At 39.9% G+C, this 144,179-nt stretch overlaps 1 protein-coding gene across 1 annotated transcript; it reads left to right on the top strand.

Annotated features, from left to right (window-relative positions):
- Positions 1-48,814: 48,814 nt before the first annotated feature.
- Positions 48,815-140,809, top strand: LOC136864629 (GEL complex subunit OPTI). The gene is made up of 4 exons (XM_067141875.2): positions 48,815-49,004; positions 49,084-49,187; positions 104,625-104,754; positions 140,411-140,809. The coding sequence occupies exons 1-4, from the start codon at positions 48,903-48,905 to the stop codon at positions 140,450-140,452; spliced, it is 378 nt and encodes a 125-aa protein (XP_066997976.1). The 5' UTR covers positions 48,815-48,902; the 3' UTR covers positions 140,453-140,809.
- Positions 140,810-144,179: the final 3,370 nt, after the last annotated feature.

Below are 144,179 nucleotides of genomic sequence, written 5' to 3'. Positions count from 1 at the left end.
GAAATTGCAAGACGTCATGAACATAAAGTTATTCAACTTCCAACTTATCATTGCCATTTCAATGCAATAGAGAAGATTTGGGCACAGATGAAGTGTTATGTTGCAACCAAAAATAAGCGTTTTATTGTACCCGAGCTGGAAAACCTGTTAGCCGAAGCTGTGGCGAATGTCAGTGCCGATGACTGGAGGAATGTTGTGCGCAGTACACAAATATTAATACGTGAAGAATACTGGAGAACTCCGTCGAACGTTTAATAATATTTTGGGAGCTGGTGATAGTGACAATGAAGGGAGGGTTCCAGTGTCAGTAGTATAATACAGGGATTCGGGCGCCTCCTCCTCCTCCTCCGGCTCCCAGGGGCCTCCTCCTCCTCCCGAGGGGCCTTCCCTGGGGCCCACACCTCCTCCTCCTCCCGGGAGCCTTCCCAGAGGCCTGCCTCTCCTTCCGCGGGAAATTTGAATTGGTAAACAAAGTCACGTGGTTTTTTGACAGCTATCACCGACAACAACGCATCGCTAACCTCAGCGCTTCCATCTTGACGGGCCTGAACCTCAGTGCTACCAACTCAACCTCACTAGCGCGAGATTTGAATCGGTAAACAAATCCACGATCTTTTTGACAACCACGTGCTTTTTGACAGATATCATCGACAACAACGCATCGCAAACCTCAGCGTTACCATCTTGACGGGCCTAAACCTTAGTGGTGCCAACTTAACCTCACTAGCGCGAGATTTGAATCGGTAAACAAATCCACGTGCTTTTTTGACAGCTGTCATCCGCCATCTTGAATCAACAGAGCACCGTGCTACCCTCTTTAGTTACATATCCTTGAAATGTGGTGGCGGATAATTTGAAAAATGCTTTTTGATAGCAGCCTTCTTTAATCGACAGAGCACCGTGCTGCACTCTGGTAGCAGGCAATTCCACGTGACAGAAGCCATCTTTAATCAAGAGAGCACTGTGCTACACTCTTTAGTTGAAATGTGGTGGTGGTAATTTGAAAAATTCCATGTGCTCTTGTTTGGAAACAAAGCCACGTGCTTTTTCGGACAGCTACCATCCGCCATCTTTAAGCAAGGGTAGAACCGTGCTGCACTCTTTAGTTGAAATGTGGTGGCGGCAATGTGAAAAATTCCACGTGCTCTTGTTTGGAAACAATGCCACATGATGTTTTGACAGCTACTATCCGCCATCTTTAATCAAGAGAGCACCGTGCTGCACTCTTCAGCTACTTACCTTTGAAATGTGGTAGCGGCAAATTCCACGTGCTCTTGTTTGGAAACAAATCCACGTGCTTTTTTGACAGCTGTCATCCGCCATCTTTAATCAAGGGAGCACCGTGCTGCACTCTTTAGTTGAAATGTGGTGGTGGCAAATACCACATTCTCTTGTTTGGAAACAAACTCACATGCTTTTTGTCATCTACCATCTTTATTCAAGAAAGCCCCGTGCTGCACTCTTTAGTTGAAATGTGGTGGCGGCAAATTCGAAGTGCTTTACAAACTCACGTGCTTTTTTGACAGCTACCATAGTCCATCTTTAATCATGAGAGGACCGTGCTGCCCTCTTTAGCTACATACCTTTAACATGTGGTGGCGGCAAATTCGAAGTGCTTTACAAACCCACGTGCTTTTTCGGCAGCTGCCATCCGCCATCTTTAAATAAGAGTTCACAGTGCTGCACTCTTTAGCTACTTACCTTTGAGGCGCAAAAATTCTACAGCAGCAATCTTTAATCAAGAGAGCACCGTGCTGCACTCTATGTGGTGACGGACAATTTGAAAAGCAGCCATCTTTAATCGACAGAGCACCGTGCCGCTTTCTTTATCTTAGTAGTGGACAATTTCTACGTCACAGCTGTCATCCACCATCTTTCATCGCAAACCTTACTGCTGCCCTCTTTAGCTACTTACCTTTGAGGCGGACTATTTGAAAAATTCAATTTGACAAGCTGTTATCCACCATCTTGCATCGCAAACCGCAGTGCTGCAGTCTTTAGTTGAAATGTGGTGGCGGACAATTTGACAGCAGCCATCTTTAATCAATAGAGCATCGTGATGCACTCTTTACCTGAAATGTGGTGGTGGGCAATTCCACATGACAGCTGTCATCCGCCATCTTGCTTCGCTAACCTTAGTGCTGTCCTCTTTCCGACACTGCTGGTAATTTAAAATCCACGTGACGGCTGTCATCCTCCTTCTTGCATCGGACACCTTAGTGCTGCCCTCTTTAGTTGAAATGTAGTAGCGGATAATTTGAAAAATTCTATTTGACAAGCTGTTATAAGCTATCTTACATCGCTTACCTCGGTGCTGCACTCTTTAGTTGAAAATGTGATGGCGGACAATTCTATTCGACAGCAGCCATCTTTATTCAACAGAGTACCGTGCTGCTATCTTCACGGTTACTACATCGCTAATTAGCACTTAGGTGCCTACGACTCGTTGGCTGAATAGTCAGCGTACTGGCCTTGTAGAGTAAAGACATCATGTCATTTCTAACAGATACTAAGTGTAACGCAGTTGAAAAGGCGATCGTAAAGTTTTATGCATGCAAAAAGAAACTAAACACTTTTACTGAAGAAGAGTTAAATGCATTACCAAAGGCATTTTTGGTCAATGTAGCTGCGAATGCTGTAAAGAAGATTTGGGATAAGGTGCCTGGTGAGTAGACTCAAGATCCTGTTTTGTCAGAGATTCAAACGTGTAGTTTACATCATGAACACGTGAGTTTAGGTAGAAGACCTTCTGTGAGACAGTGCCGTACATGTCAACTAATTAAACTTTGTCATGGACCTAAAACTAACGAGTTATCTTCGCTTATAAACACTTATCATGGCTGCGGAGAGAGTAAACAAGGAAAAGGTGAAGAAACGTGCTGGGAAAAATATGTTGGGCGTGGACTCATCAATAAAGTGATTATCTTCTTTTCTTCGAGCTTCACCTCCCCTGCGGTCCTAGAACACGTTCGCCTGACATGTAGTTACTTGCTGCCTGCATAGAGTATGTCGTGTAGCTGTTAAAATCTGCTAAGTTATGCTGTGTATGTGTTATTACCTAGTGTTTCAGCTGCTCAGAAGAAGATAGCAGCACTTGTCGTTTTTGGTATCCCGACGTCATTTATCACACTTCTTCGACATTTCATCAGCCACTGCACCCTCATTCGTAAACCCACATTCAGTAGACAAGCTACACTTCAATCTTTGGTTGGCCTTCCACTGTGTGATATATTTAGTGGTATACGTTTCGCCTTATATCTCTCGGAATTAGACCAATTAGTGTTACAATCCGCTAGGATTATAATCTACGCTGACTACATAGTCATTTACACAACCAAAAATGATATAGATATCGCTCGTAACTCCATCACTCAAACCATGATCAAAGTGCAGCACTGGCTTCACAGCCATGGTTTATCCGTATCTCCCTCCAAATGCTCTGCACTCATATTTACTAACAAACGCACATACAACTCCGAACTCTTAACATTCGCCTCTTATCGAGTTCCTATTTGTTGAAATCATAAATACATTGACATTATTCTTGATACCAAATTACATTTTTCCCTTCATGTGAGTCGCCTACGACATACTGCTGCCACTTACATTAAACTTTTAACAGGTATCACACGCTGTTCGTGGGGAACAGAACCCACTACTGCCATGTTCGTTTACCGCGCTACAATACGCGCTCGTTTAGACTATTGTGCTCACATCATTGACTTGGCTACTCCCTCTGAACTGAACTCCCTAAATACCATCCAACATCAAGCGCTACGTATTTGCTTTGGCGCCTTACCATATACCCCAACGAATGCTCTACAAGTTGTAACAGGAGAACCCCCCCCCCTGCAGATACGCAGACAATATCTCACTTCAAAGTACCTGCTCAAGCGACTTTTAACAGTATCCAATAATCTTGTCCCCAAACTTCAGCTCCTCACTGTCCGACTCGTTGCCTGAATAGTCAGCGTACTGGCCTTCAGCTCAGAGTGTCCCGGATTCGATAACCGGCCGGGTCGGGGATTTTAACCTTCATTGGTTAATTCCAAAGGCTCGTGGGCGGTTGTTTGTGCTGTCCCCAACATCCCTGCAACTCACACACCACACATAAGACGATCCTCCACAACAAAAGCACGCAGCACACATGGAAGATGCCACCCACCCTCATCGTAGGGTCTGCCTTACAAGGGCTGCACTCAGCTAGAAATAGCCACACGAAATTATTATAGCTCCTCACTGCTCAGTTTGACTCCCCTTCCATGCAAAATAAAAGAGCCCCACCCTTAATCTGGGCATATAATCACGTCCCTCATTTAAATCTAATATCATAAAGAGTCACGTACTACCACAGTATTCTATCGCGTATGACGTCATACAATATTCTCCCCCTACTATCACATCAAAACCTTCCCATTTTGATATGCTCTCTTATCGAGATACCAACTTTCAATCATATTCTAAAAAATTTTGCACCTTATACTCCAGTGTTGGTGACAATTTTTATACGGACGGGGCTAAGAATGCTTGTGGTGTCATAGCTGCGTTCTATAATGAACAAACACAGCATGTTGAATTACATCACCTAACCACACACTTTTCCATCTTCTCTGCTGAATTGCTTGCCATCCGACAAACACTACTGTTTATTAAAAATTCATCTATCTCTTCGGCCAATATCTCTACAGATTCATTATCCGTCATACAATCCTTAATATCCACAAACTTAACTCTAAATTGGTACGTTTTTTAATATAAAACACTTTTTATACGATTCACATAAATCAGGTATATGGATCCCTGCTCATAAAAAAATTCCTGGAAACGCGAGAGCAGATCGATTAGCCAAACAGGCTTCCCACTTCTCTACCCCACCCTTCACTTTTGTGGCCCTTCACTTTTTTCCTGAGTTAAAAAGAGAACAAACGATAGCGTGGCAACACTTCTGGACCAACTCTGCACGCCTGAAAAGGAATTTCCACCATCGAATTAAACCTTTACTACCTAATACACATTGGTGTGATAAAACATCATACCCCGTCGACACTTCATTAGTGTATTCAGACTTCGATTCAATCATGCCCTCACACGTCTCTATAAATTTCGGTTTAAGTTCATCGACAATCCCCTCTGTGAATGTGGCTCAACTGATGCTGACATTAGTCACCTAATTTTCCAATGTTCACTGTATACTTGCTACCGACGCTGTTTCTATGCAAGTTAACTTATTTTCAAATTCCCTCTTCCAACATGTGTTGCATGTATTGTTCATAACTCCTCTCCGGAAATACTCAACATACTAAACCGGTATCTCAATTATGCTAATTTTCATCTATAATCCCCTTTTGGCTACAATATTCCAATAATGTTATTGTCTTACCATTCACAACTACACATAATGTAGCCCTCACGTTTCAGGAATTGTTTTTGATTTGTTTTTTTCCCTACTGCTTCAACTTGCCCTTTTCTGCATTGCTACTGTCTTTTGTCATCTGTCCCCATCACGTTTCGGCGCGTATTTCTATTGTTTTCAATTACATTCATTACAGTGTTTTTTGGGTTAGGTCTTTGTCCACACGCTATTTCCTACCTATTTAAGTACCTGCCACATTTACCTCAGTCAGTCTTTCCTGCTATTCTATATTCGTAGTATTCTACCATCCCTTAATGTATCCCTCACACGTCGTTCTATGACAATTAATCCTCTATACTTTTAATGTTCCCCGGTCTTGTTTGTCTGATAATAAGACGCCGTGGTGGGTCACACAGGCGTGAAGATTAGTACCTTGTGTCCCTGTGTATTATTTCCTTTGTATGCTGAACAAGTGTTATGTTGTTGTACTTACTTCCAGTTTTAGAAGATACAAGCTACAAAGTCAACTTTTTCCATCTGTTTCAAGCTAATAATCTACCAGTTGATAACCTACACCCTATCAATCCATCTTTAGGCAATTGTTGTCCTTCAGGAAATGTTACTCTAAACATTCTCCATACAGTTCAGTATTTTTGTATATATGAGGGATAATGTGCGATTTATTACAGGTATTAAATAATAGTTTTATTTCAGCCACATGGCCATGTAAGTACATTCATTTAAAAAATGTCCAAGCCACATAAGTCTCATTCTTCTGAACAGAACTTAATCAACGATTTCCCTCTATTAGGACATGTTAAGATGCGGTATATATCACATTCACGATCGCACAGTTTACATATGCATCCAAATTCAGGTTCATGAAATGTTTTGGTTCTGCAAAGCTTAAAGTGAAAACCATGAACAGACAATCTGGTCACAATATATCTTAATTCGTAGTTCGCTTCCATCTATCCCCGCGGTGTCATAACATCCATTGCATAGAATTCTAACCAAATGTCTTCTCCTTTCAGCTTCAGTTCCGTAAGTAGTCGATCGTAATTTGTCGTAGGTGGCAATGATATCTTGAAACGTAGCTCTCAATCAGGAAAGATTTCCTCGTCAAAACATAGACAAGTCGAGATAGTGTATATTTCGGAAGCCCCAGAGCTCTCTTTGAGTATGCGGCTTTGACTTTCTCTGTTCGTCGTAGACTATTAAATGTTTAGGTATTCCCAGGCGAGTTGTAGACCATAGGTAACTTTACCCTTGAAGAGCTGTACCGCTGCTTTTACTGACATCTTACGTAGATCATTGATTTCGTTCACTGCTTTAAATTGCCCAGATTGTCCTATTCTCTATGTGTTTTGTGAAAACAGCACCTCTAGTTTGGAATATGACTTCCAGATATTTGAAGTGACTAACTCTTGTTAGTTCTCTACCATTGTAATGGACTCTATCAGTCACTGCTGGCCTTCCCCCTTTTCTGAAAATCACGTATGGAGTCTTTTGGTAATTTATCCTGAAATCGATTTCATGTGCCCATGCTGTCAAGACATCAAAAGACTCTTTCAGGTCCTCCAGTCTCATTTTGCAGCTAGAACCATATAATCTGCATATACATACAACTTTACTCCATCTTTGATGCACCGTGTGACATTTGAAGTGATTATTGAGAACAGAAGAGGACTTAGTGGATCTCCTTGTAGTACACTATTGGTGCGTGCTATTGCATCTGATATTGATATGTTATCCTGTATAAACACTGTATTGTTGGAGAGAATGTTTTTAATTATAACCGTCAAGTAGTGACTCTTTCCAATTAACTGTTCCAACTTTGCCAGGAGTATGTTCCTGTTGAGCATATCGAAAGTTTTAGAGAAGTCAGAAAAGATTGCGTGGAGCTTCCCGTCTGGTACTCTTAGTGCATTCCCAATATCTTGTTGCAAACATTCTACTGCTTGCAGGGATGATCAACCTCTCCTGAAGCCAAACTATTGCTCTGGTGTATATTGATCCACAAGTGTTGTTAGCCTATCAGTGAGAATTTTGGTCATTAGCGTCAAAAAAGTACATTCGAGTGCAATACCTCTGTGCGCGGCTGGATCTCTCATGTACCCTTTGCCCTTGTATATCATTTTGATGTGTGATCTTCTCCAACTATCTGGTATTCTACCTCTCCTAAGACATTCATTCATCAAATGAAACCATGTTTCCTACTACAGACTATAATCAGAAGATGTAACTGAGATTTTGTATATAACAGTAATGAATATTGAAGACGCTATACACAACATAGGTAATGGAAAGGCTTGTGAACCTGATCAGATTTACAACGAATATTTATTACAAGTATTAGAGAACTTCGATTGACAGATCAGGATTGCAAGAAACGAAATGACAAGTGCAAAAAAACCAGGCTCTATGTGGAACATGCGATAAGAAGGTCAGGCATGACGATATATCGATACAATGTGACGGTATATATGAGAAATGGCACCACAAGGAATGCACAGGCTTGACTACAGGGGAGTTTGACATATTGAGACGACAAAACAGCAAACTGTTGTGGATGTGCGAGACATGCAAGCACCAGCTTATCAAGAAACATACTGTCGTGAAGAATCCGGGTTTCTGGTCGAAGGGTGTATTTGTGAGGAGATTTCGGTTTCGAAGGCGACACCCACGAAGAGATGACGAAGAGGGAGGATGACTTGAATAAACCCATGAAAATACTTCTATGGAACATCGAATGATTAAGGAATACATTGCCATACATACAAGAAAGTACATTAAAGGACATTGACGGAGTTATAATTACCGAGACATATCTTACAGAACCACTGAATCTGCAGTCATTCTACGCAGTGCACGCATTGGCAACACCGACAGCTGGGAGGCCAGCAGGAGGAGTCACTTGCTACTATAAAGGCAATTTGAGAAACCTCGAGGGTACTTCTAAAGAAGAGAATATGGTAATAATTAGGACTACAATGGTCACTCTCATAGGAATATACATCCCACCGGGCGAACCAACGGAAAACATCATAGAAACGGTATCCAAGGTAACAGAACAAACAAGAAACGAGGAAAAAGTTACGATCGCTGGGGATTCCAACTGCGGCACTGACAAACCCTGCGCTATGACAGACCTGCTTATGGAAGCTTTAGAAGAGCAAGGTTTTAAAATGGCAAACAACAAACATGTACCTACATACACAACCCCAAATGGAACTAGCACAATGAACCTTGTCTTCTACGAGGGAACAGGTTACAATTAAAGAAGCAGGAAGGACTGTGGACCTCCTCAGAAGCACCCATAATGGAGCATATCACAATTATAACGCTGTTTCAAACGGAAACTAAACAAACAAAGACAAGTGTGTTGGAGGGAATCAAATAATCGACGAAACTGGATCTTTAAATCCTGAAGAATAGTGTGGGAGAAATAGAGAATGCAAGGGTCCTTATCAAAAAGGGAATATTAGATGGGGCTTTAGAAATATCCACAAAAAGAATGCAAACACCCACCACGGAAAGGAAAACAAGGCGAGCACAAAAATGGTTCGACCAGGAATGCTACAGAAAGAGAAAGGAAACACTAAGAGCACTATTCAGAGCCAAAACATCTAAACAGCAAGCGGACCTAACATTCTACCCTGAGAGAAGAAGAGAATACAAACGTCTACTGAAACAGAAAAAGCTGACCATATGGAGAGAGAAGCAAGGAAACAGGCAGAAGACGTGAGGGCTGACCCTTTTATAGCTCTAAGGAAGAGGAACCCACCCACTATAGGAGAAGTACCAACAGAGGCATGGGAAATCCACTTCAGCACAATTCTAAACCTGCAACAGAAAGGTCAGGCATATGATCCAATAATACAACAGTTTCACGCTTATGATCAAATACCGGTAACGAAGGAGGAAGTAAGGCGGGTGATAAAGGATGGAAAAATAAAATATGCAGCGGGACCAGACAATATCTACATTGAGCACCTGAAGGAATCTGTGGATATTATGCAAGATCTCTGTGTATATCTAATGAACAAATGCATGGAATTAGGACAGATAACCGAAAGCTGGAGAACAGTCTGGACTCATACAGGGGAGTGGTATTGGAAAGTGCTACGTTCAAGATGTTCACGAAAGTTCTAAATGAAAGACTACAGGAAATTATCCACAATCAAATACCTGAATGTGAATTTGGATTCAGGAAAGGCAGGAGTACATTACAAGCAAGTTCCTACCTATTAGAGCAAATAGAAGACTCCCTTAGACACCCCGGGGGCAAGTATTATGTTGTATTTGTAGACTACAGGAAAGCGTTCGACCTGGTAAACAGGAAGAAGCTTATCGAGAAATTTAAAGGAATGGCTGGAAAAGACCACCCAATTGCAAGTATAACAGAAGATCTCTTAAAGTATAACTACATATGTATAAATAACAACGTGGAAACATTGAAACGGATTATTGAAACAAATGGTGTATTACAGGGGGACCCTATCAGTCCTACACTATTTAACATCTTAGAGCAGACATAATGAAAATCACTAAGGAGAACTCGAATACAGCTATAATTCTATATGCAGATGACATCGTGATCGGGTCTCCTATAAGGACAGAAGTACAGGAAACAATTAACAAGCTGGAGAATTGGGCCAGGGAAAACGATGTCACTATAAACCAAGAGAAAACTGTACAATTGTCTTTTAGGAAGGGTGGAAAAGCAGCAGCGACTGACAAAATTGTGTTTTCAGGCAATCAACTAGATAGACTTAACAAATTCAAATACCTAGGGGTTACACTGCAAGCAACAGCATCATCATACAGTCTTCACATAGAAGAAAGGACACCGGCAGCAATCAGCGCAATATACTACATAAAGAATATCAGGAACCTGTCTATCAGCACGGCGATGGCACTATTTAGAAGTGCAATAGCCCCGATCATCACTTACGGCATACATATAATCTGGGAAAAGTTTAAAATAGGTGAATTAACCAAAATTGAAAAGGTGAAGGCGATGTACATGAAAAGAGCAATGGGATTAGGGAAGACAGTCCCCTCACTACTTCTATACGACATGATGGGAGAAACCTGCTGCATAGAGGACATCAGAATCCAACACCACCTACCATCGACAGACTATATCAAGAGATACTAAGGAACCGAAATAAGAAGAGAGAAGAAATACACCTGGAATTCTACATCTCGCCTGCTATGGTGGAGAAGTCCTAGACCAGAGAAAACCAGAAGCAAAGACATGTGATAGCCAGACTTTCAGCAGACGGCTTTCACTACAAGCTGTGTATTAAGAAGCAATTTCATGAACCAGACGTAGATTGTGTGTGTGTGCTGTGCGGCAAAATTTGTGACACATACCACATACTAAAGTGCACGAAAAGAACGAAGTCGATCGCAGACTTCAGTAAGGACGATGACGCTCACCTGAGCGCCCTTCTTGTTATTATTACAAGTATTGAAACTGGGTGATGTTACAAGCCCATTGAGTCTTTTTCGAAGGAGAAGCAGTGTCGTGCGAGCATTCAATTGTAGCGGATCGTTGAACCTGTTCGCTGTTCTTGACTGATGCCGGCCTGTTCGGAGTGTGTGAAGCGACTACGTCCTGTCACTGGCTACCTATAGATAAGTAATAGAGTGAATAGTTTTTAAGGGGTGCCTCTAGATAGTGGAGGTGGAGGCTTGGTTAGACCTCCAGATTCGATTCCGGAATCTAAGGAAAACCTAATCTTGGAACAAGTTTCTTTAGAAGGGATGATTGTGGATAAAGATTTATCTCATCAAGAAGCTATGGATAGAGACAGACTTACAAATAATGATAATAATGCAGTGTCTCACATTGATAAACTCAATACCTATACAGACACGCATATAGGGCCGTATATTGTCTATGTCGAATCGGATGATCCGGAAAAGAAAATAGGATACCTACACCCGATGGCTTCAGGCAGACATTTTTATGAACGGCAGATTCCCAACATCAAAGCCATTCATAAAAAAGGGCCGTAACCGAATTCAAATTACTTTTGGCACTCGAAAGGATGCTAACAACTTTCTTTCCAACCCGATTCTTCAAGAGAAACACTTGAAAGCATTTCTACCTTCCTCACATATCCATAGAGTTGGTTTGGTGCGGGGGGTTGATACAATTATACCAAAGACTGAACTGTTACAGTACATAGATTCACTATACCCGGTGATCAAGGTTCAAAGAATGAATCGAAGATCGTCCAAGGAGGGTAAGACCGAATACATACCTACCGGTACGGTAAAGATAATTTTTCCATCTCAGCAACTACCAAGGACCATGATGATGACGATGATGATGATGATGATGATGATGATGCTTGTTGTTTAAAGGGGCCTAACATCGAGGTCATTTCTATATTTAATGTAATTCTGGAAGTCCAAGCATTCATTTTGCAACTCTCATTTGTCTTAAAGGCCAAAGATATGGCCATCCATCGACAAATTGCAGAGCTAGGGAACCTCGCTGCGGGAAATGTGCATTAACTCATAACACCCAGGAGAGAACACAGACATTGGCAAAATGCATCCTTTGTGACGGAAATCATTCAGCAGGGGATGAAATGTGTAACGAACAGCCGAGACAGAAGGAAATTAAACGGATCATGAGTGTTGAGAATAAGTCCTTCTTGGAGGTAAAAAATGATTTTGCTCCTCTGGAACAGCATTTTAATCCTTTAACACTACCACAACCTTTCCGCACCGTTAGTACCTTCTTCAGTAGTATAATAGGCGGGTTCTGCGGCCGCCTACGCCTCAGGGCTCCCAGAGGTCCCCTCCGCCTTCGCCTCACGGGTGGCCCTCCCAGAGGCCTCCTCCGCCTCCGCCTCCCGAGGGGCCTTCCCAGAGGCCTCCTCCGCCTCCCGCGGGAAATTTGAATCGGTAAACAAAGCCACGTGCTTTTTGACAGCTATCATCGACAACAACGCATCGCTAACCTCACTGCTGCCATCTTGACGGGCCTAAACCTCAGTGCTACCAACTTAACCTCACTAGCGCGAGATTTTAATCGGTAAACAAAGCCACGTGTTTTTGACAGCCACGTGCTTTTTGACAGACAACAACGTATCACTAACCTCAGTACTACCATCTTGACGGGCCTAAACCTTAGTGGTACCAACTTAACCTCATTAGCGCGAGATTTGAATCGGTAAACAAATCCACATGCTTTTTGACAGCTGTCATCCGCCATCTTTAAACTACAGAGCACCGTGCTGCCCTCTTTATGGCAGTAGCTGCAAATTCGTCACCTGTCATTCGCAGTGCTGCCATCTTAATGGGTCTAAACCTCAGTGCTACCAACTTAACCTCACTAGCATGAGATTTGAATCGGTAAACAAATCCACGTGCTTTTTTGACAGCTGTCATCCACCATCTTTAATCTATAGAACACAGTGCTGCCCTCCTTAGCTACTTACCTTTGAAATGTGGTGGCGGATAATTTGAAAAATGCTTTTTGACAGCAGCCATCTTTGAGCACCGTGCTGACCTCTTTAGCTAGATACCTTTGAAATGTGGTGGCAGGCAATTCCACGTGACAGCAGCCATCTTTAATCAAGAGAGCACCGTGCTGCCCTCTTTGTGGCGGTGACAAATTCCACGTGCTCCTGTTTGGAAACAGACTCACGTGCTTTTTCCTGATAGCTGTCATCCGCCATCTTGCATCACAAACCTCAGTGCTGCACTCTTTAACTAGATACCTTTGAAATGTGGTGGCGGCAATATGAAAAATTCTATGTGCTCTTGTTTGGAAACAATGCTGCTTGCTTTTTTGATAGCTGTCATCCGCCATCTTTAATCCACAGAGCACCATGCTGCCCTCTTTATGATATGTAGTAGCGGGCAATTTGAAAAGTTCTGTTAGCTGTCATCCACCATCTTTAATCAAGAGAGCACCGTGCTGCCATCTTTAGCTAGATACCTTTGAAATGTAGTGGCGGCAAATTGAAAAATTCAACGTGCGCTTGTTTAGTAAACAAACTCACACGCTTTTTGTCAGCTGTCATCCGCCATCTTACATCGCAAACCTCGGTGCTACACTCTTTAGGTACATACCTTTGAAATATGGTGGCGGATAATTTAAAAAGAAAAATTCTACAGCAGCCATCTCTCGACGCTAATTGCACAAGATGATGTCTATACATGAATCCTTCAAGGTGCTTATGCAAGATGGCCGCTATACACAGGTTCTTATGAGACGCCCTTGGGATGCTTGCGCAATATGGCAGTTATACAAGGCTCCTTATGAGACTCCCTAGGGATGCTTGCGCAAGATGGTGGTTGTTCTTATGAGGTGGCTTAAGGGTCCTTGCACAAGATGGCTAGAGACGCCCTAAGGATGTTTGCGCAAGATGGCAGACATAAGATGGCGGCTATACAAGGCTCCTTATGAGACTCCCTAGGGATGCTTGCGCAAGATGGTGGTTGCTCTTATGAAGCGGCTTAAGGGTCCTTGCACAAGCTGGCTAGAGACGCCCTAAGGATGCTTGCGCAAGATGGCAGACATAAGATGGCGGCTATACAATGCTCCTTATGAGACTCCCTAGGGATGCTTGCGCAAGATGGTGGTTGCTCTTATGAGGCGGCTTAAGGGTCTTGCACAAGACGGCTAGAGACGCCCTAAGGATGCTTGCGCAAGATGGCAGACATAAGATGGCGGCTATACAAGGCTCCTTATGAGACTCCCTAGGGATGCTTCCGCAAGATGGTGGTTGCTCTTATGAGGCGGCTTAAGGGTCCTTGCACAAGATGGCTAGAGACGCCCTAAGGATGCTTGCGCAAGATGGCAGACATAACATGGCGGCTATACAAGGCTCCTTATGAGACTCCCTGGGGATGCTTGCGCAAGATGGTGGTTGCTCTTATGAGGCGGCTTAATGGTCCTTGCACAAGATGGCTAGAGACGCCCTAAGGATGCTTGCGCAAGGTGGCAGACATAAGATGGCGGCTATACAAGGCTCCTTATGGGACTCCCTGGGGATGCTTGCGCAAGATGGTGGTTGCTCTTATGAGGCGGCTTAAGGGTCCTTGCACAAGATGGCTAGAGACGCCCTAAGGATGTTTGTGCAAGATGGCGGACACAAGATGGCCGCTATACACGACTCCTTATGAGACGCCTTAAGGGTGCTTGCGCAAGATGGCTGCTGCTCTTATGAAGAAAGCTAGCTTAGAGGCTAACGTCACGTGGTATGCTGCTTCAGCATGCAAAGTTCAATGTCTACACCTACGTAGTTAACACTCTGCTATGTTCACAAGATTTTTACACGTTTCTTTATGCTTTAAGTTCTTGCACATAGGTTATGTTAAGATAGCAGCACAAGTACAAGCGATGGTCGCACGCTCGCGTAGAGGTTGTTTAGTACGATAGTTGATGTATGCATTATCAAAAGGTGATATGTACACGCTTTTAAACCTTGCTATACTTACTGCTACTATGTTCGCAAGATTGTCAAACATCGCTATTCTTTATGCTTTAAGTTCGTTCGCATAGGTCATGCTAAAATAGCAGCGCAAACACATGTGAACGTTGTACATTCTAGCGGGATGTGTTTAGTACGATAGTTGATGCATACAAAATCGTTAGGTGTTGTGTACACACTTGGAAACTTAACTGTTCTTCGTGCTTTAAATCCGTGCACATAGGTTATGCTAAGATAGCAGCACACTCTAGCGGGAGAAGGTTTGTACTCTAGTTGATGCATGTATAATCGATAGGCAATGCGTACACGCTTTTAAAACATTGCTACTCTTACTGCTGCTGCTATGTTCACAAGATTTTTATACATCAGTGAAGTTCATGTGTATAAGATATACTAAGTTAGCAGCATCTTATAAGGTTGTCGCACACTCTAGTGGAAGAAGTTTAATACGAAAGTCGATGCATGCACAATCGATAGGTGATGTGTACATGCTTTGAACTTGGGTATTCTTTGTGCTTTAACTTCGTGCACATAGGTTATGTTAAGATTGCAGCACACACAAGCGATGATCGCACGCTGTTGTGGAAGAAGTTTAGTACGATAGTCGATGCATTCATCATCGATAGGTGATGTGTACACGTTTTGGAACATAGCTCTTCCTTGTGCTTTAAGTTCGTGCTCATGGGTGAGGGATACACAAAAGCGATTGCTACATGCTCTAGCGGAAGAAGTCTAGTACGAGAGTCGACGCATGCATCATCGATACGTGATGTGTACACGCTATTCTTTATGCATTAAATTCACGCACATAGGTAGCAGCACACAATTGCGATCGTTGTACACTCTAGCGGGAGAAGTTTAGTACGATAGTCGATGTATGCAAAATCGATAGGTGATGTGTATGCGGTTTGGAATATAGCTATTCTTGTGCTTTAGCTTTATACACATACGTTAGCAATACACATATGCGATCGTTGTACACTCTAGCGGTAAAAAATAGTCGATGCATGCAAAATCAATAGGTGATGTGTACACGCTGTTAAACATCGTTATTTGTTGTTCTTTAAGTTCGTGCGTATAGGCTATGCTAAGATAGGAGTACAATCTAGCGGAAGAAGTTCAGGGTGATGTGTACACGCTTTGAAACATGGCTATTCTTTGTACTTTAAGTTCATGCACATAGGTTATCTATCGGAAGATGTTTAGTATGAGAGTCGATGCATACAAAATCGATAGGTGATGTGTACACGCTTTGAAACATGACTATTCTTTGTAGTTTAAGTTCATGCGTATAAGTTATGCTAAGATAGCAGCACAATCTAGGGGAAAAATTTAGTATGACAGTCGATGCATGAAAAATCGATAGGTGATGTGTACACGCTTTTAAACATGGCTATTCCTTGTACTTTAAGTTCATGCGTATAGGTTATGCTAAGATAGCTATACTCTAGCGGAAGAAGTTTAGTACGATAGCTGATGCATGCAAAATCTATAGATGATGTGTACACGCTGTGAGACATGGCTATTCTTTGTACTTTAAGTTCATGCGTATAAGTTATGCTAAGATAGCAGCACAATCTAACGGAAGAAGTTTAGTATGATAGTCGATTCAAGTAAAATCAATAGGTAATGTGTGCTCGCTTTGAAACATGGCTATTCTTTGTACTTTAATTTCATGCGTATAGGTTATGCTAAGATAGCGGAAGAAGTTTAGTGCGATATTTGATGCATGAAAAATCGATAGATAATGTGTACACGCTTTGAAACATGGCTATTCTCTGTACCTTAAGTTCATGTGTATAAAATATGCTAAGATAGCGGAAGAAGTTTAGTGTGATATTTGATGCATGCAAAATCGATAGGTAATGTGTACACGCTTTGAGACATGGCTATTCTTTATACTTTAAGTTCATACGTATAGGTTATGCTAAAATAGCAGCACGATCTAGCGGAAGAAGATTAGTGCGATATTTGATGCATGTAAAATCGATAGGTGAAGTGTACATGCTTTAAAACATGGCTATTCATACTGCTGCTCTGTTCCCAAGATTTTTAAACATAGCTAATCCTAATGCTGCTCTTAACGACGTAGAGTTAAGGATTGATTACGTGATCGTGACGTCACGACCACCTGCTCTTGTTTGGTAAGCCAAGCCACGTGCTTTTTTTGACAGCTGTCTTCTTGACGAACCCTAACCTCAGATTGAAGGACAATAGAGCGTCGCTAAACTCACTGCTGCCATATTTACGTCGGTAAACCTCAAGGCTGTCAACTTATGCATGTTATAGCGCGGAATTTAAAATCCAACAACAGAACGTCGCTAACCTCACTCTTGCCATCTTGATGGGCTTAAACGTTACTGTTGCTACCTTGGTTATACGCTTTTGTATTAGTTTACTCTTAATCGCTAAGCTGTTCGCATCATCGATGTAGAGAGTTACAAATGTCAAGTAGATTTAAAGAAGAATCTGTTAGCAGAAGATAAAAGTCCGTCATGGAAAAACCTATTTCTAGGTATTTTGCGAAGAGTGTAGTAAAGCATTTTCCCGAAGCTATCACAGGAGACGTCATGAGATATCATGTAGGACAATTTTTCAATGCAAACATTGTAGAAGAGAGTTCAAGAACGCATACAACGCTCAACGTCATGAAGCCGCGTGTAATGTAGCTTCATCGGGAACAAAATACAAAGAGCTCAACCATATTCCAGCGAACACTGATTTATGTTTAAAAAGTACACCTCTGCGAGAGATTTTTAATTCTCCCTTGTTGTCTAGGCCTGCTGCAAGTTCTGTTACTAAGCACAAACTTCAAGATAAAGAGAGGCAAGATCATGATTATGATAATAAGGATAATGATGTTGATCAAAACAGTAGTAAAGGGAAAGTAGAAGAAGAAGAAAATTCATTGCCATTACAGCTTGATGATTTTACTTTATTTCCTAAGCCTACTACATGTTCTGTCGCAGTGCAAACATCTCTAGAAGAGATGCAAGGTAAAGAAGAAGAAAATTTCAACCCTTCATCGCTATCGAAACAAGTTAAGTTTGAGACAGTATTAAGTAGTTTGAGACTCCCCCCATATCCTTTTCGAACTGGCGTGTGTGCGGTGCCATCTGGAAATTCTGTGTCAATCGGCTTTTGCCAATATACTTTTCTGTTACGGTACGACGTGCGCTGTTTTTTGAGTATTGTGTCGGCACCTACTGCGCGTGCGCGAGTTGGTGCAGCGAGTCTAGTGCGGACGGCCCGCGACTACTTCCGAGTGAGTTGGCGTTCTGCAGCCGGCATGGATGGACGTGAATGTGTGTGTTCCGCTATGCGGCGGGTGGTTGTGCTAAAACCCCCGTAAAATCGTACTTAAGAGGGATAATCCCTTATTGCATTAGTTGCTGGCCTCCTACTCTTTAATTGGACTATGTTTTTGCTACGATAATTCTCCAGGATCCTTGGTGAACAACTTTAGTTCACGGCCTCGTGGTGGCCGTTCTTCAATTACAATGGCCAGGTTTCAGCTTCTCAATTTTTCTGGACTCAGAGGTATGTAACTCTTTTGGATTAAAGTAACTCTGGGAAAGCAAGAAGATTGATGTGTTTCGGCGCACTTCAAGATAATAGTAATAATAATAATAATAATAATAATAATAATAATAATAATAATAATAATAATAATAATAATAATAATCATAACTGGGATTAAGACTTCCTCTTGGAAATTTGTGCTGGATATCGTGTGCGTCTGTGAACCATAGGAAACGGTTTCGGCAATTAATTATTTTAGAATGCAGTTCGCACGGTGAAAGAAATTAGTATGTTTATTTTAAAATTAAGTAAAAGTTTTTTTGCACTTTGATTGTACCTTAAGGTGTGAACCTAGGCGCTGTTTCCAAGGTAGCGGGGTTAGCTTTCCTTCTAGTTCCTTGCCTTCTGGGATTTATTTCTCCTTACTTCGTTTTATTGTGTTGTTTCTGGGATTTCTGTGATATTTTGTTTTAAAACCGTTTGTTTTCCTTCTTATTTGTAGACTGTGCTTCTCTTTTCGTTACTATGGCAACGCGTGTTTGGGTAATTGTTGTGGGCAGTTTTTGTTTTTAATGGGGTTTGTTGTTGGTTCGTGTGTTTTTCTTGGATGAAATATATTTGTTGCCTGGTATCGTTGGCTTTTCTTTCATATTAAGTGATTAATTTCGGCCTACCTCTTGGTCGTTTCGCCTCGTACCTTGTCCAGGCGAAATGTGTAGCTTCTACCTCTATTTTCGTGTGACCTTGGAAATTGCCCTTGGTAAAAATTGGAATGAATTGTGGTAAAGTTAAAAGGCAACCGGCCTAAAGGTCGTGGAACTACTGATTGTTTACTAAGTATGGTATTTGTTTTTCTCTTTAACGCGTGATCGATCACATTTAAATCAATATTTTACTTATCTTGTTTGAGGTATGGAGGTCACTGTTGTTTTTCCTTGTTGATATTTACGGATTAGTTCCTTTATTATTTGTTAAATGAAGTCTACATTTTCTTATTTAAAGGTGCCTTGTTGGCTATTTATTAACAAAACATATCAAGTTCTTGCAAGTTAATCCAATTACTGTTAAACGAGTATTTACTTTCTTTAACACCTGGTTCAAGTTATTATCTGACTTTAATCTCCTCCTTTAATGATGAACCAGGGTTTCCTCCAGATATTATCTTTTGAATTGTTACCTCTCATTTTAATTTCTATTAAAGTTTTCTTTCATATCACTTAAAAGTTGGTTTCATTTACCACATTTGGTGCAGCGCTGCAACTATTTCTTTGTTTGGGTGACCACGGGCCTTATGCCGCTTTTCCTGTACGTTTTGGGTAAGTGTCTCTATTTTTCCTTTTGGGTAATTTTAGTATCATGTTGTTGGCTGGTGTTGTTTTTATCCTTGAATTTTTTTTATGTACGGTGACTTGTTGTTTTACTTTTGCCCCTTGTACTCTCTTGTGTTCGCTTTATCTACCCATTGGGGGCGGACATAATAGCAACCTTCACACCAGGCTGTGTCCCTCTCTCTCTCTCTCTCTCTCCCTCTCTCCCTCTCTCTCCCTCTCTCTCCCTCTCTCCTTCCTTCTCTTTCTTTTTTACCTCAGCTGGTGGGTAAGGTTATTAACCTCATCACCGCTAGGATGTAACCGCGGTCCTAGAGGGTGGTGCCGGTTAGAAGATCTTACCTAGAAACGCTACTGCTGAAGCACGTATTACATCAAAACAAGTCCCTACACATCAACTGTCTGCATATAGACTCAAAGTTCACAACAAGCCTCTGTTACCCCATGTAGATATAAGCTACTGTAAAGACCCCAACGTACTCGTAAAACGTTTACAACTGCTAAGAGCATATCATGATGCTGGTTACACACAGTACAAAGAAGATATTTTTGAAATAGAACATGAAGTACGTCGTGTAGGTATTATTAAGTAAGCGCTTACCCTCACCTAAGTCATCCATCTGTAGTATATAGTCCATCGAGTAGCTATATTCGTATAGATTACTTCCCAACATTCTCCCTTCCTTAGGGTGTTAACTCCGCCTCTAGTTGTAGAGCCGGTCTCAAGCCCGGATAAAGAGAGGAGAGGCACCCTAGACCTTTAGCCCATTAGCCCTTTAGCCCTTTTGCCCATTAGCCCTTTTGCCCTTTTGCCCTTTAGCCTATTAGCCCTACAAGGAATGTGCGGTAATCTAATCTTCTTAGAACAAAGGTATCCCCTGACATGTTCTAAACACATGTTGTACCGAGTACAGTGTTCTATTTTAGTCTTGATCACTTATTTAGTGTTCTAAACACTTCAGTCAATGTTCCGATTACATGATAAAGTTAACGGCATAGAGTGCAGTGTTCGATTCTAGTCTTGTTATTTGATTTGCAAGGCTAAACATGCGTAATATCGTCATCACTGCAGCACGTGCTTACTCTAGCTATCCCGATGCAGGTTTAAACTTGTTCCATAGAGCTATGCCTTGACATAAGAGGAGGCCTTAACAGCTTATGTATAGCCACTATTGTTTAGAGATAGCTGCTATTAAGAAAAAGCACGTAGAATTTTTCAAATTACCCGCCACCACATTTCAAAGGTATGAGGTTTAGTGCTGTAAAGATACCTGCACGATGCAAAGCTAGCTTTCTTCATCAGAGCAGCCACCATCTTGTGTGAGCACCTCTAGACCATATCATAAGGAGCTGTGTATAGTCACCGTCTTGTCACTGCTACCTTGCGCAAGCACCCCTAGGGAGTCTCATAAGAGCAGCAGCCATCTTAAGCTGCCTCACAAGAAGCTATGTATAGCCGCCATCTTGTAGAAATAGATAGCTGCCAATGCCAAAGGGCCTAAGCAGAGATCGAAACGTCGATCTCACCATTAGACTCTGTTTTTCTTCTTCCTAATGCTGCAAACCTAGGTATCAGGTAGAAATTTTTTTATCTATTTTGCTCTACGATGTACCGTTTTCGAGATATTTAACATTTTGCATTTAAGCCCCAAATTTAATGAATCGAACCTGCACGGCACGTTATACTCTCTACAATAGCTAGACCTCATCATGTTACGAAGACTTGCTCCAATACAAGCTAAAACAGAGCGAATTCCAAAGGGCCTAAGTAGGAACCGAACCGTTGATCTCATCATTAGACTATTATTTTCCTATGCTATCATGTTCCTCATACTGCGAACCGAGGTATTGGCAGAAAAATTTTGCCCATTTTGCTCTACGATGCACCGTTTTCGAGATATTTAACATTTTGCATTTAAGCCCCAAATTTAATGAATCGAACTAACACGACACGTTAGCCTCTCAGCTAGCTATCTTCATAAGAGCAGCAGCCATCTTGCGCAAGCACCCTTAAGGCGTCTCATAAGGAGTCGTGTATAGCCGCCACCTTGTGTCCGCCATCTTGCGCAAGCATCCTTAGGGCGTCTCTAGCCATCTTGTGCAAGACCCTTAAGCCGCCTCATAAGAGCAACCACCATCTTGCGCAAGCATCCCCAGGGAGTCTCATAAGGAGCCTTGTATTGCCGCCATCTTATGTCTGCCATCTTGCGCAAGCATCCTTAGGGCGTCTCTAGCCATCTTGTGCAAGGACCCTTAAGCCGCTTCATAAGAGCAACCACCATCTTGCGCAAGCATCCCTAGGGAGTCTCATAAGGAGCCTTGTATAGACGCCATCTTATGTCTGCCATCTTGCGCAAACATCCTTAGGGCGTCTCTAGCCATCTTGTGCAAGGACCCTTAAGCCACCTCATAAGAGCAACCACCATCTTGCGCAAGCATCCCTAGGGAGTCTCATAAGGAGCCTTGTATAACTGCCATATTGCGCAAGCATCCCAAGGGCGTCTCATAAGAACCTGTATAGCGGCCATCTTGCATAAGCACCTTTAAGGAGTCATGTATAGACACCATCCTGTGCAATTAGCGTCGATAGATGGCTGCTGTAGAATTTTTCTTTTTAAATTATCCGCCACCATATTTCAAATGTATGTACCTAAAGAGTGTAGCACTGAGGTTTGCGATGTAAGATGGAGGATGACAGCTGACAAAAAGCGTGTGAGTTTGTTTACTAAACAAGAGCACGTGGAATTTTTTCAATTTGCCGCCACCACATTTCAAAGGTATCTAGCTAAAGATGGCAGCACGGTGCTCTCTTGATTAAAGATGGTGGATGACAGCTAACAGAACTTTTCAAATTGCCCGCTACTACATATCATAATGAAGTCAGCACGCTGTTCTGTGGATTAAAGATGGCGGATGGCAGCTGACGTAATTGCCCGCATGATAGCAGAACAGTGCTCTATTGATTAAAGATGGCGGATGACAGATTTCAAAAAAGCACGCAGCATTGTTTCCAAACAGGAGCACATGGAATTTTTCAAATTGCCGCCACCACATTTCAAAGGTATCTAGCTAAAGAGTGCAGCACTGAGGTTTGTGATGCAAGATGGCAGATGACAGCTATCAGAAAAAAAGCACGTGAGTCTGTTTCCAAACAGGAGCACGTGGAATTTGCCACCGCCACAAAGAGGGCAGCACGGTGCTCTCTTGATTAAAGATGGCTGCTGTCACGTGGAATTGCCTGCCACCACATTTCAAAGGTATCTAGCTAAAGAGGGCAGCACGGTGCTCAAAGATGGCTGCTGCCAAAAAGCATTTTTCAAATTATCCGCCACCACATTTCAAAGGTAAGTAGCTAAAGAGGGCAGCACTGTGCTCTATAGATTAAAGATGGTGGATGACAGCTGTCAAAAAGCACGTGGATTTGTTTACCGATTCAAATCTCGCGCTAGTGATGTTAAGTTGGTAGCACTGAGGTTTAGACCCGTTAAAATGGCAGCACTGCGGATGACAGGTGACGAATTTGCAGCTACTGCGATAAAGAGGGCAGCACGGTGCTCTGTAGTTTAAATATGGCGGATGACAGCTGTCAAAAAGCATGTGGATTTGTTTACCGATTCAAATATCGCGCTAGTGTGGTTAAGATGGTACCACTAAGGTTTAGGCCCGTCAAGATGGTAGTACTGAGGTTAGTGATACGTTGTTGTCTGTCAAAAAGCACGTGGCTGTCAAAAACACGTGGCTTTGTTTACCGATTAAAATCTCGCGCTAGTGAGGTTAAGTTGGTAGCACTGAGGTTTAGGCCCGTCAAGATGGCAGCAGTGAGGTTAGCGATGCGTTGTTGTCGATGATAGCTGTCAAAAAGCACATGGCTTTGTTTACCAATTCAAATTTCCCGCGGGAGGCGGAGGTGGCCTCTGGGAAGGCCCCTCGGGAGGCGGAGGCGGAGGAGGCCTCTGGGAGGGCCACCCGTGAAGCGGAGGCGGAGGGGTCCTCTGGGAGCCCTGAGGCGGAGGTGGCCGCAGAACCCGCCTATTATACTACTTTCTTCTAGTACGTCTGAACCATTAACCTCTCGTAAAAGGAAGTTTCCTGCTATTGTAACTAGCCCACCCCAGAAACCGTGTAGACCAGGTTTCGATAGAAGTAGTAATGGGTCGCGTGATGCAAAGCTCCCGATGCATTCTGAGCAAGCGATGCAGTATATGCCTCCTGATGCTATCTCGATGCCGTATAGTGACGTCAGGCGCATGAGCCCTTTGTCTCGAGGCAGTGCTGGGAGAGGTATCGAGAGCTCTCGATACATTTCGAGCAAGTGATGCAGTCCATGACTCGTACCGGTAATCCTATCTCGAAGTTTGAATCGTGACATCATGCGCATGTTATCCCTCGACTACACTACGCCTGCTGATCGACTAATGACGTCTCCGAAAATCTTAATAAGTAATTAGTGGGACGTAAAGCAAATAACGTCATTATAACAACTAATGGCGATACGCCCACTTCTTTTTAATCTACTCGTAGTCAACTTACTACCTGTACTTCCTGCATTTTACTAATGCACTGTCTGCCTCCCGGGCGAAATTGTTAGCGTGCTGACGTTTGGTCCAAGGGCTTTCGGGTTCAATTCTCGGCTAGGTAAGACATTTTATTATTCATGGATTAGGTCCTATGGTCCGGGGACTGGGAATGTGAAATAAAAAGTAATGAAGAGTGTGACATATTTTTAACATTTTATTGAAACCATTTCTTTTACGACGCATCGAATTGTGTAATAATTTGAACAGAAATGAAAATATACCGGTAATGGCATAAAGATACTGGTGTATGTATGCATGTATCTGAACAGGGACTTCTTCTCGGGTTAAGTCTCCTTCTGGGCTATCGATACTTTTATATATGTATGGCAACAAAGTGATCGTTTCCATGAAAAGGATCATTCAAGACCAGCTACAATATTATCTGACCTGAAGGCACATACACAGGATGACGCCGAACTCCGTCGACAAACTTTCGGAAATTGTTGAGGGAAACATTCCGTGTACATTGGTAGAAGGTACCCGTGGTCTACGGTGGCTCGTTATAGAGTAGAACCGGTAATTGAATTATGATTAATTCGGTTTTATTACCGCAAACAACCTTATTTCTGTGGAAATATTTTCACAACACAGAAAAAGCCTGCAATATTCAATAACTAAAAGGTACAACACAAATCCCAGAGTAGCAAAGCCTGTAATATGTAATAACCGAAACGTACAACACAAAACACAGTAATGTGATTACCCTCTGTAGAAACACGTACACTTTGATCACAATATTTTCCGTCAGTGTACTGTTTTAAAGGTAACAATTCCATGTCGTTGTCTTCCAGCACGTTAAAGAACTCTTGCGGGACATAATTCCCACATCCCGGCGTCTGACACGAACTAGCATTTACGACGGACGTAGAACAAATAACATTATTATGAGTACCGGTACTATTTTCAGTGCAATACAGATACAAAGCTAACGAGGTAATCAAGTTTGTTTACATTATGATTGGTGTAGTCCGCCTCTGTGGTGTAGTGGTTAGCGTGATTAGCTGCCACCCCCGGAGGTCCGGGGACGTGCTGACAGCGGTAGTTACCCTACACATTGTTACAGTGTCGCCAGATTGTTACTCTTTAACGTCCGTTTTCTACCGGATATACTCGCAAGACGAAATTTTGTAAGATACATTTTTTTATTGCTGGCATGTGAGGAATCGCGCTTCGACGCCCGAGTGCGCGAATTACGCTTCATCTTGTATAATCCATTCCTGGGGAAGTGGTTTTCGTATTATATAAAGCAACGTCGAATTCCGATGGGATTATTGGTCTCAGCAAGGTTTGAAATTTATGCGTAATTCCAGTTATCGGATATTGGAGCTGAGGTACTACATAATCAAGAGTTAGAGTTTGATGAAATTGAAGGAGAGTTGTACTATCCCAGTCTTTATTGGGTGGATTATTGCGGTGGGAGTTGCACAAATTTCGAATTGCAGCCCAGACGTCTTGAAGAGGAGTTTGTCTATATAACCTTTAGAATACCAGAGAGCGCAAAGCGTTTCTCGGCGAGCGAGCGAAAATTGCCGGGAACGCAATAGCGCTCCTTACGCAAGCAGTTTTGTACTTGCTTGTAGTTTTGAGTTTCCGTACATATAGCAGCACAATGCAGGTGATCTAGACTCTTCGGAACCTGTAGTTTCTAAACCTACCACAACTATCGCGCCAATCGCTTTATTTACGGAGATATTGTTTTATCAAAGCAGCCTATATTCTGTACAACGTAAAAGTTTCTGAGTAGGTAAATGGCCGTCTCTGCCGCGCGCGATGTGTTCGAGAATGATGACGATTTAGCTGAATATATTAACAGACTCTGTGCCAATGACGACTATATTGAGTCTGATGAAGATGCAGCTATATCAGGCTCATGTAATAATGATGTTGGCGATGTTATTTCAGAGACAGGAAGTGAGTGTAGCGATGACATTCCACAGTACAATAAACCTCGTGGTATTGTCATTAGTGAAAGTGACAGTAATGCTGATTCGGAAAGTGACAGAAATGAAGATAGTGTAGGCCGTGATGCAGGCAGTAATGACAACAATGCCTACATGCATAACACAGTGTTCAGTGAAGTTTCAGTTTGGAAATGACACACGGTTCGAGACCTCCCCGCTGTATCTCGAAACACCCAGTCATAAAATATTTTTTAAAATAGAAACTTTAGTGCCTAGGTTATTGAAATTTTGCAAATAGTGAACCAAGAGCATGTATCTGCAGACAATAATATTTTTCAGTGCATAATTTTAATTTTGATTTGTGTTTCTTCATCTCAAATTTTTTCAATTTTCATCATCATCATCATCATCATCATCTGTTTACCCTCCAGGTTCGGTTTTTCCCTCGGACTTAGCGAGGGATCCCACCTCTACCGCCTCAAGGGCAGTGTCCTGGAGCTTCAGACTCTTGGTCGGGGGATACAACTGGGGAGTATGACCAGTACCTCGCCCAGGCGGCCTCACCTGCTATGCTGAACAGGGGCCTTGTGGAGGGATGGGAAGATTGGAAGGGATAGGCAAGGAAGAGGGAAGGAAGCGGCCGTGGCCTTAAGTTAGTTACCATCCCGGCATTTGCTTGGAGGAGAAGTGCGAAACTATGGAAAACCACTTCGAGGATGTCTGAAGTGGGAATCGACACCTGATTCTACACAGTTGACCTCTCAAGGCTGAGTGGACCCCGTTCCAGCCTTCGTACCACTTTTGAAATTTCGTGGCAGGGCCAGGAATCGAACTCGGGCCTCCGGGAGTGGCAGCTAATCACGCTAATGAGATATTTTTACCCATGCATTTTCTTTCATAGAATAATCCTTTAGGCGGTGTCGCATTTGCCATATGACAGCAACACATCACATTTTTATCCAAGATAATCTGAACGTTAACATGTAAACACTGACAAGAATCACTACTGCTATGACGGTAAGGCCAACGTATGAAGTGTTGTTACCTGAGCAATGGGGCCGATGACCTAGATGTTAGGCCCCTTTAGACAACAAGCATCACCATCATCGAGCAGAGAAAAGTTTACAGTTCATTTACTCAAAATACTTTTCTCTCAGTGAATTTTTTATTTAAAATTCTTCTTCTTTTTCCCTATTTGTTTTACGTCGCACCGACATAGATAGGTCTTATGACGACGGTGGAATAGGAAAGGGCTAGCAGTGGGAAGGAACCGGCCTCGGCCTTAATTAAGGTACAGCCTGATGTGAAAATGGGAAACCACGGAAAACCATCTCCAGGGCTACCGACAGTGAGGTTCGAACCCACTATCTCCCGCATGCAAGCTCACAGCTACACGCCGTGCGGCCAACTTGTTCCACCGTACTGCATTTCAAGTAAATATTATTGTCTGAATTTAGCACGGCCAACTTGCCCGGTATTTAATATTCTAGTGAAAGGTATGAATGAAATGTAATCTGAAACTATATATATTGAAATTAAAATTTAAACATGTTTGAGTCAAAATATTTATGTTATGCATACAACGAATATGGAAAAAGTAAGACTTGTCCAGCCCCCTTCCTGAGAACAGTGCTTGAAGAATTTAAAAACTCTAATTGAACAATGACTCTTAATCTCAATATTAACATCAGAAGACAAAAGTATTGTGGTAAGTTTTGCTATGTATCTGAATGCCATGATAATAAAAACGATTACTATTATTCCTCACAATTAAGGAACGTCAGTTGGACTACTCCATCCTCCGCAGTTTCATTTTACGACGTTATTTTGGCACATATCTATGAAAGTAGCCTTTAGAGTTAATCATTTTAACAATTTTAGTCAATGTAACATACTATTGTATTCCCTAGATTAAGATACATCGGCAATCAGAGTCAATATTAGAATGTCAGCTGGACTAAGTCATCTCCCGGCAGTTTCATTTCACGACGTCATTTTGGCAAATATCAACGAAAGTAACCTTTAGGATTAATCATTTTAACAGTATTAACCTATGTAACATTATCCATAACTCTAAATTACGATAAATCGGCAATCAAAATCAATATATTTTCCATAAAGAAGTATGCATTTCTACCACAAATAGGTCGGCCGCCAGCGCCACGTGTCGAGCTGTGTAACTACTCCGAATACAGTGCGAGGACCCGATTGTCAAGGCCGGTAAGGAGCTAGCTAGAGCGACGCATCAAGTCGGCCGTGGCTTAATGCTAGCGCAATAATAGGTATAGAGCTGGGAACGGTAGGAGCGGAGCGGAGCAGTTGTTTTCGCTCGTCCTCCGGAGACCTCCGGTAGTCCTCCGATTGAATTCACGGGCGGAAAATTCAAATGCAATAATGTGGGCAATGTTATAACGGTGATCTTAGGGGGAATTCATCATCATCATCATCATCATCTGTTTACCCTCCAGGTTCGGTTTTTCCCTCGGACTTAGCGAGGGATCCCACCTCTACCGCCTCAAGGGCAGTGTCCTGGAGCTTCAGACTCTTGGTCGGGGATACAACTGGGGAGTATGACCAGTACCTCGCCCAGGCGGCCTCACCTGCTATGCTGAACAGGGGCCTTGTGGAGGGATGGGAAGATTGGAAGGGATAGGTAAGGAAGATGGAAGGAAGCGGCCGTGGCCTTAAGTTAGGTACCGTCCCGGCATTCGCCTGGAGGAGAAGTGGGAAACCACGGAAAACCACTTCCAGGATGGCTGAGGTGGGAATCGAACCCACCTCTACTCAGTTGACCTCCCGAGGCTGAGTGGACCCCGTTCCAGCCCTCGTACCACTTTTCAAATTTCGTGGCAGAGCCGGGAATCGAACCCGGGCCTCCGGGGGTGGCAGCTAATCACACTAACCACTACACCACATAGGCGGACTTAGGGGGAATTACAATTTAAATTTCATTACTAATTCCACAGATGCATGTGTTCCCCCACGTTTGTCATTCAAATGCTGTAGTCGTTTCAAGATCGCCGCATTATTTGTTACGTTATGAACAACAGATTTTGATCTGCTGACATTCAGTTTGCAATAGGTGCAGGTGGATAGAATACTGTAGACTGAATATTGGCACATATTATACCATTGCAAATGCGTTTACAATATTATTCATAGTAAAACAGTTTAAGCAATAAGTACATTCCAGTGCATGTAAACATGTATTATATACGATGCTCTTACATTGTGTTATACGTGTAGTTCATTTATGACGGAAGAGTACGTCCGGCTCCATGACTAAATGGGTACCGTGCTGGCCATTGGTCACAGGGGTCCCAGGTTCGATTCCCGGCAGGATCGGGAATTTTAATTTTAATTGGTTAATTTCGCTGGTACTGGAGCTGGGTGTATGTGTCTTCTTCATAATCATTTCATCCTCATCACGACGTTAGGTCGCCTGAGGGTGTCAAATCAAAAGACCTGCATCTGGTGAGCCGAACTTGTCCTCGGACACTCCCGGCACTAAAAGCCATACGCCAAATCATTTTTTAATAAAGAGTACGAACTGATTGGTATTGGTTATATGCTGTACCGGGCTGAGTAGTTCAGCTCTGGCCTTCTGAGCTCAAGTCTGCGGTTTCAATTCCGACTTTGCTCGGCGTTACTTGAAGATGCTGACATACGAGAGTCGCATGTCGGCAGGTGTACCGGCACATGAGAGAACTCCTGTGGGACGAAATACCGGCACCTTAACGTCGCAGAAAACCACAGAAGTGGTTATGGGAGTATAATAATAATAATAATAATAATAATAATAATAATAATAATAATAATAATAATTACAATCTTTCTATCAATTTACCCTCCAGGGTTGGGTGTTCCCTCGTTCGCAGAGAGGATCCCACCTATACCGCCTCAAGGACAGAGTCCTGGAGCGTGAGATTTTCGGTCGGGGATACTTTTTGTTTTGTTTTATGTCGCACCGACACAGATAGGTCTTATGGCGACGATGGGATAGGGAAGGTCTGGGAGTGGGAAGGAAGCGCCCGTGGCCTTAACTAAGGTAAGTCCCCAGCATATGCCTGGTGTGAAAATGGGAAAGCACGAAAAACCAACTTCAGGGCTGCCGACAGTGGGATTCGAACCCACTATCTCCCGGTTGAAAGTGGGTTCGAACCCCACTGTTGGCAGCCCTGAAGATGGTTTTACGTCGTTTTCCATTTTCACGTCTAGAAATTGCCCTCCTTAGTCGTTCCTATCACATCGTCGCCATAAGACGGCATGACGTAAAGCAAATTGTTACAAAAGTAATCGACAAATGAAACACGAACGATAAATAAGAATGTATATATTTCATATATTCGCCTTCGACATACGTATAAAGCAGTATTTACTATGTCGCTAGCACATCCGTTGCGCACCACGGATGGAACGGCAAGGGAGCACACATTCAATACTGTTCCTCCGTCCTCCGCTCGCCGACCGAACCAGCGATTGGTTTCCAAACAATAGTTTACTACCAAAGAATACCAGAGGGAGCGCTGCACTCGCACCGATTGCAATCATAGGAGCAACTGCTCCGTTCCCAGCTCTACGTCCAATGACGAACCGATGCAATCTCAGATGAAACTGTGAAACATGACATAGCTAAGACGAAGACAGACTGCCTAGAGCTGAGAACGGTAGGAGCGGAGCGGAGCAATTGTTTTCGCTCTTCCTCTGGAGACCTCCGATAGTCCTCCGATTGAATTCACTGGCGGAAAATTCAAATACTTTAATGTGGGCAATAGTAATGGTGATCTTGGGTGGAACTACAATTTAGGCTTCAGTATCAATTCCACAGATGCATGTGTCTTTCTACGTTGGTCATTCAAATGCTGCAGTCGTTTCAAGATTGCCTCATTATTTTGTTACGCTGTGAATAACAGATTTTGATCTGTTGAAATTCAGTTTGCGTCCGCCTCTGTGGTGTAGTGGTTAGCGTGATTAGCTGCCACCCCCGGAGGCCCGGGTTCGATTCCCGGCTCTGCCACGAAATTTGAAAAGTGGTACGAGGGCTGGAACGGGGTCCACTCAGCCTCGGGAGGTCAACTGAGTAGAGGTGGGTTCGATTCCCACCTGAGCCATCGTCGAAGTGGTTTTCCGTGGTTTCCCACTTCTCCTCCAGGCGAATGCCGGGATGGTACCTAACTTAAGGCCACGGCCGCTTCCTTCCCTCATCCTTGCCTATCCCTTCCAATCTTCCCATCCCTCCACAAGGCCCCTGTTCAGCATAGCAGGTGAGGCCGCCTGGGCGAGGTATTGGTCATACTCCCCAGTTGTATCCCCCGACCAAGAGTCTGAAGCTCCAGGACACTGCCCTTGAGGCGCTAGAGGTGGGATCCCTCGCTAAGTCCGAGGGAAAAACCGAACCTGGAGGGTAAACAGATGATGATGATGATGATGATGAATTTCAAAGAAATGCCATGCATCAGATGGCCTTCGTGGCATTTGTGGTACAAATTTCTGTACAAATTCATTAAATGCCTTTAAATATTCTAAAACGCGAATACCATCTAAAAACGGGATTAAATATCAAAACAATACAATTATTTTCTAATATACTTTTCATTACCTACACAACACAACAAGCAGAGGAAATATAGACGCAAATTTAATACGCGCTGACTGAATACAGGTACAATATACTTACAAGGGGAGGCCATGAAGTTCGGATTACGGACTACCTTCCAACTTTGTACACATTTAGTAGTCCATTAGGACAACATAATGTGCAAGTAGTACGGCGTACTACTAAGGCGTTCTCGAGAAAATCGCAAGATAACTTTTCGCGTTGAATATGTACCGGTGCTATGGGTTCACGAACACGAAACGGCGGTTGTCGAGTGGTTAGCGTTCAAGCTCCGAAAGCGCTGGTTCACCGGATCGAGTCACGCTTTTCGCGTCACAAACACTCTGTCCCCAGGACTGGGATAGTATTCATTACAATTTTAAAAAACCCGGCCCGGCTGGGAATCGAACCCGGGGCCGCCGGGCGACAGGCGGGCGCGCTGGCCCCAACACCGCGGGGACGTACGAGAGTACTTATAGTTTATCATATATATTACACTTCAAAGGTAATATAATGAAAAAGGTCTATTCTAATTGCATGGACTTTTATCGGAAATATATATATTAGTAAACGTTAGCGATAAATGCGAATGTATATATTTCATATATTCGCCTTCTTCATACTTATAAAGCAGTATTTACTACGTCGCTACCACATCCGTTGCGCTCCACTACTGGAAGTGCAAGCGAGCACACATTCAGTATTGTTGCTCCGTCCTCCGCTCGCCCTCCGAAACCGCCTATTGGTTTCCAAGCAACAGTTGACTACCGGAGAATACCGGAGAGAGCGCTGCACTCGCACTACCGATTGCAATCATGGGAGCAACTGCTCCGTTCCCAGCTCTACTAGAGTGTGTGTGCTCTCTATGTGAAGAAGTGTGTGATCGCTACCACATACCGTTGCCTACGAGATATACAAGGCCGGGACATAGCTGCTAATTTGTCGCTGAAAAAGCGGCCCGACCGTGTTCACGGTTTGGCCGCTAGATGTCAGGTTTCCGTTCTGTTCTTGGCGGACTTTAACATTGTGATATGCGGAGTAATAATTATGCTGTGTTCATTTTGTGCAATTTATTGCGAATATTGTTTCTGTCGGTGAGTGTCTCTGAGGTTGAGAAGAAGGTGCACTGTTGTGTAGCTCTCTGTATTTCGGATGACACTAAAAAAGCATGAAAAATGACGTTCCATAGTTTCCCTTCCGAGTGCGGTTTAAGGGAGAAATGGAAGCAAACTATTTCTTAGGAAAGGTGATATAGTAGGATCTCTTTAGGTACCTAGCAATCCTTCTCATAAAACAGATTTCAGTGTAAGCACATCAATCAAACTTCCTTCTGGTTTCATTGTGTATCCTGTTCACAAACAGGAAAATGTCAAACGCAAGAAGCGTCCAGCTCCCAAAAATGATGTATTGCCATCAAAATTTAGCAAAAGTTCCGATTCAGATAACGATAAATATACAATACCTTCATACGTCAGCCACAAACGAATAGAGGAGTACAAGTCTCGTTTCTATATCAAGGAAAGTCTACGAGTATCTCTGTTAAATCTAAAAAACTATACGCATGAGAAAATTAAATATCAGATTACAGAAAACAATCTGTAAATTGAGAAGTAGCATACGGGTAATGAAATCAGAAAAAAAGTTTTACGATATCTGAACTTGACCAAAAAGCAAACCAAATTGAAAAGCATGCTAAAATTGGTCATTTAGGAGCTTTATTCCTGTTAGAAAGAATTTAATTTTCTTCGTCTTTCTTCATCCATTTACAGCCGGTACAGCATATAACCAATACCAATCAGTTCGTACTCTTTATTAAAAAATGATTTGGCGTATGGCTTTTAGTGCCGGGAGTGTCCGAGGACAAGTTCGGCTCACCAGATGCAGGTCTTTTGATTTGACACCCTCAGGCGACCTAACGTCGTGATGAGGATGAAATGATTATGAAGAAGACACATACACCCAGCTCCAGTACCAGCGAAATTAACCAATTAAAATTAAAATTCCCGATCCTGCCGGGAATCGAACCTGGGACCCCTGTGACCAATGGCCAGCACGGTACCCATTTAGTCATGGAGCCGGACGTACTCTTCCGTCATAAATGAACTACACGTATAACACAATGTAAGAGCATCGTATATAATACATGTTTACATGCACTGGAATGTACTTATTGCTTAAACTGTTTTACTATGAATAATATTGTAAACGCATTTGCAATGGTATAATATGTGCCAATATTCAGTCTACAGTATTCTATCCACCTGCACCTATTGCAAACTGAATGTCAGCAGATCAAAATCTGTTGTTCATAACGTAACAAATAATGCGGCGATCTTGAAACGACTACAGCATTTGAATGACAAACGTGGGGGAACACATGCATCTGTGGAATTAGTAATGAAATTTAAATTGTAATTCCCCCTAAGTCCGCCTATGTGGTGTAGTGGTTAGCGTGATTAGCTGCCACCCCCGGAGGCCCGGGTTCGATTCCCGGCTCTGCCACGAAATTTGAAAAGTGGTACGAGGGCTGGAACGGGGTCCACTCAGCCTCGGGAGGTCAACTGAGTAGAGGTGGGTTCGATTCCCACCTCAGCCATCCTGGAAGTGGTTTTCCGTGGTTTCCCACTTCTCCTCCAGGCGAATGCCGGGACGGTACCTAACTTAAGGCCACGGCCGCTTCCTTCCATCTTCCTTACCTATCCCTTCCAATCTTCCCATCCCTCCACAAGGCCCCTGTTCAGCATAGCAGGTGAGGCCGCCTGGGCGAGGTACTGGTCATACTCCCCAGTTGTATCCCCGACCAAGAGTCTGAAGCTCCAGGACACTGCCCTTGAGGCGGTAGAGGTGGGATCCCTCGCTAAGTCCGAGGGAAAAACCGAACCTGGAGGGTAAACAGATGATGATGATGATGATGATGAATTCCCCCTAAGATCACCGTTATAACATTGCCCACATTATTGCATTTGAATTTTCCGCCCGTGAATTCAATCGGAGGACTACCGGAGGTCTCCGGAGGACGAGCGAAAACAACTGCTCCGCTCCGCTCCTACCGTTCCCAGCTCTATACCTATTATTGCGCTAGCATTAAGCCACGGCCGACTTGATGCGTCGCTCTAGCTAGCTCCTTACCGGCCTTGACAATCGGGTCCTCGCACTGTATTCGGAGTAGTTACACAGCTCGACACGTGGCGCTGGCGGCCGACCTATTTGTGGTAGAAATGCATACTTCTTTATGGAAAATATATTGATTTTGATTGCCGATTTATCGTAATTTAGAGTTATGGATAATGTTACATAGGTTAATACTGTTAAAATGATTAATCCTAAAGGTTACTTTCGTTGATATTTGCCAAAATGACGTCGTGAAATGAAACTGCCGGGAGATGACTTAGTCCAGCTGACATTCTAATATTGACTCTGATTGCCGATGTATCTTAATCTAGGGAATACAATAGTATGTTACATTGACTAAAATTGTTAAAATGATTAACTCTAAAGGCTACTTTCATAGATATGTGCCAAAATAACGTCGTAAAATGAAACTGCGGAGGATGGAGTAGTCCAACTGACGTTCCTTAATTGTGAGGAATAATAGTAATCGTTTTTATTATCATGGCATTCAGATACATAGCAAAACTTACCACAATACTTTTGTCTTCTGATGTTAATATTGAGATTAAGAGTCATTGTTCAATTAGAGTTTTTAAATTCTTCAAGCACTGTTCTCAGGAAGGGGGCTGGACAAGTCTTACTTTTTCCATATTCGTTGTATGCATAACATAAATATTTTGACTCAAACATGTTTAAATTTTAATTTCAATATATATAGTTTCAGATTACATTTCATTCATACCTTTCACTAGAATATTAAATACCGGGCAAGTTGGCCGTGCTAAATTCAGACAATAATATTTACTTGAAATGCAGTACGGTGGAACAAGTTGGCCGCACGGCGTGTAGCTGTGAGCTTGCATGCGGGAGATAGTGGGTTCGAACCTCACTGTCGGTAGCCCTGGAGATGGTTTTCCGTGGTTTCCCATTTTCACATCAGGCTGTACCTTAATTAAGGCCAAGGCCGGTTCCTTCCCACTGCTAGCCCTTTCCTATTCCACCGTCGTCATAAGACCTATCTATGTCGGTGCGACGTAAAACAAATAGGGAAAAAGAAGAAGAATTTTAAATAAAAAATTCACTGAGAGAAAAGTATTTTGAGTAAATGAACTGTAAACTTTTCTCTGCTCGATGATGGTGATGCTTGTTGTCTAAAGGGGCCTAACATCTAGGTCATCGGCCCCATTGCTCAGGTAACAACACTTCATACGTTGGCCTTACCGTCATAGCAGTAGTGATTCTTGTCAGTGTTTACATGTTAACGTTCAGATTATCTTGGATAAAAATGTGATGTGTTGCTGTCATATGGCAAATGCGACACCGCCTAAAGGATTATTCTATGAAAGAAAATGCATGGGTAAAAATATCTCATTAGCGTGATTAGCTGCCACTCCCGGAGGCCCGAGTTCGATTCCTGGCCCTGCCACGAAATTTCAAAAGTGGTACGAAGGCTGGAACGGGGTCCACTCAGCCTTGAGAGGTCAACTGTGTAGAATCAGGTGTCGATTCCCACTTCAGACATCCTCGAAGTGGTTTTCCATAGTTTCGCACTTCTCCTCCAAGCAAATGCCGGGATGGTAACTAACTTAAGGCCACGGCCGCTTCCTTCCCTCTTCCTTGCCTATCCCTTCCAATCTTCCCATCCCTCCACAAGGCCCCTGTTCAGCATAGCAGGTGAGGCAGCCTGGGCGAGGTACTGGTCATCCTCCCCAGCTGTATCCCCGACTCAGAGTCCGAAGCTCCAGGACACTGCCCTTGAGATGGTATAGGTGGGATCCCTCGCTGAGTCCGAGGGAAAAACCGACCCTAGAGGGTAAACAGATGATGATGATGATGATGATGATGATGAAAATTGAAAAAAATTGAGATGAAGAAACACAAATCAAAATTAAAATTATGCACTGAAAAATATTATTGTCTGCAGATACATGCTCTTGGTTCACTATTTGCAAAATTTCAATAACCTAGGCACTAAAGTTTCTATTTTAAAAAATATTTTATGACTGGGTGTTTCGAGATACAGCGGGGAGGTCTCGAACCGTGTGTCATTTCCAAACTGAAACTTCACTGAACACTGTGTTATGCATGTAGGCATTGTTGTCATTACTGCCTGCATCACGGCCTACACTATCTTCATTTCTGTCACTTTCCGAATCAGCATTACTGTCACTTTCACTAATGACAATACCACGAGGTTTATTGTACTGTGGAATGTCATCGCTACACTCACTTCCTGTCTCTGAAATAACATCGCCAACATCATTATTACATGAGCCTGATATAGCTGCATCTTCATCAGACTCAATATAGTCGTCATTGGCACAGAGTCTGTTAATATATTCAGCTAAATCGTCATCATTCTCGAACACATCGCGCGCGGCAGAGACGGCCATTTACCTACTCAGAAACTTTTACGTTGTACAGAATATAGGCAATTGTTTTCGCTCTTCCTCTGGAGACCTCCGATAGTCCTCCGATTGAATTCACTGGCGGAAAATTCAAATACTTTAATGTGGGCAATAGTAATGGTGATCTTGGGTGGAACTACAATTTAGGCTTCAGTATCAATTCCACAGATGCATGTGTCTTTCTACGTTTGTCATTCAAATGCTGCAGTCGTTTCAAGATTGCCTCATTATTTTGTTACGCTGTGAATAACAGATTTTGATCTGTTGAAATTCAGTTTGCGTCCGCCTCTGTGGTGTAGTGGTTAGCGTGATTAGCTGCCACCCCCGGAGGCCCGGGTTCGATTCCCGGCTCTGCCACGAAATTTGAAAAGTGGTACGAGGGCTGGAACGGGGTCCACTCAGCCTCGGGAGGTCAACTGAGTAGAGGTGGGTTCGATTCCCACCTGAGCCATCGTCGAAGTGGTTTTCCGTGGTTTCCCACTTCTCCTCCAGGCGAATGCCGGGATGGTACCTAACTTAAGGCCACGGCCGCTTCCTTCCCTCATCCTTGCCTATCCCTTCCAATCTTCCCATCCCTCCACAAGGCCCCTGTTCAGCATAGCAGGTGAGGCCGCCTGGGCGAGGTATTGGTCATACTCCCCAGTTGTATCCCCCGACCAAGAGTCTGAAGCTCCAGGACACTGCCCTTGAGGCGCTAGAGGTGGGATCCCTCGCTAAGTCCGAGGGAAAAACCGAACCTGGAGGGTAAACAGATGATGATGATGATGATGATGAATTTCAAAGAAATGCCATGCATCAGATGGCCTTCGTGGCATTTGTGGTACAAATTTCTGTACAAATTCATTAAATGCCTTTAAATATTCTAAAACGCGAATACCATCTAAAAACGGGATTAAATATCAAAACAATACAATTATTTTCTAATATACTTTTCATTACCTACACAACACAACAAGCAAATTTAATACGCGCTGACTGAATACAGGTACAATATACTTACAAGGGGAGGCCATGAAGTTCGGATTACGGACTACCTTCCAACTTTGTACACATTTAGTAGTCCATTAGGACAACATAATGTGCAAGTAGTACGGCGTACTACTAAGGCGTTCTCGAGAAAATCGCAAGATAACTTTTCGCGTTGAATATGTACCGGTGCTATGGGTTCACGAACACGAAACGGCGGTTGTCGAGTGGTTAGCGTTCAAGCTCCGAAAGCGCTGGTTCACCGGATCGAGTCACGCTTCTCGCGTCACAAACACTCTGTCCCCAGGACTGGGATAGTATTCATTACAATTTTAAAAAACCCGGCCCGGCTGGGAATCGAACCCGGGGCCGCCGGGCGACAGGCGGGCGCGCTGGCCCCAACACCGCGGGGACGTACGAGAGTACTTATAGTTTATCATATATATTACACTTCAAAGGTAATATAATGAAAAAGGTCTATTCTAATTGCATGGACTTTTATCGGAAATATATATATATTAGTAAACGCTAGCGATAAATGCGAATGTATATATTTCATATATTCGCCTTCTTCATACTTATAAAGCAGTATTTACTACGTCGCTACCACATCCGTTGCGCTCCACTACTGGAAGTGCAAGCGAGCACACATTCAGTATTGTTGCTCCGTCCTCCGCTCGCCCTCCGAAACCGCCGATTGGTTTCCAAGCAACAGTTGACTACGGGAGAATACCGGAGAGAGCGCTGCACTCGCACTACCGATTGCAATCATAGGAGCAACTGCTCCGTTCCCAGCTCTAAATAGGTAGTCTCGTCCGCGACATCGTACTGTACGGTTCGTTGTGTTCGAGTTTTCGTGTTCGGTGTTTGAAGTTTCTAGAACTTACTCCTGCGTTCGAGTGCTAGCGTGCGTGTGATTGTGCAGTGGTGGCATGAGTTCTGATAGTGGAGGTACTCGGGACTTTCATCCCGCGTCAAATAGTAATGTTGAACGGGAAGAAGAAGTTAAAATGGATACAAACGTGAATGATAGTTCTACTACTACCCCTTCGTTGCAAACTTCGACCCAATGCAATACTAACCCTCCCCCTCCTGCTCAACCTCCTAATACTAGTGCATGTAATTTATACCCATTAAACCACCCAGGACCATATCTTGTTTTTGTTTCATTCAAACAAGGTAATAACATTGGCAACCTACACCCTATGGCTATAGGGCGTTTACTCCATGAAAGGAACTTTCCTGTTAAATCCATCCAGTATAAAGGCCGTAACAGGATTCAGGTAAACTTTCACTCTCCTAATCATGCTAATGACTTTCTGCAGAATAAGTTCCTTGATACACACAAGTTGCATGCCTTTATTCCTCACTCCAATATCTTCCGCGTAGGCATTATACGCGGTGTTGAGAAAGATCTAACTGAATCCGATATTCTTACTTTACTTCAGAGTGACGTCAAAGTTCATTCTGTTCATCGCCTACGCCGTAAATCCCTCCAAGATGGTCAGGCAGTATATCTACCTACCGGCTCCGCAAAGATTGTTTTTTGCTCCAAAACGTTGCCCAAATATGTTTCAATCTATCATGTAATGTTAGAAGTCAATCCCTTTATATTTTACCCCATTATTTGTTCCAAACGCCAGCGTTATGGACACACCATACGCAATTGCCAGTCCACTAACTTTCGCTGTCGCAACTGTGGTTTGAATCATCCTACCTCAGACTGCCTTGCTAATGTCAAATTATGTGTACATTGCAATCGGGAACACGAAACGGGTTCATCAGATTGTGCTGTTCATCAGAAGCAAGTGGAAATCAAAAAACTCATGTGCACTGATAACATCTCCTTCTCAGAAGCTTCCTCTCGACTATTTCCACCTACTTATTCTGAGTATAATAACATTCAACAATTTCCTCCCCTGCCCTCTCAACACCTTCTCCAATACCAGACGCCCCTCGCAAACGCAAATTCACACAAGTGATTGTTAATGACTTGCCACCTAAACCTTCTCCCGGATATGATAGAGCTGCGTATCTCCAGCTAGTGCAATCCACTACATCCTCTCGCCCCTCTCAATCTCTGAATTATCAATACCCCATTCAACCCAGTCAGCCAACTCCCTCAACACCGAGCCCGTCAATGCCTCTGCAACCCGCACAGCATCCTCAAACAGGTACTACACTCCCACAGCGAGAACATGTTCATCAGTGTGTTCTCAATCTTCTAATGCAGCTTACTCAACTAATTGGAGATCACCCCAATATATTACCAGTTATTAGTAAACTTCGCGAAAGTTTACACCTTATCTTTAATAATGGTAGTACGCATCCTTCAATGGAATGCTAGGAGCCTACAAAATAAACAACACGAATTCAAAATTCTCATGCACGAAACATCTCCTCATATAGTCGCTTTGCAAGAAACTTGGTTTTCTCATACAACTCACTTTTATTTTCCAGGATATTCTATCGAACGCCATGACGGACCAGGATTTGATGGTGTCGCACTTATGATACATACTTCGTCATCGTACACTCCATTACATCTACAATACATAATACCAAATACCTATTCCCTAGGTCTTATATATCAGAACACATATGTTATAAACTTGTATAATCCCCCTGATAACTACATCTCTTTTGCCCAATGGTTCAAATTTTTTAATCAGTTTCCACCTGATACCCAACTGTTGTTTTTGGGAGATGTCAATATTCATCATACTCAGTGGGGAGCCCCGCTCAACACCTCCAAAGGCACACAGTTCTTACATGCTGTAACTCAACATAATCTCTTGCTTCTGAACGATGGTTCCCCTACCAGGCTCACTCCCCCTGGTTCGTTGCCTAGTGCAGTCGATCTATCACTTTGCCGCAACTCCATTGCCTCTATAACCACGTGGCGGGTACTCAGTGACACTCATACAAGTGATCACTTTCCTATCCTCGTTACTTATGGCCACGGGTATATTACAAAAAACCCACTTAACGACCATTATATCGCTCCGCTACGTTCCATGAAACAGTTCAATGCTTCGTGCTTTAACTCCTACAAGGTAACCCAATTGGAGACCTTCCCTGTAACAGAATTATCCTATCACTCACTGCTCAAAATAATAAAACAGTGTCTGGACCTATACCATCCTTTTACACCACCATCAAACTCCATGACAACTGGTGCCTCTCAAAGTGGTGGGACAGTGAATGTCACCAATTAATCCTTAAACGCAAGAGACTCTTCAAAATTTATCGTAAAACCCTAACCCCTTCACACTACTTTCACCTCAAACATCATATTGCTCATATCAAACGTGTATTCAATCAAAAACGACGACAGGCCTGGAAAACTTTTATATCCTCTTTCCATAACCATATTTCTGCATCTCAATTATGGAATGATATCCGTGCTCTCACCCGGGCTTCCACTCACGTCCCACGCCCTCAAATCCCGCCGACTATTCTGAATGACTTTCCAAGGTCCCTCACTCCAGATCATGCACTTCCACCTTATACTCCAGCTATCTCTGCTTCCACTCATCAGTGTTCAGTCCTTTCACGTCCCATCACTCTCCCTGAGCTCACGTCCGTTCTTTTTTTTTGCTAGGGGCTTTACGTCGCACCGACACAGATAGGTCTTATGGCGACGATGGAATAGGAAAGGCCTAGGAGTTGGAAGGAAGCGGCCGTGGCCTTAATTAAGGTACAGCCCCAGCATTTGCCTGTTGTGAAAATGGGAAACCACGGAAAACCATTTTCAGGGCTGCCGATAGTGGGATTCGAACCTACTATCTCCCGGATGCAAGCTCACAGCCGCGCGCCTCTACGCGCACGGACAACTCGCCCGGTCCGTCCGTTCTTAACTCCTGCAAATCATCCACTCCCGGTCCTGATTATATCTCTTATACTATGTTACAACAGTTGCCGACCAAAGCCCTACAAGTGCTTGTTCAGTACTTTAATTTTGTGTTACATACTACGACTCCTCCTCCCGAGTGGAACACGTTTTTCCTCGTTGCGGTTCCAAAGCCTCGACGTCCAATGACCTCCCCTCACAATATTAGGGGAATAATTTTGCCGTCTTGTGTACGCAAACTATTTCTTAAACTCCTGCTCCAAAAGTTTCTCTGGTACTTAGAATATTATTCCCTCCTTCCCAAGTATCAGTATGCTTACTGTAAAGGTCGAAATGCTCAGGATGCGATCAATATGCTTATAATAGACATCTTATTAGCTAAATCTCGAAAAGAACACACTATTGCTGTCTTCCTCGATATACGAGGTGCCTTTGATTCCGTCCCCCTGAATATGTTATGGGATGTGTTATCACAGAAAGGCATCCCAACCACTTTCATAACTCTTCTACGTCATCTGTTAACGTCTCGCACTCTAATGTTCAAACCTCCTCTCACTACGCCATCCCCTCGTCAAGCTACTGTCGGCGTCCCTCAAGGTGATATCTTCAGTGGAATACTGTTTGCTTTATATTTATCCGGCCTCGAGCAACTTGCCCTCCAATCTGCCCGAATTCTTATGTATGCCGACGACATAGTTCTCTACTTTTCCCATAAAGACGTAGATGTTGCTCGCAAATGCATAACACGGCTGCTCATTCAAGTTCAGTCCTGGTTACACACTCATGGGTTCTCTTTATCACCCGATAAATGCTCTGCAGTAATCTTTACTACCAAGCGGGTTTACAACTCCGAGTCTTTACTGTTCGATACTTATGAAATTCCCATACGTTCGCACCATAAATATCTTGGCATTATCCTTGACCGTAAATTACAATTATCCCAACATATACAACACCTACGCAATTGTACTGCCACGTATATTAACCTCCTAAAAGCCATTACCCGTCGTTCGTGGGGAGCTGATCCTGCTACAGCAAAATTAGTCTACTGCTCCACCATCCGTGCTCGTTTCGACTACTGTGCACATATAATTGATCTTGCATCACCACCTGCCCTTCAATCCCTCAACACAATTCAAAATCAAGCACTACGAGTTTGTTTTGGTGCGTTGCCTACCACACCTACTAATGCCTTATTAGTTGAAACTGGTGACCCTCCTCTTCTCCTTCGACGCAGATTTCTAGCATCTAAGTATCTCCTCAAACGACTTCTCGTGCTCTCCAATAACCTTCTACCCAAAATACAATTACTCGCTCAATCATTCTCAACACCTATCACACATCCTTGCCGAGCCCCTACCTTAATTTGGGCATTTGAGTCTGTCTCCCCTTTTAAATCTACTATTATTCGTAGTCATGTGCTACCATTCTATTCTGTGGCATACGACGTGATTCAATATACTCCTACTATTATTCATTCTAAAGAATCTTCTTTTGCTATGCTCCCTTACCGGCTTTCATTTTTTCCTCTACATTCTAAAAAAGTTCGCATTTCATCCACTAATGCCTGTCCCAATTTTTATACTGATGGATCCAAAAATTCTTGTGGTGTCGGCGCTGCTTTTTATTACGAACAGACTCAGTATGCTGAATTGTTTCACTTATCGTCCCACTTTTCTATTTTTTCGGCTGAACTCCTTGCCATACGACAAACATTACTGTACATCAAACATTCATCCATACAATCTGCTAATATATTCTCTGACTCTCTCTCCGTGCTCCAAACACTAAAATCTAACAAGTTTACGCTGAACTGGTATGTTTATAATGTCAAACACATCCTCTTCAATTTACACCAATCAGGTGTCCAAATAACCCTCATTTGGATACCTGCACATAAGAACATACCAGGCAATGAACGAGCCGATCGCTTAGCGAAAGAGGCTTCCCTCTTATCTACAACCCCAGCTACATTTTCTGTTCCAGCCACAGATTTCGTATCTCTCCTCAAATCACAACAACGACAAATATGGCAAGACACATGGACAACATCTGCATGTCAGAAGGGCAAATTCTATCATAGTCTCCAACCCATACTACCTACTACTTTCTGGTATCAACACGCCACCTACACTCGTCGTCATATCATCAATATCATACGTCTTCGCTTTAATCATTCCCTTACACCTCTCTGTAAATTTCGATTTCGCTTACAACCGCATCCCCTATGCCATTGTGGATCTGTAGATGCTGATATCAGTCATCTCTTTTTTCATTGCCCATTGTACAACTCTCCTCGCCGATGCCTGTACTCCAACTTAATACAATACAATTATCCACTCCCCTCGTCAATTGCACATCTCGTATACAAGCCCTCTCCCACAATCATACGTATCTTAAATCAGTTCTTAGATCACTCTAATTTACAACTCTAACCCCACTTTCCCACAATACATTGACACTACTTACATATTTCATCATATTCTCATTTGCCTCCCGCCCTCCCTAACGCCTCCTCTTCAACCAAGACACATAGCTACCGTTTATTCTCATCTCCCCCTCCACCGATCGCGTGTACATTTTCATTGATGTTCATATCAACACACTGTCGCCCCTCTTCATCTTTTGTTTACGATTTCACTGACACTTTGCCCTCTCTACATCCCCCATATACGTTGCTCAGATATTTCTTTCCATTTGTCCAAAGTCATACACTCTCACATATATCCACCCTTCCGTCGTTCCCCTGCCCTCTCCTGCTTGTCCCTTATATGTTGGCCCGGTGTGTATGTTTTGTTGAAGTCGCTGAGACGGCCACTCTAGCGTGAAGATTAGTATACCTTGTGTCCCTGTGCTTTTCCTATATCTCCTAGTCTTGTATACGTATTTCCTCACTCTCAATTGTCTAGGTGATACGTCTTTTCCTGAACTACTTCAAGTGCTTTGAACCCATTTTGTGAGTCTGCTGCTTGGTCTTCGTACTCAGAAAACATTGTCAACTGCATTGGTGTACTACTTTATTGAAATTGTGTGCGTGTGTAGAACTAACAAATATAATAATAATAATAGTATTGCAACCAAATGGTCATGATATATACACTTAAATACACTTAGATGTATATCACTAATAGTGATAATATGCAGTCAATGCTTGCAAAACATGATCAGTTATTTACACAGTTGTGTCAAGCTTCCTTTTCTATGGACACATTCGATAGCATGGTATATGCCGCATCGTTGGTCACAGAAGACACATACGCAACCCGGTCCTGACTTGTGAAATTCCATGGTTCTGCACACCTTATGGTGGAACCCGTGTACGGCAAACCTGGTCACTGTATGCCTCAGGTCATATCCACCACGCGTCCAGTCCCTGTTTAACATCGCATCAGTTGAGTAAAACTCGTCCCATATCATAGCCCTCTTTGCTTGCAGTTCTTGTAGCAGCTCTCTGTAACTCCTTGTCGCTGAGAGTAACAATCTAAGTCTTATGTCTTCAATGAAGTACGTCTCCTTTGCCAGAACGTATACTAGCCTTGATAATGTATATTTAGAAACTCATAGAACTCTCTTCAAGAATCTAGCCTTCAAACCTTCCAGCTCTTGCAGTTGTCTTTTTGAGAGGTGTTCCCATATTAGCTCTAGACCATATATGGCTGTTGGAACAACTTTCGTATTAAACAGAGCCATGGCTGTCTCCAAAGATAGCTGTGGAAAATGTTTAATATCACTAATGCTTCGTATAGCTGCGATGATTCTCTCCTTTAGGTGTATTGTGAATGTTGTTCCTGTTACCTGTATTGTGATCCCTAGATATTTGTACTGGTTACTAATTCGTAATTTTTGTCCTTTACACAGGATGTAATCGCCTCTAGATAATTTTCCTCCCCTCCTAAAAACAACCAATTCTGTTTTGTTTGCATTAAGGTCCATTTTATTATCTTCTGCCCATTCCAAAATTAAGTCCATGGCAACTTGTAGTTCCTCTTTATTCTCAGACGCAATAGCCATGTCGTCCGCATATATGTACGCGTTAACCTTTCGTGTTTGCTTCTTAATTTCTTTTATTGCATCCTGTGTGAAGATGTTAAACAGCAGAGGGCTTAGTGGGTCCCCCTGTAATACCCCGTTTGTCTGCCGAATCCATCTTGATGTGCAGAGATTGTCGCTTATTTGGATATAGTTCTCCGCAAGTATGTTGGCAACTAGTCTAGTGAGCCAGGTACGACCGATGATTTCCTCTAGTTTTCTAACAAGTTTCTGTCTATCTACTGTATCAAAAGCCTTGGAGTAGTCAATAAATATTACGAACATTTTGCCTTGCTTTTCTCTGGTTGTTTCGTGAATATCTTGGAGGAGGCATTCCACTGCCATCAGAGTCGATCTCCCGGCTCTAAATCCGAACTGTTCGTCAGGGAGAAGCGGGTCTGCTATTCTATTGATTCTCTGGGTTATCAGTTTGGTTAGAATCTTAAAAGCTGCTGATTCAAGAGCCACTCCGCGATACGATTCCGGTTTGTTTACTTCTCCTTTCCCTTTGTATAGCATCTTAACGACTGATTTTCTCCATACATTTGGAATGTTTCCTGTTTCCAGACACTTGTTCATCAGCTCTAGCCATACTGTTTCTAGGTAAGGGAGAGATGTCTTCAGAAATTCGTTGTAGAGGCCATCTGAGCCTGCCGCCTTGTTAGATTTTGCACTTGAGATCACTTTCCTTACTTCTTCCTGAGTGAAAGGACTGCATGGTTTAACTTCTCCTTCCATTGTAGGTGTTAAGCCCCGTTTACATAGTATATTTTCCATGTATACCTCCCAGATCTCCATTGGTATGTCTGCTGGGAATCTTGGTTGGCGCGGGCGCACTGCTTTGTACGGGTTTTCCTTGATTTCCTTCATTAGCGCCTGATATTGTGCTTCTATGTAACTGGCTTTCTTATCCTTTAAAAGAGTTTTATATGTCTTTCTAGCGGCTTGATATTCTGCTAGGTGGACGACGTCCATACTTTGTCTGGCTACTCGCATTTTCTTCAAAGTTGCCTGTCTTACTTGGAAGCACTCACTGTCGAACCATTCTTTGGCTTTGCGATTACCATTCCACGATTCGGTCGCTTCTTTTATGTAGTCCTCTAGGAGAAGTGCCGCTTCATCGATCTTTCCTGCTCTGATTTCTTGGAGCATACGCTCAGTTTCATTTGAGTTTTCCTGTAGTAGAGATACATTTAGACATCTCTTTAGTTTCTTTTCATTACTATGTCTTGTCTCTATAGCTGGACTGCAGTACACGTTTGTGATCACTGGAATGTGCTTTCTTATTAGTGCGCCATCAGTAGTTGTGAGAAGAGTTTGGGACTGCACCTCTATGCCCTTTACCAGGACTAGATCTATTGCGCTTCCTCCGTTGTGGCAGATGTATGTTTGCGTTTTCCGGTCATTCACTAATGTTAGTCCTACTTCAGTTAAGTATTCCAGAACTAACTCTGTTTTTCTGCTTGGTCTGTCTAAAGGCCGGTCTCCACTGATTAACATTTAACAACAACATGTTAAATGTTAAAAGTGTTAAATGTTAATTGGTGACACCATCAGCATGTTAAATGTTAAATGTCAAAAACTGTTTCATTTAACATTGTGTCCACACTTAATAAACATGTTAAACTTGACATCCTTTGTTTATATACAGGTAGTTCATCATATCAATTTATGGTAATACATTTAGATGGTGTCTAGTATTTTTAAATAACGACAATGGACTCAGATGAAGAGGAATTGGCCTTTGTTATTGCCACTGTTGCTTCTTGTTATGATTTAGAAATTCAGTTTTATTAGGCACATTTCCTCCCCTCACTCTGCTCATAGCTTCAAAAGCAAACCACTTTGAAGTACAGGGTACAAACTTCGTCCGCTCCCGACTACCGACTTTTCTGAACTTTCTGCAATTCTCGACTGTACTGGGAGCGGAGGGACGCTAGTTTTTTTTTTCGATTTACTCGCGGGAACAATTATAGATATTTTCGAGTTCCTGGAAACTGTCGGCTTTCTTCGCTTTATATCTGTATTCCTCTGATGAGACATCCCACAAATAAGGCCTTTCTATTATATCATTAATTAAGTCCAGAGTAATCTCCTTGCTCTACCCCATTTCTGACATTTTAGTAGTGCAGAGAGAACGACACACGTGCGTGTACTGTATTTGTAGCTTATAACAAAGAGAAGGAGTATTGCGGAGTGTTGTAATTATAATCCAACTTCATGAGGAGCACGTCGTTTGCATCGTTTAGGTTATGTGTTGGCATGGAAACATCATGGAAGTTGCCGAAGCTGTGCCGACAACGCACGAACAACGAATTGACTTGACATGTTTTCCACTTGGAGCGGAAAACACGCCAACATGTTAAAAGTGTTAACTCAACATTCTGAGTTAACATGCAAAGTCAATTGGAAGACACAATCACAATATACATGTCAACTGTAACATGTTAAATTTAACATGTTGGTGTTAAATGTTAAACAGTGGAGACCGGCCTTAAGGGGCAGTTAAAATCACCTGCTAAAATTACATTGGGGTTGTTAGTAATACTATCAAATGCTTTCTGAATGTTGTCTATTATATCTACTGAGCTGCAATCCGGTCTAAAGTATGCGCAGATGATGACTCCTATTCTTGTTCTTACTACCAATACAGTATAGTGTCTGGGTGAAATAACGAGCCCAAATCAACTTCACGAACAGAACAGAAGTAGCAGAAGAAGAAGAAGTTCTGTTTGGTTCTGCTGGCTCTCTCTCCTGGTTTTTATCATTCACGTTGTTCGCATAGCTTATAATGTTGCGGCAAAAGAATTACGAGAAACAAGCGACGTCCTCTAAAAGCCTGGAGTCCGTGTGGTCAAGAGCATTTATTTCAAATTCTGAGTGGCCGGACAAAGTAAATACAGTGGTAATTTATTGTATATATTTTAATATTTTTGTGGCTGTGTGAGGTTATGTTTGGTGATTTATTGCAGGAGGAGTTTCTAGACGTTATTTATTGGTCACGGCAAGCCTTGGGAATCGTCATAGGTCTATTGTGGGGCCTTATACCGCTGAAGGGATTGATTGCTTTATTATTGTGAGTATTTTTCGTGGTATATGGGAACCCGGGCTAATTGGAACATTATCATATTACAAAAAGTAATTGATGGTATTTCTGCATTCCCACACATTATAATGTGTTACTCAATTTGTGCAAGATTTTTTTTTGTGGCCCTATCAATTTTGTTTTTTATTTTCCTATACATGGTATATATAAATGTTAATGTTCTCATTACCGTGGGTTCACTTACTTAATTGCTTATTTTGGTGATCACCTTTGTAGTCTTAGAGTTCATCCGGCTTGTGCTCGGGTAAAATAGTGAGCTGTGTAGTGTATTTAATGTTATAATGATAGTTACAATCATAACCTTAAAAGGCTGTCTTACCTACTTTTGGAATGTATTTTCTTCAGGTCAGTTTTTGAATTAATTTTCTTTAAGTAGTTGGGAACCTTCTTGTATAGAGAGAATTGGATCAGATATGAACAATTTCTTGGCTCGTTGAGTAAATTTAAAAATTATTATTGTTAGTACTGGACTCCGGTAAAGATGAAGTCCACCTTCTATTTTGAGCGCTTAATTGTTCACCATGATTGAAAAGTTTGGTAGCTTGATGTGTATAAATTGATCTTAGGCAGTACATTGAGCTTATTTCTTTCAACTGGAGTGGTTTTTGTTGGTAGACTGAAAGATATGTATTTATTATTATTATTATTATTATTATTATTAATTCCTGTAAAGAGCAGTGTCTGCACATACTTATAAATCTAAGCATGGATTTGTTTTCCTTTTCTCTCTTTAGGAGTGGTTTTATCACATATTTTCGGTAAAACTCCAGCTCTGGAGACAAGCTTTTTTTTAAAGTTATAAGTAAGTGGAAATTAATTAAATTTCACTTGGAATGCATTTCAGAGGAGAGAGGATTATAATTTTACCTTCCGCAGCCCAGCACTTGCTACATTCAGCTGCGCGTGGAACGACTGTCGTTTGTTTACACGCTCGGGAAGGAAGTTGTCAAGAGGCGCTGAGTGCTGCCAACCTCTGTAGTTAGGTGGTAGTGATTATTGTTACAGTGGTTAGACCTATGGTCTGGATTGATTCTTGCTGTGCGGATGGTTAGGATAGGATCTGGACAAGACCCTTGGTCTGGACGGTTAAAAGCTGCAATGCGGCCCTAGGCCCCTAGTTTCGTGAGGTAACATGATTGGTCTGGATGGAAGACGATTTATCTAGACGGAAGATGATTTGTCTGGACAGTTAGGATTCTTGCCGTGGACAAGACCACTGGTCTGGACGGTTAGAAGCGGCCCTAGGCCCCTAGTTTCATGAGGAAACAAGATTGGTCCGGACGAAAGATGATTGGTCTGGACGGTTAGGATTCTTGCCACGGACAAGACGATTGGTCTGGACGGTTAGGATTCTTGCCACGGACAAGACCACTGGGCTGGACGGTTAGAAGCCGCGAAGCGGCCCCAGGCCACTAGTTTCGTGAGGAAACACGATTGGTCTGGACGGTTGGGATTCTTGCCGTGGACAGTACGATTGGTCTGGACGGTTAGGATTCTTGCCATGGACAAGACCATTGGTCTGGACGGTTGGAAGCCGCAAATCGGCCCTAGGCCTCTAGTTCCGTGTGGAAACACGATTGGCCTGACATGCGGACGGTTAGGATAGAACCTGGACAAGACCATTTAACGTAAGTATTAAATTAAATTACTGCTGTTGTGTATTTCACATTGTTTCCTTTACATGGTGTTTATTCTTTGTGCTTTTATTCAGCCAGGGTTGGTAACGCAATATATTTGTCAGCATTGATTGAATGACGTCGCATTCTGTTCAGGTTGACCAATGAGAATGCAAGTAGTTACTTTAGCCATGGCCGATGGCGGGTGCTGCTCTTAGTAGGTCATAAAATTAAATGTACTTCTCGTGGCGGGATAGTGGGTTCCTAGACATTGGAGTGAACACATCTCTCCTCTAAAAGGAATTCCAAGTAAGATTTGCATTATTTTCGCTTCGTTATAATGTTAAAAACTCTGGGCTGTGGAAGGAAAAGTTATACCAAGAGTTGTGTTCATTGTGATGTCCAGGAACCACTATCCCTCCCCAAGAACTACATTTACTTTTATAACCTAATGAAGAGTATTATATGCCATTTTCATTTCTGAAGAAGCTACTTGCATTCCTATTGGCCAGCGTAAAGTGGCACATGATCTCATTCCCGTCAATGAGGTTAATCACAATCTGTTACCAAACCCAGCACAATAAAAGTGCAAGAAAATGTAACATGTTAAGGAAACAATGTACAATACAGAACAGCAATAGAGTTATGTGTACCTTACGTTAATTTAGGCCTAGAGGAGGGTAGAATGTTGCTGCAGCCTTGAGGAATTCGTGCATCCGGACGTTTAAGGAGAGCGAGCTCTTGAGAGATTAAGCAAGATAACCGAGGAAAAATAGTTTCCTCTTGCCGAATCCCAGAACCGAGTAGCTCTCGTGTTTCAGATAACGCCACCGGTTTTCTATATTCTGCGTATGCACAGGAGGGTGATCCTATCCTAACCATCAGCACGGCAAGAACCAGTCCAGACCAATCATGTTCCTCATTAAACTAGAGGCCTAGGGCCGCTTCGCGGCTTGTGATATGGGGGCGTACGCCCCCAGAACCCCTTTGCTTGTCCCTATATCACTGGTTTTGTCCAGATCCTATCCTAACCATCTGCACGGCAAGAACAAGTCCTCACCAATCGTGTAACAATCACCACCACCAGCTATCGAAGCACCACTCACTCATTAGTTCCTAAGTACAGAGTTTGGCAGCACAGAGCACTGCTTGACACCTTCCTTCCCGAGAAGGTCGCGGGCGTATAAACAAACGACAGTCGTTCCGCGTGTGTGAAAGTCTTATCTACAGGGCTAAAGTAACGATCAGGGAACGGATTTATGTGTAAATACATATCTCTTTAGGAAGCTAAAATTTATTATATTTTGCTTTATCTATACGAATAATGACGTGTGGAGTTGAAAAATGGAGTATTCATTTTCCATATTTTTCCATATTTTGGAGTCTAGTACATATGTTCCATATTCTTTGTCATTAAAATCAATATAGTCCATATTTTGGCTAAAAAGTATTAATTAGCAGTCCTCTCAGTAATAGAGAAATAAATTAAAAATCTATATTTGAAAAATTAATATTTTAACTGGTGTGCAGGTCATTATCATGCCTGTCCACGTCTGGGCTGATAGAATAAGCTGATAAGCGGTGCGAAGAAAGAGAGGGGTTGAGCCCGGAAGTGGTGGAGATCAGCCAGTCAGTACCGTGACTATCTGAATCACACTTTCAGCACTGATAAGGTGCATTACATACCATCGACTGTTTTTTTTTTTTTTTTTTTTTTGCTTTACGTCGCACCGACACAGATACGTATTATGGCGACGATGGGACAGGGAAGGGCTAGGAGTGGGAAGGAAGCGGCCGTGGCCTTAATTAAGGTACAGCCCCAGCATTTGCCTGGTGTGAAAATGGGACAGTGGGTTTCGAACCTACTATCTCCCGAATACTGGCCGCACTTAAGCGACTGCAGCTATCGAGCTTGGTCGACTGTGTTTGTGCCATAATTTTGTAACTAGGGAAATCTCATTCATCGACGATATGCTAGTGGTTTCCGGTTTAGTTTGTAATACGGGCATTCCCTTCGATTGCTTCATAACTCCATCTACTGTAGTTCACTACCAGTCATTCACAGATTGAATTAGCAGTCAGACGGATCATAGTGTTCTTGTATGTTCAGTGTGTGCAGTTGTATATTGATATTCATTGAAGACATTAACGTTGTTACAATATGCCTAAAGTAGCTCAGTCAACCAGTTTAAAATTGAAAAGTTAACTTATCAGAATTTAAAGAAGATGGTTTATCAACTGACAGTAAGATATTATTTTGTAATTTGTGTCATTGTACAGTTACATCTACTCAAAGGTTCCTTGTGCATCAGCACGTTTCAACCAGTAAACACCAGGCTAACAAACAACGATATTCCTAGCAGAGACATTTGTTTCTGACACAACCAGCAACTTCCAGTGTAACGTCTGAGTTCAACACCGATCTCCACCGTGCTCTCATCTCTGCTGACATACCTCTCTTCAAACTGAATAATCAGTGCTTCAGGGAATTCCTCGAGAAATATACTAAACAATCCATCCCGGATGAGTCAACGTTCAGAAAAACATACTGTTCAGCCATATACTATGAAACTGTTCGGAAGATAAGGCAAGAGATTAAAGGCGGTCCAATTTGGGTTTCTATTGATGAGACAACAGGCAAAGAAGGCAGGCTGATTGGCAACGTAATAATTGGTTTGTTAAGCGAAGATTATTGTAAACGGATTTTCTTACTCTGTGATGTTCTAGAAAAGTGCAATAAAAAAAATATAGCAAAACTGTTTAATGAGGGTATGGGTATCCTCCGGCCACAGGGTGTTAAAGTGGTACTTTTTATTAGCGATGCCGCACCTTATATGATAAAAGCCGGAGAAGCATTATGTGTTGTATATCCTAAGATGACTCATTTAACATGTGTAGCACATGCTTTTCATCATGTGGCAGAAGTGGTAAGAGGCAGTTACCCCAAAGTAGATTTATTGATTTTGTCAGTGAAAATGTTTTTTCTCAAAGCCCACAGAAGAGTTCATCTTTTGAAAGAAATGTATCCAGAGATTCCATTGCCGCCTAAGCCACTTCTAACTAGGTGGGGTACGTGGCTGCAAGCAGTTGAATACTATGTTGAATATATACACTGTATTAAGAATGTTCTGCATGCCATGGACTCTGAAGGTACAGCCTCAATTGAAGACGCAAAAACAGTTGTTTGTGATACAAGTGTGAGAAATGACTTATGTTACATTCAGCATAATTTTTCATGCATCACAAAAACACTGAAAACGCTCCAAACCTCACATCTTTCACTTTCTGAAAGTTGTGAAATTGTGAATAAAACTGTGGAACAACTGAATCGTGGTACAGGTAAAGTTGCAGATGTAGCAAACATGAAGATGACTACTGTACTTTCAAAGAACCCTGGATATGAAGAAATGACAAAGGTTGCTGCAATGCTGTGTTGAGATTTAAGTGTAAAATTAACATTGGATTTAACCCCAGCAGATATTGTGAAGTTGAATTATGCCCCCATTACCTCTTCCTATGTTGAACGCAATTTCAATCAATATAAATCTGTCCTTAGAGATAATAGGAAAAGATTCACTTTTCAGCACTTAAAACATTTTGTAATCCATTGTTTTGGTAACAGAGAATAAAAGATTGTGTGTTCTTCAAATATATTAAAATGAGAAGTGCAACATTATGTTTCATGTAGATCTACTTTGTTTAGCTTCTTTAAACTTGGATATTAAATAGAAATTAATGTTATATGTGTAATTTTAAGTCCATATATCTTCTTCTTTATCAGTTTACCTTAAGTCCATATATCTTCTTCTTTATCTGTTTACCCTCCAAGGTCGGTTTTTCCCTCGGACTAAGCGAGGGATCCCACCTCTGCCGCCTCAAGGGCTGTATCGTGGAGCTTCAGACTCTAGGTCGGGATACTGAAACTGGGGAGGATGACCAGTACCTCGCCTAGGCGGCCTCACCTGCTGTGCTGAACAGGGGCCTTGCGGTGGGGTGGGAAGAGTGGAAGGGATAGACAGAGAAGAGGGAAGGAAGCGGCCATGGCCTGAAGTTGGGTACCATCCCGGCATTTTGCTGGAGGGGAAGTGGGAAACTACGGAAAACCACGTCCAGGATGGCTGAAGGGGGGAATCCAACGCACTTCTACTCAGTTGACCTCCCAAGGCTGAGTGGACCCCGTTCCAGCCCTCGTACCACTTTTCAAATTTTGTGGCAGAGCCGGGAATCTAACCCGGGCCTCCGGGGGTAGCAGCTAATCACACTAACCACTACACCAAATTAGGCGGGTGAGGAAAACTGCGCTGTGGTCAGATATGGGAACGGCAAAGCGACAGATGGTCGAGAGTCGCTTACCTTCGAGCACAGATTGGCAACGCTGATCGTACAGTGCTGTGTAGTTGAATCCCATCTGCTCCAGACCACCTTACCTGAGTCATTCGCTGTCATGCATCTGTTGAGCTCGCATCGTAAGTGCAGTTAAAATGGATAGTGAATGTGAATTGATTTGAGCTCAAGTCAAGACAGAAGTGGCAGAGAGGACCAAGACATAATAAAGGACGTAGAAAAATTCATGTCAGAAGCCATCAACTGTGAGACTGCTGCAGATTGGGAAAAGTGCTTCAATCATGCGGAAAATCTTCAAACAGACAATTGGGCCAAGGAAATAGTAAGGGACGAAAGAATGGAGCCATTCATCATCAGTGTAAATGACGACTCGACAGATAGTGAGATGTGTGATGACGGTGACTAAGAAATCTTAGACTGCCTTGAAGCTAGAAACAGATTCTTAATTCATTGTAAATTAATGTTAACCTATTCTCTTAAGTAGTTCTTTTTCCATATTACTCAGTATAATATACAGTATTCAGATATTTAAAGTTATAATGTAATAAAACTGATACGGATTAATATGTAATCCGAAAGTATTTAAGGCATCCTGCAGCCTGTGCTGGTGCGTGTGTCCCAAACTGCCTCAGCCAGCGACATTTACATGATCGCTTTTCAGGCCATTTTCCAGGAAAACTACAAAACTCATGGAAATATGTTTCAGATAAAAAATATGTCAGGCAGTTTTTTACACTTTTCCCGCAGACAAAATTTTATTGGCTGAAGAAATAAAAACTTGGCCGCTTACTGAAATTTTCAATACATGATTCTACGGATTTAAATTTGCACGTTCAAGATTTTATTTTTAATAGTTATTTGAAGTGCTTTATATGGAAAATAGTTATACCACTGAAATCAGCAGTCTTTTCTGAAGCTTGTAGTATAATTTGTTTTGAAATGTTATATGAAGTAACATCAGGAGCTTGAGAGAGAACAACTTGCCTCGCTCTCCGAAATGATGTGTTCAGTTAGACATTTCTTCGCCAGTTGCTACATAACCTTGGCAACAGCGTAATTCCTCTAACCCGCCTAATTTGGTGGCCACGGCAATAAATATATATGTACATATTTCATTAATTATTAGTACATATAAATCCGTTCTCTGGTAATGATGGAAGGATATATTGGCTATTGGGTGTTTCTGTGGTGGTTGGTGGTATGATGCATTATGTAAATATAATAAGGAATGTGTTGGGACGCTGATCACTCGCTGAAGGATCCTGACAGTGTTCTGCTTTGCTATCCAAATAATAATAATAATAATAATAATCATCATCAAATGGCCTCGACTACCGTTGTGCAGCTCTTCTGAAGTGGTGCTGTCTAGGCAACATGCCCACCTTTTTTGATATTCCAATTGTGCTGTTTAGCAGCAAAAACGGAATTCTACTTGAATGGATACTTTGGCTGAGTTAACTTCTGTCGGGTGTGATTGCATGGCGCCAACTTGCCGATGACGGCATGGAGTGTCAAGATGTTTGACCATCCTTCAAAATTCAAATATCCCAGCCAGCATCAAACCCACAAACTTCAGATAATGAGTCAGACTCTCTACCACTGATCCACCAAGACATTTGCTATAAAAATGAAAAGTGTGTAATATTTTGAGAAAAGTATTATCATATAAGTTACAGAGAATATGGTACTGTGAATAGTGATTGAAATTATCTGTAAGAGACAGAGAAGCTACATTTTTACTTTACAGCATTTTGTCTGAAGTATTAAATTATACGTGACTTAATATACAGTATAAGGGGCAGTCAAATGAAAACCGAACATCCGCTACAATGTGATCATGGAATAGTTTTATTCAAAAGTAATTACCAAAAGTATTAATACATTCATCCCACTAGGTGACAAGACAATCAATTCCAGTTTTCTAGAAAGGGGTAGATCGCTGACTGTTTTGTGCCGAGCCATGTTTATTTTCACATAAAAACATAAGAATAACAAGATCCAAATAAAATAAATAACAATCCAAAGAACGTGTATCAATCTTAGATCGCAGAACAAATTACGTAACCAGAATCAATAAATCTTCAAATAAATAACAAGGAAGGAACATACAAGAGCAAGAAAATGGTTCAGGATATTTGAAAAGTTAAAAGAACAATTTAAAATGATACTGAACAAATTATTCTTGAGGAAACACACAAAGTTTTGTAATAGCACATTTGCACACACTCTTTGGAGTGCACACTGATACAACATGGACTTGCCCATCAGCCCCAGGCAACTTGGCAGGTTAGATCCTGGCTCAGTCCGGTGGTATTTGAAGGTGCTCAAATACGTCAGCCTCGTGTCGGTAGATTTACTGGCACGTAAGAGAACTCCTGCGGGTCTAAATTCCGGCACCTCGGCGTCTCCGAAAACCGTAAAAGAGTAGTTAGTGGGGCGTAAAACAAATTACATTAATTATTATTATCAGCCCCAGGATGAACCATGTCAATTACTTCACAAGTGGGGGTAAATTGTCCTCCTTCACGATTACCAATGTACCAGCTTGTAGACTGGGTAGTCTTGTAGACCATTTACTGCGTTGCTGAAGTTGAGACATATAGTCGCTAGACCATCTTTTCCACACCTGTTGTCTGCATCGCTGAATGAGTTCCCATCTTGACAAACGTGACACTGGACCTGGAAACAAATCTCACTCCGGCATGGAAATAAGAGGTTCACCTACTAAGAAGTGGCCAGGTGTTAAGAAGGAAAATTCATCAGTGCTGTTAGGTAAAGGAGTGATGGGTCTGGAATTGAGGCAAGCTTCAATCTGTCTGAGGAGTGTGTACATTTCTTCAAATGTCAGAACTGTGTTCCCCACTACTCTCCTTAAATGGTACTTCACTGATTTTATCCCAGCTTCCCACAATCCACCAAAGTGTGGTGCTTAAGTGGGGGACAAAATGCCACTCAATTCCTTCTTGAGAGGCAAAGGCCAGTACTTCACTTTGATGATTCCGTGACTTAAATAGAACATGCAATTCCTTGAGTTCATTTTTTGCACCCACGAAGCAGGTGGCATTGTGGCACTACATCTACCTCTCCGTGCTAAAAATCTTCGTAGTGCAGCCATGAAAGCCTCTCTAGTAAGACTGCTCACCAACTGAAGGTGAATTGCTTTAATAGCCAAGCATACAAATAAGGCAATATAACATTTTATCTTCACCTTTCTGCATACCATGCCTTGCTTGATGTACGTAGGTGGATCAAAAGGTTAGTTGCACTAACGCGCTGCAGCAGCGCGCTGTGTGTCGCAAACGTGGGCACAGCGGAGAAAGGGACAGGCACTGTCCACACATCTGTTAGGCAGGTCGCTGTGGTGTCTCGTCTAGTATTGTGTGAATAGTGGCCAAATGCAATGGCGCGTCAACTGGACGTTCACTCCAAATATGAGGTGCGTGCGACAATCCGATTCATATGGGGCTAAAGAAAGAATTGCACGGATATTTATCGTGAAATTAGTGCTGTGTATGGGGAGCGGGCCATTTCCCGGCAAGGTATCGTAAAGTGGTGTCAGCAATTTGAAGCCGGACGCACGGATATCACGGATAACCATCGCGAAGCCAGGCCCGCAACATCCAGGACCCGTGCAAAGTTCAACAGTGTGAATGCGATCATTAGACAGAACCGGCGCATTAAACTGAGAGAAATTGCGACGCAACTGAACATGTCGTATGGCAGTGTGTTCGCCATTGTTCACGAGGACCTTGGATATCGTAAGCTGTGTCAAAGATGGGTCCCACGTCTTCTCACCGATGAGCACAAGGACAACGTTTCCAATCCTCCCTGGCATTTTTGCAACGCTATCCCCCAGACGGCAACAGGTTTCTGCGGTGAATCGTCACAGGCGACGAAACGTGGGTCCACCACTTCACCTCCTAAACGAAGCGAACATCAATGGAATGGGTGCACCCCTCATCACCACAACGAAAGAAGACAGAGGTTCAGCCGGTAAGGTTATGGCGACAGTGTTCTTTGACATGGAGGGTTTGCTGCACGTGGAATTCATGCCGAAAGGAACGATGATCAATGTGGCTTCGTATTGTCAAACGTTGCACCGGTTGCGTAAAGCGATTAAAGAGAAGCTCCGGGGGAAATTGAGCGCCGGTGTGATTTTGTTGCTCTGTAATGCAACACCTCACAAGGCCTGCCAAACGAGAGAACTGCTGCAGCGTTTCAAGTGGGAGTTCTGGCAACATCCACCCTACAGTCCCGACCTAGTGCCATGTGACTTTCATCTGTTCGGTAAGCTCAAAATGGAGCTCGGTGGTCAACGTTTCCAGACCGATGAGGAGGTGAAGGCCGCTGTCTCCGAATGATTGCAGAACGCTGGAGGAAATTTCTATGCATCCGGCAATGGCAAGTTGGTTGTGTGTTCGCAGAAATGTTTGGAGTCTCTTGGAAACTATGTGGAAAAGTGACGTTACAGTGTGTGTCGTTATAGTCGTGTTGCTGTTGTATAGGTGGTGTAATAAATGGCCATAACTGGGAAGTGCAACTTATTTTCTGATCTGCCCTCGTACAATGGTCCACCATAGTCTATACCACAATTAAAAAATGGCTACTTGGTTCAACTCTTACAGGAGACAACTGACCCATGGGCTGTTCTGTTGTAGTAGCCTTCAGTCTGAAACAACGACGGCATTTATGGATGGTCTTTCGGATGACAGATTGCCCGTTGGGTATCCAAAAGCGTTGTCTTAGAGATGCAAGGAGCAGTTGAGGGCCGGCATTTAATAACCTTTGATGTTCGTACAATATCAACAGTTTTGTTACATGGTGCTTTGGAGGCATTATCAATGGATGTCGTTGATCATAGGGTGCTGATGAATTCTCTAACCTACTGCCCACCCTGAGCACATTATTGGCCAGCATTTTGATGTCTTTATGATAAGTACTTAGCTGAGCAGTATGGACAATGACGTTCGTAGATTTATTAAGCTCTGTGGTTGTCAGACTTCCAGTCAGACATTGTCTCGTATCACTGCATTTGAGATTGTATATAAATCTTAGAACATATGCCAGGGTTTGCAATAACCTTGTCCATAAGGAGAAATAATTCAGGTGTTCCCATGGCAAATGCAAGGAAAGTAGACTGATACTAACATGTTTTCTTTCTGGCACTTCCTTTGCTTCATTTTCTTGTAATTCTGGCCAAGTGGTTTGAGATTCCTTAAACCATGAACGTCCCGCCCACAACAGCCGAGTTAGCTTCAAATTTTGAGGATCAACTCCTCTTGAAATGACGTTGGCAGGGATATCTTGAGTAGGAACATGTCTCCAATTCTTTGTAGCAGACAGCTCTTGTATTTCAGAAACACGATTTCCCACATATGTCTTCCATGAGTTAGGTGGTCCAGCTATCCAAGCTGAGACTATATTAGAATCAGTCCAATAGAATTCATGATCTCTGTCTTTGATAGCAGTCTTCACTTTCTTCATTAACCTAGCTAGGAGTAAGGCATCACGCAGCTCAAGACTTGGCAAGGATACTTTTCTCCGTGGTTCTACTTGAGATTTTGCAGTTAACAATGAATCAGTTGTCTCTTTTGGTGTGTACACATTGCAAGTAAATGCAAGCACCATAGGCTTGCTCTGAAGCATCTGAAAATCCATGAAGCTCTGTACAGGTGCTATTACTACTTCCAAGAACATAACGAGGAATGTGTATATGATTAAGAGATGAAAGTGTATTGTGTATTTGCTGCCACTGTTCTTGGAGCTCATCACGTAATGTTTCATCCCGGTTTACTCGTAATTCCCACAAATGTTGAAGAATTATTTTACATCTTAGTATGACAAGACCTAGTAAGCCAAATGGGTCATATATTGCGGCTACGCTGGCCAGTATTTTCCGTTTTGTCGAGTTTTTTTTTTTGTATGCATAGAGGCGACAAATTGGATTTGATCACTCGATGGGTGCCATAACAACCAAGGGTTCTTCTTTACTGTCAAGACTCCATGGAAGTCTAGTTTCTTGAAATTCCTTAGGGATGGCTTCAGTGATCTTGGGGTGGTTGGCACACCATTTTCGAAGTGTGAAACCCCTGCTGTGAAGCAATCTCACCAACTCCTTTTGCAGCTCAACTGCGTTTTGAATTGTGTCCACTCCTGTAAGTAGGTCGTCCACGTAAAAGTCTCTCTTCAGGATTTCTGCAGCCCAAGGATATACTTCTTGTTCGTCATGAGCCAGCTGCACAAGACGCCTGGTTGCCAGAAAAGGTGCTGCTGCAGTACCGTATGTCACAGTGTTCAATTTATAGATTTTGATAGGTTCTTGATATGAGCTTCTCCAAATTATTCTTTGCAGATCTTGATCTTCTGGATGCATCTTTATTCCTCTGTACATTTTTTCAATGTCTGCAGTGAGAGCATATCTATGCATTCTAAATCTTAAAATAATGGAAAACAAGTCTTCTTGTACTGTTGGGCCCACCATCAGAATATCATTTAATGAGAGGGAATTAGTAGATTTAGCTGACGCATTGAATACTACACGAAGTTTTGTGGTGGTACTATCTTCCTTGATAACAGTGTGATGTGGAATGTAGTACGATGATTGACTCGGCCAAATTTTTTCAATGGGTTCCATGTGACCTAATGCAGAATATTCATTCATGAACTCACCATAGGATTTCCTCATGGATGATTGGGGCTTCAGTCTCCTTTCCATATTTTTGAAACAACGCATGGCATTGTTGAAGGAATCTCCAAGATGTTCTGGCTGGGTTTGAAAAGGCAATTTCACCATATGTCTTCCCATTTCATCTCGAGTCGTGTGTTTCATAAAATGTTCTTCAGAGAGTGGAGGACCTTGAAACTCTTCTTGTTGCCAGAAACGTTCCATCTTAGTATGAAGAGAGTCATGAATTGCTACACAACTTATAGCGGCAGACTTTTTCTGACTCATGTTTGTAGTAGGTATGCAACCTGCCAGCACCCAACCAAATACAGTATTCTGGATGGTAGGATGTCCTTCTTGGGTGAACTGGCCTGGACGCAAAACTTCAAGAAATACGCTCGCTCCTAGCAGTAGGTCAGTTTCTCCCGGTTCATTGAATCTTGGATCTGCCAAGCTAATGTCAGAAGGTAAATGCCAATCTGTACAGTCGATGTGAGAAGAAAGAAGCTGTCCAGTAATTGTAGGCAAAACTGAACATACAATATGGCAGCTGTAATCATACATCCTAGATGAAATGTGAATTTGGAGTTGCTAATTCCTTGAATAGAAACGTGGAGTTGACTGAGAGCTAATCCTCATTTATCAGCAAGCTTTTTCAACATGAAGTTCGTCTGTGAGGCACTATCCAGAAGAGTGCGACAGTCATGAGTGCGACCTTGGCTGTCAGTAACCCTGATAATTGCAGTTGATAGCAACACTTCACAGGTGTGGTAATTTCCCTTTAAAGAACAATATGGTTGTTGTTGGGAAATGTTACCGGTATCCTTGTGTAGTAATGTATGATGCTTTTTGTTTCACAGTTTGCAGTTTCGAGAGGAACAGTGGCTGGTTTGATGACCATTCTTCAAGCAATTGTAACAAAGCTTATGCCGTTTTACATACTCTGATTTGTCTTTAATTCCCATATCCCTAAATTTTAAGCACTGGATTAAGACATGAGGAGCATCACAGAGGTTACACGTTGATGATTTGGTCACAAAGGCGTGCCCTACACTTTCCTTCTTACTACTGCTGTATCTGGTTCCTTGGGATTGTCTTTCATTCATTAGTTTATTAGTGTTGACTAGCTCTAAAGTTTGACAAGTACTTCCAAGGAATAATATTAGTTCTTTCAACTTAGGATATGGTTGGCCTGAGGTTTTGACCTCCCATTGTTTTCGAAGACTAACACTGATTCGTTCCAAAATGTAATGTGACATTATAATTTCATGTAAAGGGGTTTGAACCTTCATTACTTAAATGGCACTTTAATTACTGCACGTTTGGTTTATTAATGCCCTCAGCTCCTTTGTATGATCACTCTTGACAGAGGGCAACGATAACAACTGTCTAACATGCATATTCAGAATCAACCTAGGACTGTTGTATTGGTTACAGATCAATTCCCATGCTAATTTGAAGTTATTCTGTGTAACTGGTAAATTCTCTATCAACTTATGTGGCTCATCTGATAAGCACGACAGTAAATAGTGATACCTCTTAACACATGGGTGACGGACCCCGAGAAATCTCATAGTACGCTCGCCAGTGGTAGGTGACGGGCCCCGAGAAATCTGTTTTATTCACGACATTGTTTTCGGTCTTCCTGTCACATCTCTTGGCCATATCTTGAACTATTTCGGACGTGCACATTGAGTAGAATAAATCGTAGATGTATATCTGCCACTTTTCTTTTATTCACGACCTCTTTTATTCTTTGATTTAGTTTCGAAACGTCAACTTCCTTTCTGCCGGTTCAGTCAATGACAAGATGGAGCGCCCGCGGAATACAGTGTTAGCTGACGACGATATTTTAGAAGAATTATATGCCAATGATCGTTCAAATGGAAATAGTCTAATGAATTAGTGGAAACTGAATGTGAGAGTGATAGCGGTAGTGACATTCAAGCCTCTACAGGCCGTAATTTACCTAGTGTACTTATTTATTCAAGTGATTCTGACAACAACGATGTAAACATTAATGATGTGTTAGGAATTGACGCTGAATATGGTTTTGTAAAGGCAGATCCACTATTACTAGTGGCATTGGAGAGTACCCATACCAACTTTAAAGATAAAATATTGACTGGTTTAATATTTATTTACTTTTTATAATCAAGTGCATCCTAGTATGCTTAGTAGAAAAATGTCCGGTCCACAGGGTATGTGACAAGCTCAAGCATCTGGTCAGTAATGTGTTAATATCTGTCAGGGCATCATTATCAATTACTAAACTTTTAAACGTATCATGAAAATGCATGAACTCTGACAGTGGCCCATTAAATTTAGGAAGTGAAATGGCAGGCAATTTCAGATCGCTATTATTGTTATGGCTTATGTCACTACTTTCACTAACAGATGACAGCGGTTTAACCTCTAATAATGTTTCCATCTTTGACTGCAATTCGAAATAGAATTCTTCAAATCCCTCTTGATCTAAATCATGAGGTTCATTGGGGTCATTGACTTCTAATTGTGTCTGAATCTCATTGTATTCCTCTATACTAGTCTGCAAATGTTTCTGTCTTACCTTTATATCGTTAAGATCAGAGCCCATAGAGAAATTATTAACAAATGTAGCTATTCTAGTTACACGGGCCTTGATGGTAGCTCGTCTTTTTATAAGAGCTCTCTTCTGAGCTTCTTCCATTGTAGAAAGGAAGGAGTACTGAAAAACAAGGAATAAACCAGATTAACTCACGTAGGTATTTGGTGCTAATACAACAGCTTTGGATGTCCGACACAGATGGCTCTGCGTAGGCTCGTTCAAACGTTTCTCGTATAGTTCTGTAATACTCTTTGGCTAATGGGTCCAATCCGCACTACTGGTCGTTGATTGTATCCAGAGAACTCTATTGATATATATTGAGATAAATGATTGTATCACAGGCTGACGTCGCACAATGATTCAGTCTCTCAAAGATGCATTGCACACACGCATCATGAAAGAATTAGTGGTTTATCAATAAGCACTCGCTAATATTGATGCTTACAGTCTAAAGCAAACAACACTATCCACATAACATAAAAATTTATATCCGAACTCCCAAGTTCTAACCAAATTCCGGAACAATCCGACCTTTCGAGGACCAAAAAAATGTTTTGTGCTGAGCCGTGTTTATTTTAACTTAAAAACATAAGACTAACAAGATGCAAATAAAATAAATAACAATCCAAAGAACATGTATCAATCTCAGATCGCGTCACCGACACGACGATTCCACAACCACGCCCACTGTTGCACTTCCCCGTCTAAATGAAATTGACGACCATGAATATCTATCTTCAGGTTGCCAAAAATGTGAAAATCACATGGTGAAAGATCCAGGCTATACGGAGGGTGTTGAAATGTTTCCCAACCAAATCGCTGAAGCGTACTCTTTGCCAGATTGGAAGTATGGGGGCAAGCATTATCATGCAACAGGATGACTCCGTCCAACATCATTCCAGAGTGTTTGACTTTATGGTGCATCGCAGTTTCTGCAGTGTCTTCATAGCCCTGCGCATGGCTTGCGGTTCCACGCTCGAGGTCGTCAAGGGCAGTCAAAGAAGGAGGTCATTATGACTTTACCCGAACTTATGTGAACAGCTTTGGATTTCTTTGGCGGGTGGGAATTGCGATGTTTCCATTATTGGCTTTGCCGTTTGCTCTCGGGCTCGAAACGGTGGCACCATGTTTTGTCCCCTGTGACGATATGGGACAGAAATGCATACTCTTCCTTGTGGTACCGCTGCAAATGACTCGGTCATAACACCATTCTGTTAATCTTTTGTGCCTCTGCAGTTGATGCGGAATTCACTGCGCACAAATTTTGCGTAAATGCAAATGATATTTGATAATGGCATCCACGGAGCTATGGCTAATTCCAACCTGAACACGAATTTCTTCCTCCGTGATTCCTCTGTTTTCCCGGGTAGGGCCATCAGTCTGCCCTACCACATCAGTAGCAATGGTTCGATGGGCCTGTCCTGGTCGCGCAACATCTTGCGGTTATGTACGCCCTTCTCAGAATCTCTTGTGCCACTTGCGGACACTTGTCATGGACATGTAGTGTTCGCCATACACGGCAGAGATGCGACTATGAGTTCTGCGTACTCCAGCATCCGCAGCCACCAGAAAACGACCCTCTGGGCTTTGCTTGCCTCCATTTCTACAGCTGGACGAACACACTAGACCAGTATTTACAATTCTTATTTTTATTATCCACTCAATTCAATATATAAAATGTTTATTTGTCTGTAAAGGGACATTACGATACAAATGTTAATTGGGGCATGTTCTGCTCGCTGTATCGACCATCTTCAGCCATCTTTTATACAATTTTCTCAAGGTTGAGTCATACATTAAACCTTATTTATAATCATTTTGTTAATTGAAAATGTTTTACACAAAAAGTTTTTTTTTTGTCTCTGCTTAAAAAGTAAACAAGTAGAATTGACAATTACATTGTATCATTAATGGACTAGACGTTAATTACATAATATTGATAAAATGTCGTCACTACTTAAAGTGTAAACAAAAATTATTTCTTTTTGACAGTTAAAATGTATCATTAATGGACTAGACGTTAATGACATAATATTGATGTCCAAGTCGTATTAAATATGCCAATTAAATTGAAAGTTTTGGCTAATTCTCGTGTGTACCCTGATTTTTCAAATACTGTTAGTGTATTTATTGGAGTTTCAAATGAAATTTGTGAAAGTTAAAAGGACTAATCTTGCAGTATTTTTTCATTTTGTTGTTGTTAATTGAAAATGACATTATTAAGGGATAGATCATTGTAGGTTGTCCGACTCGTTGGCTGAACGGTCAGCATACTGGCCTTTGGTTCAGAGGGTCCCGGGTTCGATTCCCGGCAGGGTCGGGGATTTTAACCTTAATTGGTTGATTCCAATGGCACAGGGGCTGGGTGTACGTGTTGTCTTCATCATCATTTCATCCTCATCACGATGCGCAGGTCGCCTACGGGAATCAAATAGAAAGACCTGCATCTGGCGAGCTGAACCCGTCCTGGGATTTCCCGGCACTAAAAGCCATACGACATTTCATTTCATTGTAGGTTTATACTCTGTTAGGTGCATCATACTTGTAGTCTTCACAATCTTCAACTGATTTAGGTCGGACTATATTCACTGTTCAGTTTGTTGTTAAGCGTAGTTTAAAGGGACACCAATAATTGTTACATAGATGTGATGTGTTGTATACTACAACATTATGGATGATTGTGTCTGTAACAAAAGATTATTAAGATTGTAATAGTTTGTAAATGTTGTTATGAGTACGTTGAAGCTGGAATATCGCTTACCCCTTTGTTTCACGCTTTTTTTTGTTTAGTTGTGCTAGTTGCAGTACTGAAACTATTTGTCGTCGTGTTTTTACTTCTTGTGTTATTTGAATGAGGTGGGTGTGGTGGAGGGCGAGTAGGTGGAGAAGAAGAAGGGGCTATGGGTGGAGCATTGGTCATTGGGGTAACGTGAGGAGAGCAAGTAGGGAGAGTAGGGGAGGAAATTGTGGGCCGTGTGTTGGCTACTAGCTTAGGTTGTGGACGGGAAAGAGAAGGGGCTATGGGCGGAGTGTTGTGCGTTGACGTGACATGAGGAGGGTGAGTAGAGGGCGTAGGGGAAGGAATTGTGGTGGGAGTTGTATTTGTTGACGTATTGGAAACTTTACGGTTAAAATTTTTTAAAATTTTACTGTTATCTGATTTAAAAGCTTGTAGCAATTTTGGCGATTGTTCTGTTAATGAGCTTTTTATTTTGATTGCATCGTTTAGGTTTTTTCCCGTATTGAAATGCTGATCTAAATCAATATAAATGTTTTTGTATTCAGTCATTAACTTTCCTTTCTCAATTCTTTTTATTACCGTGAGTCCTTATCTGTTGTGCTAAATTGATGGCTGGTATCATTCATGTGGTTAGCCATTGCGGAATAATTATGTTTTAATGTGTTATTGTGTTCCATACATCTGGTGATAAAACTGCGTCCAGTCTGGCCAACATATGAGAAATTGCACTGTGTGTATGTTAATATATATATTCTGGATCCCTGATATTCATCTTTATTTACATTAACTGTATTGTAACTTTTATTGATGATAATAATAATAAAAAATAAATAAAGTATATAAATATATAAATAAAATTACTCAAAAACTTAATAAAATTAATAAGCATAATTAACCGAAATGTCCGTAGTATGGGCACCAGAGTTCACCAGAATGGATCCCTCGAATTTAGATAAGAGCATGATAAACTTTATATCCCAGGACGTGTACATAATGCTGCGTACTGGTACATCTGCTGCAGGCCTTACCTAACCTCCTGAAAACGACTAATTAGGTAGGAACTGCACCTAGGTTCATCAATAACACTGATTCTAAAATAGCTAACTATATTCTGAACAAATTCCGTGCATGAGCACCTCATCAACATACAACATTATACATATAATACACACATAAAATATTGCTGGAAGACTCCATATTTACAACAACAACAATAATAATGAAAATCGTGGGAAAACGAAAGCGAGAACTAAGTTACCATATGTAAATAGTCCGATGAACAATGTACATGTATGAAGATAAATACCCTTCACTGTCTCTATATCAATTCGACTTACCGATTCTCATAATCGGCAGTTATCACATCACACAGATACTGTACCTTGTATTACTGTGTTCACATATTTTAACACTTGTAAAGATATATACACACGTCTGTCGATCCTCAACATAAATTTATGGAAAGTCTGAGATAGCTTTCACCAACATATAATGCTAGGCCACCACAAGTGCTACAATACTTAATGCGCAAGCACTCTCCACAATCAGCCACTTTCCACGAACATAACTAGACTACGCTCCACGAACGTTTGAAGTCCAGTCCATTGCTGCCGTGTCACTCCAGTACCGTGTATCAGCACTACTTCCTTCCCGTACAGTGCGTCAGTTGTAGTTATCTTCCTTCTCGTTCCTCTACAATCACCCTTACAATGTTTCTGACAATGTCTCATACAATCCTTTTCACAATGTCCCTGGTTGCCGCCGTATGATCAACCTTTATAGACATCAACATCCCCCTCCTATCAGATGATACGTCTGGATTGGTGCTTGCCAGCCAATCATGAGTGAACCTCTTGTCAAGACCTAGCTCCCAAGAGATAAACAAACTCTGGGGTATATTCCATGATTCACCAAACTTTCCTAATACAACAACAAGCTCATCTCATCAGGCTGGGATATATACATGACTCACGAATTTCCCGACACAAGTACATCACAACTGGGGTAGCCACATGACTCATTCAAATTACCAGAGTTATTAAAGCAATGTTTTCCCACTCATGCAAAACAAATTACTCATACCTACATATGTGGATATCTTCCAGCTTACCAATATAAATGGCAAAATATACACATGAAATACCGATAATAATAATAATAATAATAATAATAATAATAATAATAAATCGAATACTGACAATAATATCTCTACCTTCTACATATAATTCGGGGGTGTGATATATGTACTATCACATAACGCCCCCTTGGTGAATCGATGATATCACATATTATGATTCACCATAAAACAGAACTTCATACATAACTTTATAATGGCATAACTGAACACATAATTTACTGTAATAATGATATATACATTGCGTCTACTGCATTGTATTCGCACACACGAAATACAATTTGTCCAAACAATAATAATAATATGGCTATATACACACAACTCTGATTGTTTCATATAGCATTGAACACAATCCCTTCTTGCTACTGTACACATACATTAAAATTGATAATATATACATCCAAGGTGCAGATCCTACCTCTTATATCTGCGAAGGCTATAGATATTAAATGTTCCAAGAACCTTATTTTCAGCGGTTAGGAGCCTATAAGCACACTTGCCTATTCTACTGTCCACAGTATACGGACCCTGATATTAATTGAAAAAACTATACATAAACTTTACATTAGCATCGATAAGCGAGGAATGCGTACCGTAATAAAATCTAACTACGTGTAGAATCCACTCTATCTCACACACAAACATTCGTACCATCCAGTCACACAAGAATCATACAAACTTTCATCCGGAACATTCATAAAAAGGAAATCCCTATTTCTGAAATGCGCGGGAATCTCACTACGTTTACTCTTCCACAAAACCATAATTAATGCAAGCAAACAGATCACGTACTTTTTCACACATTCCACATCGCTATCACACAGCACGTCATTCAAATCATTCGCACAAGTCTCAGAATTAAATAAAACATTACACACTCGCTTGAATGGACTTTCTTTCATCTCACGCACATTTCCATTCTCACACACGCTCACTCTATTACTGAAATTCTTACCATAATACACTTCAAAATTGCTATCACTACTACTTAATGACTCAACAATCAAGTCATCTTCACCACCTTCCATATCAGCTCCTACTTGCACCACTTTCATGCCAACAACACTGCTACTTTCGACTCTCTTATCAGAAGTTTCACTAATCTCAAAGTCACCATTTTCACACATAATGGACCTAACTTTACTCTCCTGACGTACACTTAAATCAACAAAAACATCCTCATGATGTCTACTCCGTGAACACTTTTCACGCACAAAACAACCTTCATCAGCTTCACAAAATCTTCACTTTCAATTTCAGAAACTTCCACAAGATTATCGATCGCAACACCGCTATTACCATCACCACTAGCACAAAGTAAGTCATCCGACACAGCTTTCTTACCTTCATCACGCCCCCTATTCTCAAAATCTCCCTGAACACAAAACACATGGTCATACAATAATTCCTCTTTCACGTCTACCTCGTAACTTACCTGTTTCATCGCGTGAATAGGAATTTCGGTATCGGACTGCCTATCTGACCCAACTAAGAAGTCCGATTCTGGTTTAAATTACTTGACGTGGACTGTTCACTATTATCATGTCTCGGCACTTGATCTGGCGGTCTTTGATCCGTACGCCCCCTACTTTCTGATTCCCCTTGATTAGGACTTCTGCCAAAATATTCCTGGTGATTACCTCCCTGATTAGACTGTCTGTTTCCCCTTCCGGAATTACCACCCTGATTCCCTTGCCTAGAATGACTGAAATTCTGATTATTCCTATCTTCCGCTACCTGATTACCTTGTCTCCCATTATCTCCGTAATTTCTACCTTCACTTTGCCTAGTTCTCCCCTGCCCTTCCAAAGCATCAAACCTCTCTAACAGCTGCTCTAATTCTTTAATCGTAACAATATTCTGCATACATGCAGCTAATCCGACCTTCTCAGGAAAATGCCTCAACATCTGGCGGACTGTATCTCTCTCCGATGCTAGACCTTCAATATTCTGGCTGATCAGAACATGCGCTAAGAAATACTCCGTGATAGATACACCTTCCTGAGGTCTATATTTGCCAAATAGCACGCGATCTCTTTCCCTTCCCTGAATAGCATCACTCCAAAATTTAGAACTGAATTTCTCCCTAAATTCCTCCAAACTCGAAATACCCAGTCTATAAACTTGAAATCAGGATCTCGCTTCTCCAACAAATGCAATATCCAACATCTCATCAACCATACTCCACTTGATCAAACCATCGTCAAGATTCTTGGAAAACCGTTTCTCCACCGTTTTCAAGAATTCCATCGGATTAAACTGCCGACCATTAAACTTGGGTAATTCAGAGTCCTTCGTACAAGAAACGTACCTATTACATACGCTGCTACCTACTTGGATTTGACTGATCTCCTGCCTTAACTTTACATGACATGCTTTAATTCCTTCTTCAACTACCATTCTGGCATTTCCTTCTACTGACTTGAGGTCATCTTTTACCGACTTAAGGTCTTTCTCCAATTTCTCATCCTTCTCATCTATACGCTTCGCTAAAACGTTCTGATTGGTTTTAATTCTATCTATTTCTTTGACTTTTTCTTCCACTATTTTTATTCTCTTATCAGATTCCCTGCTGTTTTCCACAAATTCCTTCCTAACTACATTAAATCGGCATTCAATTTTCTCAGTCAATTCCAAGCATTGAGCTTCTACCTTGTTATTGACTTCCTGAATTTCTCTGCTTTGATGGTCAAACTTCTGGTTCAATTCATCTATTCTACCATTCACAGCACTACTTAAACTATCAATTTTACTAGACAATTCAACACTCACTAAATTTAACTCCTTACTTTGATTCTCAATCTTACTGGACAATTCCGTACTAACTGAATTTAATTCACTATTAATACTGTATATTTCATTACTTAAAAAACTCAATTCACTCTTCAACTCTTTACTCTGACCATCAATCTTACTGGACAATTCAACACTCACTGAATTTAACTCCTTACTTTGACTATCAATCTTAGTGGACACTTCATCACTCTTACTATTTAATTCAACACTTTGATTATCGATTTTACTGGATAATTCCACACTCTGACTATCAATCTTATTGTTAACATCATTTAATTCATCCTTGAACTCTTTATTTTGGATAAGAATCAACTGTAGCAAACTACGAATGGAAGCCTCCTCTAAATCCCCTACATTCTGAGTTTGAGACGGGTTACTCGGTTCCTCACCTATCGTTACCGATTGATCTTTCCTACTATCAGCCATTTCGCTATTCTCACTTAAATTAGATAAACTCGATGTGGTGGAATTCTTTTGATTTCTCTTATCCTGATTCATAGTAGCCACAACTTTAACAACCCCTCTACTTCTCAATTTTATAATACTGGACTCGCTACAACATTTCTTCATACTCCAACATACATATAAAACACTTCACTGACATAGTTTGCAGAATTCCAACCACACCTGACAAGTGCACCTACGCTTATAAGCCTAACAGATGTACCAATCATTCAGCCACACGTTGGGAAGCCAATTGTAACTATTTTTGATGATAATAATAAAAAATAAATAAAGTATATAAATATATAAATAAAATTACTCAAAAACTTAATAAAATTAATAAGCATAATTAACCGAAATGTCCGTAGTATGGGCGCCAGAGTTCACCAGAATGGATCCCTCGAATTTAGATAAGAGCATGATAAACTTTATATCCCAGGGCGTGTACATAATGCTGCGTACTGGTACATCTGCTGCAGGCCTTACCTAACCTCCTGAAAACGACTAATTAGGTAGGAACTGCACCTAGGTTCATCAATAACACTGATTCTAAAATAGCTAACTATATTCTGAACAAATTCCGTGCATGAGCACCTCATCAACATACAACATTATACATATAATACACACATAAAATATTGCTGGAAGACTCCATATTTACAACAACAACAATAATAATGAAAATCGTGGGAAAACGAAAGCGAGAACTAAGTTACCATTTGTAAATAGTCCGATGAACAATGTACATGTATGAAGATAAATACCCTTCACTGTCTCTATATCAATTCGACTTACCGATTCTCATAATCGGCAGTTATCACATCACACAGATACTGTACCTTGTATTACTGTGTTCACATATTTTAACACTTGTAAAGATATATACACACGTCTGTCGATCCTCAACATAAATTTATGGAAAGTCTGAGATAGCTTTCACCAACATATAATGCTAGGCCACCACAAGTGCTACAATACTTAATGCGCAAGCACTCTCCACAATCAGCCACTTTCCACGAACATAACTAGACTACGCTCCACGAACGTTTGAAGTCCAGTCCATTGCTGCCGTGTCACTCCAGTACCGTGTATCAGCACTACTTCCTTCCCGTACAGTGCGTCAGTTGTAGTTATCTTCCTTCTCGTTCCTCTACAATCACCCTTACAATGTTTCTGACAATGTCTCATACAATCCTTTTCACAATGTCCCTGGTTGCCGCCGTATGATCAACCTTTATAGACATCAACATCCCCCTCCTCTCAGATGATACGTCTGGATTGGTGCTTGCCAGCCAATCATGAGTGAACCTCTTGTCAAGACCTAGCTCCCAAGAGATAAACAAACTCTGAGGTATATTCCATGATTCACCAAACTTTCCTAATACAACAACAAGCTCATCTCATCAGGCTGGGATATATACATGACTCATGAATTTCCCGACACAAGTACATCACAACTGGGGTAGCCACATGACTCATTCAAATTACCAGAGTTATTAAAGCAATGTTTTCCCACTCGTGCAAAACAAATTACTCATACCTACATATGTGGATATCTTCCAGCTTACCAATATAAATGGCAAAATATACACTTGAAATACCGATGATGATAATAATAATAATAATAATAATAATAATAATAAATCGAATACTGACAATAATATCTCTACCTTCTACATATAATTCGGGGGTGTGATATATGTACTATCACAGTATTATGATTGAAAAAAGGTGTTTCTATTAGTGTTATTTGTCCTAAATGCTATTTGTAGATCTCGTTTTTTCAAGGAATTTGTAATTTGGTGAATCGCAGGATTAGTGTAGGTGAAAGTAGCATATTTTGATTTTTTAGTCTTCTCTGGAGTAAGATTAGTGGCCAGTTTAAGTTTTACTTTGTTGATTGTGCCCTATAGTGATCTGGTTACAATCAAGCTGACGCTGAGAACAAACCAGATATACTATAGTGGACAAACTTACTCGCCTAGACGGTGCGTAAACCCTGGCACAGAGCTTACCTGAACTCCTTAATTCCTCTTCTACAGCTCCAGATAACTCAGCCGGCGCAAATCGTGGGTGAAATAAGGGCGTCGATGAATAAAATTGAAGAGGAAAGGATAATTCAGGTTTAAACTGCCTCAAACTAATTTAAAAGACATGAGTTGCCCACAAATTCAAAAATCAAATAAATGTTATTTACAAATTGAGAGATGAAATTTCACATATGTTTAAACTGGCAATATAATTACATTGATTCATCTTTGATATTCAACAAATTGAAAAGCCAAGAAGTGGCATCCTTGATAATTGCCGACGTTCCAGCAAGGGAAATCCTATGTCTTCTTCTTCAGATCAGTTTGCTGAATATGTTTTCATCTGTCTTTGTATAGGTGCAGACAGATTCTTTAAAGGTCTGGTCTCTAAAATCAAAATTAAAAGAAAATATGAGTTAGAGGGGGGGATTACTTCGCACACACTATCCTAACAATTACCCTATAGTAATAAATATTTACATTACACTGCAGGACATTTAAACTATAAAACAATAACTTAACACTTGACATGCAAATCTTGAAGCTTCAGGTCCGAGACATGAATCCATGACTCGTCTAGAAGACATGCAATACCTCAAATTAAATCACAATGCTCAAACAGTCAATTAATAATGCGCAGAGTAGTACGGGATCTCTACATTCCTGTAATTTAAAATACAAAGAAAATGGCATAAAGATTTCACTTCTACGAACGTGTGGAAACCAGGTTAAAAATCGTGGCAAGACAAATGACCTTCTTGTCTGTTCGGTGAAAGAACGAGCTACTCCAAACAAAATGACATTGGAACACTCTCCCCTTTGCAAGTTCAGGCAGACGACAATGTTTGCTCGCGGCCATCATGCATTCCACAAGTGATTTACGGCCCAAGTGGGGTAACGGGGAGAATCCCTTCACACAAATACAAGCCCTTCCAAAGGGACTTAATTACTATACCCTCCCATTAACATTATTTGACGTGAAACTTATTCTTATAACTTACTGTGCATATCCCGGCACGCAAATTTATTCATCAATAGTGGTCAACTTAGAGCATTTGTAACTCTTATATCCAGTGCATTTACCTTCACGCCCATATTCTCATCAACCAAGCTTAATAGAAGCAATTATGTATATCATATTAACACGCTTATTCTTGCGTTACTCGCACAAATTGGGGACCATTCTATCTTATCACTGGGCTGATCAAACCTATTCATCTCACTTGGGCTTTACTTCCTGCATGAATGTACGGCCGTTCGACTCCTGCTCATTGCCTGAAGATGCGTTAAAGGAACTATCGTGATGAACTTACAGCTTCTACAGCTGGCAACCAAAGAAATTTTATCTCTAAACATGCCCATGCATTTCTAACTAATGCGTAAGACACAAGGTCTGCCTATAAACATTTTCTAGACTGCGCAAGTCTTTCTATTGACAATCTTGTAAGCAATACCTTCTTCAACTGAATGACAACTTATGTACAGCAATAAAGAAACAAACGAAACTATAATCAATGAAAATAACATGCAAACATATAAGCAACACTAATCATACATGCCTGTCCTGAGCGTAAACTCTATTTACATCTTCGCCTGAAGGGCATTAAAATTATATTTACATATTCGCCTGAAGGGCATTTAATTATTTCTACATATTTGCCAAGCTATCCTAACCCTGGCTCATGCTTATAAGTTAGAACCTATTTGACCTTCATTAGTGAATACACTTAACGATCCTCCATGGCGGACCCCAACTTTAGTAACCCATGTTACTATTGGTGGCAGAAGGTAGTAGTCCTTGACTCTATCCCAGCGACATCACCATAGTCTTCTCTCTTCTACTGGAACCTCGTACTGCTGACTCGATTGGACGTGATGAGCAACACTACTCGGTACTGGATCTATGTCTCCCAGCTGCGAATTATGTCCACGTTGACATGCTCGTTCCGCAGGCACGCGCCGTGATAGATTAGCACTGGTGGGTGAATGCTTGTGATTTTAGACAACTGTAAGGAAATGCAGTGTTATTATACGTAACTAGTTAGATGTGTGTGTCCTTATCTTGCTTTCTAATGCACTCCTTGTGCTATTTTGCCTAAAATTTAAACTGATATTTGTGTAACATCGCACACAGACTTCACGTACAAATAAAGTTATGGCTTCATCCTCATCAGTGCCCCACTCCAGTCACCTGGGTGTTGTTAACAAGCCTCCTCCACTCCTTTCTGTCCTTCCACTTTTCCTGCTCCATTACTTCCACCACATCCAATCCAGTTTCTCTAATGTCCTTCCAAATCTGATCCAGCCACCTTCTTCTCGGTCTTCCAACTGGTCTCTTTCCCTTAACTTCTCATTCCAATTCCCTTCTTGCTACCCATTCCTTTCCCTTTCTTTTTACATGTCCGAACCATCTCAGTCTTGCCTTCTGTATGTTCTGTACTAACGGTTCTATATTTAGCTCTTCTCTGATTTTAGGAATTTGAATTCTATCTCTTCTTGTCTTTTTAACCGATGTTGTTAAAAATTTCATTTCTACTGCTTGCGTCTTATTATCTTACTTTCTAGTCCGTATGTTACAATTGGTATGAAATACTGTTTGTATAATGTTAATTTTGTTCTCTTGGGTACTTTGTCATCCCATAAAAGCTCTCTGACTTGATAAAATGTTGTACCTTTACTTAGTCTGTTATTAATTTCAGGCTTGATTTCATTACTTCCATTAATAATGTTACCCAGATATATAAACTTCTGCATTTTCTAACCGTTCTCCGTCTGTGCCCACTTGGCTTCTCTTTTTCTCTTTTCCACAGTGCATGACTACACTTTTCTTTTTACTAATTACCTTTCCAAACTCCTTCAGATTTTCATTCCAAACGTCCAGTCTCCTTTGTACTTCCTTTTCTCCCTTTCCCCAAATCACCACATCATCTGTAAATACCAAAGCATTTACTTCATCACTACTGATACTCTGTTTTACACATTTTATGATTTCATCCATCAATATAATAAACAATAATTTGCGACAGTGTACTTCCGTGCTTGAGACTTTTTTTTTTTTTGTTTGTATAAAATATTTCAGAGTCACAACTCCCCAGTTGTACACTGCTTTTACTCTCATGATACAACATTTTTATCTTGTTAATTAATTATTTTGATTCATTCCTTTTCAGTAGGCATTCCCAATCATGTTTTCTCCTAACTGTATCATAAGCTTTTTCCACATTAAAAAATACGAAGATGATTTCAGTGTTCCTTTCCAGGTATTTTTCTATTATCGTTTGCACTGTAAATACCAAGTCTATTGTTGATCTATTTGGCCTAAAGTCATATTTTTCTTCCTCTAACTGTGTTTCTATTATATCCCTCATTCTTTTGTCTATGGCTTTCTCCATTATTTTAAGCCCATGTGATAATACCTTTCATCCTCCTATATGGCATTGAGGGCTCGGTATATCAACTGTAGTCCAATGCTTTCTGCTGCTTAATCACATCAGCATTGAATTAGTCTTTTCCACGTGCTGTACCTTTGGTCATTGCTTTCATTGCCCTTTCAAGTTCCAACCATGTTATCAGGTTCTCTTCTTTTTCTCCATCTATTATTTCCATTTTCTTATCTCCTTCTTCCTCCGAGCAGTCATCCTCATTATAAAGTTTTCCAAAATACTTTGCCATCACCTTCTGAAGATACTTTTCGTCATGTACTACAGATCCATCTTCTCTTTCTAATGCCTTGATTTTTTCTTGATTTATTCATTTCAATTTTATTACTCTGTATAATAGTTTCTGTTTTCCTCGACTATCTTGCTCAATTTTGTTGGTAAACTCTCCTCAACATTTCTCCTATCCTTCCTTGATACTTCTCTTTACTTGTAGTTTCAGCCTTTTGTATTCGACCTGTAACCTTTCTATCTTATCATCCCTCTGATATGTTTTTTGCTTTTCCTTATCCATTTCTTTCTTCACCTTGTTCCTTTTTTAAAAATTTTTTTTATTTTGTCTGTTCGCCACCATGTCTCCTTTCCCTTAACCTTTGCTTTCGTTTTTCCGCAAACCTCATTTGCTGCTTCCACAAATGTCTTAAATAGTCCCACTCTTCTTCTCCACTTCGTATTTCCGTGTCAGGCAAATTCATTTTTATACAATCTTGGAATGACACTCTTTTATCCTCCTCCTCCAATTTCCAAATCCTGATCTTTGGTTTCTTCTTCAATACAGTTTTAGAGATTTTTACTTGTTTTGGTTCCACAATGAATAATCTATGATCACCTTCCAAACTTTCAGTGGGGATTATTTTCGTTTTCGTGATGTATCTTCCCCATTCTCGGTCTGTTGTTATAAAATCGATAGCTCTAATAAACATAATATTCTGCTATGACTGTACACATGAAAGAAACAGAACACACACAACAATAGAACAGGATTTAATAGTAATAAAATACTTACGAAAAGGAAAACTAATGGATAAATATGAAAATATGTACATTTTTATTGATCAATACTTTAATAAAAACCTGAATTTGAATGACACAATAGACACGAAACCCCTCGATACGTTTTAATTCCACAGTTGCTAAAGATAATGAAAATAAAGGAGAGTACTTTTATAAACGCCAGTAAGCCTTCTCTTAAGAAAGTCCCACCTACAGTGAATACTCCTCCAAGACCAGCAAATACATTGTTCGCCTGCCCCTCCCCTTTCCCTACCTTCCCTCTCCTGCGGACAGTACACAGATACAACACAAGGCGAGCAGGCTCAATTACAGCTAGTCGATCTGATAGTGTCACCGAGTCAAGCAAGCCACTAGAGTCAAGAGGGTAAGTGATAGATTCCAACGCCATTCACTTCTAATTTAACAACATTCATTCCCAATAGTAAAACATACTTTTTTCTTATCGCTACAGACACTCAATTCAACTCAGTTTTTCATATTGAAGTTCCTGAATTCATCATTTATATGAACAAATTGAATAGTCCCCTGGTCGACTCTCTCCAACAACAAGCTCAGTACTTCAACAGCAAAACATCAATAAAGAACATGACAAAACAAATGTATGTACTAATTTTATTCACATAAATCTGAATTTACAGAGGTGACGTGGGATCGACATCATGCCAGTTAAAATCAACAATTATTCTAAAGTTATTTTAAAAAAACTGTTTCAAATACCCCTTTTAAACAGAGAATGAATGCAGTATCAGATAGGTCAGTTTAGTCAACTGTTTACAAATTCAAACTGACAGCATGTATAGGGATATCAATTTTACGTGTGTTCTCTCAATAAGAGTTAACAGAAGTTGAGCAGTTAGAACACCTTATTAAAAAGTTTTCGAACGCAGACATTAAAGTGTATCGTCAAGAATACGTGTCCAAGGAAGAACCATCATATTAATAGACAATAAGACTGAATTTAAATAACAACCCATGTGATTCAACAGTGTTAAATTTACAGTCGGTTTGTGTATACCATAACTTTTATTTGAGGATTAACATTGTCTCCGTGCATCCTTCTTCACACAAGTAGTTATTCTAGTCAAATAGGTACTCTTATGTATTGTTAAACAAGAAATTTTAAAATAACATAAACTAAATAGTTCATTAAAAAAATATTATAATCAAATTTCTGGTTGTAATTGAAGACTTCGAGTCGAGAAACAAGCTGATGATGCCCTAAATGTGGGCGAAACATGTCCCAACAACTGAATTGATGTTAATGTAAAGATTCTATCTGTAAAGAAAAATAAATTATATTGAAAAGGTGTACACCTTCGAAGATTGTTTTGAATAAATATTATATGACAGCTCATTATGGACCAAAAAAATGATTTATAACATGTAATAAGTGGCATGTTCCGAGCTGTCACTGGAGAAATGGTTTTGAATGATGTTAGTAGATGAATACGTTTTTGTTGAACTTTTAATGTAGGAAAGATAATAATATGAAGAGGACAAACTGGACGGAATATTCATTTATAGGAAGAGGAATTAGGGATTAGAATAATTAATCAAGGAAAATGTTCAGTAGGTTTTAAAACTCTTCGAATCCTTTAAGAATAGACTAGGCTTACGATTGATATTGAATCAATCAATACTCATATGCATTTAGGGCAGTCGCCAGGTGGCAGATTCCCCTTCTGTTGTTTCCTAGTCTTTTCTTAAATTATTTCAAAGAAATAGGAAAATTATTGAACATGCCCCTTGGTAAGTTATTACAATCCCTAACTCCCCTTCCTATAAACAAATATTTGCCCGAATTTGTCCTTGTGAATTCCAACTTTATCTTCATATTGTGATCTTTCCTACATTAAAAGTTCAACACAAAGTTATTCGTTTACTAATGTTATTCCATGCCATCTCTCCACTGGAAGCTCGAACATACTACTTACAAGTGATTAACCTCATTTTTTATCCGTATTGAAGTTTCACTATACTATAAAATACAATTTGTTTATTCACAACCACCTATTTAACACCATACAAATTGAATAGACAAATTGTATTTTGTAATATGCATACCACTTAGTCGAGCAGCTCGTCTTTTTTCTCCCAAGTCTTCTCAGCGCAAACTTTGCAGCATTTTTTGTAATGCTACTCTTTTGTCAGAAATCACCCAGAACAAATCAAGCTCCTTTTCATTGGATTTTTTCCAGTTCATGAATCAAGTAATCCTGGTGAGGGTCCCAAACACTGGAACCATAATCTAGTTGGGGTTTTACCAGAGACTTATATGCCCTCTCCTTTACATTTGTACTACAACACCCTCTATTTAGAATCCCATTTATGTGATTACCCGGTCAAAAAATGAGTAAACGGGTTGGGTCTCAAGACCCATCATCACACTTCTTTTTCATAGTATGCTAATATATTTTTATTTTCAGTATTCATTCTCTCCTATTCCGATAACATTATAAACACATTGCTGTCACAAAACAGTTGATGATTAACACTTAATTAACATTTTACAAAGCAGTTCTCTAACCACTGCAGATTTACACAATATTTTATTTGATCACAAAATTCAGAACTTATCAAGTCAAAATTTATGAAATCGTCATAACCTAATCTTCACGATGCAGGAAGTTCACTGGAACATGCACATTTCAGTTTTACATTCACTGCACACAAATACGGATTGTTCAAGACACATTAACTTCCTGCATAAACAGCATGAGTAGCGGGTCTTTCTGTCTCTACAGTATGCACGATGTCCTCTTTTATTTTCTGTATTTTCATATCCTGCTTCTGCCATCAACCCAGATATCCTTCTTGCAGTATCGCAAATGCTCTTAGGAAGATATCTGGAGACAGCTCTTTCTCTTATTTGTTCTTTAGTTAGAAGAAACAAGAGTTTCTTCAAAAAATTTATTCTGTTCCTTGCGTCTGGAGAGTTAGGGTTGTTGGCTCTGAATATTAAATATGCGTTAAAGCCTGCAATATTCAGCAACGCATAGAAGACCACCATTGTCCAATGTCTGGTGTTTCGTGCCACGTCGTAGAATGCTGTCCTTTCGTCTACACAGTCTACACCACCCTTAGTTGAATTGTAGAATGTGACTTTAAGGCTTCCTCTTTTGTCCTATACTTTCCTCAGTTTTATCATCATTGTGTATTGACGACAGGAAAACAACAGTTCTTCCTTTATTTGGAACATAGGAAACCAACGTCATGTCCTCTTGGAAGTCAAATAAACTGCTGTGAAGTTTTCATTTTGCAGCTACAACAAAAGCTTGTGGGCAACTCTCTCTTATTCTTTCGAACAGTACCGATCATTGTAATATTATGCTTATGCTTTTTTTTTTTTACGATAAGGTACGAGGTAAACCAGTTGTCAACAGGAAGGTAGCAGAAGCCAGAAGTATGCAGCTATCACCATCTATCAGAAAATGTTGGAAATACCAGCGCATGGGTCTCGCAGACCGAACCCGTGCATTGGCGGGTTAACACCTATATACTTACAATGATCCCCAAAAGGAACTTTCACCCTATCAACCTAGTAATTAAAACGGAAACTACTTTTCCTATTTGTGAAACTCACAACCTGACTTTTACCCCGTTTATCATCATACTATTGTGTCTGCTGTCCATCTCACAATATTATCGAGGTTATTTTGCAGTTGCTCACAATCTTGTAACTTATTTATTACTCTATACAGATGAACATCATCTGCAAAAAGCCTTATCTCTGTTTCCACTTCTTTACTCATATAACTTATATATATATAAGAAAACATAAAGGTCCAATAATACTGCCTTGAGGAATTCCCCTCTTAATTATTACAGGGTCAGATAAAGCCTCGCGTATAATTATCTGAGCTCTATTTTCTAGAAATATATCAACCCATTCAGTCACTCGTTTGTCTAGTCCCTTTGCACTCATTTTTGCCAGTAAGCTCCCATGATCCACCCTATCAATGCTTGACAGGTCAGTCATGATACAGTCCATTTGACCTCCCGAATCTAGGATATCTGCTATATCTTGCCGGTATCCTACAAGTTGAACTTCAATGGAATAACCTTTACAAAACCAGAACTGCCTTCTCTCGAACCAGTTATTAATTTCACTAACATGTCTAATATAATCAGAATGAATGTCTTCCCAAAGCTTACATGCAACACATGTCAAACTGACTGGCCTGTAATTTTCAGCTTTATGTCTGTCACCTTTTCCTTTATACACAGGGGCTACTATAGCAACTCTCCATTCATTAAGTATAGCTCCTTCATGCAATAATCAAATAAATACTTCAATTGAGGAGTTGGATGCAATAACAGCGTAAGTAGATTTACGTTATTTTGAGAAACAGAAGCTTGAAGTTTATAAATGTTCTGAGTTAAAAGTAATATTAGGAATCAGCCTGAATTTCATTTAAAAACATTTGAAACAGCCAGGAAATGTATTTCCCAAAGAATTTTATTGATCTGTTAGCATATAAGAAAGACAGAGTTATTTAAAATTTCCTTTTACACGCTGTTATTGCATGAGGAGCAGGAATATTATATTTTGCCATACACCAGTATTGATCAGGGAAATAGGAAAGCATGATCGCCCACTATAGAGGAACAAAAATGGCAGTTTATCACACATCAGTTCTCAAAAATGTCTAAGCGTACTCAAATTAAGAACAAATTCATTAAAATAATTGTCAACTAAGAAAGGTAAAAAATAAGTTTATTCGTTATATAATATTCTCCTTTTTCGTTCTTTATTGCGCAAAGGCCGAGAGAGGTTTGTTACAGTGTTCTTCCCAGCTATGGTATTAGGCTACAGTAATTCCCCACCTTCCCCAACAAATATTTGAAATGTTATAAAATTAGAAACATTGCTTTTTGAACAACTTTTATTCCTATTTTCATTTACAAAGTGATTCTCTAAACTTAAAAAATGAGAAGAAACAAAAAACAGATCACAAAGTATATAATTAGGATTTAGACATTGTATGTCTTACTTGTTTAAAATACTTAAATACCGCATCATTGACCAAAATCAGGATGATTCGCCCTTTCACATGCTGCATTAGCAGACTCTAGGGAATCATTACACACACATGACTTTCACATACCACTCAAAATTTTCAGGTTTTAAGTATTTCATTAGTGAAAGAACATTAACCCTTTTGTCTGCACTAGCCACAAAACCTTCTTTTGCGCTCGCTGACATCTTCTCCAGCCAAAGAACTGGCGGCAGCTGAACGTGCCACTCGTGAAGCATGCTTCATGCAATAACAGCGTAGCGCATGGTACTGGTTTTAGTGAGCTCCTGACCTCTATCGGCACCCTAGCGAACTAAGACCTGGACTAGGTTGTAGTGAAGGGACCGAGAAATCCAAAAAGTAGACTTATGCTGTTATTGCATCTAGCTCCTCAATTATGGTACTATATCCCAACCCATCGTCTTTACTATATCCCCAGAAATCTTATCAATTCCAGCTGATATTCTGTTTTCAACTTTTGTATCTTATTGTAAATGTCATTCTTGTTATACGTAAATTTTAATACTTCTTTAGCATTAGTCACCTCCTCTATCTGGACATTATCCTTGTAGCCAACAATCTTTACGTACTGCTCTCTGAATACTTCTGCCTTTTGAAGATCTTCAGATACACGCACCCCTTGTTCATTAATGATTCCTGGAATGCCCTTCTTGGAACCTGTTTCTTTCCTAACAGTACCTATTCATAACCTTCCATTTTTCACTAAAATTTGTATGACTGCCAATTATGCTTGCCATCATGTTATCTTTTAGCTGCCTTCTTTGCTAGATTCAACTTCTTAGTAAGTTCCATCAATTTCTCCTTATTTCCATAGTCATATCTAACTCTGTTTCTTTCCAATCTGCACCTCCTTCTTAGTTGCGATTAGTTTAGTTGGTGGTGTACTGGATAGTTTAGTATGTTTATATCAAATGGATTTAAAGGCTTTAATTGCCTATTCTTCGGTTTCGCATATGGGAATTGTGCTAGGTAGTTTAATAACGTTAAGTATTTGAGGTTTACCATTTACCATTCCTTACCAAGTTTAAAGGTACAATCCTATTTTTACATTCCTCAACAATTGCTTTAAACCCATCCCCAGAGTCTGTTTACATTTTTATTTACCATTTTCCACCAATCATAGTTACGTTTTTTAAACTGCCTCATGCTTGCTTTATCCGAATTTTAAGGCCTTCCTTTCTATCACATTTATTTTTAACTATGACAAAAACAGCTTTACGATCACTAATACCATCTATTACTTCAGTTTCCCTATAGAGCTCATCTGGTTTTATCAGCACCACATCCAGGATATTTTTCCCTCTGGTTGGTTCTATCACTTTCTGAATCAGCTGTCCTTCCCATATTTGCATATTTGCCATTTGTTGGTCATGTTTCCTGCCGTTCGCATTACCTTCCCAATTGATATTTGGTAAATTCAGATCTCTCGCTACAATCACATTCCTTTCCATGTCGTTTCCCATGTACCTGATTATCTTATCAAATAATTCAGAATCATCATCAGTGCTACCCTTTCCCGGTCTGTGCACTCCAAAGACATCAAGTTGCCTATTACCTTTAGAAATGAGCCTTACACCTGGAATTCAAGTTTAAAAACTTCATGTTAATTCCATATTGAACCGAGAATCTAATGGAAACAAAAGGGGTCCACCTATTCAATACCATACGATGTTACAAGATAAATTATAACATTTTATTATTCTTAGTACCGGTTTCGATGCTGGTGTGCATCATCATCAGCCCAAAATTAAAAAAAAAAAATACAATGACAAGGCTACAAAAACAATGCATAAAGTATACACAAATTTTACAAAACTGGTAAGACTTGATTAAAGAACAAGATCCGTAAACATTAACTTATGGCTTAAACCTTAAGAACAGCACCAACTGTCTTAAAACATTGAATATACGTCCTCTTGACAGAAGTCCTCTGAATCTAAAAACGTTCAACCATGTGCTAGCAGATTAAATTGAGCCGAGGGCAAAAACCAATGCTTCACTATCATAAAAGTCCAAGAGCATATTTTCTTATTTTGTAAGAACATGTGCATAAAAGGATTTTCTTGCTGAACATCCATTGAGTATTGGAGTAACAGGTGCAAAACTTAAGAAACCATTTTTCTATTGGTTAAAAATGGCTGTCATTAAAATAACGTAACCAGTCAAAAGACGTAACCACTTCTACTACTAAAAAAGAAGAACATGAGGGAACTTCAGACAGGGTTTTGCGTAATAAAACATAGGTCTTCTCTAACTTAAAGAACCTGGCTTGATTCAGTCTGCTAAGTAATACATAACAAGATATTTTTTGTATTTTAAATGAAAAATGGTGGACACCGTGTTTCCAGGGTACTGAACGATGTTCTTAGTTCAAATCAGGACCTGAAGCAAATAAAGAGAAAGAAAAGAATGTCAGGAAAGGCTTTTTTTAAAAGGTCTAGTCGTAAGAATTAACGTGAATAAGAAACTCACCTCTGGCAGCGTATATTATGTGTGTTTTTAGACGTTAGAGAAGACACTGAGAGCCGCAAGACACCGTGACCAATGAATCTGCATAGGAGGGGAAGGGAGGGTTAAGCAGATCAAGGGAGGTACTTAAAAGGAGTAGGAGGGCCTTACAGCTAATGGCAAGAAGAGGGAGGGGAATTATGCAGAACGATGCTGTGAGAGTGCTAGAGAGGACTAGATCTCTGGCTACGCTTTGTTGACGATACTTATGCCATAATAAATAAAGAACTTAATGACAGTCAAAGTATTAAAATACCTTAAATAATTTAGACCCAAACATTAAATTTACAGCAGAAGAGGAAGAAGAAGATATGCTCAATTTTCTAGATATTCAAACAATTCAGAAAAATAACCATTTCCAGTTTAAAATACACAGAAAACCCACTTTTACACCGACTACAATTAAAAGCGATTCTTTACGTTCCATTTCACGAAAGAAATCCGCTTACTATAGTTTCGTCAACAGGGCCTTTGAAATTCCGTCAACAGAAACAGACAGAAAGAAGGAACTATCTTACATTCGCCAACAAGCTCTACATAACGGTTTCATTTTGAAATTCATCAACAAAATCATTACGAAATGCAAATATCAACAACAAATTAAACTGAAGCAACAATCAGAGACGGCAAAGAGGTACGTCTAATTCACTTTTAATAACCCGAGGATTTATGAAATCACAAATTTGTTCAAGAAACACAACACCAAAGTTGATTCTCAACCAACAACAATACGAAACATAGTAGATTCTTTAATCACAGCAGAGTAAATAAATTTACGGATGACGAATTCCAGGAATCTGGCATTTATAGGCTGGCATGTACTCAGTGCAAAAAAACATGCATGGGACAATCAGGTAGGAGCTTTATAATTAGATATCAAGAACACGTCAATGCAGAGAAGTACAGATGATTCTCTGCCATGGGAGCTCATATGAAAGAGGCAAACCACGAATTCACTAATATCAGACAGGACCTTCAAATCATCAGTAGGGTCTATAAAGGAAGTCTAATGAACAGCCTAGAAAACATCCACATTACTCTTGATAAATTAGAGAACAGGGAACGGAATCTAATCAAAATGAACGAGCAAAAAGACATCTTATACAAGCATATCAGCAAATACATGAAATGGGTAAACAGAAAACAAACAAGACGAACAAGTGAAATAATCAAACACGACGTCACGGAAGCACAGCTAGTACTCCCTGCCCCCTCACGAGACGTATTAGATGACGACACAACTCTACTTCCCCTTTCTCCGGAGGATTGCACGAACAATCAGACCGTGTCACATCGCTACTACACTAGGTCGTGCACAAAGACAGTTCCCCAAGGCAGTGCGGAATAAACGTCTTTCCAGATAAGGTGAGTTAAGACAACACAATTTACAATACATTCCTTTTCCCGCGATCTATTTAAATTCGGAGCTCTTCTATTTTATGCCATATTTTAATATATTACGATCTCCTGCTGGTTGCAGATCGTGAGGCAAGCTGCCCTAATTAGAAGACCACCATTTTATATAACAGAGAAGCTACCAAAGGACCTTTGCAATTGAATCAATCAACACATCCTTTCACCACAATCTAAAGAGCAATATTCGCAAGTCAAACAGTCAACACGGCCTTTTACCATAACATAACGAGTAACATTTAAGGAGATAATCATCACAAAATACAAACAACAAATACCCGAAGACTGGAATATACTCTGCATAGACTTTTTATGCAAGACCAAGTGTTTTTTTTTAAAATGCCTCACCATAGACCCTTGAAGATAAGTTTTCAAATATGGTTATTAGTAAATAAGTTTTTTTAACATCATGTAGACACGAATTTTAATTTAAGTATCCTTCTCACAAATGCCTGAAGACTGTTACAAACATTGACTTTTTAATTCATGCCACCTAGTGTTATTACGAAAAGTGTATCACCACAGACGCTTTTAAATATTTTAAAATATGTATATTAGTTAATAAGTTTTTTCAACACAACTGTAAATGTGAATTTAAATTTAAGTATCATCCATACATATTACCTTACCCCCAACCTCCCTTCCCCCCTTCTTTTAGAGCACCTAGAGCAATAGTTTTTATGATCCCATGGGACATAGTTTTAAGGTTTAATGTGCTTACTGCCCAAATGTTTTCATCTTAACTATCTTTATACAGCTGAAGATGAGCACTAAGTGGTAGAAACATGTTCTGTGTGTGCTAATGTATTTTTAATTTTGCCCAAGGCAAAAAAAAAAAAAGTATCGATTAGGTGGTTTTAAAATTAATTTGTTGACTCCAAGAGGAAGTCAGATTTAACCCTCTTGGTGCCAAGAGCCGATCTGGTCGGCCACTTCCCATCAGCTGGAAGAGGCCAGAACTCCGCCTCCACTCTACTGCTGTAAAGTGCCAGGCCGTTTTCTGTGGAAATACATGTATTTTAAAATTTGCGTATATCTGCCGGTGTACAACAAATACCGGCATGAAATTTTCTACATATCGACTACGTGAAATAAGAAGCTGGTTCGGAGAGATATAAAGAGTCAAAGACGTTTTATTGTTGATTTATAGTTGTCGATAACGTTTATTTTTAGGAAGAGAAAAATATTTCCGCACGTTCTCTCTCAGTATCTACTTGGAAAAAAATAATTTACGGTACAAAAGAATATACTTAATTATGTATAATGTATTTCTAAATACAATTCTATAGAATAACTAATTTGAACGAGAAAAATAAAAAAGTAAAAAATAAAAATTCAAACATATTTCACTAGTAAAAACAAGACAAATTTACTCACTGATAAAATTCGCGTGTATGTATTGTGCCCGTAAAAATGTGTTCATATCTTTAAGGCGCTTGATATTAAATGAACGAGCACGAGTCTTAACCTAGGGAGTGGCTTTATCATTGGAGCTGGTACAGAGAGAGGTATAGTCATCAATTTGAGTGATTATTTTGATAAATTGAGTTTATTGATCATCAAAAGCAAGTTCATATCACCTTCGTACAGCAGCGTGGAAGTGTCGTGGCTGGTTGGTACCTCCAAGTCCTGGGATGGTGCTGGACATCGACTGGGCAGGGACCACACCTGCTCGGATGAGGAGTTCTGGAATGTCTGGAGGTTCTGGAAATGTCTCGACGTTCTGGAATGTCTCGAAGATTGGCACACGTTCCTGGGTTCGATTCGAGACGTAATTCACACCTGAATTTCCTGCACAGCACTCCACACATTCAGGGCACTGTCTGAACAGATATGACCCTTTAATCATGGTTACTGCACTCTAGATATTAAATCAAAACGTTCTGGAATAATCACTCGAAGAACAAGTACTGGTAGAAATGCAAGTTCATAATGCAAGCTCACTATAAGTCAGAATGTTCTAGAGGATTACTGTCACTGCAGTCCTAAATGCATAGTTCTGAAGATTTAAAACATATTGGCAATGAACTGAATAAGTAGCACTCGGAAACTGTCCTGTTGCATTAATAAGCGAAGTGAATAGCCATTAAAGAAAATAATATTCGAAAGAAAAGGTCTGACTTCATAAATTATGGATCACTCAAAATACTGGAAAGTTCTAGGCTTTCTGGAAATGCGATATGCGTATTCTGAATTGTCACAGTCTTTAAGAATCAAAACATAAGTCCCTGTGCAGCACTTGGAAAGCTTTGCATATTTCACTATTAAACGTAATGTTGAATGTCCCCTAAGTTCAATGTTCCAGAAATCGATTCAAAAATATAAGTTCGAAATGTAAGTTCAATGCGATACACAACACGCGTGAAATTCAATCGTCGTCGAATAAGTAAGTCCTTATGTGGCACTTCAAAAAAAAAAAAAAAAAAAAGTTCCAATGTATAGAAATAACAAAGTTCCAACGTGTCGAAATGTTAAAGTCCCAACACGACACTCGAAGAAAATAATGTTCCGATGACAATGTTCCAGTACGCCACCTTAAGAAAATAATAAAGTCTTATCGCGACACTTGGCGAAAATAACTAAGTTCCAATGAGACGCTTCAGGAAAAAAAACAAAGTTCTTATATGGCACTTTAAGACAATATCAAAGTCTAATCACGACACACGAAAAAAAACAAAGTCCCAATGTGGCAATATGACAAAGTTCCAATACGATGCTCTCAAAAGTAAAGTCCCATTCAGGCACTTCAAGAATATGATAAAGTCTTGATACAACACTTAGAGAAAATACCGAACTTGGATTTCGCAGACTGTCGACTAGAAGTTCGACACGCACAACACTTCTCTTGTCACCCGTGTCACAGAGACGGCGGAGTGACAGACACTGAATTCGTAGGTCGGGTGATCCTCCTTTTATACACGTTCGCATGGAAGTGTCTAGAACTCGGGTACTATCTACCCTTATAACTTCTATAATACTCGGTTGATTTTCTTGAAATCTGAAGAGATGATGTCCATTGTAGAGGCTTTTAAGTTGGCAATGTCAAAATAGCGATAAATTAGCTCAAAATGTACTTTTGAGGACGAGCTGGATCATTACCATATATGGTAGCGGATAGCTGGCTTACGGCGGCCACGTCACTCGCTGGGTACGTCACTGCGTTCGGCGGGCTGCCTACCTTCCATCTCGCGCGAAGTTCAAACAAACATACTTCGGACTTCTCTCGTAGCGGTGTTCCCGGTACAGTATCGATGTTTGGCAAATACTGACAACAAATTTTCTACGTACGGACAACACAGTATTAAAATAATTCTGAATTATTAAATAAGTAAAAAATAGTAGTTGATATTAGTTTTTTGTTTTCAGGAAAAAAATTTCTCGTTTTCAGTTGTAGTATATATTAGAAAAATAATTTTACAATACAACAGAATTTACGAAATTAAGAAATGTATGGCACTAAAACCGTGATTTGCTTTGACCTACTAAGCGACCGCTGCTCAGTTTGGTACCTGCAGTTTACGAGGTGAATCATGGTCAGTGGACGGATCCTCTCAGTAATTATTCTTGGTTTTCCAGACCGGGGTCGCCCTCTCACCCTCAGATATCTCCTCAATTGCAATTACTTAGGGTCACTTAGATTGAGTGAACCTCGAACCAACCCTCAGGACCAGGCGAAAATTCTTGACCTGGGCGGGAATCGAACCCATGACCTCCGGGTGAGAGGCAGGCACGCTACACTTGGCCCGCGGAGACCGGCATTTAGGTAATTATAGAGGACTATATGTGACTATAAGGTTTAGCAGAGAGTAAGTGAAAAGTAAATTGAAGTATGATATGGGCGGAGAATCAGACGGTAGGACATGTTTAGGTCCAAGAACTTCCTTGAAGGAGACAGGAGGTTGAGGAATGTTGTCGGGTTCATTGGGACAAATTTCCACAAAATGTTCTCCAGAGACATTATCATATTCGTTATCACTAGTTTCATCTACCACTATATTCAGAGTAGTGCTGTTAGACACAATTAAACGTCTCTTCTTTAGCTGCGGTGATTCCACGGACGTGTCCAGTATAATTTCGTCGCTACTCTCTGAACTAAATTTCCTATCGCTATCCGATAAATCATCCGCGTTAACTTCGCACTGTTCCAAATACTGCATTAATTTATTGTCATCAATGCCTGCTGAAAAAATATCACATGAACAACATGCCATTTTCCTGTCACAAATCCACTCACTGCAAGGAGCAATCTCTTACCGATCGGTTAGCGGTATTTGTAAACACAGGAAACGACTCTTGTGAAAGGTATAACACCCTCTTAGAAATGCCAAAGCAAGGCCATGCACACAATAACGTGTAGCCCCTTTACTACAGGTTGTAACAAAAGTATGCACGTCACTATAGGTTGCCTCAAAATTATGTATATCACAGAATTTTAAGCCGGCCGATGTAATCGGCTCTGGCAACTTCCGACTGGATTGTTAAAGGCCGATGAGATCGGCTCTGGCAATTTAAAGGGCGGATGCTCGCACTACCGCCTGGCACCATGAGAGTTAATGTTAAAAAGCAACTTGAAAAAACTTTTCTTTCTAATAAACATGCATTAGCCCCTAATAATAATTGTAATATGGATCCTTTTTAAGTAAGTAAGAAAATTCAGGACCTCAAGAAGAAGGTATCTGCTAATAACCTTATCATCACAAAAGCTGATAAGGTCAATACTACTGTAGTTATGGAAAAAACGAAGTATATACGAAAAGCTAAAGCCTTTTTTAATAATGATTCTTTTTCAATTATTAAGAAGGACCCTACACAACTCATTCAAAGACAGTTAAAACAAATCCTGAAGGATTCTTCCTTCCTTTTTACGGAACAAGAAAAACAAAAGTTAATAACCATGAACCCGAGTTTGCCGACAGCAAGATCGCTTTCCAAGATTCACAAGGCTGGTGTCCCCATTCGACCTATTATAAATTACAGGCCCAGCCCTCTTTACAAGCTAGCACTGGTTATCCTAACATTTCTTGCTAAAAGTTACAAATTTTCTTCGAAAAACTCTATTAAGAACACCACGGAAATTAATTAATAAATTGGATATTTTTGTCCTTCATCTTTATCACACTTTGCACTCTTTCATATACTTAACATGTTTCCCAGTGTAAATACCAAGGAGCTTCTTCCTATCATCAAGAAGAATCTTCTTGCCAATAGTCAACTAAGGGCCAGTATTATAATGAGGGTTTAAACTGAAGATTGAGTTAAACTGTAACTTAAGTTTAAACCGATGTTGAGTCTTATAATGGCCGACCTAAGTTAAACTGAAGTGAAGAAGGAAATATACGATCTTGGTAGCAGTGACTTGCGAGAAAGGATGACTGTCGATAATGTTTTGCAGTGACTTTCAAGAAAAGGTGACTATCGATAATGTTTTGTTTACTTCTTGTAGGTAAAGTGGCGGATAAAAGCATGAACGTCGTCCTAATTTTACTTGTAAGGAAATAGAATTGCTTGTGCAATTAGTACAGAAATATGTATAGTCCGTGAAACAGTGGCTTTATGAATTCCTCCGAAATCTCTCATTTTAATAAACATACTACGGCAGGCATAAAACCGCAATGCTATTAGTAGCTGACCGAGGGGTTTTACAGCATGATTTCTGAAATAGAAGAAAGTTACTTTATTTTCTGAAATGTTGACATTCAAACATTTCAAAAAAGTCATTTGTACATTCTTATGTTTTCGTTTCATGTTTTATTCTAGCACCAATTTGCTGAAATAGGGTTATGGCAGTCTGTTTTGTAAGCCTAACCCTATTTAAAAATTATTTTTCATTCCGTATATGAAAGTGACGTCCCCTTGCTCGGAAAACTCGTAGTGCCCGTGGTCGTTCAATAATTTGAACCACTTCTTCATCATCGCTTAGTATTTCTTCAAACACCTCAAAAATATCTTCATGATCCATTCGTTGTGCCATGTTGTAAGGTTATGTGTTCTTAAACTTCAGTTTAAACGCTAGATGAGTGGCAGTAAAATTAATCTCTAGTTAAACTTAAGATTAAGTTTTGTAATACACATCTAACAGATAAACCGAAGTTTAAACTGAACCAACAGTTTAAACCTGTATTATAATACCGGACCTAAGTAAACTGGAAATTTTAAATTTTATGAATCTTCTGAACTTGCTAATTAATAACAATTACTTTACTTCTGATAATACCATTTATAAGCAGAATGGTCTGGCAATGGGGTCAGCGGCTTCCGGGATTTTGGCAGAGATTTACTTAGACTTTCTAGAAAATAATGCTATAATCAAAAATTCAACTTTCAGTAATATTCGCTTCTGGGCCAGATATGTGGACGACACCTTAGTAATTCTGGATGAACGGTCCACAGATGCAAAAGCTACTCTTGACAATCTTATCAGGTTAGATCAGAATATAAAGTTTACCTTAGAATCCGAGAATAATAACACTAGCCAACGTGATTTTGCGGTAAAATGGAAAATATGTAATTCTTATGGAAATCACTGCCCTGATTCCGAAAATGATGCTATTTATTTCCTATCACGTCTAGTTTTGACGCAATTCGGTGTTTTAGTGTCTGCATGAATTCGTAAGATATAATGTTGAGATATGTTCTCGCGCAACGTTTTTTAGAATACAATTATGTGATTCGATTTGTTATTGTTTGCATTGAAATCTGACGATGAAGAAATAGATTTCGAGCCACATCATTATGACACACCTTCAAACAAATTCACGCAATCCGAATTGAATGATCAGATAAGGGACTTAGAGCTAACCAAAGAAAAATGTGAATTACTTGGTTCAAGATTGTGCGAAAAGAATATGTTGGCACATGGAGTTACATTTTCCTGGTACCGAAATCGTGACAAAGAATTCTGAAAGTATTACACTCAAAAAGATGAACTTGTATTTTGTACGGATCTTTCAAATTTTCTACATCAATTGGGAGAGAAAGAGTATGATCCTTGTAACTGGCGTTTTTTTTATTGACTCTTCCAAAAGAAGTTTAAAGGCTATTTTGCTTTATAATACAGATGTTCTGGTATCGGTACCCCTTGCACACTCCACAAAAATGTCTGAAACATACGAGACCTTAAAGTTGGTGCTTGAAAATATTAAATGTCATGAGCATGGGTGGCAAATTTGCGGTGATTTGAAGATCATTGGATTGTTGCTGGGACAACGAAAAGGCTATCGAAAATTTCCCTGTTTCCTATGCGAATGGGTTAGCAGGACACGGGATAAACATGGGTATACGGTGAACTGGCCAGAAAGGAAACAACTACAACCAGGATCCAAAAATGTCTTGAATGTAAGTCTTATTGACCGTGAAAAAAATTCTACTTCCATCCTTGCACATCAAATTAGCATTGATGAAAGAGTATGTCAAGGCATTAGATAAAAGTAGCCTATGCTTCCAATATTTATCCTCTAAATTTCCCTCATTATCAGATGCAAAAATCAAAGAAGGCGTATTTGATGGACCACAGATTCGTAAACTGGTGAAGGATAAAAATTTCACAGATACAATGACCCAAATAGAGAAAGAGGCATGGAACGCATTCAAAGATGTAGTGACTAAATTCCTTGGCAACATTAAGGACCCTCAGTACATTGTAAGGAAAATGTTGGTAAAGTTTAAGGAACTCGGTTGTAATGCGAGCCTTTAAGCTTCATTTCTTAGCTTCACATCTGGATTATTTCCCTCCAAATTTAGAAGCTGTCAGTGAAGAACAAGGTGAAAGGTTTCATCGGGGTCTCAGAGATGCAGAACGACGCTATCAGGGACGTTGGGATGTGAATATGATAGCCGGTTACTGTTGGTCGATTGCACGAGACTACCCTTCTAGAGATCATTCAAGAACTTCAAAAACCCGAAAATTCCACGGAAAACGGAAAAAGGCGGAGGTGTGAATCTAACCTGCACATAATGTAAGTAACAAAACTACGTATGTTTAACCATGCAATTTTTATTCAAGGTACGGTTATATTAATTTAAAAGCAACTGTACAGCCGAAACTAAATAGGCGCTTTATGCTTCAGTTTCATGAATTTCAGTATACATTAAAAATATAATACAAACCATCTACTTGCTTACAAAGCAGCATTTATATGTATTTAATACATGCAAAATATGATTATGTTTTGCAAGCTGAAGTTTACATTAATATATCAGATTTAATCAATACTAAGTATCAACAATTTTAGATAAGAACAAAATAACATTTTGTAAAATTGCCACTAAACCAGACGTGATACGCCAAAACTAATTTTTTTCTCGAATTCTGCGTTAAGAAACACACAAGACCCACCTATTTTTGTTTTTACTGCACAAAAAGAGTTTTTTTTGCAGGCTAGTGTAATCGTTTGAATTTTTTGGACCTAATGGTTACTCGATCACTTTCTTCCTTTTCATATAATATCAGACTGCTATCACTATCAGGAACGATTCTTGCCATCCTCAGGCCCATAAAAATGCTGCCTATAATAGTCTGGTTGACAGAGCCTTTAGAGTTCCTATGTCAAAAAAGAATCTGAATAAAGAATTAAATTTAATTCGGGCGATAGCTAGAAACAATGGTTTTAAGAATGCTTTCATAGAGAGAATCCGTAACAAGTTAAAGTACCGTCCTAATACCACTCTTGTGAGAGAAAAACCCGAAGTTAATACTTTTTCGACTTTCACCTTTACAAATAAACTACACAGCATCACCAACATCTTCAAAAAACATAACACTAAGATTTCTTACAGAACTAATAATAGAAGTATTGACATCCTGCATAACTTCACTTCATTAAATAGAAATAATGTTTTTCATAGTTCTGGAGTGTACAGATTATGCTGCCATGACTGCAGCAGTTCTTATCTTGGACAAACAGGATGAAGATTTAAAATTAGATACGCGGAACATGTTAATGTCGTTAGGTACAATAGGTTTTCAGCAATGGGGCAGCATGTGAAAGATTTTCAACATAATTTTTTTTTTTTGCTAGGGGCTTTACATCGGACCGACACAGATAGGTCTTATGGCGGCGATGGGTTGGGAAAGGCCTAGGAGTTGGAAGGAAGCGGCCGTGGCCTTAATTAAGGTACAGCTCCAGCATTTGCCTGGTGTGAAAATGGGAAACCACGGAAAACCATCTTCAGGGCTGCCGATAGTGGGATTCGAACCTACTATCTCCCGGGTGCAAGCTCACAGCCGCGCGCCTCTACGCGCACGGCCAACTCACCCGGTCAACATAATTTTACTAGCATTGATCAGGATCTCACAGTTTTACAGGTTATTAATAAAGGTACTTTGCCTGATATCACTGAGAGCTGTTTCATTCACCTGGATCAATACTTTAATGCTGGTTTAAATCTTAATGATATTTCCGAGAAACCAAGAGTATTGTTCGATTTTTTAATAGCGTTTTTCAGACTCAGCTTCCAATACCAAATCAGTTTTTCAAAGCATACAGGAAACGTTCTCACGCCACACCCTCTCACCGCCTCGCTCTGCATAATTCCCCTCCCTCTTCCCTCCGTCCTTCCTTCATTGCCATTAGCTGTAAGGCCCTCCTACTCCTTTTCAGTACCTCCCTTGATCTGCTTCCACCTCCCTTCCCCTCCTACGCATGTTCATTGGTCACGGTGTCTTGCGGCTCTCAGTGTCTTCTCTAACGTCTGAAAGCACACGTAATATACGCTGCCAGAGGTGAGTTTCTTATTCACGTTAATTCTTAAGACTAGACCTTTTTTAAAAAAAACCTCTTTCTTGACATTCTTTTAATTCTCTTTATTTGCTTCAAGTCCCGATTTGAACCGAGAAAATCGTTCAGTACCCTGGAAACACGGTGTCCACCATTTTTCATTTAAAATATAAAAAATATCTCGTTATTTATTAGTATTACTTAGCAGACTGAATCCAGCCAGGTTCTTTAAGTTAGAGAAGACCTATGTTTTATTATGCAAAACACTGTCTGAAGTTCCCTCATGTTCTTTTTTAGTCGTAGAAGTGGTTACGTCTTTTGACTGGTTACGTTATTTTAATGACAGCCGTTTTTAACCAATAGAAAAATGGTTTCTTAAGTTTTGCACCTGTTACTCTAATACTCAATGGATGTTCGGCAAGAAAATCCTTTTATGCATATGTTCTTACAAAATAAGAAAGTATGCTCTTGGACTTTTATGATAGTGAAGCATTGGTTTTTGTCCTCGGCTCAATTTAATCTGCTCGCACGTGGTTTAACGTTTTTAGATTCAGAGGACTTTTGTCATGAGGACGTATATTCAAAGTTTTAAGACAGTTGGTGCTGTTCTTTAGGTTTAAGTCATAAGTTAATGTTTGCGGATCTTGTTTTTGAATCAAGTCTTACCAGTATTGTAAAATTTGTGTATACTTTATGCATTGTGTTTGTAGCCTTGTCATTGTATGTTTCTCTTATTTTGGGCTGATGATGATGCACACTAGCATCGAAACCGGTACTAAGAATAATAAAATTTTATAATTTATCTTATAACATCGTATGGTATTGAATAGGTAGACCCCTTTTGTTTCCATTAGACTTACACCTAGAATTTCATGTTCGTTATCTTTAACTTTTTTGTAGCATACAAATTCTTCTTTCATCAAAATGAATACTCCCCCTCCCATCATTCCTAAGCTATCTCTACGATACACACTCCAGTTCCGTGAGAAAATTTCTGCATCCATTATATCATTTCTCAGCCATGATTCAACTCCTATTACAATATCTGGTAAGTATATACGAGGGTTGAGTCATAAGTCATGGCAACTATTTTTTTTCTCGTTAACAGGAAACAACACAGAACATCTAAGATATGCATTTGGAAATATAGGGCATGTACTTATGCATAGTGCCTGAAGACAAATTCTGACTTCAGGAGATTCTCGTAGGAAAGTGACAGAACACAGGGCATTGGTAAACATTGTTTTATTATGGTATAGACAGCAAATACGCAAGACTATGTACAAAGGACAGGTCGCCACTGGTTACAGACCTTTGAAATAATCTACTCCGTACATATTTGTCCATTGACACTGGACGGTCTGGGCAAGGCAAATTGGCAGTTGATACTCTACCCTGTTTGAATGTCTCCATCTTCCCACTGTTCTACAGGGCATGGCATGCACACCTAATGCTTCCCGCAGCCCTGCATGGCATTGGCATGCATTTCTACCGCGGATATCTGCTATTTTAATATACGATCGTTGCTCCTGCTTGTTGACTTCCATTTTGTGATGCTCTCACTCACACACTGAACTTTGGGGCATGCTTAGACCCACACTGTTGTTTACATACACCATCTAGTGGTATCATGCACAAGTACACTGACTGACAGAGCAAATGCAACACCAAGAAGGAGTGGTCAGAACTTTATGCCAATTGCAGGGTAGACTGACGTCACTGAGGTATGCTCATGATGTGAAATGCGCCGCTGTGCTGCGCACGTAGCGAACGATAAATGGGACACGGCGTTGGCGAATGGCCCACTTCGTACCGTGATTTCTCAGCCGACAGTCATTGTAGAACGTGTTGTCGTGTGCCACAGGACACGTGTATAGCTAAGAATGCCAGGCCGCCGTCAACGGAGGCGTTTCCAGCAGACAGACGACTTTACGAGGGGTATGGTGATCGGGCTGAGAAGGGCAGGTTGGTCGCTTCGTCAAATCGCAGCCGATACCCATAGGGATGTGTCCACGGTGCAGCGCCTGTGGCGAAGATGGTTGGCGCAGGGACATGTGGCACGTGCGAGGGGTCCAGGCGCAGCCCGAGTGACGTCAGCACGCGAGGATCGGCGCATCCGCCGCCAAGCGGTGGCAGCCCCGCACGCCACGTCAACCGCCATTCTTCAGCATGTGCAAGACACCCTGGCTGTTCCAATATCGACCAGAACAATTTCCCGTCGATTGGTTGAAGGAGGCCTGCACTCCCGGCCCCGGCGTCCGCTCAGAAGACTACCATTGACTCCACAGCATAGACGTGCACGCCTGGCATGGTGCCGGGCTAGAGCGACTTGGATGAGGGAATGGCGGAACGTCGTGTTCTCCGATGAGTCACGCTTCTGTTCTGTCAGTGATAGTCACCGCAGACGAGTGTGGCGTCAGCGTGGAGAAAGGTCAAATCCGGCAGTAACTGTGGAGCGCCCTACCGCTAGACAACGCGGCATCATGGTTTGGGGCGCTATTGCGTATAATTTCACGTCACCTCTAGTGCGTATTCAAGGCACGTTAAATGCCCACCGCTACGTGCAGCATGTGCTGCGGCCGGTGGCACTCCCGTACCTTCAGGGGCTGCCCAATGCTCTGTTTCAGCAGGATAATGCCCGCCCACACACTGCTCGCATCTCCCAACAGGCTCTACGAGGTGTACAGATGCTTCCGTGGCCAGCGTACTCTCCGGATCTCTCACCAATCGAACACGTGTGGGATCTAATTGGACGCCGTTTGCAAACTCTGCCCCAGCCTCGTACGGACGACCAACTGTGGCAAATGGTTGACAGAGAATGGAGAACCATCCCTCAGGACACCATCCGCACTCTTATTGACTCTGTACCTCGACGTGTTTCTGCGTGCTTCGCCGCTCGCGGTGGTCCTACATCCTACTGAGTCGATGCCGTGCGCATTGTGTAACCTGCATATCGGTTTGAAATAAACATCAATTATTCGTCCGTGCCGTCTCTGTTTTTTCCCCAACTTTCATCCCTTTCGAACCACTCCTTCTTGGTGTTGCATTTGCTCTGTCAGTCAGTGTACATACCATACGTTTCCGAATGCATATCTTAGATTTTCCATGTTGTCTCCTGTTCGCAAGAAAAAAAATAGTTGCCATGACTTATGACTCGACCTAGGTATCTTAAATTACTTAATTCTGTTACTTTGTTTACAGTACTTCTACAGTTCCACACTAACATTTTTATGTCTTCCCTACTTACTTCCAGATTCCTGTAACCTTATCACCGCTTCCTAGACCACTCCGTTTCCCTGAACGTTCCTCTGTATTACCCTTCCAAATTAATTTCCTAACTTACATTACCACTGCGGTTTAAGTGAAGGCCATCTGAGCGCAGATCCCTATCTTCTACCCACCCATTAGGATGTAGAAATCCCACTCCCAATTTCCCACATACCCACTCCATAGTCTCATTTAAATCCCCAATCACCCTCCAGTCAGTATCCCTCCTACACAGTATTCGACTGATAACAATCTCCGCTTCCTTAAGCTTCACCCGTGCTGCATTCATCAGATCCCACTCATCCCCAACTATGTTGGTACTTTTACCAGGTTGCCAGTGGTTGGTACCAACGTGAAACACTACCACCTTCTCCTTCCCCTCCTCCTTCTCTTCTGCTTTCCTCAAAGTCTGCCTCAACGTAATTCCTAGATAACACTCTGTGCTGGTTCCCTTTCCTCCACACACTTTCCCCACTTGTTTAACAATGGAATTCTCCCTGATGAGAACCTCAACCCTACCCACCTCCTTTGATCCCCTCCCCTCCTGGTCAGCCCTATCTTTGCTGACAGCTGCAGAAGCTACTTCCTCCTCCCTTTTCTCTCTCCCATGACCCTGTTCCACCTGTCTTTTCCTATCCTCTACTCTACATTTCCCTTTCCTACATTTTCCCTTCTTCCTACTTCCACACATCTCAGCGACAGTTCCCTGTTCCTCATCTTCCCTCTGTTGTTCTACCTGCATTGACTCGTACCGATTTCTCACAGACACCTGTCCTGAATGGAGCTTTTAGCCTGCAATCTCCTTTCCCTTAGAACATTGACCACCTGTCTTCTACAATTCCCCCTTTCCTTCCCATCCCTCTTTTACACATACTGTATCCTTTACGTTGTTTGAGGGAGACCTACTTTCCTTCCTCTCTTCTGAGAGAATCCTAATTATCTCCCTCACTGTCTCCAACTCCTCCCTCATACTCCTCAATGCCTCGCCACAGCCACAGTTCCTACACTTGCACTCCTTAGCCATTCTTTATGGAAAAATGAAAAAAAAAAAGGAAAAATGAAATAACTTATTATGTGCAAAATAAAATGGAAGGAAAGAAATATAGTCTAGGATAGTACACAAAGATCACACGACAATAAGGTAATCAATATACTACTACATTACAATACTAATTAGTCGTACTCTGCTTTTATCCTACAACACCACAGCAGGATAAAAACTGCCGTTAATTTCTGAATACCGAAAGAAATGCACAAGAATTATGCAATTCTAAACTGCAGTTAAGCCTACCCTAATTACAACTACATAATTCTGGTAAGAGAATTTCTACGGATACCTCTGCTATACTACACAAGTATTTTACAATAATAGAGCTAGCACGCTTATTTCTAGTAAGATATAAGTGTATACTACTGTACAGTACAGTACAATAATTTAAACTACGTTCAGACCTATCCTATTTACAGTAACGTATGTTACTACTAAGCACAAATAGAAATGAAAATTACAAGTTTGAAATTTGCAAGAACTACTGAAAGATTACCAGCTAAGCTAAATGCTTAGACAGATTATTATTAGTACTATGCTCTGATAGATACCCACGAAAGATATACACACAGATACACACGAATATAGCAGGCAAAATACGGTACTGTCTAAATATACCGTATCTATACTACAATTCTTAACTGAAATGTATTATTTACTTTTTACCACTGGTGGATTATTATTATTTTCCCTTCTATGCGGAACGGAGAATAGAAGTGTCTTTAAATGCTGAAAAATAAGAGGGTGTCTGCACTAATTTCCGTCAAAACTACGCTGGGGGTTTGAACCACAATATTATTGGGATATAGGAATTTGATTATTAACGTTTACTCGATGAATAAACGAAGGTGCAAAGTACAAAGTATATCGGGAACTTAGACTACAAATTATCGGAATAAACTGATCAGCTGATTTTTGTATTTGTTTACATAACTACCACGTGCAAATACTCTTTGATCTCGTAGGAATGCAGCAACAATCCAAGGGCTGTTGAGTACCGTAATTATCCAGTGAAATACTGTGTCTTCTCTTTAACTTCTTTTTAAATCGAAGTTTACAAATGTATCGTGTTATTTAATTTAATAAATTGTTACCTTCATGATAGTTTGAAGGATATCTATATGGAATACCGGTGCCGGAAAAGTTGTGGAAGTTATAACTCCGTATGATAAGCTGTCTTTTTAAGTATTATACCAACAAACTTACAGATATTTAAAAAAAAAAAATTTAAAATTTAATATGATTATCTAAAGTATTTCCTAAACCTAAATTTGAAACAAGGTACACCTAGCTAGTCTATTTAACCTAGAAACCGTTAATCTACTGAATACCAACTGAACTAGTTGTTATAAAATTCAAGTAAATATCACTACTCCCAATTTCTACCAACACGCACTAAACACCAATATATAAATAGCACTAAATGGATCACACACAAAAAAAAAAATGAATTTCAATAGGTTTTAACTACTTTATCACTACAGTAATTTAAGAGCACTCTCAACAGCTGACCATTCACAAGCGCATCCAACCCCTAAATGCAGATTAATGATTGTTGCATGTTAGGCTAGCAGCGGGTGGGTTGCAGGCAGGGAGGCAAGTGCTTTCCTTTGTGTGCTGCGTGTTTGTTCCATGCTACATCTCCTGACTTATAATTTTCTCAAACTTGGTGATCTGTTAAGAACTAATTCAATTTGTCATCTAGTTATAGTTATAAAGTTTCTACTTCTTCAGGTAACTTCATCATCTTCTTCTTCTTCGTGCTGAACATCACTAATTCCTGTTTGCTGACTGCTAATTTACTGTGTTTAGTCACATATCACATCAATACAAATTGCCCTTTATTTAATGCTACTTCTTTCGGTGTTTTTTTTTTTCCTGGGGAGTTCATTATCTGCCAAAGGGAAGTGGGTCTGGCTGCATAAAGCTTTGTTGGAGCTTTTCACTTCCTGCCCTAAAGTTTCAAGACCAAATCCCAGCATGATCAATTGGTGGGAGTGGGCTTAAATGTAGGAGACATGTGTCATGTTAAACTGTCCTCCCTTATCTTCTTTCCTCCACTTGTTTACACTCTCAACCATTAGCAGATGAGAAAAATGTACACACAACTGCACAATAATTGGCTTCTGGAGAACACGACTTTCTTTGAAATAGGATGAACATATTGTGCAGGTGTTAGGATTCCAAGCATTATCTCTTCGGCCACCAGCTATCCACAATTTACAAATATCCTTGCGTTTTGAGAATGTATAAGATGAAATAATTCCTTGCCAGCCAAATTTTGTGCGCTTGAGTGTACATTATAAACTAATTTTCTTCCATTTCCCTAAAGAGATATACATTCATGGACATGGAGAGTAGGATTCACCTGACCTAAGAAGGGGCCTGTGATGGAATGAGTAAAAGAAGACATGTGAAAAAAATGTAAGGAATGTTCTTTAGGATATCTATGCACTATACATAGGAACAGGATAACTGTATGTAGGGCCTTTATTACCATTTTTCTTGCTTTTCAGTAATGTTACTTGGAACTGACATACTGTATGTCTTTTGTAAGCAGGTAAAAGGAAGATGTAAAGAACTGTTCTTAGCTTTTTTTTTTCTGTGCAGGTTTGTACTTGTTAATGCAGGACTTATATATATCTACTTCACAAACTTCCAGAGTATTGATGAAGAGGAGTATGGTGGCGCTTGGGAACTGACGAAGGAAGGATTCATGACTTCATTTGCTGGATTCTTGGTATGTTGTTATTGCAAACCAGTATGTTTCTTCATAAAGAAGTATAGCAATAACCAAATACAGTGGAGTGTGAAAGTAAATATACCCTCATGAATAAATAATTAACAAATTTGGGACTTTGAATAAGAACAGAAAAAAAAAAAAAACCACAAGAACTTGTATGTAAGAAAGGAGAGGATTTTGAATGACAGCAGTTTAAGTGCAACCTTCAAATGTAAGTTAACTTAACTGGATTTTGTACCCCTTTAGACAACAGCATCATCAATTAAGGATTGTGATTTGGAAGCAACCCCTTGGTCAGTAATACTATTTTTTAAGAGTTTCTGGGAAGGTTGGGACATTGCAGGTCGGATCCACTGATTGTTTTAAATTCATATTCATACATTCATTCTTCATCATCACGTTTTGAATTCTGGTCTTTGGATGGATTTTAGACTTTTAAACTGTCATTGCATTTCATCTCATTTCGTACCATCAGGGACCAATGACGTAGATGTTAGGCCCCTTTAAACAACAAGCATCATCATCAATAACAACCAGCATGGTGTTTCATTGTAACACAGCATGTATTGGGAATCTCTCTGATACCTTGTGTTCCTGCATTTTGTGGTATTATGTATATTTGTATTTAATTGAGGTTTTGGTTTGATAAGAAGTTGGTCACAGGAAATCTAGTGTTTTTATGGAATGATGAAAAAATCACATAAAGGTCCCATGAGGTCCCATTTTGATGATGTCCGGCTCCATGGCTAAATGGTTAGCGTGCTGGCCTTTGGTCACAGGGGTCCCGGGTTCGATTCCCGGCAGGGTCGGGAATTTTAACCATCATTGGTTAATTTCTCTGGCATGGGGGCTGGGTGTATGTATTGTCTTCATCATCATTTCATACTCATCACGACGCGCAGGTCGCCTACAGGAGTCAAATAGAAAGACCTGCACTTGGCGAGCCGAACATGTCCTCGGACACTCCCGGCACTAAAAGCCATACGCCATTTCATTTCATTTTTTTTCATTTTGATGATGGAATACTTCTTTTTCTTTGCTATTTGTTTAACGTCGCACCGACACAGATAGGTCTTATGGCAACGATGGAACAGGAAAGGCCTAGGAATGGGAAGGAAGCGGCCGTGGACTTAATTAAGGTACAGCACCAGCATTTGCCTGGTGTGAAAATGGGAAACTACGGAAAACCATCTTCAGGACTGCCGACAGTGATATTCAAACCCACTATCTCCCAGATTCGAGCTCACAGCTGCGCGCCCCTATCCGCATGGCTAACTCGCCCGGTAATGTTTGAATACTGAATGCTCGGTATACCATTGCCCCCATTTTTCCCGAGCTAAGCCGAGCCATCGAGCGAGAGATCCCAAGGTGGACCGTTCGATCGTTGGCTATCACTTTCTAGAGGCATTTAAGGGATGTTAAGGATTGATGACCAAGCAGGATAAAAAGAAATATTAAAACAACACTCTGACATTTATTCACATAAGCAAACACCAAATAAAATACTCTTGCTGATATGTTTTGTAAAATAGAACTTCCATAATATTGCATTTCTTCATTTATGGTAACACGTGCTCTTAATCTCCAGCCTTACTGTGCTGTAATGAAAACCAAAGAAAAATTAGGCCTCTTGCGTCTCCAAATCAAAATATTTGATTGAAAGAATTAAATAAGTTAACATAGAAGTCCATAAACTCATAAACAGCTGTCTTGCTAACGAGGGTTTTACAATAACGAGTTCAAAGCTTTACCAATTCAAAGTAGTCTCAACACGTGGTTTTAAGATGTACTCAACTGAATTTATCATTTACAGCATTTAACATTAGTCAATGACACCAACATGAACTTCAGTAGAAAATGAAAATTGATTTCAAAATTCTTAAAATTAATTAATTATTATTCTGATTATTATTATTATTATTATTATTATTATTATTATTATTATTATTATTATTATTATTATTATTTTCTCATCATTTAATTCACCTATGTTTCATTGTCACACGATCATGTTCTCATTAATTTTCCACTGCATCATTTACCTAATGATCGTCATTAGCATTTCAGAATAATTACTTTCAATTAATTATTAATGACTTATTTTCACCATAACTCCAAGTAATCATGCGGCTAACGAATTCTACTTCTGATCTTTGTATTTCATTTCCATTCAAATTAATCTTAAAGTATTTCAAAGTTCAACTATAAATGAGTCAGAAATTTACATTAGGAACGTGTGAGCAAGTTAAATAAATTTTATTTACAAATCGAGTGCCTTCGCAAAATAACGAGATGATCTTTCCTTTTAAATCTCGATAACGAAGAAAATAAATCCTTTCCTAGTCTTCCTCGACTTAAGTTAACCAAACTTTCCCTTAAGGGCATGAAAATTACTTCTTAAGGCAACACACAATGAGAAGTGTAATCTGCGTCGCAGCAGGTGCACGACCAGATCAAATTAAATGGGGCTAACATGATACAAGAGAAATATACATATTTACATGCACACACACATTCACACTAGGAAACACGTCTTTTATGTACATTATTTACATCGAATCCTGTTTTGGCAAGTTTATTCATGATTTTTAGAGTCGGACAGGTCGCGTAATATCTAGCAGAAATAATCTGTGCACCGAAATTATCCTTCATTTATAGTGGCTAGTGATCGAAGTCATGGGTATCACTTGGTAGAAACACATTTCACATATCAATGTAAGTTCATCTAACTCATGAAACTATAATGGAATATTCTAGTAAAATCCATAAGCACTACCATCGTCTGGGCTACAGGTTGAAATTATCGCGAGCGTGAGCCTTAATCGTCTTATTTTTATTCCCTACTTGTGAAATACACTCGCAACACGTGCTCCAATAATTATAATCTGTCTTGCGTTCCCAATACACAAGAATAAGTCAAATATCACCATTAAATCATCAATTGCACAATTATACAACAAATATCCCTCAGGATTGGTCATATTCCAGACCCGTCATGAACAGAGCACATTCAATCTCACATATAAGGACTCTACAGTAATTTTATGGCTCACGAGCGTTTAATTCTGCTTTACCCGATCTTTAGTCAATATTATTATTATTTAAGTGATTATTACATCTACTGATCCTCGTGGAATATCGTAAAATTAGATGACTTCATCATAAATACGACAAGTGATCTTGAAAGATGCTAGGTTCGACCCTATTCACTCAAAATGTACACGTAAATTTCAGTCCAGTAACTTTCAACATTACAAGGAAAGTAGATTTGTCGCGTGGTCAGTGATTATTAAGTATAAAGCTCCTAAGCATGGGAAGTCATTCAAAGACAACCTACATGTCTACTCTAATAGATTCCAAAATTTCATTCACACGTACCTAGTCTACCATGACACCTTAAGAAGTGGAAAAATGAAATATTTCTAACTACAACAAACTAATAGATCTACGACTTAAAGAAGAAAGACCTCTAGTTGTACAAAAGGTAAGACAGATAAATTAAATTAAAAAGGTACTCAAGTTTTGATGGAGTTCGATTCCCGTCGACAGTCAATTATTTCAGCATTTTCCTCCGGTCAGGCTCCTTCCAATTACCAGATACGCCTCACATTTTTACAGCTCCATGGAGGCTCCGTAGCAGGTGTCCCTCGATGAAATTGTGTAGTCGGTGGTTGCAGAATTGTCCATCTTGAGGTGTTCAACTTCCAAGGCGACTTCGGTAGAACGCCGGTCACAAGCTGTAACTGAGATGACAAAATTAAGTATATTGCATAAGCGCACGTCGAATATAGTTAGCTCGTCTACACATTCACACTTAACTTGGTTCTTAAAGAGTTTTTATTCCATAGGAATTCACTAATGGTTTCTCTAAACTCTAGCAGAACGGCGTCGACTTGAACTGAAATTACTCCTCCACCTGGTCCGATAACGTGGTGTCCCAGCACAGCAACACGACGAAGGATATTCAGAATAAGAGATTCAGAGCTTCAGAGTAAGAGTATTAAGAGAGCGATTTACTCGAAACAAGGCCTTTTTATATTATCAGCCTGGGAGGTGTGATCTTCAACGAGAACGGTAATTGGCTGATGGTCTCATTTAATTGGCGCAGACTATTCCAGAAACAGCCTGAGTTGCGCGCGTGCATCGGCAGTCACGTGGCTTGCTCTGACCTTGGCACAGTCTTAGCCGGTGTGTCACCCCTCTGAACGACGAAAAAAAACTCGTTCTTAGCTCGCCACTACACCCCAGATGATATGCTGCAGTTCCAAGCAGACAATAAAAATTTTACTTTCCACTTGTTAAAATATTCGTAATATCGCCAATTTTAACGGGGACACCATGCTATAATAGGCGGCTCATTTGTGGACTTGGGGGTGTAGAGAGTCTTGGTGAATAGTGTTGACAGTTTGTGTAGGTTTTCTGTACATCTTGTAGTTGAGGGAACTAGAGTGCCTTGAGATAGTTAAATCTTAAAAAAATAATTTCTTGTTCAATTTCTGATTCTAGGGTAAACTTGATATAAGGATCAAGTGTGTTCAAGTTTGAGAGAGTAGTAGTGGCATCGCGTAAGGTCTCATTCATTATCACTAGCGTGTCGTCCACATATCTAGCCCAGAACTGAATATTATTAAAAAGTTTGGTATATTCCATATTATAATACCAATAAAAATGGTCCGTTATTGGACATTATAAATATTCCAGCTAACTCATTCCTGGTTGCCAGCGTTTGGCCCCAGTGTGCTAAGTTGGGCTCATCAGTTGGTAAATAGCACATCCACCAAGACGCATGGCTAGTGCATACTGTGGAGGCCACCACGTAGGCTACTTGAAGCAACCAGCAATGCCGATGCACTATGAGAGACTTTGTCTCATTACCAAAACTTGATGCCTGCCTGGCCATCGGATGATATAGTTGTTGATTCCCATATGGTACCTGAAATATTTGTCCCGAATTAGTGAATTTATCATACCAATATAAATGGTCCGTCATTGGACATTATAAATTTTCCATCTAACCCATTCGTGGTTGCCAGCGTTTCTCCCCAATGTGCTAAGTTGGGCTCATCAGTTGGTAAATAGCACACCCGCCAAGACACGTCTTGTGCATACCGTGGAATATTTGAACATTTTTAACGTATGTTTTTATATCCACAGTAACAAATAGGAACCTGACAGTATCCCTCAACTTCAAGTCTTTATATATTATCTTAAAGCCCTGTTCAACATTGTACAAACACACTGCAGTTATCTGTGACCTGGATCCTAGGACGTTCTCTAAATTTTAATGTGTTTTTATATCATATAACCCATGTCGGGTTTTCTACCGATACTGTAAATACTGGAAGTACCAGTACTGGAATTATACTGGAATTTAATATAGGTACTGGAAATATACTGGAATTCTGAACCATATACTGGAAAAATTATAAAATATACTGGAACAAATATTATCTTTCTTTATAATCTACCCTGGATATTTGCACTCCAAAAGTCCAGGTAATAAGAATAATTGTTTAGGTTGGCATTATAACGTAAAGTGATTTTATTGAAAAGTAATACTTGTAGTATTGTAGTAACAGTAGAACTACTAGAATAATAACTTGTCGTTTTCTCTAACAACCCAGCATCGGGACGTGACACATTATCACCCAGCATCTCCCTTGGTGTTGAAGACGGTAACTTTTTTTTTTGCTAGGTTCTTTACGTCGCACCGACACAGATAGTTCTTATGGCGACGATGGGATAGGAAAGGCCTAGGAGTTGGAAGGAAGCGGCCGTGGCCTTAATTAAGGTACAGCCCCAGCATTTGCCTGGTGTGAAAATGGGAAACCACGGAAAACCATTTTCAGGGCTGCCGATAGTGGGATCGAACCTACTATCTCCCGGATGCAAGCTCACAGCCGCGCGCCTCTACACGCACGGCCAACTCGCCCAGTGTAGACGGTAACTAACTTCCCCTTTTCTACTAATACTGTTTCTAGTTTCCGTTCCCTTTTACTTCATTCTTCTTTTGTTGCAATACTTGAAGTATGATAAAAATGGATGCATTGTATTCATCCATTGTTACTTATTTATTTATTTATTTATTTACTTACTTACTTACTTACTTACTTACTTACTTAACGTCAGTATTTCACTTATTTTTCAGAGACAGTGAGTAAAATAAGAGGAAAGACTTCTTTCAAAGAAGTTGGACGGAACAATAAATTCAGATTTGAATTGATTTCAGAGAGTAGAGGGTATTGCTCTTTGTGTAGGACTAGTTTTGATATTAGCAACATGGGGCTGTTTTCAGTTTGATCTCATACCAAAGGCAAAAAGCACATTGAAGGTGTAAACGCTTTAAGTTCTAGCAAAAAACTGTTACATATGATACCTGCCATGGAAGCAACTGCTGAGTCTCTTCAAGCATACTTGTGTTGTGCCTAGAAGCACTTTTAACAATTTTATCATCAAGGATGAAGTTGTTATTCCAGAAATATTGTGGGCTATTACTCATGTTGTGACCCATTCTTCTGCTAGAAGGTTTGGCATTTGTAGTGATCTTTTTAAAATCATGTTTCCTGGCAGTGAAATTGCAAGGAAGTTCAAGTTGCACAAGGATAAACTTGGATACCTAGTTACGTTTGGACTGGGTCCATACTTTCAAAATGAATTGACAAACTCGGTTAAAGAGTGTCCTTGCTTTTGTGTTCCTTTTGATGAAAGTTTAAATTCTGTCGCTCAGAAGGGTCAAATGGATATGGCTGTTAGATTTTGGGATGGAAACTTAGTTCAAACAAGATATCTTACAGCCTCATTTTTAGGTCATGCTACTGCTGAAGGACCTTCTGATGACATTTTTGCAAAACTTGAAAGGCACTGGTTTGGATGCGAAAAAGATGCTGCAAGTATCAATGGACAGGCCGAATGTAAACCTGAAGTTTCAGAAAGATCTTAGGTGATTCACCTTCAGCTCCAGAGCTGTTGGATTTTGAAACCTGCTGCTTGCATACTATTCTTGGTGCATATAAAACGGCACACATCATCTCTGAATGGAACATTCACAGATTTCTGCGCTCTCTATATTACTTCTTCAAGGACTTACCAAGTAAGACATACAGATTACAAACGTATAACAGGTTCACATCGCTTTCCTGTGAAGTTCTGCTGTATCAGTAGAATCCTGCGCGGATATACAAAATAATATCCGCATCCACAAATGGTTATCCACGGATATTGTAAATATTTAACTACAGTATATTACACCCAAGATATTGAAACAGATCCGTTGACACAATACAATAGGCCTGACACCAGAACCCCTACAGTCACAGGTTCACGAGGGACTTCTTCTTGCGAAAACTATCGACATATTGACCTCTCTTCCTTACTTCATTAATTGAGGACAGCAGCCAGCAAGGCTTAGGTCAGATTTTTGGCTTTATGGTCGCAAGGATCTTTATATATCGCTATTCTCCCACACCAGTGTCAAGGGTCGCCTAACCGCAAGCAAAAATAAGAGTATACCTGAGTGAAAATCAATAAAGGTAATTATTTAGAAATTATCAGCAAAATTATCCACACTGTATCTTCACGGATATCCGCATCCGTGCAAGGCTCTATCTATCTATCAGGTAGGTCGAAAATTCAAAAGTTATTGAAAGAGGTGTGGAAATGCTGCCAAATATTAAGAAGTATGTTGATGCTTTTGAGGAAAAAAACTCCTGCATCAGAAGGCATTAGAATTATAAAAAGTTTTATAAGAAATGATCTGCTCCAAGCACAGTTGGGATTCATATGTTCTGTTTCCCTTGAACTAGCACAGTATCTCTCCAAGTATCAGAGTAATGATCCTCTTTTGCCTTTTATGTTCTCTGATCTGAGTCCTGTGCTTCAACACCTGTTGGGAAGAATTGTAAAGAACAAGGGTTTAGAGTCAGCAAATAATAGTAAGAAACTTCCCTCGATTGATTTGAAGAAAACAGAAAATCTTAAGCCCTTCCATGCTGTTGACATTCGTTTTGCAGCCTCAGCAAAGGTAAGGGAATAAAAGATGTGAAAGTTCTTCAGTTCTACGAGACTGCTGACAACTTCTTGTTGATATTTGTATGAAGATGTTTGTCGAAAACCCTCTTGCTTTCATGTTTGTTAGAGGTGCCAGCTGCTTCAATCCTGCAGGTATGACCAATTCGTCTATTAGGACCTACAGGGTAACTGCTGCATTAGAAGTTCTTGTTCAGACAAAACAATTATCTCCTATGGAAGCTGATACTGCAAAATGAGACTACTTTGATTTCTCATCAAAGAAAGTAGTAGTGAAGTATCTCAAGAAGTTTGATCCCAAAACCTATCGATTGGACGATTTTGTTAGCACTGCCTATTTTCAACACAATGTTACAAAAGAAGTGATCCACTTCACACAAAACGTACTTGTATTGTTTCAAGGCAACGCTACTGTAGAAAGAGGTTTTTCAATAAACTAAGATTGCCTAGTAGAAAATCTTCATGAAAATAACTTGATTGCACAGTATCTGGTGTAGGATGCAGTATCTGCAGCTGGTGGAATAATAACTGTCAGTGTTTTGAAAAAGATGATCCATGCAGCCAAATATGCATCAACAGTGAGAAATGAAGCTTTAGAAAACTGTAAAAAAGAGTACAGATAACATCACAGCCAAAAGAAAGTTATCAGCAGAAGAAATAAAACATATAGAATTGAAGAAACGATGTATTTTGCAGAGTGCTAAGGAAGAGAGAAGAAATGGAGAAAGAGGTGAAAAGACTGAAAAAAATAGTCGTAAGTGTGTGTAGGTGTGTACCTTTCGAGTATAAGCTATAGTCATTGTGAATTAATAATTAAATACATATGATAATAATTCACAAATTCACAAAGCCCAATTCCTGGGGGCTTTAAAATACTGGGACACCTTCTCTCCAAGGGTCATAACCTTGCCCTGGGTTGTGGGTGAAGACCTCAGCTTTGGTACAGTGGAGATGGCGGAAGGGGAAAACCTGTAGCATCTGTACTCCAGAGGAGCGACTAAGAAAGGGCGTCTGACTCCATGTTGGGGGCAGCCTAATTTGAACGTGGCAGAAAGTAATAAAATGCCTTTGGGAGTGGCGAGCCCATCGTACAAACGGCCTAAAAAATGAGTGCGAGTGAATCGAGGCCTCGGAAAATGTGAGGGCGTCACCCTGAAGTGACACGCAGTTCGTGGTGCTCTGGGGGGACTGTGAGAAGTGGGCTACCAGACATCACAAGAATCGGCATCATCAGTGTCATGACTTTGAGTGGAAAGGTAGAAGAACTGATAAGTTATATGGAGAAGAAAGACATGGGAATGAGTGAGCAAAAATTGAAGGGGAAGGGTCAAAAAATTGAAAAAAGGGTATAGCCTATATTGCAGTGGAGGAAAGATGGCAACAAATGGTGTTGGTGTTATATTGGAAGAAGACCTAGCACAATATGTGGACAAAATTGACCAGATCGGCGACAGTATAATTAAAGTTCGATTTGGACTTGAGAGTGGAATCAAGGATTTTATACAGTCTTATGCACCCCAATCGGGGAATGCAGATGAATGTTTAGAAGAGTTTCTAGAAGAACTGGAAAGTTGTATTGAAGACAAAGAGGTTATAATAATGGGAGACATGAATGCAAATGTTGGAACACCGGGCGAGTTGGCCGTGCGCGTAGAGGCGCGCGGCTGTGAGCTTGCATCCGGGAGATAGTAGGTTCGAACCCCACTATCGGCAGCCCTGAAGATGGTTTTCCGTGGTTTCCCATTTTCACGCCAGGCAAATGCTGGGGCTGTACCTTAATTAAGGCCACGGCCGCTTCTTTCCAACTCCTAGGCCTTTCCTATCCCATCGTCGCCATAAGACCTATCTGTGTCGGTGCGACGTAAAGCCGCTAGCAAAAAAAAAAAAAAAAAAAAAAAAATTTTGGAACAGACAGGCAGTGAAAAGAAAACTTGCCCCTATAGTTATGGAAACCAAGATGGAGGAGATTTGGTAATAGATTTTTGTAGAAGGAATGGATTAATTGTTCGCAATACATGGTTTAGAAAAAAAGAACTCGAAAAAAATAACTAGGTATGGTTGGGGAGATAGAAAGACAAAGAGAGTGAGTGTTCTTATTCTGGTGGAGAAGGAGAAACATAGACAACTGGAAGTTGTGATAGCTATGCCAAGAGCAGATTTCGAAGACCATAAAGTGGTGGTAGCCAAATTAAGACTTGGTAAAATAATGAAGTTAATAGAAAAAAGGGAAAGAAAAATAAAGGGATGGAAGTTAAAAGAGAAAAAATATAATGGAAAAGTTTCAAGAGGATCTGAAGAAAGAAATTCCCAAAGATGACTACAGTGTGGAAGAGGAATGGACATGTTTTAGAAATGGTTTTGTAAAGTGTGCAGTAAACACCTGTGGAAGACTTCAGGGAGGAAAAAGGAAAAGGAGACTCCTTGGTGGAAGAGCAGGGTAAAGGAAGCAGTTAAAGAGAAACAAATGGCTTGGAGGAAGTGGATAGGCCGCATTAGTACAGAGAATTGGCAGATATAAAGAAGCCAAAAACGTATGTAAGAAAATAGTACAAGAAGAGAAACAGGAGAGCTGGGAAAGTTTCACAGAAAATTTACAGGAGGATATAAAGGGAAGTAAAAAGGTTTTGTATGGTTTGGCAAAGAATACTTTACAAAATAGGGAAGATACTAAATTTGTAAAAACTGAAACGGCGATATTGACGAAAAGAGATGACATACTAAAAAGATGGGACAAATACTTCTCAGAATTGCTAAATATTAAATACAGTGAACTGGTAGATGAGAAGAAGCAAGAAGAAACAATGGGGAAAGAAGAAGAACAAGGAAAGGAGATATCTATGTTAGAAATAGCGGAAGCCATACAAAAGATGAAGAGCGGTAAAGCTGCAGGAGTGGATGAGGTAACTACGGAAACAATAAAAGCAGTAGGACCAATAGGGCTACAGTGGCTGTACAGATTATTTAGAATAATCTGGAGGAAGAAAGAGATCCAGAAGAGTGGAGAAGGGTTTGATTATCCCGATATTTAAAAAAGGTGATAAAAAGGAATGTAATAACTACGTAGCCCATGTATCTAAGATATTTGAGAGAGTATTGGAAGGAAGACTAAGGAGGAAGCTAGAAGGAGAAATGGAAGAAGAGCAGTATGATTTTAGGAAAGACAGATCAACGTTTGACCTGATCTTTACATTAAGACATATGATGGAGAAAAGATGGGAGTTTGGAAAAGACATAGTGATGACATTTATTGACAATGAGAAAGCTTATGACATTGTGCCCAGACAGTTGGTATGGGACACATTAAGGAAAAAACAAGTTAACAGAGTGGAAGTGCAAATGATAAAAGCTATGTACAAAAATTTTGTTAGAAGTGTGAAGACTAGTATGGGAAAAACAAAATGGTTTAAAGTTGAAACTAGTCTTTGACAGGGAAGTGTACTATCCTCCATACAATTCATCATGGATGAAATTCATAAGAACATTAAACAGAGTTTGGGAAGACAGGCAACAAAAGCCATGTTGTTTGCAGATGATATTGTGATAAGGGGTGAGGATGAAACAGAAGTGCAAAAACAAATAGATGTATGGAATGAAGATAGAAAAATTTGGGGTGAAAGTAAGCACAGAGAAAAGTAAAACAATAGTGATGACAAGGGGAAGGAAGGAAAGAAGAGGAAAGATAAACTGAATGGTAAAATTCTGGAAGTGGTTAAAAGTTTCAAGTACATGGGAAGTGTGATCACAGAAGATGGAAAGATAACTGAGGATATTGGGAAAAGAATACAACATGCATTCTGCCAGAGTGTAAGGGGTATTTTGTGGAACCAAGTTGTCCCGCTGAAATGTAAGAAAGTATTATATTCAACGTATTATTAACCTATACTAACCTATGCAGCTGGATCATGGACTACAACAAAACGAGAGGAGAGTAGAATACAGGCAGCAGAGATGAAATTCCTGAGATGTATCAAGGGCAAGACCAGAAAGGATAGAATTAGAAATGAAGAGAGAAGGAAAAAGACAGAAATCTTGAAACTTCAAGACAGGATAGAAATAACAAAGCTAAAGTGGTATGGGCATATGATGAGAATGGGAGAAAAGTGACTACCAAAAAAAGCTTTTTCATAGAAGTTAACAGGAAAGAGACCACGAGGAAGTTCCCGAAAGGTGGACAGATTGAGTGTGGGAGTGTATAGAGAAGAGGGGAGGAAAACCAGAAGATGTACTTAAAAAAAAAGGAGAAGAGTGGTGGAGAGACAGGCAGCGATGGAGGTCCTTGATTCACAACCTGACCAGGGAAGCTGGAAACAGGAAATGAAGATTATGATGATGGAATAATTCACAAATTTGTTGTAAAATGTATAAACTATATGGCATAGCATACAGCTTTTTGCATATATGTAATAATCATCATCATCATCATCATCATCATCAAGTTTCCACTCCAGTTTCCCAGGTGTGGTTTACGAGTGCTCCCCTTCAAGACTTCATCTCAGTTGATTCCTTTGGATGTGATATCTTCCTTCACTTGGTCCAGCCATGTCCTCCTAGGTCTTCCAACAGGTCTCTTTTTCCAGTAATCTCAGTATGCAACCATTGTTTTGCAATTCTTCTTTCTGTCATACGTTTGACGTGACCAAACCATTGCATGGTTATGGTTATGGTCTCCTTCAGGGACTGATTTATTCCAGCTTGTTCTCTAATCTTCTCATTTCTTACTTTGTCTTTCCTAGTCTTTTGAAGCATGCTTCTTAGAAACTTCATTTCGGAAGCTCTTTTTTGGTAGTTGTACATGTTTCCAATCCATAAGTCAGTATAGAGACAAAGTATGTTCAAAACAGAGTTTGTTTTGATCTTAGTGGCCCTTGTTTATTCCGGAGCAGATATCGAACTTGCTGATAGAATTGACTGGATTTCTGAATATGGTTATTTAATTCAAGCTGTATTCTGTTGTCACTTGATACTATGCAACCAAGGTACTGATACTGGTTTACTGTTTCCAATTGCCCTCCCTCCAGCATTATATTATCTTTACTTCTCTGTCTATTAACAGACATTGCAGCAGTTTTTGTGGCACATACTTTCAGTCCATATTTTTTCAAATGATCATTCGAGACGTTTAGCCTTCCTGGACTTCCATCTTGCTTTTTCCCCAGATAACTACAGCAAAACCTTGTTAATTCGAAGTTGTTGGGGTGCAAAAATCGAATTACGTGATTTTGAATTAACCACCAAATTGTAATTAAAAAATGCCAACCCTCGCGGCGTCACGAAGTATTCTAAGACCCGTTACTGCATGAAATTAACCTTGATTCACAGTTTAAACTTTTCAAATGCCATGGAAAATTAAAAAAAAAACTATTTCCAAACTGTATCCATCCAACAAGGTGCATTTACAGTAGGCCTATTCAAATAATACACTTGGATAACCCACCGGCAAACATAACCTCACGCAGTGAAATTTAAAAATAAAGAAAAAATTATTCAAAGACGAGGAGAAATCTAAACTGGCTCCCCTGTGCAAGTGCTTTAATAATTGGATTACTGTACTGTATGCATTTTAGATGCCTTGTACTAGCACGGAAAGTACCCATGCCCTTAAAACATCGTGGCTTATCAAACTTTCCTATGCCGAGGGGAGAAAGTCTCTCGCTTCTGTTTGCATTACAACACAGTACAGTGAGTATCCTTGTACGATATCCCACCATGGCACTTGTCCATGGCCGCCTTGTCTCATAATTTAGAAACGCCAACTCTTGCCGCATCACAGATCCTCGAGACGGTGATTCTAAGACCCATTAATGCATGCAAGCACCTTGACTCTCAGTTTAAACCTTTCAAATGCCGTGGAGAACACTATTTCCAAAATGTATCCAACAAGGTGCATTTACATTATTGAAATAATGCACCTGGATAAAACACTGGCAAACATAACCTCACGCTACGAAGAAAAAAAATTCAAAGATGAGGACAGATAATGCTGGCTGTCCTGTGCAAACGCTTTATCTCTTGGATTACTGTACCACTTGCATTGTTAGATGCTGTGTACTTGCACAGGAAGTGCCCGACGCCCTTAAAACATCGTGGTTTATCCAACTTTCATATGACGAGGGAAGGAAGTCTCTCGCTTCCGTGTGCATTGCAACACAGTACAGTGACCCCTACCCTTGTGCAATTGCCAGGCTGGCACTTCTCTCCTTTATAACCATAAGTCCGTTTGGGCTCGGCATTAAACAAATTAAAAAATGCAGTTTCATCGGCAATGACAATATTCTTCAGTGCATACAAATTGATGATAGGAGCCATACTTTTTCGCTAACTGTCAGCATAGTCATTGTTCGCGGATTGCGTTTCTCTGCACACTGCCTGCTACGCGATATTGTGGCATTCCTTAAAACACTGAATACAAAAGAATTACAATTTCACTCGAACTTTGCACATACGAAGCGCACTGTAGACACACTGAATGAGTGAAAGTGCGGAAAGCTACCTACCCCTCCATGTTCCGGAAGACGCGTTCGTTCATGACACGGAGAAATCTTGAATTTAAATTACTGGTACTCTGTAAAGTACTATTTTTGTCCAATGTAAAAGCAGTTTTGAATTAAAAGCCTGAATTTTGGTAATGGGACCGACATTGTTCTTCGAATTACAAACTATCCGTATTTTGAAATAAACAATTTAAATAACATGCAAAACTGTACCTCATGTTTCAGGGAACGAGAGCTTCTTCGAATCAGGCAAGATTTTGAGTTAACCGATTTTGAATTATCAAGGTTCTACTGTACATCATCTGCAAAAGCAAATGCTTTAAGATCCATATTGGTGTTTTGCTTAACTTCTTTTATGATTTCATCCATGATGGTGATGAATAGTAATGGTGAAAGGGCACTGCCTTATTGCACTCCTCTAGATATCTGGAACCAGCCTGAATATCCATTTCCTACAAGACACTCCCATATAGTTGTTCTAGGACCGGGTGAGTTGGCCGTGCGGTTAGGGCCACGCAGCTGTGAGTGAGCTTGCAACCGGGAGATAGTGGGTTCGAACCCCACTGTCAGCAGCCCTGAAGATTGTTTTCCGTGGTTTCCCACTTCCTTCCCACCCCTAGGCCTTTCATATCCCATTGTTGCCATAAGACCTATCTGTGTCAGTGCGATGTAAAGCTAATTTTAAAAAAGTTGTTCTAGGGACAGTATCGGATGCTTTTTCAATTTTACACGTGATATAATTAATTTTTGGATCTGTAACGAAAGTATTTGTATTAAGTAACACTAGTAATTTTTATTGTTTATCCACCTATTCATTACAATACAATCTTAAAAATTAGGACTTAGTCCTTATCAAAATTGTTAACATAAAATTAATACATTGGATGGTACATGTTTCTAGTAGGCATCATCAGCCATATTTTACCTTGGGAATAGATCAGGTACCTGATTCGAAATGACTTATGAATACTGTTAAAAAGTAACTATGTCTTGTAAAATTGATTAGAGATCGTTAAACAACAATATAAAATGTAGTATACTATTACTTAATAATATGTGTGTTAATATTTGAGTCAAAAAACATGACAATTATTTGGAAATTATGACATATAGGTGGTTGATTCTTGATATTAAAAGATACTACAATAAAGTTAAAAATTGGAAAGCACATTCCAATTTATTGTCAAATGGTGTATTGTTAAAAACTTGAGGAAAGTTGAGCATTGGTAATAGTCCTTGGTTTTTGAAGTTGATAAGTATTGAAAACAGAAGATTCTTCCTTCGATAAAACCTACACATTAATCAATAAAGATCCTGTAGTAAAAACACAGTGCAATCTAAAAACACTCCTTAAAAAAATCAATATTCCTACTAAATGAACAGGACTATCAGAAAATTATCACTATGAACCTGAAATTTGCTGGTCTGGCACCCAGCTGGCACCCAGCTGTAAAATTGCCAACGCCGAGTGTTGGGCGGCGGGAAATAACCTGACTCCCTAAGGGGGCCAACGGCTTCGGGCGAATGAGCCCCTTTGGGTGGGGTGATGGTCCCCACAGTGGAGGAAATGCCACTGGAATCCATTATGCAGCGTCTGTTCTCCAGGTTAGGGGCGGCTGCACAAGGCGTCTGTACTCCAGAGGAACGGCCTCATTATCACCTCACTGGATCACATCCAGAGTTGTAATTCGGGACCTAGTCCCACACAGGTGACACCTTGACAGTCAACCATGGAAGGTCTTTTAAGGAATACTCCACCGGCTGAACCAAGAGTTCAGAGAAGGCAGCATTCGGATACGGTGGGCTGCCACCTGAAAGATACCGTGAAGTCGGAGGCATGGAAATACCCCAGTACTACATACACGAATGAGACAAAATCAAGAATCAAACCAAAGCAGATAACATACTTCTTTACACACAACATAAACTCACTCATGCAAACCGGTAAACTAAAAGTGATCACCGACATAATGGACCAACACAAAATTCTTATCATGGGATTACAGGAAATTAGAAACACTGACCAGGATGCCTTGGAATCTCAAGGGTACAGACTTTATAAAGGTATACCCGGGAAGAGAGTGATGAAGAATATCCCACAATTTGGAACAGGATTTTTGGTCAGCCTTAAAATAATAAACTCGGTTCAAGAATTCAGATCACAGTCTCCACGACTCTCAACGCTCACCTTAAAGGCATCTAATAAAATCTATACTATAATAAATGCCCATGCTTCCACTAATGATAAAAACAACTCCTCAAAAGACCAGGAGGAAACAGGAGAATTTTGGGACCTATTGGACCAGACCATAGATAACATCCCCAAACACCATATAAAATTATTAATAGGCGACTTCAACGCTCAACTAGGCAGAGAAAGAAAATACCGTGACATCATCGGAAAATGGCCAGCACACAAGAAAACAAATAAAAATGGAGAGAGACTAGTTGACCTGTGTAGAAACCATAATTTAATCTCAAAATCTACATGTTTTAAGAGGAAACCTCAAAAACTCAAAACATGGAAACACCCTGACTACACTAAAGGAGAATGGCAACTGGACCACGTCTGCATGGACAAATACCACCACAAAGAGATCTATAACGTCAAAGTCCTCCTAGGAATAGACACAGGTTCAGATCACTACGTAGTTAAAATTAAAATTAAACTCACTCCCCAGAGGAGACAACAAAAGCAAGCCCTTAAAACTAAAAGAAAAATAGATCCTACCCAGCTAATCAACAACAAAAATTACCAGAAAGCAACTGAAAAAATAAAAATCACAGACAAACTTGAAGACTTAGTACACAACCTTAAACAAATTGCAGAAGACCTAGCTCCAATTAAACCACGTAAAAAACACCAATGGTGGAACAGTGAATGTGATGAAACAGTGGAGAAAAGACATCAGGCATGGCTATTACATCAGTCCCAAAAGACAGAAATATCCTATCAAAAGCTAGTAAAACAGAGAAAAGAAACTACCCAAGTCTTAAGAAGAATAAAAAGACAACATCATAAGGACACCCTGCAGTTAATTGAAGAACAGTTCAGTAAAATTAAATCAAGGGACTACTACAAAACCTTCAGAAAGCAGCTCCAGAAATATGAACCCCCGACCCTACTGATGAAGGATGAAGATGGTAAGCTGGCCCATAACAATAAAGACAATGCAGAAATTCTGGCTAAACATTTCAACAAGCTTTTAAATTGTGAGGAACCTGCAGAACTCCTTCATTTGGACACCAACACCCCGATAAAAACATCACCAGAAAACATCAATCCCCCCCACAATAAAGGAAGTCTACCAAGCTCTGAATAAATTAAAAAACTACAAAGCGCCAGGAGAAGATCAGACCTTTGCGGAAATCTGGAAATATGCAGGAACCTCAGCAAAAGTTGCCCTCCATCAACAACTTGTCTCTATCTGGATTAAAGAAGAACTACCAGAACACTGGACAACAGCCCTCATTCATCCTCTGCACAAAAAAGGGGACAAAACCGACCCTAATAACTACAGGGGAATCTCGCTCCTAGACATAACATACAAAATATTTTCAATAATCATCCTTAATAGGATAAGTTTACAACTTGAGAAAGAACTAGGAGAATATCAAGGAGGTTTCAGACCCTGGAGGAGCTGTCCTGATCAGATCATGAGTCTTAAGTTGATAATGGACTATAACAGGAGAAGAAACAGAGATATGGTGATAACATTTATAGATTTCAAGAAAGCTTATGATTGCATCCATAGAGAATCTCTGTTTAAAATTTTAAGACACCTTGGACTACACCCCAAATTAATAAATATGATAAAATTGACTCTCACCAATACCAAGTCAAAAGTGAAGTTTAGGGGTGAAACATCAGAGACATTTGAAATTAAAACTGGACTATGGCAGGGAGATGGGCTCTCACCACTATTATTTAACTGTGCTCTAGAAATGGTAATGAGGGAATGGTTTAGAAAATGTCCCCCCAAAATAAAGATTGGCCGAAAAATCAAAACAAATTGCCTGGGTTTTGCTGACGATTTAGCATTACTAGCAGTGGACATAAAAGAAGCAAAAACCGAGATATCAGAACTTCAAAACATTGCAAATAAAATTGGCCTCAAAATATCATTTGAAAAAACAGAAATTATGCCCCAAAAACCAACACAGCTAAAAGAAGTCACCATAAATGGTAATAAAATCAAAATAGTAACTCAGTTTAAATATCTTGGAGAAGTAATAACATATAACTTAAATGAAAAAATCTCAATCCAAGTAAGAACAAATAGATTAGCTAAAGCACAAAAATTAACATGGGATATCTACAAAAAGAAATGTCTATCAATAAATACAAAAATAAAACACTACAACACAGTTATAAAACCGGAAGCTACATATGCAGCAGAAGCACTCTTTTACCTGAATAAACAATCAAAGACTGACAGACTTCAGAAAATTGAAAGGAGGATTGGAAGAACCTGTATCAACAAAAAATATCGGAAAGATGGACAGTGGCGGTTAATACCTAACAAAGTCGTGTACAAAGAGCTAGAACCCATTACAGATACTATGCGTAAGAGGAGACTGGGATTCTTTGGACATATCATGAGGATGCAGGACTCGAGACTTCTGAAACAACTAGTACAACACAATCTCGTCTCAAAAAATACCACAACAGGATGTAAATGGATCAGAGAAGTAAGAGAGGATCTGAAGGAAATAGGCCTTACAACAGAAGACACCAAAAATAAGATAAAATTTAATACAAAACTCAAGAATACAAACCTCCGCTTTACCCTTACACAAAACAAACCAACAACACGCACATTTTCAACTGAGGAAAGGGCACGAAGATCGGAGCGTCTGAAGAAGTACTGGGAGGACCGCAAAGCCCGAACAATCCCTTCAAAGAGACCTGAACGACGGACTGACTAAAGTGATCCTATGTGGTCATAAAATAAGAAGAAGAAGAAGAACCTGAAATTACCTATAGCAAGATCATTACCTAAAATTCACAAAAAAAGATACCCCCATCAGACCAATAATCAATAGCAGAAACAGCCCCACTTATAAAACTTCTCAGTTCCTCCACAAGTTCTTAAAAAAACATTTTAAATTTCACAATGTAAATCCCATCAAAAATTCTATCGAACTTTGCAAAACTTTAAACAAATTCAATTTACAACCAAATTCCATTTTATGTTCCTTTGATATCACGAATATGTACTCAAATATACCCGTCAATGAAACTATCACCATAATAAAAGACAATCTCTCCAAACACAGCGCATTAAGCAGAATTGAAATAGACGAATTCATAAAGTTACTAAGTTTTGTTTTACACAATAATTACTTTATTTTCAACAACAAAATACACTGACTGACAGAGCAAATGCAACACCAAGAAGGAGTGGTCAGAACTTTATGCCAATTGCAGAGTAGACTGACGTCACTGAGGTATGCTCATGATGTGAAATGCGCCGCTGTGCTGCGCACGTAGCGAACGGTAAATGGGACACGGCGTTGGCGAATGGCCCACTTCGTACCGTGATTTCTCAGCCGACAGTCATTGTAGAACGTGTTGTCGTGTGCCACAGGACACGTGTATAGCTAAGAATGCCAGGCCGCCGTCAACGGAGGCATTTCCAGCAGACAGACGACTTTACGAGGGGTATGGTGATCGGGCTGAGAAGGGCAGGTTGGTCGCTTCGTCAAATCGCAGCCGATACCCATAGGGATGTGTCCACGGTGCAGCGCCTGTGGCGAAGATGGTTGGCGCAGGGACATGTGGCACGTGCGAGGGGTCCAGGCGCAGCCCGAGTGACGTCAGCACGCGAGGATCGGCGCATCCGCCGCCAAGCGGTGGCAGCCCCGCACACCACATCAACCGCCATTCTTCAGCATGTGCAAGACACCCTGGCTGTTCCAATATCGACCAGAACAATTTCCCGTCGATTGGTTGAAGGAGGCCTGCACTCCCGGCCCCGGCGTCCGCTCAGAAGACTACCATTGACTCCACAGCATAGACGTGCACGCCTGGCATGGTGCCGGGTTAGAGCGACTTGGATGAGGGAATGGCGGAACGTCGTGTTCTCCGATGAGTCACGCTTCTGTTCTGTCAGTGATAGTCACCGCAGACGAGTGTGGCGTCGGCGTGGAGAAAGGTCAAATCCGGCAGTAACTGTGGAGCGCCCTACCGCTAGACAACGCGGCATCATGGTTTGGGGCGCTATTGCGTATGATTCCACGTCACCTCTAGTGCGTATTCAAGGCACGTTAAATGCCCACCGCTACGTGCAGCATGTGCTGCGGCCGGTGGCACTCCCGTACCTTCAGGGGCTGCCCAATGCTCTGTTTCAGCAGGATAATGCCCGCCCACACACTGCTCGCATCTCCCAACAGGCTCTACGAGGTGTACAGATGCTTCCGTGGCCAGCGTACTCTCCGGATCTCTCACCAATCGAACACGTGTGGGATCTCATTGGACGCCGTTTGCAAACTCTGCCCCAGCCTCGTACGGACGACCAACTGTGGCAAATGGTTGACAGAGAATGGAGAACCATCCCTCAGGACACCATCCGCACTCTTATTGACTCTGTACCTCGACGTGTTTCTGCGTGCATCGCCGCTCGCGGTGGTCCTACATCCTACTGAGTCGATGCCGTGCGCATTGTGTAACCTGCATATCGGTTTGAAATAAACATCAATTATTCGTCCGTGCCGTCTCTGTTTTTTCCCCAACTTTCATCCCTTTCGAACCACTCCTTCTTGGTGTTGCATTTGCTCTGTCAGTCAGTGCATATAAACAAGAAGGCTTAGCTATGGGAGACCTGATCTCCGGCATTTTAGCGGACATGTACATGAACAAACTAGAATACAACAAAATAGTAAAAAACATTAACGGACTCAGTTTATGGCTCCGTTATGTTGACGACACATGAGCAATTATCGATAAACAACTTAACAATAATGAAAACATCCTAACGTTTCTAAATAATTTAGACAATAATATAAAGTTTACAAAGGAAATAGAACAAATAGAACTGGAAAAGGTAAGCTCATGACAGAATATGAAAACTTATACATCTTCCTAGATCAACAATTTAACAAAGACAAAGACGTAAATAACGTAATAGATAACAAAAGTCCTCTTTACGAACAGATTCCAGTTCTATTACAAAAACCATTCCTTCAAAATAGTAATTTTTATAAAATATTTAGCACCAAATCAGTAAATACTCCCACCAATCTAACACACACACCACCCCCCTCCCCTTCTCCTGCTGCCGGCAACTCCCCATCACGCACAACGAATAAGACTTGCCACGCCTTCTCAAGCTCAACCCCCTCCACCAAGACTTCACAAATACAACACGCGGAGTAAAGCAGACCCTACACGGTCAGTAATACTGACAGTACGCATAAGTACTGTAGTGACCTTACATGATCATTATTACTGTCAATGTTTTCGTCAGTACTAGTGCACTTGCTTACAATTGCGGTGTTCTATCAGAATGGATCGTGAAAGATGGGCATGTGTAGCTGTCGTGTTAGTACTCTGCACAAAACGCAGTGTTAAACGTAAATGATGGGTTAAAGATTGGCTTAGAAAAAGAGAAGAGTATTCTCATATGAATTTATTGTGGGAAATACAATATACCGAAGCAGAAGATTATCAGATCTCTCTCCGAATGAGTGAGGGTACTTTCGCGAAATTACTAGGAAGGCAAAATACAAACATGCGGACCTGTTTATCAGTGGCAGAGAGATTAGCGGTGACATTGAGGTATCTTGTAACTGGTAGAAATTTTGAGGATTTAAAGTTTTCTGCTATAATGTCACCAGTTTCCATCAGTACAGCAGTTGTGGAAACATGTGAAGTATTGTGTTACGTTCTGCAAGAGTTCATAAAGGTAAGACATTCATTATAAACATTTGTTTATTATAAACAGAAGTTACAGAACATCAGGTCTATGTTTTATCAAATAATCCATATTATAATAATAATAATAATAATAATAATAATAATAATAATAATAATAATAATCAGAAACAGAACAACATTCAAGTACATAGTACACAGTAGGCTATTATTCAGAATATTAAACCTAGTCCGTTCATTCCCCGGTAGGTTTAAAAGTTGTGAAAAGGGTGATCATATTTCCGTCTATAGGAGTGTCTTCAGATGTTTCAATGTACTGAACTTCAGGTTAGGGGCTCGGAACATGCACAGAAATACTTGGACTTGCAGATGTAGAACAAGAAGGAGAATATATTGTGTCATATGAATGCCTAGTGTTAACAATGATTTGCACTGAATTACGATTTAAGTTCCCCAACTGAGCCTCAAATAGAATGTCACTTATTGCCTTTTCGGCGTACAATTTTTGTCGAGGTTCTAGTTCTTTCAGTTCTGTGCCCATATCTTTGCTACATTATATTCTTTGTCATCGTCATTTGACGGTCGTGACAAGTAATCACACGCTAAAGCAAGCAGTTTGTTTTGTTTGGAAGCCTTTCCTTGAACTCTCCGATTTTTTATTGGTTTCTGCATTTTGTTTACTGATGACATGGATGTTGTAGGTTGGTGATGACGTCATCGGGCCTGTTTCAACAGGTGACTCGTGTAGATCATTTGATGATTCATGCTGGGCTCCCTGAAAATAGACAGGAATGATTGCTTAAACAGTGCTTTATGTAAACACGTGTTCCATGCTCTATCCTCTGAAAGTAAAATTAGACCTACTCTTGCAAAGTGTGTATCTATCATTATTGATACCGCAATATATAAAATTGTTAATATTATTAAAGAGCATGGTTGTAGCTGGGTTGAAACAAAAATTATTTTAAGACTAGGAAGGAAACTTAAACACATACGTGTACATTATTTCGTTGTTTCAGTTGCCTTCAACACTTGAAGAATGGAATCGCATTGCACATGGTTTTGGCTCACAATATCAGTTTTGGAACTGCGTAGGTGCCATCAATGGAAAACACATTGCTATAAAGAAGCCTTCTCATTCTCGGTCCTTGTACTATAACTACAAGGGATTCTTTACGATTGTACTCCTGGCAGTGGTTAATGCAAACAAGGAGTTCATCATAGTAGATGCTGGCATTAATGGACGCATATCAGATGGAGGTGTGCTTTTCCATTCTCAATTTGCTGAATGGTCTCCAGCATAATACCAGAACCGTCGACACTGCCATATTCATCCGACAAGCACCCATTCGTGTTTATAGCCGACGAAGCGTTTGCCTTAAATGTGCACCTAATGAAACCCTATTCCCAGAAAACATTGAATGACGAACGGTAGCAATTTAACTGTCGCCTTTCTCGGGTGCGAAGTGTAGTAGAAAATACTTTTGGTGTACTGTCAAGCAGATTTGGAATCTTTCAGAAGTCTATATGTCTCGAGCCAAAAAAAAGCAGCCATTATAACAATGGCCTGCTGTTATTTACATAATTTTCTTGTAAAAGAAACTAATCAAACGTATTTACAATCAAGTGGTACTGAAAACCGAGGCGAATGCACACTTTTAGAGCTGAGAGGTACTTTGAATAGGAACACCTCAACATATGCCAGGACAATAAGAGACAACTTGTGTAAATATTTTTGTAATGAAGATAAGCTTCAATAAAAGGTTAACAATGGTGTTTGTACTGAAAAGACCCTTGTACAAGTCCGTACAACAATAACAATTTTTTTTAATGTCAAAAACTTCATCATTGGTCCGTATTAAAAAAAGGTTTACATTCAAAGATAAAGGGTAGGATTCTCCACCTGTTCAATACTATTTAAAATGTGATATAATTAAAATGTCACATTTTTATTGTCATTTTTTAGGTACCGGTTTCGGCATTTTTTATGCCATCATCAGCCTAGGGTTAAGCAAACAAGGACATTGAGTAAATTACATATATATGTACACAGATACCTTCTAAAATACCTAGCAATTTATAATTGCATCACAACATAAAACATTTGACTGCACAAATATCTCCTATATATATCATAACAAAGTTCTAGAACAGAGGTAAAATTATTCCTATTTCTATCACCTGGTGATGTTAAATGCTGTAATTGTGTATAAAATTACAGTAGCCAACAAGTTTGTGTAAAATCTTCTTTCTTGACTGTCTAAACAGCTTATTAAGATTAGACTATTGACCTTGAAACAATATATAAAATCTTTTTGAACGTTCTATCATGAGAGATTTTAGCATATATACATTATTAGCTCATTTATTCAGAGTATCACTATATAGTATAAAAGGGAAGACCATTTTATTGTCCGATGTTTGTAAAAAATAGTTCCTCAAGGATTATAATCAGATTTTTAGAATCGAGTGAAAAACTTTCATGGCATGCATCTTGCTGAAATGTTACTGAAATAGCTTGACTTAGTAGGGTATAACATGGTTTTTGAACCTATATTTCAGTAGTATATTAAAAAATATGGGTGGACTGAGGCCGTAATTGACAGATGAGATTTCATGAAAAACTATGTTTTCAGGTGGTCAAACGTAACTCTAGATAGATCTCGATTCAAACGGACCTAAAAGAAATTGAACACTATGTAAGTATGACGTTAACGGATCAAGAAAGGTATTAGGCAATTTTAAGATAGAAACTCACCTCGAGCACCACGTTACCGGTAACCCAACCAACAGCATACAAAAGAACCTAAAAACTCTACTAAAAAACATACATTTTTTACTCACGGAAACTGAATCTACGAAACTCACGACTATGAACCCACAACTACCTACTGCAAAATCTTACCCAAAAATACACAAAGATAGTCTACCTATGAGACCGATAATAAATTACAGGGCAAGCCCAACATACAAAATTTCACAATTTATCCAAAAATTTCTTAAGAAACATTACTTTTTTTCAAGCCAACAAAACCGTACGAAATTCAATAGATTTTTGCAAAAAAACAAAAGAATTACAAATAGAACAATACCACACCATCGCTTTGTTTGACATAACCAATATGTACCCTAGCATTCCCACCAAAAAAACCATAGAAATAATTCAATCTAATCTCAAAAATCATAGCAAATTAAGCAACCTAGAAATTGAAGAATTCATCAAAATACTCGAATTTGCAACCAATAATAACTACTTCAAATTCCATGACACAATTTACCAACAGCAAGGTCTTCCAATGGGGTCGGTCACCTGCTTCCAGCATATTAGCTGAGATATACATAGACTATCTAGAACATACCTCCATCAAAAAAACAGACGGCATATTCTTCTGGTGCAGATTTGTCAACGACATTTTTGCCATTATTGATAACAGACACACCAACGACAACATCTTATTAGAAAAATTAAACACACTACACCCGAACATAAAATTTATGAAAGAAACCGAAAACAATCAGAAATTAAATTACCTCGACTTAACTATAACCAGGCATGAAAATCATTTATATTTCAAAATATTCCGAAAACCCACACACACACATCGAACACGATCAAAACAGATTCTATCCACCCCAACACTCATAAAAAAGCAGCATATTACAGTATGATTTATAGCGCCTTCAACATACCATTATCAAGAACTGACTTTAATGAAGAAATACGACTAATTCATGAGATAGTTAAGAATAATGGTTACAAGAAAGAAATGGTCAACACCATCATTCAGAAAATCAAGTCCCAACCAAAAACCAGATTAACAAAAACAGATAAACCCAAGAAGGACTATGCACTATTCACTTTCAACAATACACACATATACCCACTAACTAATATATTTAAAAAAAAAACCTAAAAATAGCATTCAAAACATCACACAACAGTACTAATATATTACATAATACCAAGACAATCAGTAACACTAATAAATATCACCTCTCAGGAGTATACTGTATTAAATGTAATAACTGTGAAATAAGTTACATAGGACGTACTGGTAGGAATTTTGCAATCGGGTACAATGAACACGTTAATGCTGTGCAACGCAATAATTTTTCTGCAATAGGTCAACTTACAAGTAACAACTCTCATTATTGTTCCGTATTGAAGATGACGTTAGGCATAGATATCAAGGATAATTTAATAAAAAAACCACCTATTCAATACTTTCCACGTTTAATGTGGTTATTCTCTACATGATTTTATGTAGACTTATTTGGTCAGGTACATGTTTCACCCATTATTTTGGGCATCTTCAGCCTGTAAACAACCTTTAGGTCAAGGTTTGGCACCTTTTTAACCAATATAAACATACCAATATATACACTATATACAATATATACATTATATACAATATATACAAACATAAGTTAATACAGTTAAGTTTTTTGGTCCTAATCTATCTAATATGAAAAATGTCCAAAACTAAAATGGATCTTTTCGGTAAAGAGGATTGCATATCGGGGTTTATGTGACCCCTATATCATATTAAGTTCTTGACGTACCGTGTCTGGTGACAGGATGTGTCGTCAACAATAAGTGGAGATTTGAACTGATTGTTGCTTGTAGGTTGGTCAAGATTGAAAATATAAATTTAAATTAAATGTGTTTTAACTTGGCAGTTCTATTCTGGTTAACTTAAAATGTTCAAAAATAAAAATAAAATGAAACGGATCTTCTTTTCTTAAATCATAAGTCTTGAGAAAGGGTGATATTAAAACTGGGGCTTATTTGACCCACGATTTTCATTTTCATGTTCTTGACGTAACTAATATTTAAATGTGTTGTCATGCACAAGTGGAGATTTAAAAGCCGATTGTTGTAGGTAGACTGGTCAAGAACGTTGTGAATGAAACTGTTAGCGTCTTGACTTTGGGTCTCATGTAACATCAAGGAATTGACAAGAGTACAATATTAAGCTGTTTCATAGTTTTAGGCTGCTGCTTAATTGAGAAGAAACTCCTAGACACTTGATACAGTCTTGTGTGAAAATTGTTCCCGTTGATGTGTTGCTTGGTCTTTGGGAGGGATCTTAAGAATATCTGTAATGAAGTAGAAAAATAATTTTGAATTAAAAATTTAGAGCGCGCGTTGTGATAAAATGTATTAAATTAACACCTCTTAACTGTAAAATGACTTACTTGTTCAATTAATACTAGATGGACCTGTCTGTTCTGGCAGCGCCTGTCTTATCACCATTTCTACTCCTGATGTTGTACTGGTGCGGTAATGGAGGGGCGGAGCATGGAGGGAGAGTGGGGGTAGGCTGGTCTGTGGGCGTGTGTGCTGTTGCTGGAGGGGAGTTTCTAGAAGCAATATGGGCGGGTTTAACTTCATGGTGGATGAAGCATTTGAGTGTGGAGATTTAAATAATTGAGGGATTTTGTTTTGATCTGAATTCACGATATTAATTAACCTAGGTGTTAATTCGTACAAAGGATTTTTAATTTCATTGACGTCGTTGAGATTTTTATTTTTATTGTAGGTTTGGTCTAAAAAGATGTGTAGGTTTTCCAGTTCATTAATTTTCCTTTACCTATGCTTCTAATGATGGTAAGATCTTTCTCTATGGATGTAAAGTGATGGCCCGTTTCTCTCATATGCTGGCTCATCGCTGAGTACTTATTGTGTTTTTGAGCGTTATAATGTTCCAGATATCTCGACGAATATAAACATAATTTCACGAACATTGAAAACGACATGAAAATACTTAACATAAACCCCAAAGGTCCCTTACTCAATATAACAGAAGAACTATACATATCACTAGACCAATATACCAACCCTAATTACAACATAAATGAAATCACAGAAAAAACCAATACCATATTCAATAAAATTATCCCCGCACTAAAAAACTGTTATCTTTAAATAATCAATAAACAACATCCAGCACGCGCCAACACACAGATGATCGACACGCCCAACTCTACCCCTACCCCCACCACAACAACTCCCCTCATCCCTCACCCCTCCATTCCCCTTACAGCAGTGGACACTAACACCAGAAGAACACGACACAGTGCACGCCAGGCAGCCAAAGCTAGCGCATCACAACCACAATAGCAATCGTAAGTACTCTATATTAAACACACACACAAACAGGCATTCCTCAGACTACAAATTCTTAATTTCATTTTTCGTTTCTTACAGACACACATCGGCATTTATAGACCGGAGAAGTCCCACCTTCCTGCATTTGACACTCACAGAAAAGAAATTACTTTCAATACTCCAGCCATATTCAACCACAGCTGCACACATCTACCTTAGACAATACATCAGACTTGTTATTAATGATTGATAAGTCAACCATAAACTAATGAATAAGCATAATATACAGCAGAAAGAAGAGCACCACTTACAAAAAAGCATAGACATTCTCCATATCATATTGAAGAAAATCAACGAATGCAAGACCGGAAACTTACTCTAAAAAATTGTCTCCTATTTATTGTAACAGATCTTACATGAATCTGCACATTTTAAGATGACATTCTACATGTACTGTCAAAGGCCGTAGCCGTGTTGAAACACCGGATCCCGTGAGATCTCCGAAGTTAAGCAACGTTGGGCGTGGTCAGGAGTTGGATGGGTTGCCACGCACTGTTGGTGGGGGTAAGGGAATGGAGGAGCGGAAAGGAACTAGCCACCCTACCGCACGTAAACTCCGGCTCAGGAACACCTCTGCGGAGGTTTGGACCTGCCTTCGGGCAGAATAACCCTTATCTTACCTACATGTACTATATATATTTTTAAGAGTGTTTATGTAACTGTACTTTTAATAATAGTCCATTTATACAATTTTCACATCATATTGAAGAAAATCAGCGTACGCAAGACGAAAACTTATTCCAACAAAATGTTTCCTATTTATTTATTATAATGGATTTTACGTGAACTGTATATTTCAAGACAACTTTTACATGTATCACATATATTTATCAAAGTGTTTACGTAATTGTACTTTTAATAACAGCCCATTTACATGATTTTAGGCCTAAAAGATTCACCTACACATTTTAGATTGTACATAGTCGAATTTACCTTGAAGTATGCTCAATTAGAAGTAAGATATATCCTATCATTATGACTATTATTATGGACAAGGCAAATCGACTAATTTGATTTATGTGAAGGTAACGGTGTACAGCTGAGGATGACTACATGTAAAGAGTCGAAACCGGTACTGGAGATATTTGTATAAATAAATTTGTATTTATAAGGTGGAACCTTTCTCGTCTATACCTTATTCCTATTCATGTACTCTGGGTTGGAAGCATCCCACAGTTCTGGCAGCGTTTCATATAGCTCGATAAACTTTTGCAATACCCTGCGATCAGCTGGCGGTTCCACAAGCACCTCTACTTGGCCGTGGTCAGAAACACAGCTGTCGTCCATCGCTGCTCCGTTAATACTGAGAGAAATAATGACGAGCGCACTCACACTGCCAGTTTAACTGTCAGTATCCCCACCACTCTACAGTATTGACGCTCACTGATCAGGAAATCCGGATCTGCTTCAGTACTGGCCTTCATTCCATCATTCCAGTCCACACGCGGTCCGTATTACTGTCAATATTTTTCGGTACTGACAGTATTACTGGCCGTGTAGGGTCTGCTTAAGAGCTCGGCGACTGCCAGTTGCTCTAAAGCTCTCATAAGTTGAGCGGTTGAAAGGGTGTCAACATTTTTCATTTAACTTCCACTATTTAGCCCCCTAATTCCAGTTATGGTTCTTCATTAAATTTTCAAAATAACTCTTTAATCACAGAATTTCATCACACAACTTGGCTACCCACCGATTGACAACTTTTACTACAACAACATTCCCTTCCGACTAGTATGCTCACTTCAGCACGTCTAACAACGAAGAGCTACACCTATCACTAACTCTTCCCACAAATATTACATCAAAGAAGATGGCCTAATGACGTCTACAGAACTCCAATATAGCCTATGGCACCAGCATTCTAACTAATATTATCTCAAAAAAGAACCACGCCATATGAAAATTCTTTAAAATTTATAGCATTTATATGAAAATCAATACTTATCAACATCAAGAACCAAGGACTATTACCAATGCTCAACTTTCTTCAAGTTTTTAACAATACGCCATTTGACAATTAATTGGAATGTGCTTTCCGATTTTTGACTTTATTGTAATATCTTTTAATATCAAGAATCAATCACCTATGTCATAATTCTCAAATAATTGTCATGTATTTTTACTCAAGGGAGCCTCCGTGGCTCAGACGGCAGCGCGTCGGCCTCTCACCGCTGGATACCGTGGTTCAAATCCCGGTCACTCCATGTGAGATTTGTGCTGGACAAAGCGGAGGCGGAACAGGATTTTCTCCGGGTGCTCCGGTTTTCCCTGTCATCTTTCATTCCAGCAACATTCTCCATTATCATTTCATAGCATTTATCACTCATTAATAAATCACCTTGGGAGTGGCGACCCCATTGTAATAACAGCCTATATATGTTTCTTTCATTTTTACTCAAATATTAACACACATATTATTAAGTAATAGTACACTACATTTTATATTGTAATAGTTATTTAATGATCTCTAATCAATTTTGCAAGACATAGTTACTTTTTAACAGTATTCATAAGTCATTTCCAATCAGGTACCTGATCTATTCCTAAGGTAAAATATGGCTGATGATGCCTACTATTGAAAGGCGAAACTTGTACCATCCAGTGGATTCATTTTATTGTTAACAATTTTGATAAGGACAAAGTCCTAATTTTTAAGATTGTATTGTATGGAATATGTGGGTAAACAATAAAAATATACTAGTGTTACTTAATGCTATTTCGATGTCTAGAAACACAAATGTCAAGTTACGATCTTTCTCCCAGTGCTTTTCTAATATCATTTTCAGTGTGAAAATGAGGTCTATAGTTGATCTATCTTTCTTAAATCCATATTGTTCTTCTTGCAGTTGGGGTTCAATAACTTTCCTTTATCTTTTCTCAAGAATCTTCTCAAATATTCTTAAACCATGGGACAGTAAGGTAATCCCTACCGAGCTCGATAGTTGCAGTCGCTTAAGTGCGGCCAGTATCCAGTATTCGGGAGATAGTAGGTTCAAACCCCACTGTCGGCAGCTATGAAAATGGTTTTTCGTGGTTTCCCATTTTCACACCAGGCAAATGCTGGGGCTGTACCTTAATTATGGCCACGGCCGCTTCCTTCCCACTCCTAGCCCTTTCCTGTCCCATCGTCGCCATAAGACCTATCTGTGTCGGTGCGACGTAAAGCAACTAGCAAAAAAGAAAAAAAAGTAAGGTAATCCCTCTGTAGTTGCTGCATTTTTTTTTTACTTCCTTTCTTGAACAGGGGAAGTATAACTCCCCTTTTCCAGTTATCTGGTATTATTTTTAATTCATCCTTTTCATCTCCTTTCTGAATTTCTTTATCTCAAGCCTTTCTTGCATAATTTTTCTTCTGAACTGCACTCTTTACTTCACCATTTCACCAGTCTGTTTTTCTTTCCTTTACTTTACTACTAGTTTTGCCACATATTTCTACAACAGTTCCAACAAGACATTCTTTGAATCTGTTCCACTCTGTATTTCCTCCTTGTGTTCTGTCTGCAGGTATTTTGGATGCCACTTTTTTTTGCATACATCATTTTGTTTTCTACTTTTTTTCAGTTCCCAGGTTTTAATTTTTTTATTTTGTTTTCCTTGGTGTGTGGATTTTTACATTTTTGATGATTGCAAGAAGCAGTCTGTGGTCACTATCTAAGTTCTCACTTGGTACAACCTTAACATCATAAATAGTTTGACCGGCTTTTCCGTCTGATATTATGAAATATATGAAGGATTTGGATTGTCCATCCCAACTATACCTTGTTATTTTGTGAGATAATTGTGTTTGAAACCAGGTTTTATTTATTTTTAAGCCTTTTCTCACACAAAAAACCTAGAAGTTGTTCAACTTCCTGGTTCCTGGTACCAAAACCATGCAGGTCCAATGCATTTTCATACCCAAGTCTGTCTGTTCCCACTTGTGCATTCAGATCTCCCATCGCTAATACATTTTCCACTCCTTCAGTAGCTTCCTCCAGGTCAGATCGAAATTGCTCCTTTTCTTCTTCATCACATCCATACTGTGGGGAATATACCTGTATGACTGTTAACTCCACCTTATTGAAGGAGACATCCAGTTTGATGATTCTATCATTCACATATATCACTTCACTTACAGCATGTTCTCTCAATACAATTCTGACACCATTCCTAGCTTCGGTTTTGTTACTCATCCAGTGAAGTTTATATCCTTTCCTCAGTTGTTTTACTCTTGTGCCTTTCCATTTTTCTCACTTATGCCAAGGATGCAAAGTTTCCTCCTCTCCATCAAATCCACCAGTTCTTCACATTTACATGTCAATGTAAGGATGTTTAGTGTTCCAATCAAGTGTCTGATTTTCTTGATTTGGGATATAATATAATATAAATATAAAGCATAAAAACTGCTGTATGTAGAGTAACATATTTTATGCTTTTTTTTTTTTTTTTTTTCTGTAATGCATATCAGAGTGATTTCATATATATGTCTTTCTTGTGAGTTATTATCTAGAACAAGTTTTTACTTAGAATAAGCCTGGTACAAAATCTATTCAAGAACGGTTTACTTCCACAGTGTGTGTTATGTGATACTCTTTCTTTGGCTGTGTTTATTGGAGGTAAGTGTTAACGAAGTGAACCAAATAGCCAAAAGTGCATTGTCACGTAGAAGCAGTGATGTTAGATAAGACTTTTCAATTATATTTAGTGTGTGTGTAATATAGCATTGTAAATTGAAAACAAACAGTTATACAGTATGAAGCTATAAATAGGATTTTTTCCTTTTTATTTGTATAAAACTGGCAATTTCTCAACTTTTTGTCTTGTAATTGTTTTAATAGTCTTACAAACAATTTTGTATTCATTAGGATTGTAATTTTTTCCCAAATCAAAAGTTGTATAAATTTTCTAATTAAAGAGATTTAAAAGCAGTGGGTGGAGTGGAGGGCTGTGAGAAGAGTTGGAAGCCCCTGTAAAAAATGTTGAAAAATGTTTGTATTTAAAAAATTGGGGCTAACTGAATAAAAACAAAATATGCATTTGTTGGCAAAAAAATTACAAACCTGAAATCATCAATGGTGTAATTCTTCCTAAAGAACTTAAAAGAAATTCATAGCATTAGGTACCGGAATGTTGCCAATAGTTAAAACGAATATACTAGAATTTTTAAAATGGAACTCTGTAGACACCTTGCATGTCAACCATTTTAAATGTATTTAAAGGCTGATTTCATGTTGATTGTTGTTAAGATCCTTTGATTTATTTATTTACTGTGAACTGATGATGATTCCGAGGGAATCAAAACCGGTTTTCACTTAATAAATGTTATGTATTATATATTGTGTTGAATGGTGGAACATCCCTCAATTAATTCCTATTATATAAGTTTTACGTCAACACGGAAATGAAAATTATAACTTATGGTTCACCGGGCGAGTTGGCCGTGCGCGTAGAGGCGCGTGGCTGTGAGCTTGCATCCGGGAGATAGTAGGTTCGAATCCCACTATCGGCAGCCCTGAAGATGGTTTTCTGTGGTTTCCCATTTTCACACCAGGCAAATGCTGGGGCTGTACCTTAATTAAGGCCACGGCCGCTTCCTTCCAACCCCTGGGCCTTTCCTATCCCATCGTCGCCATAAGACCTATCTGTGTCGGTGCGACGTAAAGCCCCTAGCAAAAAAAAAAAAAATAACTTATGGTTTACTTTTTATCGATAACCTCCCTGAAGGGCCTCATGTTGCGTTCTAAACCTCCTTAGTGACATTTGTCTGACTGGAAATTTATTTCACAAATTATGTACAACACTGGACTCCTTTGTTCTTCTAAGGCTTTGGGTTTATACTAATGTTATGCATTTAATAATGCTTTAATGAACTTAAAAATGATTGCCATACACTTAACTCTGCACTGTCAGTTGTTTTCACTATTTCTTGATGTTGAAGTACACTTTCCTTAAATCTAGCTCCTCCATTTCTCAGGATCCTTTCCTCAGATGTCGGGGATTCAAGACTAGCTCGTGCCCATAAATGGTTGGGAGGGCGTGTTGCGACCCACGGTCGTGGCACAGCAAATAAAGTGGAACGCTTGAAGTTTTTAATGTGAGATCTTCATTTATTCCATTAAATTATATTGGTTTTCTGATATTAATTTAAATTTTACAACATGTGGTAGATGTTTGGCTGTAGAAAGTACCAGCACATGTTTAATAATAATGTTATTGGCTTTACGTCCCACTAACTATTTTTACGGTTTTCGGAGACACCAAAGTGCCGGAATTTGATCCCACAGGAGTTTTTACGTGCCAGTAAATCTACTGACATGAGGCTGACGTATTTGAGTACCTTCAAATACCACTGGACTGAGCCAGTATTGAACCTGCCATGTTGGGGCCAGAAGGCCAGCACCTCAACCGTCTGAGCTACTCAGCCCGACCATCACATTTTACAACACGCATGTACTCATAATTTTTTCCTTACATTTTGTAAATCTTTCAATTTTCAGTATTTTTAAGGTTTTTCAGGTTTGTCAGGTTTTTTTTTTTTTTTTTTTTGCCAATTGTTAAATTTATGGCCAAACAAAACAAACTTTATGTTTGTACTGCACTTCAGGAGGACTCTGGTCATTAAAAACAGGTGTTTCACCCCTTTTGCGCATGGTGATCTGAAAATGCTCGGACATACTATTCACAAGTTGTTGGATGGCCTCTTCTTCAACTAGGATGTTATCAATTATGCCAATACTGACAGCCAAAAGTCTCCATCATGATTTCTGGCATACACGGAAACTTTTAGTCTGCTTTAATGTAAGATCTGAGAAATGCTAGTTACTATAGTATTGCTCTGAACCGTTGATATGAGTTCTTCAGCTACAAGATAATTTCACTTATTAAAAATGTATAAACAAATGTCTGAAGATTTATTGCATCTGAATACTAGGTAATCATTTTGTCTATGCCTGCTTCTTGCTTATTCGTGTGTTTATGGTAATCCACTCCAGCACGGCAGCATGCGAAGGATATGAAGGTGGTGGTTGTGCTTTTTTTTCTTTGACACAGTAATGTGGAAGATGTATTTAGATAGTTTTTGAAGATTGTATATCTTGTGATTTGTCATTTCAGGTAACATGGATCATAATCTATTCAGGACTACATTTTGAGTGACTCCAGACTGATTTTGGAAGCTGATGAGGATTGCTTTCAAAGCTGAACCAATGTCGGCTTGTTGTTACTGTAAATACTGTTCATTTATAATGTATTTGTCAAATACTTGTTATATTTAAGCTGCGATTTGAGTTGCTGTATTCCAAAAATAGCATTCTTTACCTTTCATAAAAAGTTTGGCTAAACTTCAGGATTTCTTTGAGTATATTTTTAGAAATTTGTCTACATCCTTGAAATGGCCATGATATTGGTGCAGTAGAACTTTCTCCATCTGTTGCTCTTTTGGTATAAAGTAAGAAAAATATTTGGAAAATAGATGTTAAGATTTGAATAAATGTGGTTTTATTATTAGTTGTATTTATAGAACCTTTATTGACTTTGGTGGCCAATCTTGGGATTTTCTATTAATATTTATTATTCTTATTATTAGTTCCTCAGTTATCATCACCAAGGTTTACGCAGCTATAGAGAAACCACAAAAACCAATGACAGATGTACCAGACATGGAGAGGAGTGAGGTAGTTGGCCATTGTTTTCCTCATTGGACCAGAGAGTGCTATTGCAGCATGGCAGGCCCTATGAATAGCACCCTTCGTAACATTTAGGCACTGTAGTCATGTTCTGAATGTCATTACTCAACATCACCCACCCTCAGCAGAGTCCATGTCCGGCTCAATGGCCAAGATTTTTGGCCTTTGCCCTCGGGGCCCTGGGTTTGATTTCTGGCCACGTTGAAGGATTTTAATCCTAAATGTTTAATTCCCTTAGCTTTAGTACTGGGTGTTTGTGTTGTTCTCAGCATTCCTGCAGCTCACTCATCACACACAGCAGTACAGCACTATCCTCTATTACACTAACACTCACTTTCTTATCTATGGTAGGTGATGCCCACCCTAGTAAGAGGGTCTGCCTTAGAAGAGCTTCATTAGACTAGCAATAATAATAATAATAATAATAATAATAATAATAAATAGTAGAAAATCTATGATTGGTTATTAATTGCATACCTGCTTTCCTGATTAAGGTGGGAGACTCCCGATTTTCGACAGTTTTCCGCCTCCTGATTATTCTATTATTTATCCCGATTTTAGCTTACTTTTTGGTGAACTTCAAACATTTGTTTTCAAATCCTGCCATTTCAGCTTTTTTACGCCAGTGGCCGGAAGTCCTTCGGTCGTTGGCCGCTTTCTGACAAAATATCGACGTTTATTAATGCGAGAAATTTGCGCGAATGTGCGACGTTTATTGAAACCTGTATATCGCGACGCGTATGTAATAGTATGTAAATAGTATATCAGTTGTCAATCTCTCGTTCTCGCATGCTGTGTTCGTGTTCGTTCACAGTTCACATCAGTCTAGTCAATTCTACAGACTAGTCACTAGATATGGAGTCTTCTTTTAGTAATTTAGTGACAGAATTTCAGTGGTAGTGACTACTGATAGTGACTTTTCTAGGGATTTTAGGAACCATTTAGAGACAATTCTGACTAATTTTAATTTATCTCAATATAAACCAAGTGAGAGTTTTGTCTGTACATTGCTTAGAATTTGAAAAGAATGATATTTCTGTATCGGTCATGACTACAGTAAGAAGGGGAAATGCACATTTTAATTTTCCGTAATTTATGTAATTATGTATGCATGCTCATTATGAGAAAATGGCTAAGGAGAATTTAATGAAAGTCAGAGAATAAGTCACTACAATCTAGACCATAAATAATTTTCTTCGCACTGAGTGAAATGGTAGTTTAGGGGAAGACCTAAAATTTAATTCTCAAATATTTGTTATTATTGGCCCTGTCGATAAATACTACATAACTATAAAGTTATATATTATTAAATTTCCTATCATTTGTGTCTTATACCGGCTATGATAACAGATATTCATGAATTTTGATTTTTGTTGTAAATCCATATCAACACCGAACCACGAGAAAATGGGTTAACAGAATTTAATGAAAATCTTTATATAAAGTCGGGGAATAAGGAACTACAGTCTACGCTGTAAATAATTTTATTCACCTGGTTCGAAATGGTAGGTTAGGGGAAGGTGCAAAAAATTTAATTTTTACTTACATACATAACAAATTATTTATGTCTTATTCAGTTTTACCGTACCAGCTATAATAATATTGGTGGTGATGGTGATAAAATTGTGAAGATGATTATAAGAATGAGAAAAGAGTCGTGAAGGAATGATCGCTTGAATAATAACACAAGAGGGAGTCATGAAAGAAAGGATGACTCACTTTACATTAGATGCTCTAATATCACAGAGTCGGAAGAAAACTAAATGTGAAGGCCTGCAATATAGAAAGCTCATAAAATGGATCAACAATAACATTACATTGACCATTGTTTGTTGTGATGTGCTTTGTGTGCCAGTATTCTGCTGCTATTTATCTCAAATAGATGGGATTACTGCTGCGTATCAAGTATAACAGTCTGCCTGAATATTGGCGGGAAGTAGCTGGGGAGTTAGATCTCTCTCTTCTTTAACATACCATTCATCTGGTTCATAAATTTTCTGATACTACTGGTACGTAACACACTGGATCATCATAATATTCCAGCTATTCGATCCCTACTCTGAGGCAGTGATTGGAATGAGCAGTGTGCACACTTAAACAGAATAATTACACAGGAGTGTTCGGAGTTGTTTGCGGCCTGGTTATTCTAGCTGTGGAACTTTAAACTGTTAGATCGACACCGTATTACTTTTTAAAGGAGAAACAATAAAACTTTTGTATCCACCTATTCAGTACATTAAAATCAATTATAAAATTAGGATCTCATCCTTATTTTATTGCTTAAATATTAAATCATAGGACATGTTTCATTCATATTTTGTTCACCTTCAGCCATAAATTTCTTACTAGGTTAAATGATAACATTGTTTTAGAACTTACACTTATGGTTTGCCTTTGACAAACTTATCCTTAATGAGCTTTGAAAAACCTCTTGAATATTAAAACGTTTGTATATTACGTCGTCTTATTGAAAATAATAATTTGGTTTCACCCTTTAAAACCTTACTCTAATATTTAAAATACAATGTCAATACATTTATAATCTGTTTTAATTGCTTAATGTTTTCAAATTATTCGTTGTATACCCATTCAAACATTTTGTTACAACTGGCGTAACTTTTCACATATTATACTGTATGGAATTGGAATCTTAATACACTCAAAACAGCTGAGGTTAGGCTTCAGTATTATACTCTTCATCCATAAAAGTGACAAAACTGATGTGCACTGTTGATTATAGGTTATGAAATATTTAACTTCAAAATATGTCGAATTCATAAATTGCTTGTAGTCTTGACCAGTGTATAATAGGGCAAACGTCCAGATGTAAGCAGGGACTCTGTCAATTGGTGATGAACAAGCTTTGGTGACATGCAAATGGTAATTTCATCAAAGTTTATTGACATATTCTTTCTCCTCCTGCACTCCTCGCAAGTAGAATGACAAGCAGCAGTCAAACAGCTGAGTGCACTAGAGTAAATGCAGGTAGGAGGAGAAAGAATATGTCAACAGACTTTTTTACGTAAACTTTGATGAAATTACCATTTGCATGTCACCAAAGCTTTTTCATCACCAATTGACAGAGTCCCTGCTTACATCTGGACGTTTGCCCTATTATACACTGGTCAAGACTACAAGCAATTTATGAATTCGACATATTTTGAAGTTAAATATTTCATAACCTATAATCAACAGTG

The sequence above is a fragment of the Anabrus simplex genome, chromosome 2, assembly GCF_040414725.1.
Source record: "Anabrus simplex isolate iqAnaSimp1 chromosome 2, ASM4041472v1, whole genome shotgun sequence".
Classification (NCBI taxonomy): domain Eukaryota; kingdom Metazoa; phylum Arthropoda; class Insecta; order Orthoptera; family Tettigoniidae; genus Anabrus; species Anabrus simplex.
This window is presented reverse-complemented; position numbering and strand designations above follow the sequence as displayed.

What these genes read in the sequence shown, in the direction of transcription:
- LOC136864629 (XM_067141875.2), top strand. Translation starts at nt 48,903, where the DNA reads ATGTTGCGGCAAAAGAATTACGAGAAACAAGCGACGTCCTCTAAAAGC. An exon ending in ATTCTGAGTGGCCGGACAAA is followed by an intron (nt 49,005 to 49,083) that starts GTAAATACAGTG and finishes GATTTATTGCAG; the next exon opens with GAGGAGTTTCTAGACGTTAT. An exon ending in GGATTGATTGCTTTATTATT is followed by an intron (nt 49,188 to 104,624) that starts GTGAGTATTTTT and finishes TTTTCTGTGCAG; the next exon opens with GTTTGTACTTGTTAATGCAG.